Below are 117918 nucleotides of genomic sequence, written 5' to 3' on the forward strand. Positions count from 1 at the left end.
TCCCTAATATTTTGGGATGTTTCTCATGTGAATTCTTATTCTAAGGCAATACCACCTACCTCTCAACCATTGAGTTTGAGGAAGCACCTCACAGCAGCTCCCTCCTGATTTTTCAGAATCTTATGTGATTCAATGCGATCACCTCACCTTCGTCTAAATTCCTGTATGCATGGACCAAGTATATACAATCACAATTTTTTTAACACTTTTAGTTTGCTTCACTGGGAAAGCTTACATTTATTGTCCTTTCCTAAATGCCCTTGAGATGGTGGTGAACTATCACCTTGTACTGCTGCAGTCCTTCAGCAGAAGTCTACCCTCAATGATTTGGTGATTGGAGGATAAGGATTTATGCTCAGCAATACCAAAGAACTGGGGACATAATTCAGTCTGAAAGTTGTGGAACCTGTGGGCGAATTTGCATGTGGTTGATAATCCATGGTGCCGCAGAGGTCACGATACACATAAACAATTTGGAAGAGGGGACAGAGGGTAGTGTATCTAAGTTTGCTGATGACACTAAATTGAGTGGAAAAGCAAATTGTGCAGAGACTATGGAGAGTCTGCAGAGAGATATAGATAGGTTAAGTGAGTGGGTAAGGGATTGGCAGATGGAGTACAATTTTGGCAAATGCAAGGTTATCTACTTTGAAAGGAAAAATGGAAGATCAGAATATTTAAATGGCAAGCAATTGCAGATGGCCTTGTGAGTGATTCTGCATGAATTGCAAAAGGCTATCAAGAATGCAAATGGATGTTGGCCTTCATTCTGAGAGGGATTGAATTTAAGAGGAGGAAGGCTATGCTGCCCCTGTACAAGGTACTCTGGAGTACTGTGTGCAGTTCTGCTCTCCATACTTGAGAAAGGATTTATTGGCTTTGGAGGCTGTGTCGAGGAGGTTAACCAGATTGATTCCAGCGATGCAGGGGTTAGCCTATGAGGAGAGATTGAGTTTAGGACTGTACTCACTGGAATGTAGATAAATGAGAGGGGAAACATATAAAATTATGAAAGGCATGATTGGACAATGAGCCAAAACACTATTTCACTTTATTTTTGCACTAATTTATTTATCCTTTTAACTGTAATTTGTAGCAATTCTGCATCTGTAATGCTGCCACTAAGCAACAAATTTCTTGACACATGTCCATGACCAAAAATTATGATTCTATTAGAAGATAGCCTTGCCGTCTGCATTTGGGGCTACAAAAATATTTTTACCATCTTCACTGAAACAAAACAATGACTTGTTGGAGAACCATCTCATCCAATCTGCTACCTCCACCATAAACAAAAAGTGGTAGAAAACGCTACAAGCCAGCCAGCTTCTGTGGAAAGAGAAATGGAATTAATGTTTCACTAGAACTGAAGCAGAAAAGCTGCTAGTCAGTATAAAAGGAGATATTCGGTATAAGTTTTTCACACAAAGGATGGTGAATATTTGGAACTAGTTACCAATGGAGGTCACGGAGGCAGGTACAGCACCTATGCTTAAAAGGCATTTGGACAAGACCTTAGATAGGAAAAGAGGAAGATACACTTAATGATGGGCAAATGGGTCAATATAGATAGGTATCCTTGTTCACATGAATCCTAAAGGGCTGCTTCTGTGCCACACATATATCTATGATTCAAATACCCAACAAAGGAAGCTCCATCTGCCATGCAATGACAGAGTGAACCATCAGATTTCATCTGAATCCACCATGAGGTTTTGTAACACATCCATGGAGGTCTGTGACAACCATTTCAATGACTGGATGCCAGTGGTTCCAATTGCAACCATAGGAAATATAACTTATGACCTATAAGCTCTTATTTTAAGTAACTTTCTTTGGAAGTGTACCACTTTAAATGCCTACAAAGAAATTTCAGGGTTTGAATGGAATATTGCCTTTCCAAGGCTAGTCGATTTGAAATTTTCTATGACCTCATTCTGGCTTTGTTCAGGAAATGTTAGTTGTATACTGGATGTGGGAAAAGTTTTGTTTCTTTTTCAGTTCCTCTCTCCACTGTAGTTCTAATAATGCTCAATGTCAGCTGCCCATTTGATACTTATTGACTTGTTAGCGCCTTCTATGTCAATCTTGACAATGAAATCTTGACAACCTCATTCTTTGTCCCTCTCCCTTTGTGCCAACGCCCCTCTCCAAGCTCATTCCTCCTTGCTCTTACCTTTATTTCCTTTTCAAAGTCCTTGTCATCACAAAATAGTTATAGCATGGATGAAGGCTGTTCAGCTCGTTCAGTCAATTTGCAGACCATTTGAGCATTCTAGACTCCAACACTATATTCACCAAAAAAAATGCTCCGCACAACTCCCTTGGTTCTATGTCCCCACCAGTTTTGATCCTCCATCAATGGCAGAAGACACCCTTTATCCATTCTTTTTGACACACTCCATGATGTTAAATCCCCCGCATCAACCTCCTTGTTACCCTTTCTGTTATAAGAAAGCCAGCTTCTCCCTTCTATCCACATAACTAAAGTTCATCATCCCACAAATCATTTCAATAAATCTTTCCTGCATTCTCTCTAAAGAATAAAATTTTTTACCCCAAAATGTGGCATCCAGAACAGTACAAAAATTATGTCTGATCAAGTGTTCTGCAAGGGCTCGTCGTACTTCTTTATTTTTCTACTTGGTGCTGCAATTTTCAAAGTCCAGAATACCATATGCTTTTTCTGCCTTTCTCCATCAGTCCCACTCACTTCATGCTAATTCCTTATGCTTTGTTCACAATTTATTTCTCTATCTTTCAGTAAATTTAGCCTTCAGTATTTTCACCTCAACCATGTAAAAAGCTGATGGCTCAGTACCATTTCCTGTGGAACACCACTTGCTCCATTTTACCAACCAGAGAAAAGCCCCATTTATGCTTTCTTTTAAGCTACTGGTGAACCAGAACTCTACTCTCTATGCTAAATGTTATTTCCTACACCAAGTGGCTTTATTTTGCTGCAAAAACCATTGATGCTTTTCCATATCGAGTGGCTTCCAAATTTCACTTTCATCCACAGCATGCTATTTATTCAATGAACTCCAAAAAACTGGTCAAACCTTTCATAAAACTATGTTGATTTTGACTGATTACCTTGAGTTTTTGCAAATACAAATGCCCCCTTTTTAATAATTGTTTCTAACATTTTACTTTACTGGTCTGTAAAAATTTGTTTTGTGACTCCTTCCTTCTTGAATGCAGAAGTTGTGTTTTGCTATTTGCCAATCAAATGAAACCTTCCTTAGTTCTGGGGAAATTGGGAAAATTAAAGCCAATGCATCAACTCTCTCTCTCTGAGGAACTTTATTTTACTCAGTGAGTTATGAACTTGTGGAACTCCTTACCACAGAAAGTTGTTGAGGCCATTTCATTGTACATTTAAAAGAGAATTGGATTGTGGCCCTTTTGACTAAAAGGATCAAAGGATGTGGAGAGAAAGCAGGAAGTCATGTGAACAGCCACTGAATGGCTGAGCAAGCTTGTCGGGATGAATGGCCTTCTCTTGTATTTGCTTTCTATTTTCTATGTTGTTCTCCAGCCACATCTTTTCAGATTTAATGATAAAGTACATAGCTATTCACAAATTGCTCAGTACCACTGGTCCAGTCATTTCCCTTCAGCCTTCCTTCCAATTCCCCATTTCTAGCTGTTTCCAGGATGATTTTTGTACCTATTGCAGTGAAATCCAATGCAAGATCATGGTTCTGATCTCTGTTCATTTTTGTGATTCATTATTTCAACCTTTTTATTTCCTTTATTGCTTTAGTCATTGCTTTTTTTATGATCTGTCCAATCTTTTCACCTGCCACTCACCTTTCTGAAACTTTTTAACTTTAATGCCATGTTTGACAAATTATGTTGAGGATGGTGAGTCCTTCCCTTGAATTTTTCTTTCTCTTTGGAATGTACCTGATCTGTTTTCTGAAATAACCCTTAAAACATCTGCCACTACATTTTGACTGACTGATCCTTTAATCTGTCACTTTAGAAAACTAAGTTTAAAATAATAGTCTTGGATCTATTCTTCTCCCCCTCACTGGTTAACTCGGCATAAATCAGAAATTCAGCCAGGATTCATATTGATCTGTGAATCAGACATGGGCACTGGATTTGTTTTTCTGCAGTGCCCGTTTCTGGAGCACTGTTAGGACTACTGTAGAGTGTTTAATTAAATATGACAAGAAGCATAACAGGTCTTCAGTACTTGCAAATGCAGATAATGGAACTATGCCTTGGTTTGTGAAGCCTCATTTATCTGTTTGCTTATTCTGACACAGCCTGCACTTACACCTGATACACTCAGGAAAATCCTCTATAGAGATTGCCTGTGATTAAGTAAATCATTCACATGTTGGAAACTGGGGAGTTCCACCTGACCTCACATTAAATGGCAATAACTCCCACTGGCATTGCCTTACCATATACCCACTGTCAGCCTGAAAATCAATCCCCAGTTCGCTCCACTCCTAACCCAACATGCTTTCTCATTTCCTGATTCCTCAATCCAATCCGAATCCCAGCTTTACCTACCTGAATCTTAAGAATTCTCTTCACTGAGTGCACATGATGCCACATTGGCAACAAGGTCTTTGAGTTTGTGATTACACATCTGGACAACCTTGTGCTGAAGAATTCATAATGGTACAATTTGGGAGATGGTGGGCAATTTGAATTCAAATTTTATTTTGGGAAAAAATTGCAGATCATTTTGGGAATGAAAGAGGGCATACCTGGCACAGTTAGAACCAATTTCAGCACCCATTTATCAAATCTATTTAATGCAATAACCAAAAAGTATTTTATTCAATCTATTCTGCCTGCTCCTCATTTATAAAATCCATCCATTGAATTCTCCATTCTGATGCAACCTCAAAATATTTCAAGTGGTCTTATGCACCCCCTTGGCTTGAATGCTCTGTTACCAAACCTAAGTGTCTCACTTCCTTTTGCCTTGTCTCCAGTTAAAACCTTTACTTGCACCTTTATTATCTCTAAAGCATTACTTCATTGGATGAACACACAACCTCTAAGCCCAAAAATTTTAGTTCATCCAAAATTCCACTACTTGTCTTCAACTCGTACTAAATCCAGATTAGGTTAGAGGCTCAACTGTGATCTGCGTCAGACAGGGGAGAAGTTGGTGATATTGGACCATCGAGGTGACTAAAGACAATGTCTCCTTTGCAATGTTTATTTGGGAAAAATTGATGAATGGTGGACAACCATTCATAGCCTTGGAATGAACAAAAGCAGTGGCAAACGTGTGAAATTTACCATCCATTGAATTATGAGCAATAATTCAAATAATTTAGCCTTCCAATAATTTATGATTATCATGGAAAGATTTATAAAAATTACACAGAAGGCAAGAAACTTGAATTTTTCACCTAAAGTGGAATTAATTAATTTATTCTACACCTTTAATGATGATTAATCCTATATTTGCCACATAGTCCCCCATGGAAATACAATTCAAATTTTGCAATTGAAACTATTAGTAGAATGTGGAGCTTCAATAAATGTTAAGAATTATGTTCCAAACAAAATCAAAGTAGATTATTACAAGTTAATGAGGAAGTAATTAATTTTATGAGGGCAGGGGAGGTTGGAACAGGAGGCCATGAGTTAAGGGTAAGGGGGCAAAACTTTAGGAGAACTATTAGAGGTGGCTTTTTCACTCAGCAAGTGGTGGCAGAATGGAATGAGCTTCCGAATGAGATAGTTGCGGCAGGGACCCTTCTGTCATTTAAGAAAAGGTTGGATGTGTACATGGAGGTGAGGGGGTTGGAGGGTTATTGGCAGAGAGTGGGAGGTTTGATCTCGTGGAGCTGTTCTAGTGAACCAGTGTGGACTCGAAAGGCCAACATGGCCTGTTTCCGCTCCGTAAATGGTTATATGGTTATATAGAGTCTACAGACAAATATACTAACCTGCATCATTCACCTTTATTTCCATCAAATAGAGAGCAAAAGCTACGACACAGTAAAGAAAAACACAATACATGCCAATTGTGGTACTCACTGTGGAGGTAAAATATCTTGAAAATAAATTATATATTCAATGCAACTTTCTTTCAGGTATGTAAACATAATGACAATGTTCATTCTTAAAAAAGACAAATTGGGAAATGTTTTATTAAACTGTTGGCTACAATCACACAGATTGCAAATTAAGTTATCTTCGCATATTGGTTTAGTAAATCAGTTGCATTCGATACTGTCCATTTCATTCACAAGTGAAGCATAGTAAAGGAGAATAAACAATGAAGAACACAAAAGATAAATGTTTCAAGCATGAAGATTTATAACTTTTCTTTTAACTCTGATATTTCAAAGCAGTTTCACATTACTTTTGAAGTGCAGTTACTGCTGTGATAACTTATACTTGCATTTACATAGCACCTTTAAATCTGAAAAAAAATACAAGGCACTTCACAGAAGTACTATCAAATAAATTTTTAACACCAAGCTACTTAAGGAGGCACAAAGTGTGATTAGAAAGGACTGCTCCAAGTGATAGATTTTAAGGACTATCTTAACGGCAGGGAAGTTTAAAGATAGGAAGGATGGAAATTCCACTGCTCAGAACATAGATACCAACAATGAAGTAACTAAAATTATGAATTGACCAGAGTTTGTTGGATTGAAGGAGGCCACTAGGCAAGATCATTGAGGGATTTGATAACAATTGGAGTACTGGCAGGCCGTGCTGACACGCATCAGCATTTACCAGGGTTATGTGTGCACAAGACTGGGTGTAACTTTAAACATGGGTAGGAACTACTGGACAAGGGAAATTGGGAACCAACCAATACACTGAAATTGGAGAAGTTGCATGGTTGAAACATTTCCCAGGTTCAAGTGCCACTCAAAACTTGTGAACTGCAAGGGACTGATTTGGTAGTCAGGCAACTACTTTGTTGTAAGGATCAAATGATATGAAAGATGAGGGGGTTAGCCAATGAGGAGAGATTGGGTCATCTGGGACCATATTTGCTGGAATTTAGAAGAATGTGAGGGGATCTTATGGAAATTTATAAAATTATGAAAGCCATAGATAAGATAGAAGTAGGTACATTGTTTCCATTGGAGACTAGAACTAGGGGATATTAGCCTCAAGATTCAGGATAGATTTTGAACGGAGATGAGGAGGACCTACTTTCCCCAAAAAGTGGTGAATTTGTGGATTTCACTGCCCATTGAAACAGTGGAGACAACCTCAGTAAATATATTTAAGACAAGGTTGGATAGATATTTACAGACTAGAGGAATTGAGGGATATGGGGAAAAGGCAGGTACGTAGAGATGAGTCCATCATTGGATCAGCCATGATCTCATTGAATGGCGGAGCAGGCTCGATGGGCCGGATGGCCTACTCCTACTCCGATTTCTTATGTTCTTCTGTTTTCTAATGTTTACTTGGAGGAAACATCTATTTTTCTCAAATATCTTGTTGAAAGTCAGAAAATTAGTTAGTGAAGGAAAGATGGAGAGGTAAAATGTTAACATTAATAATAGCTTATTTCAGTCCTTGCACAAACTGATGCTATATACAGGGAGGGGGTAAAAAACGGATGTATTGTAAACAATGTTGGAACTTGGAAGCGAAGGAAATGCGATGATTCTGTTAACTATTATAACAAGTCATATCTTTTTCTTCACATATTATTTCCTTCTTGAGAGGGCTGGATTAAGGATATGGCAGGCTACTTATCAGCAGAATTTGGGGACAGTTTTTAGCTACAAGGAAACCACTTAGAAGGTTCTGGCTAGGGTTCAATCAACACATTGGAAAGGAAGGGGATTAGGAAAAGGGAACCTGACCAACAAGAGAAAACAGACCTGGTGATATTGCTGAATTAACCAAAAATGAGGAGGGCCGCCTGAAGAGGGACAGATCGCAAAAGTAGAATGGTTACCCAATCATGATACAAAAGATGCTTGGGGGAGATGGAGGAAACATGTCTGCTCTTCTTCCTTCATACATAATGCTATTAGATGCTAACTACCGAACCATGTTGCAACCCACTGCCCATCAGCTGTAATCTGTTAATCTCCTTTGACCAACATGGAACAATATAATTTTTTGTTAGCAATAAAATGACAACATGTAATGTCAAAATACACAGTCTTTACCCTTTGAAATTAGAGGACCTTATTACAAATTTGCAGATGTATGTATAATTTCAAACATTAGAAGGTTTTATTATTTGATTCATGGAACTGCAAATAATGTATCCTCACCAAGGACAAAGCCTCAGTGGCCATCACCCTGGTAATTTTGACCCCTGAGCTCTGACACACTTAAAAAGACCACTAATAGACAGAAATAAGCTATTATTTGTCACACAGAGCAGTTCATATAGAACTCATCAGTTGCTTGTTTTAATTGCCAAACCAGACTTGTTACGACTTTTCACATTCCACTTAAATATTTTAAGCATTGAATTCAAACCATACAACTGTTAAAATGATCAAAAATGAGAAACTTACTAAATTTTACAGTACTTATTTTATTTGTATACAGAATCGCTACAGACAAAACCACCATATTGCATATATTTTGTTCCATTTTCTTTTGCTGTTTTTTGCTTTAAACATACCAAATCTTAAGACCAGTTTACATCACTGAAATGAATTACATAACTAGAAAAAAAAACCAATTATATATTTTGAGGTCCTTGGCAAATCATATACATTGCTTTTTCTCAATATCAAGAAAGTACTTTGTCGAATTTATCAAGGGAAAATGTATCAGTACTCAAGCTGAGAAAGAGAAGCAATGGTTTCAAATATTAGTTCAAATGGAGTGAACCTATCTTTATACCAGAAGATTCCTAACCACATGTATATTATATGGTGACCCTGAACCAATTTCTATCCATTCGGATGTGCAAAAAAGTCCTGCATTTTGACAACCGTTCTTCTTTCTCCAATTTATCAAGAACTCCAAAACTTTTCTTTCTGTGAAATGTTTTCTCACCATGCATTTGTGCCCCTTTTTATTCAAAAGCAAAACAAATTAAAACATAGTTATTTTGGATAAGGCAGAACAACATTGATTAGAATGATCATTGGTTCACAAGAACAACACCTTGGCTCTTGCCAGCACTAATTCCCACCAGTTCAAATTATTTGCAGATATTTGTAACACCAATCACCCAGCAATCTCTTGTTTCAAACATACTGAACAATAGTGAATTCCATGTGGATTATAGATTCTCCTGAGGTAGTAAAACACAAACGAAAGCAAAGTGATAGCTGATTGTACACCCCGTAATTTTCTTTCTTATTGTATTTGCTTCTGCCTGGTTTGTCCTACCTGCTAAGATTTTCATTCCCATTCAACCCACCATCCCAAAATCCACTCATTTCAGACCAGATATAATGTCAGTGCTTTCTCAAAAAATGTTTGACTCTTTATATGAACGCACATGCTCAGAGGGTGTGTTTACATACTTCCCATTTAATTTGTTTGATTTTATTCTGCTTGAAAAATTCAACTGTTTAAACCTGAGCTCAGTGCATGCTTGAATATACTCAGAACTGGAGTTCCATGGCAAAAGTAGGTAATTTAAATGTCAGTAAAATGGAGAGGGGCTGTAACACATTTACATTATGGTAAAACAAGTGTACAAAGCAGCCTGCATGGGGTTCAAATCACATGACATCAAGGGAAGTAGCGTGAGATTACACAATCTTTGGCCTCTCACTCCATTTCCTGCTGGAGTTAAACAAGAAAGTCTGCGATTGTAGTTTAATACACAAAAGTGCTGGAGAAATTCAGCAGGTCATGCAGCGTCCATAGGAAGCAAAGATATATAACCAATATTTCGGGCCTGAGCAGAAAGCACCTGAATAAAAAAGGTGAAGGGAGGAGAGAAGAAGGGGGACAAGGAGGAGTACATGCCAACAGGCAAGAGTTCATAGCTGGATATGGATGGGAGCGTAGAAGAGGAAAATGCTGAGGTGATAGAGGGAGAGGAGTAGCTCTCTGAATTGGAAAGGGAAGGGGAAATGGAGTAGAGAGTCAGAGATCGTGGAGGGATTTTACAGAATACTGTTTGGGACCCCAAATGGTGGCGAGGGAGGTGTGGATGCAAGTGTGGAACCTCCTGCAGTCACAAGGGTAGGTACCAAGGAGGCAATTAGTGGAAATGGATGAGTGGACAAGGGGGTCACAGAGGGAGAAATCCTTGTGGAAGGCGGAGAGGGGACGATGTGTCTGATGGTGGGATCTCATCATAGGTGGCAGAAATTGTGGAAGAGGTTGCTGGGGTGGTAGGTGAGGACAAGGGGAATCCTGTTCTTGTTGCATCTAGGGGCACAGGGGTGGGGGTCATAGAAGGTATTCAGGAATCAGAGGAGATGGAGGTAAGGCCTGAGCAATGGCAGTAGATGAGAAGACACTTTTTTTAAAAAAAAAGAGGACAGCTTGGACGATTTTCTGCTGGAACCAGGTTGGAAGCTGGTATTGGATTTGCCCCATAAAGAGCATTAGTAGCCGCAGTTCAATTCAGGCTGCAAGTATAACATACTGTATACAAGAAATGTGAAAGCAGCTCAAAATATCTAGTTCAACATTATTTTTTGTGCCAATTATTTAATGACGCATTTCTTTGTGGATAGCACTGACAAAATGTTAAGATTTCAATGTTTACTTTGTTAAGCTACAATTAAGTTGTGATATTGCATTTAATGTGTATTAATCGTTTTAAAGTGCTGTAAATCTCTTTAAACAGTTATATAATTATAAATACTATTTCTTGCTGCTTTTATCATCAAGGTAATACTTACCTGGCAGTAAAGTTATTTGTTTATTGAACACCTGCTCTTCTTTTTCCAAGTGCGGGCTCATCCCCTTGGTACACAAAGGTTCCGTTCCTGAGAATTGTTCGTGTAACGATTTATCTCCAAGTTCTAAACAAGCAATTTCTCAGCAAGGGAAGAAAGTGGGTGTCAGAAATCAAATGAATGTTCACTCATTTGCAGCTGGTCACCACCAATCTGGTCATGAATGTGCCAGAGCAGCAGGGAGACAATGTTTCAACAAGATATTTATTTTCTTTTTATCAAGCCACAGTTTAACATTCAGGTTTGCCTTTAAAGATATTTTTGGCATAAATTATTCAATGTTATTTTAAACTTAGAAGACTCTATGACAAACATCCATGACAAGTACAATTGAGAGGGTTGTTTTCATGGAGATATTGTTCATTTGTATACATGTATTTACAGCTCTATGGGAGAATTTCTGTAACCTGGGAGTCCGGACATCTTTATTTTTTTCAGTTATCCTTAAAAATTGCCTGTAATATGTTGCACCCTGAAAATTACATGTTTTTCTGATTCTCGTATTTTTCATATTAGTCATGGAAAGGAACCATTCAACACATCCAGCCTATGGCAGTTCTCATGTAAATCTCTTCAGTCTCATGAACCCCATTTATTTCCCTGTTTTCTCACTCAATAACACCCCCTATTCTCTGACCAGTCACCTAGGATTATGACCAATAATCCTAATAATCAACCTATTTGGGAGGAAACTGGAGCACCAAGGGGAAATCTATGCAATAACACGGAGAGCGTACAAACTCCGCAAAGGCAGCACCTGAGAACATGATCAAACCCAGGTTGCTGGTGTTGTGAGACAAGCCAATGCTGCCACACTGCTGACGTAGGTTGAAAAGTTACAGACGCAAAAGGTTTCTGTGGTCTACCATGGTAACGCTTTTGATTCTTTTCAATGAGCAACCAAAGGAATCGGGTTAAGCGTACCTTTATAGCAGAAGCAATGAAAAAATGGCTGGATCGTGAAAAGCTAACCTCCATAAACAACTTTTCCAGAAATCAGTTTCCTCATCATAAGGGTCACCAAGTGCCACATGCAAGGCTATGTGCCCCAAAACTGAAATTTGACACACAAAAGAAATACGAATTTCCTCCACAAAACAGCCAAATTATTACAAAATGCACCATGCAATAGGTGTGAAGCTGGTGATTTTACATTAAAACCAGTGGTTTGATCACCTTAGCAGTGAAATTATTTCAGCAATTTACAAAAATGTTTACAAACAAAATAATAAAAATTATATTCTAGTGCCTACTTATGTGTTCAAGTTTCCAATGCCAACAGGTGTCATTAAAGAATAACTAATCCAATGACAATTGGGAAATATGCATTAAAATATAGAAGAACTATAGATCGGAAAAAGGCATGTAATTAAACCATTGTGCTAAGTCTAGAACAGTGTTCAGTCAACTAGTCTTCAAAGATATCTGTAAAATTAACTTCCTAAACACCCCTAGCACCTTCCAACATACATAACAAACATCAACATCAAATACAAATAAAATCTGATTGTCCACACTCTGCCCATTTTGTCTTGGTACTGTATTTTACAGATTTGTTATAATAGCACTGACACATTGTACAATGACTAAAGATATTTATTCTTACAACATAAAATTCACCTCCATAAAAATTGGAATGAAAGTTGCAGAAAGTTTTGGTCTAAGAAAACACAGGGCGCGTCCATTTACTTCAGCCGACAATGTTTGCCTGAGACAATACAAGCAAGCAGACACATTGCACTTAATGACACAACTCTGGGAATTGCGTGCTCACATCTATTGGAACCATCGAAATGCCGCTCCTGAAGGGAGAATCACTTTCTGCAATCAGAAAAGAGGGAAATAGTTATCTGATACAAGAAATAAACCATCATAAAGGTGCATGCAATAATACCTTACCTGCAACTGAATATAGAAAGTTAAAAGAGGTTGTACAATAAGACTTTGAGCAGCTATTTGATTGTATAATGCAAAAACAAATTGATACACAAGGTGCACTTGCTCCAGAATAGGCAGCAAACATTAATTATTTTCTTTCCAGAGCACATCTGGCATCACCTTCATTTTTCCAACTCGCATTCCAAAAATCAGACCACCCAAAAAGCTTCTTTGGCTTCTATGATGAGCGAATTCAAAAGTATTCATTTTATATCAGTCATCTCTTTTTAATCTATTAAATGTATTTAGATGTAATGTTATGTGATGCAAATCTGCCCTCCAACACAGTTATAGTTGCAAGGACATAGTATCCATTCATTTGTTCTAAGCAGGTAGCTTCTATGTGACTACAATTTGTTTCTAAAGTGAAATGATAGATCAGTACTTCCAACGATTCACCTTTATTGATAAACATTTTTTTAAAACAAGGGAATTTCTGCTTTATAAACATTTATTCTTTCCAAACACCATAATTTAAAATGAACAGTGACAAAATGCCATTTTGAGGTTTTACCAACAAGAAAATGTTACTACCTATGGCAACAATCTTTATCATGAACTTTCAGGTTTGCCTCTCCCTTTAGGGGGCTTTGTCTCATATCAGGGAGAAGACTACTTTTTCCACACACTTTCGCAGAATACCTCTTCTTCACATAAAAGACGTCAGTGGTCTCCACTGCTGTAGAGATGTCATTATGGCCCCCTGGAACCCAATAATAATGCCACCAGTTACCTCAGATGGAAGTTTATGGGTGACTGTACAAAGAGCATGGGTTTTGGCAACCTGTCCTGCCAACATTAGTCAGGTTGCCTCAGTAGGACACCATTCCATGGGAGCAGATACAGCAAGCTGTCTTATTTTTAATCTGGAATATACTGTTACATTAATAACAAGTGATTCAACAGGTGACTTAGCTATTTTTGCACTTCTGAAAAATATTAAATGCACTCAAAATAGAATAATTTAGCAGACTTTGTTTAATTTTAAGTGAGACGAGAATGAATAATTTTTTTTGACGAGATTCCCCCAAGACTTAAATAGTACATGTTGGAGATGGCCTTTAAAAATAATCCCTCCACCGGAGACAAATATTACATTAATGAAAGACTCTTACCCCACGAAGGGTACTAAATTATTTCCAATCAATAAAGTTTATCTAAATATACCACTGAAAAATGTAAAAGCACTGTGTTACAAGATCACTGTGGGTGATACTGATACCATTTGCTCAAGGACACTGGCAGAACTTTTGCAATCTAGTCTTAAATTTCCTTAATAAACAGACTTGCAATTGAGACAATGACAGAGAGTAAACTCTGTAAACTTGATGTTAAAATTGATTGACCTTTTCCTGCTCTTCGTCAAAGTTTCCAGAGATAGGAGGCCAGATTTTCACCTGCAAATTGAAGCAGTTGACCAGGCACAAGTCTGAAGCATAATGCCTGCTCTTCAGTAAAGGTCCCAAGAACCATTTTCAGTCAGACTTCATTCCTGCCGAAGTGTAATATTCAAGTTTACAAATGAAGCTATAATGGGAACCTTCTGAAATGCAAATTTACTCATTGTAGCATAAGCACTCCAAGTTTTCTTTCCAATTGGGGTTCAAGGATATAATTAATAAGATAATAATACGATTACATTTTTAATGTGCCACAACGCTGAACACACTTCAACAAACATGTCACATCTTCCACAATTTGAGCATTGATTGAGTATCACCAGCAATGGTTTAAAGAGACCTCGAGGCAAGTACTCAAAGGCAAAAATAATGCTGGAGAAATTCAGCAGGTCAAATTGTGTACTTTATATAGCAAAGATAAAGATTGTGTTATATCTCAGACAGCAGCAATAGAAAATTGCCAAGACAGTGTTATTTTAAAAATAATATTTTAATTTATTTATTACCAATAATATAACACCTTATCTAAACTTAACCCCCAACTATGCACAAATATACGTGTGTGTGTGTATGTGTGTGTGTGAGAGAGAGAGGTACCCAAACCATTACAACTTAGGTACAATTCCGCAAAATTATTCCAAAGTCAGTCTTAGAAATCCAGCGTTGACGCGAAGATGATCAAACTGATGCAAAGAAGTGATTACAATTTATATGGGTGAGACCGAGTGACAGACTGCAGGAAACACATGAAACCTTGACAAGTTACTTCCAGAGCAAATGTCCTTTCAGACGAGTCGCGGTCATCACTCCCCTTTGCCTTTCATGGGGGAACTGACAACAAGTGACTTTCACAATACTTCCAAAATCCAGACGCGGGGCCATCCAAAATGACCATCACAATGATCACGATCCAAATGCACCAGCTCCTGTGCTTCCAAAACTCAAATACCAGTCAATAAAGTGACCTTTTCTTTAGTCAAGGAGAGGTTCAACAATTCCCCTTCAAAAATGACCTTTTCTTTGGTCACAGTGTAGTACACTAATTTGGGAAACAAGCAAATTGTCCATGACCACACCAAGCCACTCCAGAACAGTGTTCCTTCAGAGCTGCTGCTTCTTTAAAATAGCTCCACAATCAAATAATGAACTGATTTTTTTTTCAATATCTTGGTCACATGACTCTGCACTGGTTTCCCTGGAACACTTCCTTGCTTCTCTTCAGAAGCAGTGAAATGTGTACATGCTGTGCCAGTCTGTCATCCCACAGTCATCCCCAAAACTTGTAGGGTTTGCAGCTTAACTTGTTAGCTCTTAAAGTGACAGTCCCACTAAAATGAAAAGTATGGGAGCACCTAATACCTCCCACCAACAAAGAATACTTTGAGCTGTAAGAGCAAACTTTTAATTGAAACCTACAATGTTTGAAATAATACATTCACTATTTAAAGGTAAAGGTTCCATTATTGTCACGTAATACTCTATTTAGAATTTAACATACACAAAATTCTTCAATTTTTGTCTTTACATAATGTAATACAGACAAATATAAAATTTTTCAGTAACATTGCAAACTTAACATCTTGAAAGACAATCAGCAATTACATTATTCTTGGCTTTAATATGAGTTTATTATTAAATCATTTTCCTGTAGAATTAGACTCCAGTTTAACAATCATCAATTTTTGTTTCTCATTTTACTTAAGAACACCAAGGTTAGTTCAACATCAAAATGCAAGGGCCATTAATTCTTTCTCTACTGTAGAATAATTCCTTTGATGTTTATTAAATTTCTTGATTTCTTGTATAAGTAAGCCACTGGATGGTCAATATCATCACAACCATTCTTTTATAATAACACTACTCCTAGAGCTTCATCACTAGTATCTACTGCTAAAGAAAATGGCTTCTCAAAGTCAGGTGACTTTATCATAGGCTGGTGACATACAATGGCTTTCAATTTATCAAATGCTTCCTGACAAAATTCTGTCCAAACAAAATTTTCATCCTTCTTCAGAAGGTTAGTTAAGGGAAGGGAGATATCAGCAATTTTTTTTCCCCCCACAGAACTTTCTATAATATCCTACCATCCCCAAAAACATCATAATAGCTTTCTTACCCATGGGAATGGAAAACTCAGAAATCATCTGAATAGGTGCCAATTGCCTTGATCAACATCATACCCAAGATAAATCACGGTAGCAAGGCCAGATTCACTTTTAACTAAATTAACAAAAAGGTTTGCTTTTGAAAGTTTGTCAAACAATCTCTCTAACTCAGACATACATGCTTCCCATGTGTCATTCCCTGCAACCAAATCTTCAATATAAGTAATCCCTATGCAATCGGTGCCCTGTGATGAGTAAGGAATTACTTAAGGTCGTATGTGAGTGGAAAGAGAAGGATGAGAATCACTGATCTGGACCCAATTGTTACTGAAATATTTTGCTTAAGAAATATTGTCATTGGCCCATTTCCTTTGGAGTTATGAAACCATGCAAGTAACGCATCAATTAGGTACGATTAAAACAGTGGTTTTGAAACTTTTTCTTTCCACTATAAGCAATCCTCTATTTAAAGTGGTTAGTGAGTGGAAAGAAAAAGGTTGATAACCAGTGCTCTAAAACTTGAATTACATAATTTAATCATTCTTTGGAATGTCCCAAAGGGAAAAACAATATATTCATATAACCCTGATGAGATCATAAATGCAAAAGTTTCCCTACCTCTGTCTGTTAAGGGAACACACCAGTAACCTTTTAATATGTCCATCTTCGTAAGAAACTTAGCCTTTCCAACCTTGTCCACATAATGATTCACCCTAGGGACAGGATAAGCATCTGTCTTTGTTACCACATTAACTTTCCTATAATCAGTTTAAAATCTAACCATCTCATCTGATTTAGGCACCAATACACAAGGTAAACTCCAATCTGTGGTAGAATGTCTAATAATGTAATTCTTTGACATATATTCAATCTCTACCAATTTGCACTTTTCAACATTCATTCGATTTGGATGTTTTTAAAAAATATTTTATTTAAATTTCCATATATGCAATAATATCTAGATACAGAAAGTATCCTTCAAACATCTCAAATCAGTAATACATAGTATTATATACCCCTAACACCTCTCACCCCTTTCCCCCAAATAATAATAGTCCCAAGAATGTAAAAAAACAAAACGAAAAATGAATAAAAAAGAGAAAAGACATGAGAAAAAGAAAAGAAAGAAACACATCTGGTTACTAAAGTTTCAATATATTCAATGAAATTTTGCCTTGACAATATTAAACATATACTAATTCCAAGGAGTTGGTAAGGTCCTTTATAGTTTAGGGGATAGTTTTCATAATGAAATACCAACAATATGTATATATGGGCACCCAACTTTTAAGAAAATATCATTTATTTCTTAAATTACATGCAATTTTCTCAAGAGGTATTCAACTATGTATTTCAGCATGCCTTGTATCCATTGCCAAATGTGAATCTGATTTCCATGTCACTGCTGTACATTTTATTACAACTGCTAAAGCAATTTTCACAAATTCCTTTTGAAAGATATTAAGTTCCAATTTTGGCTGCATCCCAGATATATTACCCGCTAAGAAAAGCACGGGATCTTGAGGAAATTTAACTTTAGTGACCGGTTCTTAAAGTGCTCCTAATTCCATCCAAAAAGATTTGGATGTTGTTTGATAGGTTTTGCACCTCCAACATCATGACAAAGTATTGGGCTTCTCTTTGGCACATTTCGAAACAGGTTCCTAAATTTTAAAAGTAGCTGTTTCAATTATTCCTTTTCTTGAGGCTGAAGATGAGCCAATTTATCATCCAGATGCTGCAAAATACTCGAATTAGACATAAATGTTTTGTTTGATGATCCTCACAAGACTCAGCTTATGCCGTCTCAGGATCCCTAAACTCCTCAGTTTTCTCAACAATCAATACCTCTGGTGACGGCTGTTCCTTGTTAAAAGCCAAGTGTTACGAGCCCAGAGGACCCCAAAACCCAGCAGCAATAGATATTCACCAAGACAAATGGTTGATTAAACAAAAGTTGCTTTTAATTATCTTTAAACATAAAAACAGAATCACACTTTAACTTAATTAACCGAACTTAACCCCCTTCTAATTCTAAGCGCACATATGTATAATGTGTGTGTAAGTTCAGAAAAGTTCTTTGGTTCACAGTCCAATCTCACTTCTCAATCCTCCAAGTTCATTGGTTGCAGGCAATTCTTACACTGTGCACAGATTCTAATATTTATAAAGTTCACCAGGCCTTAGTGCTTGAAAGGTAAATGGTGTCGATTTTCAAGTTCTCAAAATAACATGGCAATTCTGCATTTTACGTCTTGAATAGATGTTTTAACTACATAGTTGACTTAATTCACCTTTGACTCTATTTCATACAAGCCTGACCATTTTGGCCTAAGGAGAGTGAAATTTGTAGGGAAAAGGATTAGGATTTTATCCCCCACTTGAAACCTTTTCATTCCAGCCTTTTTATCTTACCAGACCTTCATTTTACCTTGAGCCATTTTTAAATTCTCTTGGGCCAATTCAGACTTTCAGCAACTGATTTTTAAATTTTGAAACATAATCTAACAAATTCAACTGCATATCCTCATTAATCCATTGTTCTTTCAACAACATTGAAGTTCCTCTAATTTGATATCCAAATATCAGCTCAAGTGGACTAAAGTCTAATGATTCTTGCACAGACTCTCTTACTTCAAAAGCAAATTGACACCTCAATAGGTCCTTCTCAATAGGTCCTCATCATGGTTTTGAAGATCAAATGGAACCTTTCCAAGGCCCCATGAGATTCCAGGTGATATGCAGATGATGTGATTTGTTTAGCTCCCAATTTATAAACTAACTGCTGAAACAGTCCGGACATATTATTTTCTTGGCCTGATCGGATCTCTTTAGGTTATCCAACTAAAGTGAAAAATCTCTCATGAGCTCTTGACAGTTTATGCTTAATATTTCTAAGTGGTGTTGCTTCTGGAAACCTGGAGGCTGTACTCATGACAGTTAACAAATACTGATTCCCATCTTTTGTCTTGGGCAATGGGCCAATCCAATCCACAATAGCCTTATAAAAGGGTTCATCAAAAACAGAAATGGGTTTTAAGGGAGGAACTGGGGAACCCAATTGGGTTTACCCACAACCTGACAAATGTGACAGGTCCTGTAAAATGTCACAACATCTTTTCTTAGACTAGCCCAATAGAATTGTTTCATAATTTTATATATAGTGTTCTTTATACCAAGATGACCACCTACGAGCTAAGGTTAAAATTTCATCCCAATAGGGAACTTTTAAAGTAATATTTTAATTTATTAATTACCAATTATATAACACCTTATCTAACCTTATCTAAGAGTGAGTGAGAGAGAGAGAGAGAGAGATAGACAAACCTTTACAGCTTAGACACAATATGGAAAGTAATTCCAAAGTCATTCATAGAAATCCAGTGTTGACACAAAGATGATCAAACTGATACAAAGAAGTGATTATGAATGAGGTAGGAGAGATCAAGTGTCAGGCTGCAGAAAACATATGAATCCTTGACGAGTTACATCCAGAGCGAATGTCCTTTCAGACCAGTCGAGTCAACCCTCCACCCTTCCTTTAATGGGGGAACTGACAACAAGTGACTTTCACAATACTTCCAGAACTCAGACTTAAATAAACATCACAATGGTCACAATCCAAATGCACTAACTCCTCAGCTTCCAAAAACTCAAACATGGGTCACTCAAAGTGATCTTTTCTTTAGTCACGATGGGGTACAATAATTTCCCTTCAAAAATTACCTTTCCTTGGGCCATGGTGGGGATCAAAATTCTAAGAGGGAAAATCAGACAAATTGTCCGTGACCACACCAAGCCACTCCAGCCCAGTGTTTCTTCAGAGCTGCGGCTTCAAGTGCTGCTTCTTTTAAATGGCCCCCTGATCAAAAAATGTGCTGTTTCTTCAATATCTTGGTCACATGACTCTGCACGTTTCCCTGGGACACTTCCTTGCTTCTCTTCAGAAGTAGCGAAATGCGCACACGCTGTGCCAGTCTGTCAGCCCACAGTCATCCGCAAAGCTTGCAGGATTTGCAGCTTGATTTGTTAGCTCTTAAACTGACAGTCCCACTAAAATGAAAAGTGCGGAAGCACATAATAATGCAAAAGCAATATTGCGAACTAATGCGCTTCATCAAGGTATGAGCTAATATTCTTATGTTGCTTATGTATTTTTATCTTTGCTATATAAAGTTCACTGTTTGAGCCTGCTGAGTTTCTCCAGCATTGTGCTTTTACGTCATTCACGGTATCTGCAGACTTTCGTGTTTTACTCCTAAGTACTCAAGGGTGCCTATTTTTGTTACTCCTGTCAATCTGCTTCCTCCTGAGGTTTTCATGAGTACAGAATGGCATTTGACCTTTGTGTAGGAACTTTAACAGTGACTGCGAGTGGGTCATTCAATCACAGAAAGGGCCCATGGCAAGATTGACCCTTACATCTCTTATTCGATGCCTATTTGAAATCCCAAAAGTACATTGATTTTCCCCAAGGGGAATGGAGTTACCTGTTGCATTTTCGCCAAGATCAGGTGGCTCTGCACTTTGCTAGAATAACATAAGAACGTTTCCCATCTCTTCACATAATGATCCACTGCCAAATTTGGACAAGGCTGTTTTAACATTAAAGAAGATGGCCTGAAGAAAATCAAGTCGCAGCAATATAACGGCACAGAACAACTCCTTGACTACTTCACCCACACTGACCCTTTAAACCTATTGCTATTAATCCCAATTTTCTGTTCATTCCACAGTTCTATCAGCTCCCCCCATCTGTCTACCCCCCACCCCCACTTAATTCTAGCAAAATGGCTATTTAATCTGTAAGTCTTTGGGATGTGGAAGGAAATACTGTCATAAGCAGAACGTGCAAGCTGCAAGTGGGCCATGCCCAAGGTCAGGATTGAAGCTGGATTGTTGGTGCTGCAAGGCAAGGACTAATGGTGACACGATGCCACCCAGGTTCCAATATCAATAATAAAGTGAAGAAAATTAGAATTGAAAGCATCCAATTAATCCACCCAATTATTCTGCCATTTATAGTTTTGTTATGGAGATAATAGAGGGATGTTTCTAATAAAACATAATTAAATATGTATTTAAGACTATTCAACAGCAGGAATAATACTTCTCTGTAAAAGATACAAACCAGATTTGAAAATTCCATAAGATTCATTTGCTTTGACTATACATTTTGCAACCACAGTTGATTTCAATGGGTACAAGATTTAATAGCATTAACAACTCTTTTCATGACTATTTTACATATCACAATTCTTAAATATGAAATGAGAAAATGCTCAGTTGTGAATCATACAAAATCAGGAATGTGCCTTGTATGCAAACATTGCATGATGTCCCACAAAATTATCTATTATAAGTCAGTCAGCATTGTTTTATGAATGAAGACAAATCCACTCAGTGTCTCTGAAGGGACTCTCTTTTTCTTATTATTAGAGGTTCTGGGTAAAGCTCTTAGGAACTTTTTGAAGTATATTAAAGTTAAAGTAGATCATATATATTACATTTTTACATATTATTACTTGATAATAAAATAAACCTTGAATCCTGCATGACCATGGAGCCTACAGGTCATAGTTAGTGACATCAATATCATGATTGATATTATCTGAAAGGCATGTTTTTGGAGACATATGATAGACTCAAAGTAAACTTATAGAAATGCATCTGTACATAATTCTATCCCTTTTATTCTATCCCTCCACTCTTACTAACAACAGTCAGAATTAGCATCGATCAACTTGTTCGTAATTTAAATCCTTTCGTACAAATGAATCTTTGAATCATAGCACCCACTAAAAAAAAACCAACAAAATAGGATATTTGTGCAAGAGATTAACGAGAAGGTGGGTTTAAAGTAAAATGAATCCTTAATGTGTCTTTTTAAAGAATGACTGTTCAAAACATTCAGAAGCCTTCTTTACACTGAGGATCAATAATTATTATTTAATAAACTGCTAATAGATTGTTAGTTCAAGGATACGTGGTTGGCTTACAGTAGCTGCAAAAAGAACTTGGCAAAGACCTATTTGCATTTTTGCATAAAAAGACGAAGGGATTAAGTTTGTTCTTAAAGACTATGCGCTTCTAACAGAAAAGCAACATTATAAACATATAATTGCCAGAGGTGCGTGTGAAATTATCATGGAGCTTTGATGTTCTAAGGACTGTAATTGTCATTTTAGTATAACTATAACAATATACCATCTGTACATCAATAATTTTCAAATAATTCCTTCTCATATATGGCTGGACCTACATATTTTTATGTTTAAAAAGAGTAAATTGAATGAAAACCATAAGCATTCCTTACCTCCAATGCTGCTGTGGGTTTTTTTTTAAGTTCCTCACATTTTCGCAGTTTGCAAATTTGGTGGCCAGTTTTGCGATTTCTACAGCTACTGCATTCCTCACAATTTAACCTTCTTCTGCAAGGTTCACACATGCCACATCTCTTTCTCTTCTTTTTTCCAGAATGAATGGCTGAAGCAAGGTCATTCTGCAATGGATATTCTACCAGACCAGCCATCTGAAGCGCACTGTCTGCCATGAATATCCCAGCAGGAGTCATAATAAAAACACCTGGATTCAATGGAATGCCACTCATGAAGGGCAAATCAACAGGACTGCTTATTGCTTCAGCTGCTGATACAACCTCCATGTCAGAAATGCCAGCTTCCCGTTCAGTGGAGAGGAAAATATGCTCTGGCTCCGCATGCTTTTGAAGATCTGTAGATGGAATGATGTGCATTTCATTCTGTACCTCTGAAGAACTTTCCAGTGATCTGTCAGATTTGTCTAGCATATGAGAGACTCTTTTATGCTTTGAGGTAGTACTGTTTTGAAGAACCGTTGAATCTTTTCCATTTACTAAGATACTTCCATTTTGCAGTTGCCCATTCATTGAGCTGCTACTACCAAAAGTTGAAAAGCGTGTTGATGAACGAGGTTTCTTTAGAACTTTGCTTATTGGCTCATTTATTATACCACTTCTGCTTCGTTTTTCTAAATCAGCTGCAAGTTCATCGTCCTTGTGAATATCCTTTTCCGTTGGGTCTGTGCATGGAGTGATTTGTTGCTCAGTAAGTTGGTTGGCATTAGACATCTTTAAAGATCCTGTAGCGTATTTTGCAAACCAATATTACGAAAATTGTATATGAATGATCTTTCTTACCAATTTAAGCTGGAAAACTATTGTAAATCGTGACCAACTCCAAAGTTCATCTGAAAATTTCTGCGTACCTTCTTTTTGGCACCTTCTGCAGATATCCCAGGGATCAGCAGGTTCTTTAAATAAAGCAAATAAATAAATGGTTAACTTTGGCTTTATTTTTATTGGAAGTCTTAAGAATCACTTTGTTGGTGTTTTTATGCCATTGCTAATGTGAAAGAATTCCATCGTGTCTGCCTGTCCCGCATCGGACTTGTCAGCCACAAACGAGCCTGCAGCTGACGTGGACTTTTTACCCCCTCCATAAATCTTCGTCCGCGAAGCCAAGCCAAAGAAAAGAATGTGAAAGAATTCCACAGAAAGCAATTTTCAAACCTATCACAATTGTTGTAATGAGACTTTTAAAATAACTACCTGTACTATTTGTGGCATTTTAAACTTTCCCAATGCTAGAGAATTTTTGAAATATTTATGCATTTAGCCACAAATGTTACTTGAAACTACTTTACAAAAGTAAAATACCAAAATTGCTTTACGGTTCTGAACTCAAAAATAAATATTTGAATTAATTTCCATGAAGGCACTCAACTTGTTATTTCAGACAGATTTGCCTCAGAGCAACTATTGAGGCATTTGTGAACAACATGTATACTGCTTTATCGTGAGGAATTATCAATATTTATCACTGGCCACTTCAGAATGGCATAATAATACAGCATCTTAGATCACCAGTGGCTTATCACCTCAATGCATGTTTTATATCAATGGTTAGAAATCACCAAATTGAAATTGGTCTTCTGTTCTGAGCACTAAAAGCACAACATATTTTGAACTGTTTCTGAAATTCAAAGCCAATTCACAAATGTTACAAATGAAACAAGAATTTCCATCCCAATATCTCAATTTATTTTTTGCTGGAAGATCGTTTCTCCTTTGTAAAAATTGATCTTTAAAGCAGCAAAGGTAGATGATCTTGAAACTAGCCTGATTTTACTGGAACGTGTTTTAAATTGAGAGAATACTTTTTGATTACCCATTCCTGAGTTTTCAATTTTGATTACGTTGCCATGAATGTTATTCGGCGCAAGGCTTTCCTCCCCAGAGAACATGGCATTGAAGGAAAGGTAAAAACATCCATTGAACAGTTGTTTTCAAACATCCAGGATCAAGCTGCCAAATGGATTGTTGGACATCATGAAGCAAGTCATCCACCTTCCTGGATAAAACCTTTATACAGCCCTGCAACCACAGTAAAAACTGGAGAATACATACCTTGGACAAAGATGTCTAAATTTTCCATTAATGATACTATTCCCCCACCAATTACCCCAACCTACCCTGAGGCCTCATTCCTATCTGAAATATTAATGTCATAATACTTCATACATGAAAGAATACATCACACATTTAAAACAGAAAATGTAATAAACTCTGCAGGTAAAATTGGACAATTGACACACACATACAGTAACTATGCTGCTCTCTGACTGCTCAGTGTTTACAGAACTTTTAGTCTTTATTTCAGATTTCCTGGAGTTGCTTCAGAAAGTGTGACAAAAAGTAAAGTGGATATTGATGGCAATGAAAAATGAACCAAGGTTTCAAGGAGGGGATGGTTTCTGCAAAATGTTGAAATGGACGGGAGAAAATGATGTGAAACAAGAAAGTCTGAAAATACTGTGATTGCAGTAATTGTACAAAATGTGGTGGAGAAAGTCAGCAGGTCACTCTGCATCCATAGGAGTTAAAGATAAATTACCAACGATGACGTGTTTGGCGATGAGATCTCCTTGAAGATGGAACACATTAAACAAGGTGGTGGTGGGGTGAAAGGTGAGAACAATGAGAATCTAAACTTTGATTACCATGGAAAGAGAGAGTGAAAGTAGATTTAAATTAAATTGAGCGGAGAATGAAAGAGTTACAGTTGAGTGCCCTGTCAACAATGGTGAAAGAGAAGCCATTGATCAGGAAAATGAAGGACAGCTTTAAAATACTGGTGGCAAATGTTGTCATCACAACAGATCAGACAGAGACAGAGAAGGAGGTAGAATGGAATAAAGGAAGAGGAGGGATGGGGCAGGGCAGGGGGTGGGTGGGTGAAGAGGTATAATCCAGATAGCTGTGGAAATCTGCACCTTGAACTGGAATCTAGGCGGCTATAGATGTGTCAAGGAGGCATTGTGTCAGGCACGGACCTTGTGAAAGAGCAAGTAGAGTGGTAATTGGCAACAAAGTTGATAAAACATTCAAATTCTATCCAAGAGCTAGCAGTACCAATAATGCACTTCAATGCTCATGATGTCGTCTCTTTCACACTGGAGAAGCAAAATGCAGATTGCAGGCCCTTCCAGCCCACAAGTTCATGCTATTCAATTACACCCATGTGACGAATTGACCTACTAACCAGTGGGAATGTGGGAGGAAACATGCAGTCACGGGGAGAACATACCATCTCCTTTACAGGCAGTAGCTCATTCGAACCCAGATCGCTGGCACTGCAATTGCACTGCACTAACCGCTATGCCTATAATGCTGCCATGACTTACTAAACTTAAACAAGAAGTCATAATTTCACTATGTGTTTGATGTGGGGGATAGAGGTTTTACTTCTGCTACATTTCCACATTGAAGCAAATCTGAAATTTAGATCTTTGAGGTTAATGGGACAAAATTTCAGAAGCAGAGCTCAAACAGATCATGATTAACATTTACCATCTCAAGTTTCTGATAACCATTTTGAATATTTTTCCAAGATTAAAATAATAATTATCCCAGGGAAACAAAGTGAATGTTGCTGGGATAACCATTCCACAAAACCACAATGAAAAACACCAGACACAATATCAGTAGACCAAGGGTGCTTCTCAACCAGTATTTTCAAAGAGTGATATTGAGAGGTTCCCCATTGATCACCTTCTCTTATATAAATGACATGCAGTTCCAAACCTTACTGCAATTGAATATGTGCAAATGTTGGACAAAATAATCACAAGCCAGATGAGAATAAGTACTGTATATTTTGGCATACAAGTCAATGTTCAAATAATTCAGCTCCCCATTTTCAGCCTCATTTTCAAGGTCTTATCATATATCAGGCATATGTTGACCTGTTGGGCATTGCCGGAAGATGGATGTTATCATGGAGACTCCAGCAAAATGACGAAAGTTGAAGTGAGTTCTTTCTAATATACTGGTATCTTGAAAATTTGTTGTAGATTGGGTTTTTGGGGTGGTTTCAAAGGTTGTCTTGCATGCCAAATCTACATCAAGCGGTTTTTTTTTGAGTTGAACTGAAGGTCTAAATTTTGTATCTGGCATATACCTGATTTTTGAATGCTTTTTGAGGGTCTCAAGACTCGACTCATAGGCTGAAATATATGGTACATCAAAGTCTCTTCAAATCCCATCTGTCCTGTGGAAGTACCTCCTTCAACTTATTTAAATCCTTCTTTTGATAATTTAGATCTACAATATTTGAGTAATATCTTTGAATAAAAGTCCAGGTGTACTTTCTTTACCAGGAGTTAAACAATAAAATCTATAGCCTCTGTGATGGCAGTTTACAGGAAAATGCTGGTGACCTTCCCAAACATATTCACCTATATCCTCTTGCCTACGGCCCTGTGCTCCTCCCACTGCCTCTCCCATCCCCATTTTATTCAGGCACCCGCCTGCATTTTGCTCATACATTGAGGGCTCAGGCCCAAAACATTGGTTATATATCATTATCTTTGATATATAAAGAACGCTGCACAACTTGCTGAGTTTCTCCAGCATTTTTGTGTCAAGTACTTTCTTTGCCAAATATATCAGAGAAGTCAGGCTTGGAGCTGTAGAAATTTTTGACGAGCTATTTTTGATTTTTCATTCATATTGCTAAATTGAGGTTAATTAAGTGTCAGTAGTAAAGAATGCAAAAAAGCAAAGATTTAAAGAGTTGCAGAAGAATATTTACAAAATCAGACTTCTTCCAGTTTTACCACAGGATTACCAGAATTAAATTACTGCAATGGTTAAAGAGTTGATGTCTAAACAATTTTGAAACACATAGAGCATTGTCTTGCAAATGTTTAGGTTGTTATGTGCATTATTCTGTCCATATATATGATGGCACCAAAATAAAGCTGATAATAAACATATTTCACAGCTCTTTTGAAAACTTTTCTCATCTTCAATCCAGCATATCTGGAATTTCATTTGTGCCAACCCTTGGCTTGACTAGAACTTGAAATACCTTGGAAAGTTTTCTCCTGCATGAATTTTAATAAAATCCAATTTGGATTGGAGGGTTCCATTTGCCTTTTAAGTTGCATTATAATAACAATAATTTTCTAACTTATTTGAATACTGATTTGTCTTTTTTGTTCCTGAATTTATCACTTCATGTCATGGTAGGTTTGGACATTTTCTTGTTTGTTAATCTAACGATTGCTCTAATATTTTCCTGCAAAGGAAAAGAACAAACAATAGCATGAACATTGTTGACCTCAAATGATTCCACATTTAATTATTCCTATCTTTTGATTCTAAATAAAATTATCATAATTTTATCGTGAAGAAGGCATGGTTCAAAACACATTTAAAAGGTTGTTTCCTTCATAAGTATTTAACAGAAATACTAGTTGTCTCATTTGGTAAGTAAACCAATAACTGGCTTGAAAATTTGGAGTGAACCTCAGTCTATGATAACACATACCTTTCTAAGTTAAACAAATTTCCACATTTCTAAATTTCAACTAATGATAGTTATCTCAAAATCTCCATTTGAGCCATTGGTTAAAGACAGGTATGGGTATGGTGTAATGGTCAATGACTAGATATATGCTGCCAACATTCACAACTTAGAAACAGACACCAACCATTTTACAAAATCTGCGGATCCACTCTCAGCAGGAGTCATTAACAGCACAAGTTCATCCTTAGCCACCTTCATGAATCTGCGTGGTGAGGTCGTGGTGTCAGCTATTCATATTCTGCTTCCCAAATTCAGCATCAATTATCAAATTTCCAAAGCAAAGCTTTGTGCAACAATTCTACATATACATCTTTTCCTAAAACAAACAAGGATGAACTTGCATCTACTTTCCTCTAAAAGAAAACAATTTAAAAACTATGTCTTGCCCATTTTAAATTCCAACAATAATTTAGGCTTCTATTGTTATGGAAGCAAACAGAATCATACAACATTTGAAATGTCCTCTTCAGACCACCAGTAGCAGATGGTGAAGCTTCTCTCTCAATGCCTTCTATGCTCAATTTTATTATGGTAACACCAAAGAACCACCCCTCCACATTCCCATGTCCCCTGATGATCCTGTCCACATCGGAGGATGACATGCGTGCTGCCTTCAAGAGTGATTCCGAGGAAACACACAGCCTGGATGGAGTACCTGGCCAAATATTAAAGATCTGTGCTGACCAACTTACCAAGGTATTCACAGATATCTTTAATAACTTGTTCCACCAGGGTGTGGGACCCACCTGTTTCAAACAGGTGTCAATCATACCAGTGCCCAAGAAGAGTGCAGTAACCTGTCTTAACGACTAACGACCAGCAGCACTTACATCAGTGATGAAGTGTTTTGAAAGGCTGACAATGAAGCATATCAGCTCCTGACTGAGGGATGACATGGATCTGTTCCATTTGCCTATCATAGAAACAGGTTTACAGCGGATGCTATCTCATTGGCTCTACACGAATCCCTGGGAAGACCTGAACTGCAAAGATGCATAAATCAGGATGCTCTTTATCGACTACAGTTCAGCATTTAACACCATCATACCTTCAAAACTGATCAGCAAACTCCAAAACCTGGGAGTTAACACCCCACTGTGTAATTAGATCATGGATTTCTCACCCCCAGATCACAATCAGTGAAGATTGGTAAGAACCTTTCCTCGACAATCTCCATCAGTACCAGAGCATCACAGGCCTGCGTTCTTATTCCCATTCTATTCAATTTACACTTTAAGATGGTTTAGCTCAGTACCTCAAAAATTTGCCAATGGATACTCTATCGTAATGGGTTGTATAAAGGAAGAGGACAGGATACAGGATGAAGCTTAAAAACTTGGCTGAATGGTGCTCCAACAACAACCTTACACTCAATGTCACCAAAACTAAGGAGCTGATTGTTCATTTCAGGAAAGGAAAGCCAGAGGTGTACGATCCAGTGATCATTGGGGGATCAGAGGTGGAGAGGGTGAGCAAATTTAGATTCCTGGGAGCCACTATCTCGAAGGATATTTCCTGGACCCAACACACTAATGGCATTGTGAAGAAAGCATGTCAGTGCCTCGACTTACTCAGGAGTTTCCAGAGGTTTGGTCTGACACCAGAAACCCTGGCAAATTTCTACAGAAGTGTAGTGGAAAGTATGCTGACCAGCTGCATCACAGTCTGTCATGAGAACACCAATGCCTTTTAGAGTAAAGTCCTCCCAAAGTAGTGGACATAGCCCAGGACATTAAAGGCAAAACCCTCCCTACTATTGAGTACATCTACAGGGAACGCTGCTATTGGAGGGCAGCAGCAATCATCAAAGAACCACACTACTCAGCACATGCTCAGTTCTCACTGCTGCCATTAGGAAAGAGGTATAGGTGCCGCAAGACTTGCACCACCAGGTTCAGGAACAACTGCTCCCCCTCCACCATCAGACTCCTCAACAACAAACTCAGAGGCTCATTTAAAGACTCTTACTTGTGCACTTTATTGATTTTCTTTTGTTCTCTCTGTATTGCATAGTTTGTTTATATTCATTATCTGTTTACAGTTTTTTTGTTTGTTTACATGTTTACGCTGTGTAATTGATTCTTTGTACTACCAATTAGTGGTAATTCTGCCACGCCCGCAGGAAAATGGAATCTCAGGGTTGTATGTGATGTCATGTATGTACTCTAACAATAAATTGGAAACCATGTCCAGAAGGACCATCAGGTACTCATTTATTCATTCTGTGTCTCTTATAATTTCCATTAACGTAGATACTCTTGTAAAAGTCAAATTTTATAGACCATTTTTTAATGTTAAATTTATGGGGTCAACTATTACATGGATACTACTTATGAGGGGCTGAAATTCACACTAGAATCCAAAATAGCAGAAATCCAAATGATCTCTAAACAAATAAAAAACACAATGAATTAAAGTAATAATAAGAGTCTGCGCATCAAAACCCTCGTCCTACCACGAGGAAGTCGGGACTGTGTTAAGTATCTGTGTCACTTGAGTCTTCATGAGTTCCAATCGGCGAGTGGCCAGGGCTTAGGTGTGAGTCCATGTTCAAGGCATCAGGAACTCTGATGGGCGGGTGGCCGGGGATGAGGCACAAGTTTGCAACAGAGGTGCTGAGAGCTCTGGCATGCAGACAGCCAGGGCTGAGGTAAGAGACCTGGCTCAACTTTTACTCGAGATACAAGGAAAATATCAGATTTTTTTTGGCTAAAAATAGGGGGTCGGCTTTTATGAGATCAACTTTTACATGAGTAGAAATACATAGTAGGTTTCCATAAACTTTAGAAAGAGGGCCATTGTGCCATATTTAATACTTTGGTGAGGACAGATGATAACATAATAATTTTTGTGACATCAGATGAATGTTAAATATATAAGGGACATGATTGAATGTTCACTTCTTGTGCTTCAGAATAAAATCAAAGACCCAGAGGTGAAAAAAAAAGAGAAGCTAATGACCAAGAATCTCAGAGTTCAGTCATTCATGCCATGACTCAAGGACAGATACCCCTGCAAGTGAAAAAAAAATTGGCTCCCTGAGCCAACACTTCTTTTTGCTTGGATGCCACTTTCCATGATACCTCCCACTCATTCCTTTGTTTAAAAAAATCTAAAGGAAAATTAGCAAACTTTTGTCTGAATATTTTAATGCAAAATGTTCGTAAGTAAAAGAGTGCTACAAAAACCTGTAATTATTATCAAGGTGATGAAAGCTGCAATAATCCAAATTCAGTCGCGTCCAAAAAAAAATGTTGAAATCATTATTGCCATCAGCTTTGGCTTCCACCTCCTAACAAGACATGAATTTTAGGCTAAGCTGGTGGCAGCAGATATCATGGAATATGAACTGAGAAATGTTGAATCATCGGGCAACACAGAAAACAGTAAGGACCATGATATTCTGATGTCACCCTGGAGGCCTTGACAAAGAAGATAGGACGTACAATCGCCATGGATTGGAGCAGATTGCCTTGGGAAGTCAATGCCAGGCGTCAAGAGTGGAGAGCCAGATTGTAGTGGTCAATGACAAGTTGACAATGGACCTTCCAATATTATATCTAGCAAATGTGCTCCATAAGTATACATCAGCTGTCCTTCACTCTATATCCTGTGAGACAGGCCAAGTTCCTCCAGCATTTCTGTGTTTTGAATACATCAGTCCTCACCAACTGATAGCCTCCATAATCAAGATTTAACAGGTGAGACACTGCTTCAAAAAGGCAGCTGACATCACAAAGGACCCATATTATCCAAGTCACAAGTTCTCCTTGCAGCTTCCTTCTGGCAGATGGTACAGAAACCTGAAGTCCAGCAAGTCTATGTTCAAGAACAATTTTTTTACCAATAGCTATCAGGCTCTTAACTTCTCTGGATCTACAAAAAGATCTGCACTATTGAAAGATTTTTTTTTTGCACTAACTGCAATTGTAAATATTTATCTATCTATACTTTTATATTTATTATCTATTTTTCATTCCTGGCATATTAATATATGCTGTGGTAGGTAGTGTATTTTATGTAAAATCACACCAAAATGCTGGAAGAACTCAGCCGGTCTCACAGTGTCCATAGGAGGAAAGGATATATGACCGATGTTTTGGGCCTGAGCCCTTCAAGGTATAAGCAAAAAGCAGGAAAGCATCAGAATAAAGACTGAAGAATGGCCAGGGGAGGAGTCCAGACCAACAAAAGGTGTTAATTGGATGTGAAAAGAGAAAAGGTGAAAATTGATTGGGGGGGGAACAGAGAGAGAGAGAGAGAGAGAGAGAGAGAGAGGAACTGGGGGAAAGGCAACCAGATTTGGGAGGGGGGATCAACAGAAACCAGAGAAGTTGTCGTTGATGTCATCCGGTTGGAAGGTGCCCAGATAGAAGATGAGGTGTTGTTCCTCTAATTTGTGGGTGGTCTCAGTCTGGCAGAGCACGAGACCATGGGCAGATATGAGAGCAAGGAATGGGATGGGGAAATGAAATGGGTGGCTACTGGGAGGTCCACACTATTGCAGTTGACAGACCAGAGGTGCAACACAAAGGTGTGCCCAGTCTCTCCGATGTAGAGAAGATGACAGCGGGAGCTGTGAGACTATATTTCATGTACCTGGTTGGCTGCAACAAGTGAGAATTATAATCTATGCATTGCACTTACAGTATTTATATGACAATAAACTCTCATTCCACTAGGAACTCTCAGAAAAAGTGGTGGTCATGTGAAACTTGCTACATCACTAAACAGTTGAAGTAAAGAGTTTATGTATTTTTCAGGGAAAGCTGAGCAAGCATGAAGGAGAAGGGAAAAGATGGTTACACTAATGACAAAAGATGGGAAGTGCAAGATCTAGAATCAACAGGTTTGGCTGAATGTCCTGTTTCGATAATGCATTTCCTATGTAATCCTGTGCAAGAAATTTACATTTCACAATCGTGCAATCACATCAGCCAAATATATTGCATGACACTCAATTTCTTCCCTCTTCTTCAGCAAGGTTAACCAGAGACATCAGCATCAAAACAAGTGAGAACCATTTGCCTGAGAGTCCTCACTATTGTGGACGAGATGGTGCTTGCCATCATTGGAATTCCTCCTGCTGAAATCAGGGCATACCCTTACCAAATCCTCCTCCTTGTATCCCCTTACCTGTCAAATCACATTTTTCAAATTTGTAAACTGGTTAGTGCGTGCTTGCCCTTCTGAGCTTCCACTCACCCAAGTGCTTTCCCTTTTAGATGTCCAAAACTGCCCTCTGGCCAGGGTATGAGAAGTGATAAAGACACAGACGACATGAAGAATTTAGAGAATAGCATGTGGCAAGACACTGGCTGATGGACCCCAGTCAATATAGAGGGCAAGAATAGTGCAGGTGGCAGAATTCTGGAGGGTGAAGTTACACCTTGGTCTCCTGCAGTGGACTCAAAGGCTGACATTAATGTGGCAGCCTTGAGAAGAAGCCTGACAGGGAAGGTACAATGAAATGCTTGGTCCACTGGTATCACTGCCAAAAAGCCAATATTCCATGTCAGAAAGCTGTAAGAAGCTGGATATCAAGTTGGCGCAAGGTTCTGAGCAAGCCTCGAGCCTATTCATTAAATCATGAAAGTCCTGGCCAATTCCATTTGCAATCTTGTGAGCCCAAACATAATGCAATACCTCACAGCTGGCATTGCAACTTCTATTTCACCTAATGTCTGAGTGGTGTAGTGAAAGCTCAGCTTGCTGCTAAGCAAGATCAGGCAGTTGTCATCAAAGCTGCAGTGCAAAGGGACGTATAGGATTTCCAGGCAGTCTAGTGATCTGTATTGCAATAGATTATAGGATTGATGAGGCATTGCCCAGGGGAGCAGCACTGGCTCTCTGAGCTACAGACGTATGTCAGGAAGATATCATTCACGCTAACATCCTTTGCTGCTCTGCCACTGCCTAGGCTGCTGCTATCTGTCAGCCCACATTCCAAGCAGAGACAATGCAAAGCCAGGCCCTTTAGTTCCAGATTTCCTCAATGTAATTTTCCACTGCCATTGCAGTCTCCTCTACTGAAGTCTAGGAAGCTTGTCCTGCTACATCAATGCCACTGGTGTAACACTGCAGCCTCCAAGATTTGAACAGTTGAAAGTTTAAATTTGGTTTGCAATCTTCAATGTGTGGAGGCTTTTATTTTGTTCACTATTGCCAACCAATTGTTGGGAAACAATAAAGGGCAAGAAGGTGTGGAATTTTTGACAAATGGGGGTTCAAGGTTTGGGTTACTGGAAATGCACTGGGATAAGTCCTTCCTCAACAGCAGCCACTTGGTAGGAGGGGAAAAGCTTAAACAAACCTTGCATGTTGCACATGGCTAAAAGACGCAGCCAACTATCAAACCATGAAAACTCCAAATAATCCTGCATATCTCCAATAAATTTCTAAAGAACAGTTAGAAATTAAAAAAATTTTTAAATGTTCGAAACAAACACTAAATTAAACATAATACGTGATAACTTTGTTAAGCTTAAAATAAAAATAGCATTTTTTCTTTAAACAAACATTATATTTAATCAAAATTAAATTAAATTGAATCTGAGCAGCAGTGTTGTAAATGGAGTTTACCCTGCACCAAATGATGAATGGATACTGGTTCAATTAAGGTCAAATCTTCAAAAAGCCAACTTCCACTGCTTCCTTTCGCACTGTGTTTCTTGCTGAAGCTCTTGTGGTAGAAAGACAAGAGCTTTTACAACCAGAAGTGCATTAGGGCAGTCAAATAAGTCTAATACATCTCTTCCATTAAATATGTTGTTCCCTTTCATTCAAGAACACCATCATAGACTTCTCAAAAATGCTTCACAGTACTGGCTTATCCACAATATAATCTACATTACATGTCTGCCCAAACAGTTTTTTTTTTATTAACTTCATCCCTAAAAGTGCTGATCTTAAGGTGATCGTAAAAGTGGGAAATTATCTCTTGTCATACAAGGTTTCATGGTATTTAGAAAAGTGAAAAACCTCATTTTGATTTAACAATGAATGAGAAGAAACAAAAGTCTGAATCCTACAAAGGCATGAGAGGCAAGAGCCTCTCTTTTAATTCTTCAGCCGCAAGCAGGACCCACCAGGTACTGGAAGTCAATACACAATGAATGACAGACATTGTGAAAGATGTCTGTTTGGCAAGCTGAACTGTATACAAAGAAAGACATCCTGTAAAATCAAAATATAAATAAGAAACTACTGCAAAGTACAATGGAAGCATTGACACTTTGTGGCCAAGGTGAAAGTACCACCAGCAGATCTAAGTCAATTCAACCTAATTTTCCAACTGTTGCAATCAATAGAAGACTTCAATGGATGGGGTGTTCAAGAGTGAGCTAATCAACTATTGACAGATTTCTCAATCTTGGAGATAAAATGTTCCTTAAATATTACACATTTTTTGCATCCTTTTCCTCTGCAAATTTCAAGACTAGCAATTTAAGTAAAAACAATATGTAGATGCAGAAATATGAACATCAATTATTAGCAGATAACAAAATGTATTAAAGCTATCCCCAATCTTTTTGTATTTCTGAAAGCAGGGACTCATTTTGAGATAGGATCACAATTTATTTGGCTGCAATACCTCATTCAGATAAGCATCCTTCATTTGTCCCCTAAATTAACCATTCTCAACCTTTATTTTAGCTATGGCACCTCTTAGGACTCTACTCAAAGTTTATGGGCCCCCTTCCCTGTGAAGCAGTTTAGTTGTTTTATTCTGTATTTCTAACAATTAAATAAAAAAGCATTATTTTATTTTATGATTTCAGTCCGTGGTCCCCCCCTTAAATGTGCTGTGCCCCCCTTGGGGGAGGAGGTGGCTCCCATTGAGAATTGCTATTAAATATTCACAACATCCAATTCCCAGAAAATGATGAAAATGAGTTTATTGTCATATACATTGTACAATGTACATATGCACCAAAATTCTTACTTGCCCAAATGGAGTGGAAGGGCAACAGCCAAAGGGGAAGACTTCTCCTCCAGTATTAGCAATGAGCCTCCAGAAACTTAAACCCTGAACCCTGCAATAAACAGGAGAGGTTACAGCTTCCCTTTCATTCCCTCTGCTGCACACGCTACTCATCAGTGGTGGAGGTCAATGCAAGATGAATCACACCACTGGGAGACATGCCCGTGAAGTTGCAGCAAGGTAACAGAATTCAAAGGCAGGCATCCTGCGAACAAAAATCATTCACCTTGCAACCAAACACATGCCCTTTGTAAAAGATACTACAGTTGCCGTTATTAGGAATGCGAATTTATCAGCCAAAAACGAAAGGCCTGTGATATTACACTTATTGCTACAAAAGTCAATAAAACTACAAAGCAATCCTTCATCGAGTAGCATCACATGATCAAAGTGGCCACCTCTCACACACTGAAGGTTTTCCAAATGCAGCACTTTTCAAAAAGTTTATTTATTAGATTATGGGTGAGAAATTTCCAACATTTTTTTGTCACAGGTATAACAACATCCAGACGTCATTAATCTGTTATGTATCTTGTCCTAATTAACTTTCAGGTAACCTATTTAATCATATTACAGACCCAAATATGGATTTACATCATGTTGACACTGGGTAGCAATTTTAGACTTCACTTTTTTTTTGTGAAATATTTCTGTATCTTTTGCTCTTAAAAAAGTAAAGAAAAAAAATGAATCAACGCCCACCTTCATCCTTCATTCTCTCCCCCCCCTCCCCCCCCAACGACTATTCTGAGACACAGGTGATGTCATTCAGGGATCAAGAACTCTGTCGTCCAGCAGGAACATCCACAATCTGCCACCGAGGGAATACTTCCCACCAAAGGCTGTGCATTAAACGATGAACACAGTCACTCGATTAAGAGCAAGCCAGGCGGTGCAAAGCGCTGTTGAGCAAACTACCGGCGAATATATTTATTCCGTGGCACTGAACCAGAAGTGCAGCCCAACAATTAAGAAATACTAGTTATGTGGGGGTGGGAACGAGTGAACACATCTGAGAAAATAAAACACAGACACGTCCTGTCGTGGATCACAAATCGTAATTGTCTGAAAGGGAGAGCCTCGCTGAAACACGAAGACGGGACGAGCAAACATTGCTCTCGATAAACTGCAAGGGGGCAAAATGGGGGGGGGGGGGGGGAAGTGGCAAAGAAACAAATGCAGACGATGTGCTTTACATTTGTAAACACGTCTTCGTCAATGTACCAAGTGCACTAGTTACACGGTTGGCAGCGTGGACACTTTCCACGGTACAAATACTTCTGTGTGGGGCTTTCTCTTTTAAAACATTTGCACCGAGGAGCTGAACCCCGTATGTTACCGTAACCAGCACTCCCACCCTTCACTGTCGGCACAAAACCAACTACTTTCCTTCCCCACCGGACAACCAGAAACCCCCCCCAAAATGGTATTTTTCCTATTGCCTCACATCCAGCACAACACACTGCGATTTCGGTAATGATAACATCTGCATATTTGCAAACACAGGCCCCTTTTTCTTCCCCCCCGCACCTACCAAAGGCAGATCCAACGGAGGGAGGGATGTGCCTCTCCAGCCAGTGTCTGAGAGCTGCAGCACTGAGGATCAAACAAACCCAGGGACACAGATCACAACCCCACTTTCAAGCAGCAGTGGGAATCTCGTGTAAAACTGTGCGGGAAGAGGACTGTGTTGGATAAACTCTCTGAATAACACAAAGTGAGGGGGGGGGGGCTACAACCTTCCGATTCCTGCAAGCCTTCCTCTACATCCCAGATCGCTCTGGAAGTACATGCAAACACATTTCATAGATTTTTGGAGCGCGCTGCAAAAACCGAACTGGACTCTGTGAACCGATGGCTCAACCTTTTTGAACTAAAATAGCGCAAGAAAGGATACAATCTTACACTGCTCCCGGGTCGTCTTTCCACAGAGCATTCCGTGTGCAGTGATGTGCAGATGGCCAGAAATCGCTGCCAAAGTTTCCCAATGAATAGCCAGTGTTTTAAAAAATAGATTTCTATGGACGCTCCCCAGAGGAGCATCTCCTCTTGATGGATTGCCCTGGCATTTTGCAAAAGCTCTTGCAAGAGTTGTCACCCGCAGAAATGTGTGAGTTCTTGCCCCGGGAGAGCATTTCACATTTTTCAGATCCCTCCTTTAGATTACAGTCCATCTTTTCGGTGTGCTTCTTGGGTATGGCAGACTGCCAAGTGAAGTGTGTAGAAACGACACCGCCAGGGCGGCAGAGATTTTCCTTAATTTCATTTTTCCCCTATCCTGGCTAGCTGGAGACAGGCTGACATTGGTTGGAAAGTGGAGCAGCTCGTCAGGGACAATCAATGAGCATCGATCGGGCTGAGTTTCTGCAACCAGCAAACAACACATCAACACGCAGCCACCACACACTGAGTGGCTTAATCCTGTGTTTCACAGTCGGGTTGTCGGAAGCTTCTCCACCCCCCCCCCCCCCCCCCCCCACACACACAGAATCGCTCTGCAGTCTTGCTTCAGTCTCCATATTTTCTCCCGACTAACTCCAGTTGCACACAACGTGTAGAGTATTTTAAAATAAATCGTCAAGTGTCTCTATATTAAGGTGTGTGAGCTCCGGTGCTCACATCTGATGGCACTGGGGACGTTTGGATTTGAGAGGGGAATTAAAGAACACATTTAAGCCTGAAGTTTCGCACCAATGTGGAAAAAAATTGATTCAACTCACCTTTGGTTTAAGAACCAAAGCATTTTCCGACTTCAATTTTAGTTCAATTAGTGTTTCAATATCTGGTTACTCTATTCAATTTCTGTATGATTTTACTTTTTTAATAGCTACATTGTTTCTCCATGACCTTTCAGCAAATGTGTCCAAACAAAAAGTGAGGCAGTTCCAGGCAGCAGAACATTGATTCAATGATTTGATCCTCACAAGGTCTTTTATCATTGATTTAAAATATTGCACCAGGTGCATTTTGGTTCCTATTCTTACCAGTGGAACGTACTGCTTAAGACTTCAACTTTCGTAGCGAAACATTTAAGCAGCTCTTTTCTCTTTTATAATCATTTTTAGCACTGGTGGGGGGGTCGGGGTTGATCGTTCTCACATGGACGTCTGATAGGGCATTTCTCAAGGTTTGAGTGGACCTTAATAGGGACACATATGTTGAAGTATTGCATTGACGTACAGGAATTCAACACTTTCCAAAGCTAATACTTACCAACCCTTGAGATCAACGTGGAGATGTAACCTGGCAATAATTTGCCAGCTTCTCTGGATTCTGAATTACACCAACAGATGAATGAAAATTCATTTCAAAATGAACATACATTTGTGTATTTAGCTTTGTGAAGCCACTGAGTTCAGGTACAAAAGGAACACTTGGACTTTTGAATTGAAGGTTACCTTTTTAACTTTTTTTTTTACTGTTATTCAACATGTTTATTGTAGAAACAAACTTACATTTTTTTAAAAAATCACTTCATTTGCTAATTATGCCCATTTTAAATAGCATCTATAATTGTGTACTGTTTTCTTTGTATAGTAACAATTTGATATTTAGCCAGGGGTGTTTGCAATTTGGTTTTAAGACTTGACTTTATTTTCACGTGCAGTACGCCACAACATTGGACTTGTGTTCAAAAATATTCACAATGGTTCGAAATGATGGTTCAAACAGGCTATCATGGATCTGTGAATTACACTCAATTGGAACCTTCCAAGCACCATCAGAAGTACAAAACTTTAGTACAAAGTTGCATTATTCAAAGAATGGAAACCCACAAGCGGATTTCAATCTGAAGGAGCACTTGGATCTTGAGTTGATAGGAGGTTCAATCTGGCTAATATGTATGCATTATTGAAAAACTGTCTATAATCAAACAAATGTTTTTAATTTTAAAGGACAGTAACAGGCCTTTTTGGCTCACAAGTCTGTGCCACCCAATTACACTCATGTTAAATTATATATCTTGCATAGATCACCTGATAACAAATTACAATAAGACAATCATATTGATATTTCAAAGTCTATTGAATATAAGCAGGGTGACTTACCCATTCCAGAAGGCAAGATGGTTCAAGATACATTCCAACATGTACATCCTCATATCCAGATCCTTTCCTCTTCCTCAGAGTGTCATCAACACTCCCCAACCCAATCCACTCTCAAACAATCACCACCTTTTCAGCACCCTCATTGATCATTTCTCCATCTATCTCTCCTGTTTCCTCTTTAAACTCATCTTTTCAGCTGCCTCCCTTTCACTCAGCTCTTCCTAGCATCCTCCCCTTTTATTCCCCTTCGTCACCCCTTTCTTTCACTTTGCTCCTCTTTCCTCCTAACATCTTTGCCCCTCTCTTTCTTCCCTCTCTCCTCTTGCAGTCCATTCAATCTTCGGCACAGTTTTATATTTTAATACCATTTCCATGACCTCTTGGGATTGCTGAAACTTACCAGTAAAGACAAGGTGAGAACACAAAAGCAATTGAAGGGAATCAATAAATTTCAGAGAAAAATCATACTACGTATTCAATACTCACTGATGCTTTGTTTTTTGCAAGTGAGAAAATGCTCAAACAATTAAAAAATATATGTAAAAACTATCCTGGCAATTAAAGAGGCAAGCTGTTACCAGAATTTTGAAAAAGGGGTGCGTTGCCATCTGAAACCCAATTTCTGTAATGATCCAGGTCCATCCCACAGAATAGATGGCCAACATCCGAAATTATTTTGTGTTCTACTGAGGGATCCAGCAAGTGAAGTTACAAACTTGGCTTTGCTGTTGGAGGCATGTATGTACTCCATTTGGCTCTAGTGTGTCCACATATTCCATAATCTCCTGCAGTTTTGTCAGAAAATGCAGCATATTGTTGTGAATTCCTCCACAGTCTACTGAAATTCATATCTGTTGCTTCGAAACTCCAGAGTGCTGCTGCTGACCATGACCTATCAATCCATGGGCAGCTCTGGTGACCTCAGCAGTTCTGGGGTCAACAGCTGCTGATGCCCTTAAACAAGTCCTCTGGCCAAAGGATTTCATCTTTTAATTCCAAACATCCATGCACTATGTGTTCCTTCCTGCGATGCACTTCATCGCCATTCCCTTCACTGCCTGCCTTAGCTTGCTACTGAGAATGTGCACCATCAAACAGTATGATGCAGTCCTTTATTGATTCTACACACTTGACTCATCAGCTCATCTTTGGTACATGGAGAAACTGTGAATGTATTTTAGAATGCAAGTTGTAAGTAACCCCTGCAAATTAAACGTTACATGGTTAAAAAATGACAGAGCTAAATGAGCTACCCCACCAACCCCAAAACAGGCGAGGACATTATGATGCATGGCTAACCTATAGCCATGGCTTGCAAAATAGGCAGCATGCCAACTTTATGCTGTCTGCTCATTTTAATGATTTCTGATTACAGCCAATGTAAACCATGCTGTTTATTGGCTGCACATATCGGCAAGAGACCAGAATCATAGCTTGTTAGCAACAGATAGAACTAAAATGCAATTCTTAAAGTTAGCTTGCTACCTTTAAAGGAAAGTTGCTCTACGATTAAAGCAGGTGCTGACTCGGGCAAAGGAATTGAATCTATCTGGGAAATCAGCATAGCGCACCATTGTCTGAGAGAGGAGAGGTGGTAAGGTCTTTCAAACATGCAGCAGAGGCCTTGGTTGAGGAGGTGCAACACAGGAGAGTGTTACTGTTTCAGCAAGAAGACAGTAGATCCTCTACATAACCTGCTCAAATCCAATGGCAGCAAATGGATAATCAAATAATCTGTAGAACTGCATACCATTCCATGAGAGAGTTAATGCTCTCATATTGATGGACAGGGTCAATGGTATCATCTTCAAATGTTATATCCCACTAACCATATCAGTCTTACGTACTACTCAGTTCACCATTCTCTTCACTCTCCTACTTCTATCAATAAGGATTCATAATTAATATTCATACAAGTTCATCTACTTAGACTTGCAGCAAGTGTCATATCCAGCAAGTTATTCAACCACAAAAGCAAAATCAGTGATGTATATTCCATGGCACCCACCACACATCTAAGTAGCACATAACTGAATAATCAATACATAGGAAAACATGGATGATGGAAGACAGGCATTCAGCTAATGCAAAATAAATACTGGAGTTGCTGAAAACCTGAAATAAATGTAGAAATGTTAGAAAGAGACTAGATCAAGGGAAGAACAAAGTAGAGTAAATGTTTATTCAGAACTAGGAACTATGTGTTTGCTTTACATTTGGAAACGAAATATCAAGAGGTATATGAATTTGATAAAAATGAATTTTGCATTGTGGTCAAGCAGACACTATCATGATCAATGATAGAGGGAAGGTAAGATGTGGGGAATTCAGGTTGTACTTCCTGGTGCATCCACATTGGTTCCTTTACACGCTGACTGTGTAATAAAGGACCGTCAGTGCTTCCTCCTCTTTTTCCTTTCCTCTTCCATTTCCTCCTCACCTTCCTCAAGGCCTTGTTCCTCAGCTTATTATCATATAGCTAGAGGAAATTGTTGTCTCCTCAGGATGGAAGGACTGAGAAGCATGGTATACAAAAATATTGTTGTCCACTCTGCAACTACCGCAGAGTTCCACCAAGAAACCCAGATTGTATCACGCTTAGCACTCAGGACTCCCTCATTCCACGGTGTACTCACCACATCATGAGTTTTGTGATCGGTACTTGTGGTTTAATATCCAAAGGCTAGCTTGTCATAATAACCTGAATGCAGATGTCAAGAGAACTAAAGCAAAATCTAGACATCACGACCATTACCTTACACAGTGATCATGCGTACTCTGCTTTCAATATGCAATGTTTGTAAAATATTGTACAGGGTATAAGCAATCACTAGGCCATTTCAGATAAGCAAAAACTCAGGATGTAAAGGTGGAAAAAATCCGCATAATCACCTACCTTTCTGAATGTGCAGAGGGGGTCTCTGAGCCGTATAATCTAACCCCTCTCTGAGAGGGATAATCTCCACAGCGCAGCCGTCCGCCGATCAATCTGAATTGGCAGCTGCGCTAGGCGGCTGTTTGGGCATGGGCTGATGATGCCATCAGCCTGCGTCCCATCTCCTCACTCACCCCTCTCCCTCCAAGTCAGGGGTGGTGGAGAGCCCTCGGGGCAGTCAGGGCAGCGGGGGAGCAGGACCATCGGGAGCAGTCGGGGCAATGGAGATGGGTGGAGCAGCAGGAGTAGTCGGGGCAGCTGGAGCAGTCGGGGCAGTGGGGATCATCAGGGGGTGGCTGGTACAGGCAGGGACAGCCCACCAGGCCACTTCAGCCTTCGGGGCCACTCTCTGCAGCTCAAAATGTGGCAGAGCAATGGCCGTCTTCCCTACCCATAATCCCCCACGCAGCTGGAACTGTTCTGGGAACGATAAAGCGGTTTCAGCTGCATGGGGGATTATGGGTAGGGAAGACGGCCATTACTCTACTGCCTATTAATGATGGGTGGCGCTACGGCACCAGTCGGCCCACCTCCACGGGGATGCGGAGGGCACTATGAGGCGTCTCACCTTTGAAAGGGGTGCAGTCTGAAATGGTAAGTTCAAGATTTTGGATCTGCCCCATAGCTGGTCTCCAAGCAGAGGCCCAATCTGAAATGGCCTAGTAGGCACCATACTCCTTAGGGAGGATTCAAAAAGCTGTATCCTATCTGCCCTTACCTATTTTTGGTGAGTGTGAATAAATTATACTCAGCATTTTGAATTTACCATTTCATACAAATCTATTACATTTCCAATCTGAATCTATAAATGTCATTGCCATGGTCACTTCTACAGATACAATTGCTGGATCCTATGTCCTGTGCTATTGGAGCTGCAGCTCCACATTCCCTCCTTCCATTTCAATTGCAAATCTACCTCTATCTGCTGCCCTCACACAGGCACAGTTACCTTCTGTTTCATTCTGGTAGCAGGTGTAAGGAGCGTGACTCCTTTATGGATTGCTTTAATATTTCACAGTTGAACCACACCACTAACAGTTCAAACAAGCTGCTCAGCAAAGCAGGAGATCTGGATGCTTGTAAAAACAATACACCTCTCTGAAAATTTATTCCAATGTTTTCGGAATGGGGGGTCTGATTAAAATGCAGATGTCTCACATTTTTTCCTGACTGAGAGTTAAGATGGGGAACAGCTGCCTGAGCACTCTTGGTCGATGTGCCCTTCTGTTGACAACATTTCTCTTCTTTTTGCTCCTCCAAGCAATTTTCTCTGCTCTGTGAGTCTATACTCCTTCACTCAATCATGCTGGACTGCAAGGGAAAAGCACATTCATGCACCACTACCCGGCAGCAACTGGTTTACACAGAAGGCAAGAAATCTGGAGAAACGCCTTCAAGACCTGCCACACAACTCCTGCAAACATCACCAACATGAAATTACAATTATATGAATTAAGCAACTGTAAAACCGTACTGGCAGCCTGAAAAAAAAAACAATTAACAACTGAACCATAAGGAAATGACAATCCCTTTAAATAGTTCCTGTGGTGGTAGAGTGGAGAGGGCTAGGATGGGTGTTGGGCAGGTTCCTCCTTACTGATTTACTCTTGCTCACTAATATAAGGGGAGTCATCAGGGGTACGTGTTTTTTTACACAGAGAGTTGTGGGTGCCTGGAATGCATTGGCAGGTGTGGTGGTGGAAGCTGGAACAATAGGGGCATTAAAGAGACTCTAAGACAGGTATATGGATGAAAGAAAAATGGAGGATTACAAGGTAGGGAGAGCTTAGTTTATTTTTGTAGGAATATATATGGGTTGACACACATTGTGGGTGAAGGGCCCTTACTGTGCTATAATGTTCTATATTCTAAGGTTAGAACCAGCTTAACTATATATTGGAGGGTGAAAATGGTGGCGCTGCCACTGGTGCGGACCCGCAGAAAGCGGGGAGTTGGGTCACAGTGCTTCCTCGGGGTCCATCCATCCAGTCTGACTGCCATCAGTTCTGTACAGGCTTTAAACAACCTGTAGATGGAGCCAATGATGGTTTTATTTCAAAATATTCCAACCCCGGGACCTGCACCCAAGATAGTAGTGGCTGTGATCGGCAGCAGACATGAGGGTTACAGACTCAGGGGAAGTAGAGGACTGGCGTAGGGCACCAGAAGATGAGACCACCTCCTGTTTGGGAAGAAGAAGCAGAAGAGATGACCCATGGGACGGTAACCATGGAGGCAGACTAGTGAGGGGCTCTGAGGCTCAAGGAGACTGGCTCAAGACTGGCTGAAGGGGGACCAGGTATCGGAACTGGGATGCAAGAGGGTGCGAAGCGTGCTGAAGGTTTCTTGATCTTGTTGGAATTTTGGATCTGGAGCTTAGGTTTGGACTGGGCTCTGTATGGCTGCAGGAGCTGCAAAAGTGCTGGAGGTGACTCTGAAGGGACTCTCTTGCTTCTCTCTGACTATAAGAGGCTCTTCAGGCATTTTCTGTTGATGGCGAATCTGTTTGCCTTATGGCAGACAAAAACAAATTTCTTGTAAATATTACACTGTCTTTATAATATAACAATAAATTTGACAATAATATGACAAATCACCTTCGCCCTCTGATCTACATTAACAAAATAAACATCTTCACGAATGTGACATCTTGTGTGAATATGCTCAGAAGTATGTGCCTAGACATTTGTTGCTCTTTTGATTCCAAAAGGACACTCGTGATATCTCAAACCTCCTGCTGAGATTACTCTTATGTCCTGTACTCTCCTGTCATCGCATTCTATGAGAGCAAGAAAGAATGAAGACAAAAGAATGATGCCCATTTTTGGGGGAAAACTTTCAACCCACATAACAATTAGCTCCATATCCCGAATTGTCAATGGCCTTCTCAAGAAGCCAGAGGCTATGAGTTCCCTTCATTATCTCCGATAGGCATAGACTGGTTCTAATTGTAATTAAATATGAGCAGATAAAATGCCAATATAAGAGAATGAGTACAATCTACATTAAATACCTAGATTATGAACAGATCTCAGCATCTGCCACCTGGCCTACATTCCAAGCGCTGAGGCCAGGGATATACTCAATCCTCCACATTGGCTAGGCCATGTCATCTGCATCCCTGGCAGAAGAATCAAAATCTCTCTTGCGCTCTGGCATGGAAGAGATTAAAAGGTGAAATGAGGATTAGATTCAAGGATGTGCTCAAAGCTTCTCTGAGAAAATACATTATCCTCAATAACTCCAGGGAACTTTTGACTCATGACTACTCAAGCTGAATTCAGGGTGTTGTGAAAACCTTGAGGCCATGCAGCCCTCTGCAAATGGCAAGAGTGCACCAGCAACCTAAGCTCTCTGTCAGACATCTCCTGCCCTATCTGGGGAAGAATCCACAGCTTCCCCCATTAGATTCATTTTCCACCACCTCAGAAACCAATAAATTGGAGTGGAAGCAAGTAACCCTGAATCTGAAGGGATGTCTCAGAAGAAGTTAGTTTGGAAATGTAGTATTCAGTTACCTTGCTTGAGCATCCACATTTCATTGAAGACAGAGACAATTGACTGGAACTATACGTGTGTGCTTCAGAATCGATACTGACTCGAGAATGGTGTAAACTAGTCAGAACTACTCAAGTCCGCTTGAACTCCTGCCAGACAAGTATGGTATCATTTGCATGGCTATGTAAAGGCCTGACATATGTAAGTATTCACCATGGACAACTTTCCTTTAGGCAATGAAAGGTGACTTATGAAATAAAGAGAATGTGACCAGAATGGTTAATTCCAACTTCTGCTTTTCTCTTACCAGAGGTTGAATCAGAACTGAACTTCTCTGATGCCCTGCCGGGTAATGATACTGCCAGGTGTGGTAGGACAGATTAGGAAGTCTCAGATTTCACCCTTTGATCTCAATCAGAGCTGTAACTGGAGCGTTACAATTGACCTCAGTGAACCCAGACTAAGACAGGATAAATCAGGTTGTGATAGAAAATGATAGAAAATACATGTGTGTCAAGAAGACCTGATGAGAAGAGAATCATGCTTCCGAGGAAAGGGGTCCCTGATCAAATCAGCTACTGACCCTTATTATCTCCTGCTTATTGAATGGTGATTAGAAAAAGCTCTGAATAGCTTCCAGAGAGCAATTAAGTTCAGTCCAGGAAGAGAAAATGCCTTCGGGGGAAAATAGGAGTGAAAGAAAATTCCTCGAGTTTGATTCTTACTGGACTCATTAAGCTCATTTATCAAGGGGCTTTTTATTTTGCATGTTCTCTTTTTCTCTTGTTTTGTTTTTGTCAAACTTGTTATAACTGTCCTTAGTGTGCAAAGAAGTGGTTTGACTGTAAAATATACAAGCAGCCAGTAAAGAAGTGTCATTGTTGCAACTGCTAGCAGAGAGAAATCGAATGCCGTTGTGCCGGCTGTGAGGGCAGTGGCTACAGGTGAGTAGGTAGCTGGTAGTATGTCGTTGCAATGGAAGGGCAGAGCACGGAGCATTCCTTTCAGGGTTCTGCAGTACTCCAGCATTTTTTTCCGATTTTGTCTGATGTCACCGTAGGGAGAGGTGGTGAGTTTAAGATTTAAACCATGTGTGTTTTGGAGAGCTGAAGAGAAGTACTTGCTTTATTTTTAAAAAAAAACTGCTTTGATTCATTTGGATATCTAATGGGAGAAATTATAACAGTTCTGAGACCATTGGTCAAGATGAAGAGAGGGAGAGGTAAAAAAAATCATTTAATAAGATGTTTGTTTATTTGTCACAGCATACTTAGTAAATGAGAAGGATTCTTTTGCGAACAGACCAATAGGTTATTTCTAGCGTTATAGACAGAGCTCAGCATAGGATTACAAGGAAAATCAATTAGCGCATAGTAAGGACAGCACCGTTTTGGGGTTCATTCAGAAGTCCGATGGCTACAGGGAAGTCTTTACTGTCTTGTTTTCACAGTCTTAAGCCTTCTTACCGTCTGTGAGTCTTTCAGTATCTTGGGAGTCTTGCCAAGGCAGTGGGAGATGTGGATGGAGGAGGGACATTTTTTGTTGTTTCAAGATAAATTCAATACCTTCCGGAACTACTACTGCTCTTGTGCAGAACAGCTCCTCTACCACATTGTGATGCATGCAGGAAGTATGATTTTGATGATTAACCTGTAGAAGCTGTTGAGGGAAAAGGGGAACATGGTGGACTTACCTAGTCGTCTGAGAAAGACATCCAAAATAGAGGCAATGGCGTGGTTTAATTGTTGCATCAATGAGTTTCACCTGGATCAAGTCATTAAAGATCTACTCTTTTAACTTGTGCCATTAATATGGACAGGGGTGTGGACTCTACCCCCCTCTTATATAATGTCTTTCTGGTATAGTAATGGCCTTCCTGAAGCAAGTGAGCACTTTAGCCTATTGCAGGGAGAGATTAAAAATGTCTGTAAATATTCTCACTAGCTAATCTGTGCAGGTTCTCAGGACACATCCCAGGTCTCCATCTGTGCCAGTCACTTTCCGTGAGTTCTCCTGCCAGAAGTTCACTCTGACCAACTACTACAAGTGATGTCACACGGTGGTGCTGATGTGGATTTTCCTTCCTTGTTGGCTCCCTGTTTAAAGTGAGTACAGAACACATTTAACTCATCTGGGACTGTTGTTTTGCTGCATGCCGTGCTACTGGAGTTTGTTTTGTACTCGGTGATAGCACATGTTCCCTCCCATAGTTGCTGCGTGTCTGTGATGTTAGCTTGGTGCAGTAATGTCTCTTGGCTCCTCCTCTATTGGCTGTGCAGAGATCATAATTGGATTTCTTGTCGAGAGCCAGGTCTCCTGACTTGAATATCTCTCACCTGGCCTTCAGCAGCAAGTCAACCCCCTCAATTCATCCATGGTTTCTGATTGGGGAATGCCTTTATCCTTCTCTTGGTCCCGCAGTCTTCTCCACACTTACTGATGAAGGCAATGATGACGGCAGTGTATTCATTGAGGTTGTTTGCTGAAATCTTGAATATAGCTCAATCTACTGACTCAAAGCAGTTACGTAGGATTCCATCTGTGTCCTCGGACCATTGCTGAATGACTTTCACCACATTGATTTTGGATGATCTCCCAAACAGTTGTGATTTAAAGAGTGAAAAGGCAGTTGTGATTCTGCAGAAAAATCCATGCAAATATAATTAAAATACTTGTGGTGCAATGTTGTATTCATGATGTTAGGAAATAATATTTGGGTTTAATGAATACCCAGTCCCAATATAGCAGCTTCATCTTCAATCCTCCTCATCTCACCTCAGGAATAATTATTTGGTTTGATACATTTCCAAGAATGTATTGATTTCAGAGTTTCGCCTGTAACGTTATTCAGATTTGAAGTTAAATGGTGCACTGAGGACAACAGGTACAGTCAAGTGCTGCATAACGTCCGTTCAGGTAATGTCTTACCACGTATACGTCCAAGGTTATTTATTGGGAGCAGGCAAGTAGACAGCACAGATTCCTGCATTTGTTGCCATAGATTAAGTGTTGTTGATGAGTGTCCAGAGTATCAAAAGGAGATCAACATGCATTCTCCCTGGAAAACAAATGGACGGTGACAAGTGATTGCTATTTGCACTTGGAAAAAAAAACCAGACTGATTTCCATAATGTCAATACTCTTACAGCACACTTATACAGGGCAACTGGTGTGTCTTATTTTTGCTTCGATTCGCAATTACAAATAAATTAGATCAGTAATTGCTGAACTTTGTCTACCATTTCTTCATGGGAAAGAATTCACTGAATGGAAGCAAAGGGACTGAAATGCAATCGATTTGGAGTTCGAAAGAATGACACTAACGTTCCGTACAGCAGCAGTTTCTGCCTCTGGCCTGCAGGGGGATATGTGACCAAAGCAGTTGCATGAACTTCTACAATCTGTCTTTTAATCCAGTCGGTGTTCGCTTGTTACTTGGTTTTCTTCCAAGCTTTTCATCCTTTTCTGAACTTTTTTTTTAAAACACAATGCTGATACAACAGATCTTAAGTGAACACACAAGGATTCATCTGTTTAAAACCAAATAATCAATTATTTCAGTTTACCATTGTACCTACTCGGGTATCAGCAGAGCCTTTCAACTGTAGTTTTCTGCAAATGAGCGTTTTAGAGATGTAACAGTTTAGAAATATCTAAATGTGCATCAGAATGCTATTCCTCAGCACCTCATATTCTCACCCAATTATAAAAGCACAATTCAGAGATGGATAAACTTCGGGAATTCCCAAATGACAATTTGCCTCTTGGGATATTCCTTTTTCTGATTGTCGACGGTTATTCAATTACCAAGATTTTCTGGCGTATCCCCTATATATATATATATATATATATATATATAAATATAGATATTCCGTGACATACATCACAGTTCCGTTCTGACCGACCAGTCTTATCTCAAAATGGATGTGAGACAGAAGTATGCTGGCATGGCATGTAGAAGTCGTAAATCAAGTCATTTTCAATTCCAAATCGAGTGACTTCCTCAGCTTCTTGCCAGATCCTATCAGCAGGGAATGGCTTTTTCCTCTCGCTCGCCATTTTCTTTGGTAAACTTACCGTGCTTACCAAATGGCAACTGAGAGACTGTCACTATCGGATGCACGCAGCCGTTATTTTTCTTTGGTTGTAGGTCGTAAGTCAGAGAGGCTGTATATAATACGGTGTTCGCACAATGTCCAAATCATATCATGGACATTAAGTGGCACATGACTGTAGTTTGCCGAGTCCAATTATTTTCTTTATCTGATATAAATATGATAAACATTTGAGGCAAGAGTCATCTAAAAGTGAAGAATGGAAATACCACCTGACTTTAATTTTACTGTTTTTTATTGAAATTGAATCCAGTTTTGAAGAAAATTGTGCAATCCAACCTTTTTTTCAGAAAAGACAGTGCTGCCGGAACAGCTGTAATGTCTGATACAGACATGGGAGAGTGGGGAGGGGAGACACAGAACTGCTCCACAGGGTCCTACCGGTCAGTCCTAATGTTGATGGCGATATACAGGTTTCAAATGGCTTGTTTAAGAGGCCATGTTTTTTTAAAATCCTGCAATGTCAGGGTCTGTGCCCAAGATGGCGACAACTGTGCTGGGCAGTTTATCACAAGGGTTGCAGACTCTAGATCAGCGGACCAGCGCAGTGAACCAAAAATGGGGAGAGCACCCCCAATGAGAAAGAGAAGCATAGGAGATGATCCTGCAGGATGGTGACCATGGAAGCAGACCAGCAAGAGGCTCAGTGGTTGAAGAACCCACACAAGATGTGGGCTGCTGGAGACTGACTCATGGGGACCAGATATCAGAACTGGGGTTCAAGAGGGCTCTGAGGGCAAGGAAGACTCCCAAAGTGCCTCAGATGCTGAAGGCTTCCTGATCATAACAGAGGTTTGGATCAGGAGCTCAGGTCACTGATGATTTGAACTAGATTCTATGCTATTGCAGAGACTGTGAGAGCACTGGAGGCAAATCCATGTACACTCAAGGTCTCTGAAGGAACTCTCCTTTCTCCTATTGTTAGGGTCACTGGCAATACTTGTGGCGACTCCTTGCCTTACGGCAGACAAAAGTTGAAGTATATTACATTTTTAATGCATTATTACGTGACAATAAAACAATCCTTTGAACCTTTTTGAACCTTTCAGTGTGAATTTATCATCAAACCAGGAAAGCAAAACTGTCAATTCAAACTGTTACTTTTACAGACTAAACTTTAAACTGCAGTGGAATCAATTTAGCGATTTGTTGGATCAGCATTTTTCTTCACTTTGATGGGAGATATTTGTTTATCACATCTTGTTTACATAAATGTAACGTGCAAATTGTTTATTTATAAGCTTCATACATGTTTCTAAAATTATTCTTTTTAAATTTAGACATACAGCATGGTAACAGGCCCTTCCGTCCCACGAGCCTGTGCCACCCAAATGTCCCAGTTAACCTACGATTCCTGTATGTTTTGAAGGATGGGAAGAAAGCAGAGCACATGGAAGAAATCCATCCAGACTCGGGGAGGATGTGCAAACTCCATACAGACAGCGCCGGATTCAAACCCGGGTCACTGGCACTCTAATAGCGCCAGAACTGAGCTTCCCTATTAAGATTGGATTCACAATTTCTTGAATGGATTATTATACCCACTAATTTCATCTAAAATTTTGTGCTCCTTTTGTGGTAAAGATGCACATTCTGACCAGGATATTGGGTCAGCCGGTTTTGATTCTGCATGAATGCTTCTCAGTACTAATGAGCATAGAGCAATCCAAATGAACTTACTCATTTTTCTGTTCTTTTACAAAGTACATGACGTCGCCTCAGCAACTCTTTCAAGCAGACTAATTGAGGCTAGGCACCCACTGTGAGGGAAATCAAGGTTCAACCTGACATCTTTCCACTCTGTGAAATGGCTCATCCTCATATTAACATACGCTATCTCCGTGATCGTGCCGTCTGCTTTACTGCAATCGGTAATTAATATTTTCAGGAATTATTAATTTAAAGTACCTTGCTGAAAGCATTCCTTTTCATTTAAACCGGTAGACCGACTGTAACTTACTTTATCAGTGATTTCATAGCTAAATTGGCAAAATTAGTCTTCAGGTAGCAATATCAATAAGTTTTCCGTCTCCCATCTATATACAATTCAGTCCCAAGTACAAGAGCTCAATCATACACATTCACCGTGCACATTTCAGTCAGTGTGCCTGAGCTTTAAGATAACCTCTGTTCCTATCAGATGCTCCACACCACCCCCACACCCATGCCACCACTCCCACGTTCCTGATAATGGGATTGTGCAACAGACATTTAAAACAGTTTTGTTTTATTATGGTTCGATGCATTTTGAATTTCCCGAAGCCTTGCCACTAAGCTTTTTAAACCAGGAATTTCTTGTCATTCTCTGTAGTCTTGGAGTAGTCTCTGTGTTTTCCCTAGTATGTTTTTGTTCTCATATCTACATTCTTGCTTAAGTTTCCTTTAAAATGGAAACTGTATTGAGCATTTACCCAAGTTCAAAATTAAACATACACAAAGGTGCTGGAGAAACGCAGTATCCATAGGATGCACAAGATAACAAGATGCTTTGGGTCTGGGCCCTTTGTCAGGTGCCTAAGTTCCTCCAATTTTATCCTCTCTCCTTGTATTAACCCTGACATCAAACAGTTCAATAAATGGTCTCAACTTTTGATTGTTAAACACTCAAGTTTGGATCAAACATGTTACCTGTTTCAGGCAGCATGTTGAAAACATTAGTGTAGTGCTAACACAGGAAGAAGATTAAAGGATTATTGCCATTTAAACAACATGACATACCAATGCTCATCCTGTGGTCTGTGAAGCTAGACGTTGAATTCAAATACTGAACACAATGGGCCTGATGTACTGATGCAGTATTGTGCAGAAAACCTGGAACTGAGTGCACCGCTCTGTGGGTGACTTTTTAAACCCAGGCTTTACATTAAGGATTTTCCTGAATGAGCACGATTTGATTTCAACTCCAGTATTAAGAGGACTCTCTAAATATTTAAGTTAGATCAATTGCAATGGTCATGGTTAAAATGCACAAAATGCAGGAAAAGCTCAGCAGGACAGATAGTGTCCTTTATGTAGCAAAGGTAGAAATCCATAAGCAATGCTTCGGGCTTGAGCCCTATTTCAAGGTATGAGAAAATGCCAGCTTGGGGAGGGGGGGGTGGGGAGGGGGTGGCAAAGGCAGGAGGTGATAGGTGGATGAGGGGAGGGAGCAGCAATGATGGGAAGGAAGGTCATGGTGTTGTTCAGAATAGGTTCGACAGATTCAAATAAATCAAGGCTGGATACATATGAACAAAAGTAGTTTTTATTTATACACAGGGCACACACCAATAGACCAACGTACACAGCATACAGTAATGGAATACCGAGAAACAAGGATTTAATTTATTCAGTACCTACCACCCACAGACACCGTATAGCAAGAAACAAGGGTTTAACCTTTCAGTACCCACCACCTATAGGTACTGTATACTGAGAAATGAGTACATACACAGAAACCTGATCTCCAGTTTAGCCCCTGCTTGAGATTTGGGACAGCCCTATTGCAGTCAGCCATCTGGAGATGCCTGCAGCCTGGAGCTCAGCAGTGGTCATAACATATAAACCTGGTTTCCAGTATTGACCATGGCTCAGAATATGGAACAGCCCCATTGCAGTCAGCCCTCCAGAGCCTGGCCTTCAGGAATGTTTTGAAGTCAGCAGCAAACAAAGAGGGAGAGACAGACAGACTGAATGTGCTGCTTTTCATAACAGGACCTGTCCAAGTGGCCTGCAAGGACCAATTGTGTATCAGCCTCACCGATGGGCAAATCTAACCATTGATTGGCACCTGGTGGACCAATCACACGTCAGCTGCCATTGCCAATCATGCAGCAGCTCACAGATGGGCAGATCTGTCTTTTGATTGATAGGTGAGGTGACTTCCAACTAGGCTGCAGCTGAAGAGGTCACATGACCCTCCGCAATCCACATTCCGACCAGGTTCCAGATGGAGAGGCCACATGACCATCCACGATTCACATTACACATGGAAAGATAGAGCACAAGTGAAATGAATATGCAGGAAGTGGGTGAAGGCATGGTGGTATCTCCCTAGAATTTCTACTGGGAGCTTCCAGGGCCTACAGGGCGATCCTGGGTAGAAACTCTCCTGTATCATTTGCAGCAAATACATTGTGTTCATGTAATCAAAAAGAGAAAACTTGCAGATGCTAGAAATTTGAAATGAAAACAGAAAATGTTGGGGATTCTGTGCAAGTCAGGCAGCAACTGTGGAGGATGAAACAGAGTTTAGACAAAAAGAAAAAAAATCTACATGTATTTTCTGATTACAGGTCATTGATTGAAATATTAACTCTGAATCTCTCTCCAGAGAGATTGTCTGGATTGCAGATAATATCCAGAAATTATCTGTTTTTGAAATAATTATATTGTAGTTTTTGACACTTACTTCCATTAACTCTATCATGGAATTTGAACATGAAAAGATAGCTTCATCCATGGAAAAAGTTGTCCTTCTGCATGGTACATCAAATGTGGTCTCAATGACCGAATTCAGCTCTTTATCCATCATTTATATCCTATGAATGGTCATAAAACAGGATACATAATATCTTTGATGAAGGAATTCAATCTAAAGTGTCAACAATTCCCTTTCACCCGCAGATACTGCTTGACCTGCTGAGTCCCTCCAGCAGATGGCTTTTACCTCAGACCCCAGCACTTGTAAACTCTTACGACTACGGAACATCCTAGTTTAGACCAGCCCTTCTCAATGGGGCCACAGCACATTTAATGGGGAATGGGGCATGGATTGAAATCATAAGATTTTTGTGTTTTATGTCATTGGTTGGAGAGAAGTACAGAAGAAACCAACTAAACTCGATTGCTTCACATGGAAGGGGCCCCATAAAATTTGAGCAGAGTCTTCAGGGGTCCACAGCCAATAAAATGGTTGAGAATGGCTGGTCATCTTTAGTGAAATGCTTATGGTGTTTGGGAGTTGGTAACCCACCTGGCCACTAGAGGGCGTCAAGAGCTGGATGTCCCACCTCGGGTTAGATGCAGAAAATGGATGTGTCCCATGAGGTTGTGAGCTGATAATAAAATATAAGTAATACAAAAGAACCCAAGTGTCTTTATCACAATAGAAGAAACATCACATGGTACTAGGAGTAGGGTATCAGCAGGAGATATGGAAAGTATGAAGATACCTGATGCTGTGAATTGGACTGGAAATGTCGACCATGAGTGGCAGTTGTTCAAACAATGATTCATGCTGTATCTGCAAGCCAGTGGTCTTGATAGCAAACTGGATGCATGGATATTGCACTGCAACTTACCATGCAGAGACCGCAAGCACTAAAGATTTTCAACACATTTGTTTTTGCCGAGGCAGATGACTAGGACAAGTTCGACAAGGTTATCGGGATGCTTGATGGACACTGTTCACCAAAGGAAAATTAAACACTGGAGAGGTACATGTTTCTTTTGCACACGCAGCTGCAGGCAGAGCGCTTTGATACTTTATTTTTAAAAATAGACTTGAAATTGAGAGCAAGAACATGCAATTTTGGATGGCTGCAAGATTCAATAATTAAATTGTGTTTGGAATTATTGACAAGAAAGTGAGAGAGAGGTTGCTATAAGAGATAGAGCTTACCTTAGGTGGAACTATGAAGATAGGCCACACCAGCGAATTAGCTCTGCAGCATGTGAGCAAGTTCAGTGAGAGTGCAAGGGCCAGTGAAAACAAAGGCATAGCTATAGGCCAGTGTCTGGATGCACACATAAACAGAGAATGAGACATAGGAAACAACAAAAAGACAGATAGACATTTAATTGTAAACGATGTGGCACTTTACATGCCCAGCCCATGGAAAAGTCTGCAACAAGTGCAAAGAACAGAATCACTATGCAAAGCAATGTTTTTCCAAAGGGAAACAAAACAGAAGTGAAAATGTGAACACTATAGAAGAAACTGCCCTCAGTGATACATTCTTCATGGGCATGGTAGCACAGGAAGGTTTCAAACTAACTGACATGGAATAGCCAAGCAAGAACAGAGTTGAGCAGATCAAGTGGATGGTGCCATTGCATGTAAATGGATCAGATATGCCTTTCAAGTTGGACACAGGGGCAAAGGCCAATTTGATCGCAACAAAGGGGCAAATAAGATAAAGCAGCACATCCAACCAAATTCTGTTTAGCTCAAGGCATACAATGGACAGCACATTGACATTAAAGGCACATGTAGACTCCAGGTGAAAGAGCACCATCTCATGTTTGCAGTAGACCCAGTCAGTCATGACTTACTTCTTGGTGACAAAGCATGTGAAAGCTTATCAAGAGGGTGTCCTGCAGTAACAGCGCCAAAGCACAGAACAGCATAGAGGAAATATTGGATCAATTTCCAGACATCTTCAAGGGGTTTGGTGTTCTAACATTCATCTATAAGATACGGTTAAAGGAAGACACACAGCCAGTAGAACATGCCCTGCGGCGGGTTCCAGCACCACTAAAAGAAAACCTCAAGCAGAAACTCAACCGAATAATATCACTAGGGGTCATAAAGCAAGTGGAGGAGCTTACAAAATTGATGAATTCAATACTGTGTGTCAAAAAGAAGAATGGTGACCTGTGGATCCAAAAGAGTTGAATGCCAATGTAAAGAGGGAACATTATCAGATTCCAACCAGGGATGAAATTACAACTGAAATGGATCTATCCCAGGGCATCCGGCAATTAAAACTGCATGAAGATAGCACAAATGCTGTACATTCAATACACCGTTTGGCCGATACTCCTGTTTAAGTATGCCTTTTAGAATTTCCTCAGCTCCTGAAGTGTTCCACAGGACAATGGAGCACATCATAGAAGGTGTAAATGGGGTATGCATGTACATGGATGGCATGACCCTATGGCAATCCTCACAAGAGCAACAAAGCTCATCAAAGTGCTACAATGCATTTAGAGGTATGGATTAAAGCTAAACAGAGCAAAATGACCGTTGGGTGTGAAGGAAATCATATTTCAGGAAGGTAAGCTGTTGGAGACAAGATCATGGTGAAAACAATCCTAGAGATGACCAGACTCACAGACAAAAAGGGCATATTGAGAGTATTGTGAATGATCAGTTTCATTGGTAAATTCATACCAATCCTGTCTTCCAAAACAATGTATCTGAAGGAGTTGTTACAAGACAAATGTGAATTCAAGTAGACAGCCAACCACGAGGAAGAATGGGGATGACTGAAGATCATTCTAACTACAGAACTGGTGCTTTTGTCATTCTTTGATCCATCCAGAGGATGAAAATATCTACAGGTGCTTCAAAAGATGGAAAAGTGCTGTACTACTTCAGGCTGTGAGTGAATATTGGAGGCCAGTTGCATACACATCAAGGATGATGATCACATCTGAATGGTCAATATGCTCAGATAGAGAAAAAGTGTCTAGGTCTGGTCTATGGACTCAAGAAATTCCACAATTATGGTGTATGGTCTACCAATATTTGCAACAGAGTCAGACCACAAGCTATTAATAGCCACAATCAAGAATAACATCATTGAGATGTTGTTGCAAATCTAAAGACTGTTAATGAAGCTATAAGATGATGACTTTGAATTGGTGTACTCTCCACGGAAACTTATGCTGCTGGCTGATACGCTGTCCAGCACAACGATGCAGTGTGAAGCACACAATGAGAGTTCCACAGAGACAAATGTGAATCTCCACGTGAATCTGATCACTGAATCTCTTCCTGTATCTGATATGAAATCCAAACAGATCGCAACTGAAACAGAAAAGGACACAGTTCGACAGAAGGTCATCAAAAATCTGAATGAAGAATGGCCTAGAGGTGAATGTCAGCCATACTACAACATCAGAGCTGAATGTTGTCAATAGGCTTCTACTCAGACAGAGCAGAATTGTTATTCCTCAATCATTGCTTCAAGATATGCTGAAAAGGCTGCACGAGGGACACCTTATAATGGAAAAATGCAGGAGGAGGCCAGAACTGCTGTTTATTGGCCAGAGATAAATGCTGACATCAACAGAATGGTCTCAAGCTGTGAGACCTTTCTGAAGCATCACACAAAGCAGCCAAAGGAACCCATAAACATCACTGACTTATCAAAGAAGCCATGGCAGAAAGTTGGGACTGATCTGTCCACCTGGATGGAAAGATTTACCTGATGGTTATTGACTATCTATTGAACTAGTTTGAAATGGTGCTGCTTCCCAATATGTCTACTGCCTGAGTGATCAGATACATTCAGTCAATCTTTGCAAGACATGAAATTCCTCTAATTATCTACAGTGACAATGGACCATGCTATGGTTGTAGAGAATTCCAGACTTTGCATAAGTGTATAATTTTGACATGTGACTTTGTCCTCTGCATCCACTGTCAAATGGTTAAGCTGAGAAAGAAGTTCACATAGTTAAACAACTGCTCAGGAAAGCACAAGACAGTGTTTCAGATCCTTATCTAGCTCTGTTGAGTTACCAAGCTTCACCACTTAAACATGGCTTGTCACCTGTTGAGCTCTTGATTGGATGAAGACTATGCACCCCTCTTCCCTACTCTGTAGGCCCAAACAAGAACAGAGATGTCAAAGGAAAATAAAGGTATCTGCAAAGAAGACAAAAAGCAAACTATGACAAGTCAGAAAGAAGTTTAGGGCCACTGGCACAACATGTCACAGTGAGACTCAGAGATTCCAACACCTGGGACAAGAAGGCCACTGATCTGGAGGAAGTAAATCCAAGATTCTACACTGTCAGAACAGAGGACAGTCAAATACTGAGGAGGAATCGAAAGAGCCTGCTGAAAATTAAAGTGACACTGGAAGAACAGACAAAAGCAGAAGATCCAGCCTGCACAGCAACAGAGGAAACACCACCAATCATACACTGTCGTGGGCCAGCAGAGTTGACATATCCACATGAGTTGAGAAGATCCACACACATTGTCAAAGCACCCAACAGGTTGAATTTCTAAAAGATAAAGAATTGCACACTTAAAAAAAAATTGTGCTTTGATGTTTGTGTTTATGTTTGTATTTAACTTTAAATTGAAATGAATATGGTATTATAGTGTAACATTGCTAGATTGAAATTCTGAAGGAAAGGGGATGTGGTGATTGGGAATTGATGATCCTCCTGAGCACTAGAGGGCATCAGAGATGGAATGTCCAACCTCAGGTTAGATGGACAAAAAGGATGTGGTCCTTGAGTTGTGAATTGATAATAAAATATAAGTAATACAAAAGAACCAAAGTTTCTTTATCACAATAGAAGAAACATGACAATGTTCACCAGCTTATTGCTGGCAAGGATGTGTAGATAAGCCATGAGAAGGATAAGAGTGAAAGAAAACATAGAAGTGGGGCAGTAGGCTCATTCTACATCCACTGCATGGGTAAAACTTGCAGTGCATTGAGTGTTTAAACCTTGGCCAAGGGTGGATGAAGTAATCCATGTTTAGAGCTCAAGGCCAGAATACTCAGAGGATATTATCAAAGAGCATCCCATCCTTTAGCGTAGGAAGCTGAGGATTGTGTCTGTTGGAGTTACAGAGGTTGTACTAATAATATGTAATTTTAAAGATGAATTTTGACAGGAAAGAATTAAAATATTAGACCTCAAATGTTGCAAAATGTCGCAATATTTACTATATGCTCAGTAAATATGAATATATGTCAACAAATACCTTGGCTAATTTTTACTTAAAATTCTGTTAGAACCATAGATATCATCAAGACCTGGATGGATGAGCATGAGCCCATATGCAAATGCCGGGTGTTTCCCAACCAGAAGCCCTGGATGAATCAGACAATCCGCAACCTCCTGAAGGTAAGAACAAGGGGATCGAGATCTTAACAAGAAGTCCAAGAGTTATGACATGCAGAAAGTCATCTCCAAACCAAAGGGGCAATTCCAGAGGAAGCTAGAGACAGAGACAAATACACGCCAGCTATGGCAGGCAGGTCATTAAAGCCTACAAGATGAGGGTGAACACCATAGATTGCTGCATTGCTTTACTACCCAATGAGCTAAAAACCTTCTCTACCCGCTTTGAGAAGAAGCACCAAACAGTGCCCACTAGAATCCCTGAGCCAATCCATGTGCTAAGCTTGTCTGTCTTTCCTACAATACTCCTTGCATTGAAATAGATGCACCTGAGAACATTTACACCACATACAACCCATATATTTCTAACAGTGCATGCAATTTTCACATCATCGTTTCACTTTCCATTCCTCTATCTGCTCTGGCACTCTCATTCCCATCACCCTGCAAATCTAATTTAAACCCACCAGGACAGCACTAATAAACCTTCCTGCAAGGACATTAGCCCCTTCCAGTTCAGATGCAAACCATCCCATCGGAACAGATCCCACCTTCCCTGGAAGGGAGCCAAATGATCCAGAAACCTGAAGTCCACCCTCCTCCACCATGTCTTTAACCACATGTTAAGCTGCATTATCCTCCAATCTCTAAACCTCACTAGCACGTGGCATGGGTAACAATCCTAAGATCACAACCCTGCATGTCCTGTCCTTCAACCTAGCACCTAACCCTGAACTCTCTTTGCAGGACCTCCTCACCCTTCCTACCCATGTCCATGACATGGGTAGGAACATCTGGCAGCTTACCCCCCTCCTGAGAATGCCGTGAATACAATCTGAGATATCTGAAGATATAATGTATTTGTGAGAAATAGTTGAAGGATAGAATGTTTTCTGCATATTTTACCCCTCAAAGACAAATGGATTGTTGGGATTCAGGTTGAGGTAGGAAATATTGGAAAGTAAAATTCCAGTTAACAAGGATTTTATTGTACTACTGTAGGCTGAGACAGACACGTCAGATGATCAGGGACATCTTGGCATTCTTCAAGAAGAGTCCCCTGTCACATTTGTGGCCCAAAATGTGAAATTAATAACACCATCACCACATGCTTTACCAGTTGAACATCTCCGTGTCTTTATTTTCCTGCTTCCATTATTCCACCATTTTGCACCCTCCTACCTCCAGTGCATACCATCTGACTTCCGGTCAGGTTAATACATATCATGCATATTCATTATCATGACATCCCTCCTTTCATCAGAAATAAACTTTATATCTTTATGTTTAAATGTAAACACTTTAACACTATCAATAGCATTTTTCTGCCTTCTAAACCAACAAAACAACTTCAAATTCCCTCTTCACAAAATGTAACATAAACATGTTATATCCAAATGTAATAGCTCAACTGTTATTCTGTAATTATACTAATAGAATGCTCACCTCATATGCAAAATGTAAACATTTAAATTTATACACCTCACATGTTTAAATTCTAATACTTTTTTCATTTAGTACTAAATAGTCGACTAAACAAAAATGCAGTTCATACAGCACTCATACATGTACCTTATGATGTATTGATCAAATCACTGTCCAAATGTTCCCATTATCATTCCTCTTCCTTGCTTCATTGAAAACTCATTCCAACTATCACCAACTTTCACTTTTGTGATAATGCGGGCACAATTAGAAATATGGCACAAAATCTTCATATTGTTTAGTGGTTTCCTGTCCCGTCTCGGCCTTCCTGCAATGCTACTGTCGCAACTTGGTTGTTCACCCTCAGCACCGGAAACACTGCTCGCTGTGGCCTCTGGTGTTTCTGGTACTCTGGCCACTTCATTGGGAATGCTGGTAACTACCTCTGGAACATCATCTGGTCCCTCAGGTTGAGCATCTCGTATTGGACTTCCAACCACTTCACTCGGTGTCGCTCTGGATTGGTACTTTTTGACACCAGACACGTTTCTTTTGTACAGGACTCCAGCTGGAGACTTGACTGTCACCATACTGCCGCTTCTGGATACAACAGTGTAGGGTTGATGGTAATAAGGTGTGTCTAGCTTACCACCACTCTCTTGCCTCACCAGAACATTATCTCCAGACATGATGTCTGAGTACCTGGCCCCACGCTTCGAGTCTGCATACAGCTTTGCTGCTCCCTTCTTTTCAGCATCGTGGTCCCTCATCTCCTGGTCGTCCCTGATTTCTTTTATTTCGGGCATTTTTGTGCGGATTTTTCTCCTGAAAAGTACTTCTGCAGGACTTTTTCCTGTGGTTGTATGAGGCGTTGCCTGCTAGACAGCTACATAGGATAGCAATGCTTCTCTCCAGTTCTGTCCTTCTGCATGAGCAATCCGTAATCATTTTTCGATGGACTGATTTTGTCTCTCTACTTCCCCATTGGCTTGTGGCCATTTAGGAGTTACTTTATGATGGTGGATACCTGTGGTCCTCATGTATTCAGCAAATGTCTCTGAAATGAACTGTGGACCATTGTCAGAGTATAGCGTAACAGGCAAACCATATCTCGCGAAGATCTCTGCCAATGCTTGTATTGTTTTTTCAGTGGTCGTTGACCTCATCACAGAGTACTCATAGTATCTGCTCTAGTAATCTACCACTACCATGATTGACTCACCAGTTGGTAAAGGTCCGAGAAAATCAACAGCTACATCAATCCACGGTCCTGTCGGGAGTTGCGTACTCCGGATCGGCTCTGGAGGATTACTCCTACTTGTGAGTTGACACCCATGGCAGGTTTTGATGAATTTCTCTGCGTCTTTATCACAACCTGGCCATCATACTTTACTCCTGAGGTTTTGCTTGGTACCAACAATACCTAGTGTCCTTCATGAGCTAATGATACGATCTTCGGTCTCAACCTCTGTGGTATCACCAGTCTACACCCCCTCAATACACACTGCCCGATGCAACAAAGTTCATCTCTAATGGGAATTTATGCCTTGTGAATGCACTTGTCCCATTGTCCACTTTGGATACATTCTCTAACTTCCATGAGTTCTGGGTCATGTTCGGACTCTCTCTCGACTTCCCTCGTGACAGCTTCCGGTGTCGACTGAATAGCTACGAAGCGTACAAAACTCTCTGCTTCTGTCCCCAATTCTGACTTGGATTGTGGGCATCCATCTTTCAACAATCTGGACAGCGGATCAGCAATGTTTGCTTTCCCGGCAATGTGAACTACTCTGTACTTGTACGGTTGGAGTCTGAGCACCCATCGTTCTATCCTGGCACATGGTTTGGACCTGGCGGCATAGATCACCTCCAATGGTTTATGGTCCGTGATGAGTTCAAATTCAATGCCACACAAATATGCATGGAATCTCTCGCAGGCCCATACAAGTCCGAGTGCTTCTTTCTCTGTCTGAGAATATCTCCTTTCCATATCTGTCAAAGATCTGCTGGCATAGGCAATGATTCTTGGTCCCACATCACGCATCTGGACCAACACAGCTCCTAAACCAACAGGACTAGCATCAGCTATGACTTTGGTTGGTACAGCCGGATCATAATACCCAAGAGTATCGACATTCGTCAGACTTTGTTTCAGAGCTGTAAATGCTTCCTTCTGCTCAGAGCCAAAATGGAATGGTACACCTTTCCTGGTTAGTTTCCTCAGTGGTTCTGCCAATGTAGCAAAATTAGGGATGAACTTTGCACAATAATTAACCAATCCCAAGAAACTCCTCACCTCTGTTGCATTCTGGGGTTCACGTGCATCTGCAACAGCTTTCACCTTGGCATCAGCTGGGTTCAGTCCTTCCCATGTAAGCCTGTGTCCCATGAAGTCCATCTCTGACACACCAAACTGGCACTTGTCTCCATTCACGGTAAGGCCTGCCCCCTGTAGTCTGGATAGCACACACCTCAACCATCTGTCATGCTCTTCCTTTGTAGCCGCATGGACTATGATGTCATCAGAAATGTTGGCAACTCCAGGAATGCCTTGAATCACTTGATGGATTGCATACTGGTAGATCTCAGGAGCTGCATTGATGCCGAACAATAGTCTCTTGCACCGGTACAATTGTCACGTCCCTGGATTCTGGGTCCAGCTCTAATTGATGATAGCCCCATTTTAAATCAATTTTTGAGAACACCTGACTGGTAGTTAACTCCTGAAGTACTTCCTCCACTGTTGGTATGGGGTGTCGTTCTCGAATTTTCGCTTCATTGGCCATCCTCATATCAACGCACAGTCTTATGTCACCATTTGGTTTGGGCACAATCACTACTGGGCTGACCCATTGTATTGAATGTTCTACAGGTTCAATAATGTCTTGCTCAATCAACTCTTTGATTTTGTCCTCGACTTTCCCACGAAGTCCAAATGGAGTTCTACGCACTGGTTGCGCCTTGGGTTTGACCGTTTTGTCCACTGCTAGCTTTAGTCGTCGACCTTTCAGCTTTCCTACTCCCTGGAAAACTGCGGCGAATTCTTGCTTCATATCCTCGTATGACTGAACTGAATTGACATGAGCTCCAATATGAAGTATTGCCAAGTCTTGCACCGTGTGTCTACTCAGCAATGGTTCTCCCCTCTCGTCTATGACAACAAACTCTGCTTCGGTGTACTTGTCACCAGCTTCAACAGTCGCAGTGAAACATCCAATGGTCTGCAATGGCTTGGTTGCTGTGTATGAATACAGTTTCTTTGAACACTTCTTTGATGTACAAATGATCTTTTTTCTTTTCAATTTCTCCCATAAATGTCGGTCAATTACATTACTGTCACTGCCTAAGTCTACAATGACCGGAACTGTCACACCACCAATTATCACTGGGACTTTCTCATGATGTACATCATTCAATGTAAACTGATAGTATTCCTGCCCATCCTGGTTGTCATCATCATCGTCACTTTCTGGGTCACCTTCTATATGGCGAATAGTGCCTTTCTTTTCAGGATACTTTCCTTTCCCCCAAGCTTTGCCCTTAGAAGCTGTACTCTTCCCATTCTGGTTTGCATTTGACTTACTTTTGCACTTCTTTGCAAAGTGGTCCTTACCTCCACACTTACTACAAACTTTGCCTTTTGCTGGGCAGCATGGGTCTTTTCCAAAATGACCTGTTTCCACATCTGTAACATTCCAAGTCATGTGTCGGCATATTTCTTGGCTGGCTATGGCTAAGCGAGAGCCTATTTACTTGTTGACCAACTTTGTCTTTACTGGGCTGGCTTGAGTTGTCTTTCAGTTTCATGGTATGAAATTGCCCCTCAACAGCCTCTAATGCAGCAGCAATTTCTAAAGCATTGGTAAGTTTCAACTCACCCCCTTTTTCCAGCAGTCGCCTTCTGAGTTTGTCTGATCTGCAGTGCTGCACGACTTGATCCAATAACTGGTTGTCCAAATCAGCTGCCACGTAATTGCATCCAACAGCCAGTTGTCGCAATCTCATCACGTACTGAGCAACCATTTCTCCATCTTCTTGTTTTGTTTTGCGAAACAAATGGCGTTGAAATGTAGCATTCGGTGTCACCACATAGTGTGCATTCAATGCATCTACGGCTTTCTGGTATTCCTCCTTCCTTCCAGTATTCAAAAGCATCTTAAAAGTTTCCCGAACAGCGGGTCCTGCGGTGAAGAGAAGTAACGCCCTCCGCTGCGCTTTCTGTTCCTCCGTACCGCTATCGAGAAATAGGCCACGACTGTCGGCGTAGGCTTCAAATTCTTCCAGCCATGCCTTCCACTTCACACTCACAGTGCTTGCATCACCCGTCGGGTCAAAATGAGGAACACCTCGAAGTGCTAGAAATTCGGCTCCTGTGACTGCCATGAAGAAAACCTTCCAGCTCAAAGCCACCGATTCAAAATCCAAAATGTTTATCACCTTTAAAATCCAAAATGTTTATTCTCGTCGCCAATGTCACATTTGTGGCCCAAAATGTGAAATTAATAACACCATCACCACATGCTTTACCAGTTGAACATCTCCGTGTCTTTATTTTCCTGCTTCCATTATTCCACCATTTCGCGCCCTCCTACCTCCAGTGCATACCATCTGACTTCCGGTCAGGTTAATACATATCATGCATATTCATTATCATGACATCCCCCTTTACTGGATCACTGGCCACATATTGCCAGAAACTGTGGAAATCAGTGTTCTTCTTGTTTTCTTTGTTTCCAATTTGCCACCAGAGGCAAATCAGAATTCCCTTAGATGGCTAAATAAAAATGTTACAGGAAGTTTGGAGATAGGTTGTTGCCATGGAAACAATTGAAGTCGGAAGGAGTACTAAATTCAAAGTTGCTTCCCCAGCTGGTTTCTGACTGAACACCATTGATTGCACATATGAAGGTGTACAAGGACAAGGACAGCAACAACAGCTCGGAGGTCTGATCAATGTGTGTCAGTTAATTAATTAGTTGGGTTCTATTAATATGCAGATGGTGTGCAGCCATAGAAAATGTCCATGTCAGTATGTGTGTGATTTGCTGGAAGCTATGCTGGTGCCTTTATACTTTTACAGTCAAACACTGCAAAATTCTTTATCAGGTGGCATTGCAAGTAAAACATACCTTCTCAAAGTTTGGCTCAGAACACCAGAAAGGAATCCCACACATCACAATTAAGCAAGAAGCAACAGAATTTTGAGGAACAAGTTTGCAGGTTTCCATTTCCTTTGTAGCTAAATGTGTTTCCTGATTCAAATGCTGGATGATACAACTCTGCTTTTATATGTTTCTACTCCTTTATTCCCCTAACAAAGGAATTTAATTCTCTGCAACTCCCTATCAAATCACAATTATTTTTAAATTAGGGGAATACAGTCTAAAGCAAATTAATGCCACGAAGCTTTACGCTCACTTTTTCATCTCATTTTCATTGTTGTTTTCCAAACTCATAAAAAGAGTTACCTTTAATATGTGAGTTTTGAATGTTGACAACTAAACCCTTTGCTTCTGGACAGCCCATAATCTCTCACCTTTGCAAATATTCTGATTTTTGTTTCTTGGCCCAACCTTGATGGTCCCACATCACCTACATTGACCACCCTCAATTTGCAGGTTTGACTGTGACTAACTGCACCCATCAATTCACTGATAGCTCAGTGATTAGAGCACTGGTCTTGTAAGCCAGGGTTATGAGTTTGTTCCTTGCTGGGGCCTCATTTCTGTGAGGGGCGTTGGACAAAGTAGCAACTCTCTGACTTCCTTACGGTAGACAAAATTAAAGTATTTCATGTGAGTTACATTATAAATGTAGTATTATGTGACAATAATGGAACCTTTACCTTTATTATGCATAATCTCGGAAATTTCCACTCTTTATCCTTTCTCCTAAGTCACTAAATCTGAGACTGAAGTAAATACATGACAAAAATTACTTTTTCAACTTTACCAAACCACTAATATCGCTTTTATCCGCATTTCCACTACCCATCTCTCAACCAATTACCAAACCATGTTATAAAATTACCTCAAATTCTTCTGTCATTTTTTGCTGATGATCTTTCACTCAATTAAGAACTTTCTGTCAACCATATATGCAATTTCCAACAAAACTTGCTGCACCATCCCAGTAAAGACCTACAGATGGATTTGTCAGATATCCACTCCTTCTCACCTCTTTCATAAATTTACACTCATCATTTCAGTTACTTCCCTCTCTCTAGATTCCTGTCATTGGTCCAAATTAAAGAAGGGTGTGTAGCGGCAGCTAAACTGAAAGAACATACAACCAGACCGGTTGAGCTCAGTGAGGAGAAAACTGGTTTATTGCTGGCTGCCGGGCTGGACTTGTACTCCCAGCCCAAACCTGGCTGAGAATCGCGCTGGGGGTGGGGGGGGGGGGGGGGGGTGCCAACGTCACTCGGGTTTATGAGCTGGTGCTGAGAAGGGGAAACCCCCGACGGCGCCATTTTGGCCGGCTGACCTGCCGTGTGGATTACAAGCGGGGCCAGTTCGCCTGCCTAGTGGCGTGCTGCCACACAGCCCCCCCCCCCCCTCAGAATCGCCGCCAATGTCCTTTTAAGCTGGGCAACCTCGCTTCTTCAGCTGGGCCACAATCACTGGTTCGGTGGGGTCGAGGTGAGCTGGCTACAGCCAGTCCACAGTGAATAGCTCCCGCCTGCCACCAATGTCCAGCGTGAGCATAGACCCTGAACGCTGGACGACCCTGTATGGTCCCTCGCAAGGTTTCTGCAGAAGTGCCGCGGGTGGGCCCCGCCGAATAAAAACATACTCTGCGGAGTGCAGCTCGCTGGGGACGCAAGATGGCCGTGTGCCATCTCTAGGCAGCGATGGGGGTGTGAAGGAGTCCAAGTGGACACGGAGATGGGGAAGTAGTTCGTGCGGCGACCACTGGGGGTTGTGAGGCGCGTTGATGAACTCACCGGGCAGTGCCAGCAGTGAGCTGTAGACCAGCTCAGCTGATGATGCCTGCAGATCCTCCTTGGGCATGGAGCAGATGCCCAGGAGCACCCAAGGCAGTTCGTTCACCCAGTTGGGACCGGTGAGTCAGCCCATAAGTGCCGACTTAAGGTGGTGGTGCAGACGCTCGACCAGCCCATTGGCCTGTGGGTGAAAGTCCGTGGTGTGGTGTAGCTCTATCCCCAACCTGTTGGTGAGCTGTACCCAGAGTGCAGAGGTGAACTGGGCACCCCAATTGCTGGTGAGGTGATTCAGAATGCTGAACCGGGCAACAATGCTCGGGAGCAGAAGTGCGTGGAGGAATCCCGCATCGTCTTGGGCCAACGAGTTGTGCGGTATACCACCGTGAACAGTTAACAAGTGCCCCGGGAAAATGGTAAGGGCCCAACTATGTCAACGTGAATATGGCTGAACCGTTCCCGGACATGCTCGAACTCTTGCACGGGCGCTCTGGTGTGCCTGTGCACCTTGGATATCAGGCAATGGGTGTATATTCTGGCCCAGCCCGCGATCTGCTTCCGCAGCCCATGCCAGACGAACCGCTCTGCCACCATCCAGACCGTGGACCTGATGGATGGGTGCGAAAGGTCGTGGATGTGATGGAAGACTTGCCTGCGCCACTGCTGGGGAACTACTGACCACGGGGTACCCATGGAGACATCACACAGGACGGTGCCTTCGCCACTAAGAGTCGGTAGGTCACGGAACCGCAGGCCCGTGATGGCAGTCCTGAAGGCTCGCGTCTCCTCGTTGGATTTCTGCTCCCGGGCAAGCTGGTCGAAGTCGAGGCCGGGTGTCCTTCCCTGCCTTGTGCCGAATGTCGGTAGTAAACTCTGACACGGAGAGGTGACGCTGCTGGCGGGCCGACCAGGGATCCTTTGCCATTGCGGGATTTATGGTCAGTGAAGATGGTAAAAGTCCTGCCCTCCAAGAAATAGCGGAAATGCCGCACCGCCAGGTACATGCCCAGTAACTCACGGTCGAAGGTGCTATACTTGCGCTCTGGTGGGTGGAGAAGCCGGCTGAAGAATGCAAGCGGCTTCCATTGTCCATTTACCTGCTACTCCAGGACGATGCCACATGCTGGTCGGTGTGTGGGTGGGCAAGAATGGTATCCTTTGCTAGCGTGTCCCTGGTGGCCTCGAATGCACTGCAGGCCTTTGGAGTCCAGGTGAGCATTTTGTGCTCGGCTGTGATGAGGGCGAATAGTGGCTGCATGATGCGCGTGGCCATTTTGGCCGGCTGCCCTGCCATGTGGATTACAAGCGGAGCCAGTTCGCCTGCTTAGTAGCATGCTGCCATGGGTGAATATTTTTCAGTGAACGCTGAAGACAAAGAGAAGTCAAATTTTGAAGAAATCTGGAACAAAATTTCTCCTGGCAGTGATTTGAAGGTACCACTTCATAAAATATTTGGAGCAGCACCTGCAATTATGAGATTGGCAAGAAGCAAGCAAAGAAATTAACTTTCCAAAGCAAAAGAGTAGTTGTCTGACAAATACAAGTTGACTCTGATGAATAAGTGATGCCTGTGCTGTGATCAGCAGGGAGCTAAAACCTATTGGTAGGAGGGAGTGTGGGTGTTGCAATCACTGTCGTTGATAGTAATGGGGCAAAATCCTTGAGAAGCAGTTTAATCCTATTTTAACTTCTTGCACAGATTGCACTCCATCTGCTTATTAAATCCAAATTTACAGGAGCACCATGTGGCTGCCAAGTGAGTATGCACTTACTATTTAGAAACCCTTTGGGAATGTATTCTCCAGGGACTTCTGAAACTTGAATATAGGAAGCTATTGGCCATTCTGGATAAGTGCACAGTTTTAATAAATGTGCTGCATTGCACCATTGGAAAATTGTTGATATTAATGTTGGAAACCTTTGCCGAATTTCTTTTTGAAATAGATATACACTAAAATATGAGTTTAATGCAAATGAGGCATACTCATGTCTTGGTAAAATGCAAATGATCTTAAACACTCAAGACATTTAATGAATTCCAAATGGAAAAGCACAAATTATTGGGATAAATCTTCTATTGCCACAATACCTCTGGCTTTTGGCCCCTGAACTACATTGTTTCTTCCAGCCCAGTCATAGGTTTACTCTCCCATTGGAAGTTCAGTTATATGGTTTTTACACAAAAGTAATGTCAATTTCCCATAATAAATGAGCATACCTACCTCTGGAATGGCTGTTCACACAGGCAAGACGTTTACTCTGAGCTGTGGTGATATCGGAGTTGTGATTTTGGAGGCTGGACATTTCAGGAAGGGGTAGGTAGAATTCAAATACAAATGATTTTAAAATGTTGTGCAAATATTTTCTGTTTTTGAGGGAGACCCCTCCCCAGTCTCCCATCATCCCTGCCCCTGTGAGCACCCCATCTTACCTTCAGTGGAAGGTGACTATCTGCCCTGAGCACCCGGTGGGAGAGAAGCAGGCAGCGGTGGCTCAATGCAGGAACAATGGCCATCTTTCTTACCCATAATTCCCCTATGCAGCTGGAACTGCTCTGCATACCCCTGGTACTGGCAGAGTGGTTCCAGCTGCATAGGGGTTATAGGTAACAAAGATGGCCATTGCTCCTGCATTGAGCCACCGCCGTGAGCCAGTGCGGCACTCCAGTGAACTCTGAACTCGGCAGCACTGTATGATGTTTCTTTCATTACAATAAAGAAACCAGGGTTCTTTTTAAAACACCTAGATTTATTTAACTAAGCAAATAACATGAAGAACATACACATGCCAGACCTCATGTGGAGGCAGCCATCTCTAATTTAGCCAAGATACAACTGGATTCCCAAGATGCAATATTCCCCAGATGCTACACACTGTCTCTGACTCCACCTGTTGATAGGACTCTATCACTACATCCCATTTCCTTGAGATGTTTAATCAAACATGGCATATTAATACAGTATTCTTTCAATTGATAGTTCAACACAAATGTAGCATGAACAGCAGCAGCACAAACTTTTAAGTGAATCTGATCATTGAATCTCTTCCTGTATCTGATATGAAATCCAAGCAGCTCTTTTATCTTTTATAGGTTCAGTCTGTCAGGTGCTTTGACAATTCATGTGAATCTTCTTAACACAGGTGCTTGTGTCAGCTATGCTGGTCCACGACTTCATCCCTGTTTCTGACTTGAAAGGAATATTTGTTCCATTTGTATGCAATGACACAATCCATTTATCCTGCTCGACAGGTTCACTTCCTGCACCACCCTGCCCACGAGAGGTGGATCACTGAGAGCAATTTCTTCAAAAGTGTGTTCACTTTTACTTCCGTTTACTTTCCCTTTGGAAAAACATTGCTTCACACTTGTTACAGACTTTCCCATAAGTTGGGCATTGGTTTGCCGCATGTTTAGTGCCACATCATTTACAATTGAATGTCTCTCCATTTTTCCGTTGTTTCCTGCATCTCATATTTTGTTTATGTGTGTGTCCAGACACTGTAGCTATGACTATGCTTTCATTTTCACTAGCTTTTACACTATCTCCAAATTTTTTCGCAAGCTACAGAGCTGATTCACTGGTGGGGCATATCTTCGCAGATCCAGCTAAGGTAAGCTCTGTCTCTCGCAGCAACCTCTCTCTCACTTTCTTATCATTAATTCCAAACACAATTTGATCACAGATCATTGAATCTTGCAGTGATCCAAAATCACTTGTTCTTGCTTTTAACTTTAAGACTGTTAAAAAAGTATCAAAGCTCTCTCCCTGCAGCTGTGTGTCCAAACGAAACACATACCTCTCGAAAGTTTCATTTTTCTTAGGTGAATAGCATTAATCAAACCTCTCGATAACCTTGTCAAATTTGCTCTGGTCTTCTGCCTCTGCAAAAAAAAATGTGTTGAAAAACTCTAGTGCTTGAGATCCCATCACGGTAAGTAGCAGTGCAATCTTCCGTGTATCCAGTTTGTTATCGATCTAATTGCTTGCAGGTACAGCATAAAGCTTTGTTTAAACAGCCTCCAATCATGGTCAACATTTCCAGTCCATTTTACAGCATTAGGACTTTTTTTAAACTCTCCATATTTTCACTGCTGATATTGACTGATACTCACTATGCATACTGTGTTTCTTTTTCTTATTTCACTCCTGTGCGCAGCAGAACTTGGCTGTTTCTTCCACTCCTGGTACCATGTGATATTTCTTTTATTCCAATAAAGAAGCCTGGGTTCTTTTTAAAACACCTAGATTGGTTAACTAAGCAAACAGCACGAAGGACAGAACATACACATGCCAGACCTCATGTGGAGGCAGCCATCTCTAATTTAGCCAAGATATAACAGCATTCCCAAGATGCAACATTTCCCAGATGCTACACACTCTGTCTCTGACTCCTCCTGGTATTAGCATTCTATCACTACAAACAGCACCCCTCCTGCTGTGCCAAGAATTAGATGGGGAGGGGACGTCATATGGCCGGGGGGGGGGGGGGGGAGGTACAACAGATACCTGAGGCAGTAGAGGGGGTGGGGGTGATGGAAGGCTGGGGTGGAATGGATGGCTGGGGGATGGGGGGGTGACTGAAGGCCAGGGGAGGGGGTATGGGCAACGGACAGCCAGAGGGGAATTACAGCGGGGCAAGGAACGAGGCAGTCGAGTGCATTGTTGTGGACAGCCTGAAGTTCAGTTTAGTCTGCAGGTTGGCCATAAAAATATCTAGGGCTCCTGCAGAGAAAAAAGCGGGAATGGATATTAGCCACCAATTTCCACCCCAACCTTTTTACACAGCCTGCGTTGCTGGAAATTTTCGCAAATTTCCCACTTCTCAGTGGCAGTGTAACTGAGTTATCAGTATGACCCAACACAGCACAGACAATTCTCAGCACAAGGCAATACAACTCATACAGTTTCTTTGAAAGCCAATGAGTTCCTAACCTAATTGCCACAAGCATTTAAATATAGTTAATGTTTGTTAGTTTTTAACATTCATAAATATTTAAATGCTAAGAAAAAATGTTTGTTTTAATTTGAAAGACTCCAGAACTTAGTAAACCTATGAAAACTATTTTAAAAATTGTACATTAATTAAATCAAAAAAATCTGTATTTACCTTTCTCCTGGCAGTGGATTAATTTCAGGTGGCCGGTCATATTGAGCAGAGTTTTAGAAGTGGGAAAACTGCAAAATTTTTCAGTTTTCCACTGGTCTTGATGAAAAATCCGCTGGTGCAGCACAGGTGGTTCAGGAACCCCCAACTTGGCTTACACGTGGAAATAGTTCAACTTTGGAATAGTTTGACAGCAAATTCAGGAGAATTCCTGCAGAAATTATGCCTTAATCTTAAGGATCTTAATTATCTCAATGCAAACATGGATGGATTACTTGTTTCTTTTGTTACCTGCAACTCTATCTTAAATTCCCCACCTTCCCTGGGTCAGCAGGTAATTTTTATGCCCAGATGAAACATGGAGTTAAAAGTGAGTTCCAATTTTAAACCAATAATCTGCATCTTTGATGGTCTGTACACCAGAGTGAATGAAACTACTTTTGATTGGATTGCATCATCAAGCTTTCTGACCCAGAAAATAAGTACATTTTGAATCAAAAATTCAAATCAGATGCAGCCTCAGAAAAATAATGTTTCAAGAGTCACAAATCACTTTTGCTACCTTCAGAATCATCAAATACTGTGTCTGCTCCTCTTTCTCATCTGTCTAATGTCTGTTGCCAATAATGTTGATAGACACCAATGCATCCAATTGCTTCTCTATCACTTCTCTTGGCCATTATCTCTGCTCTGATGAACTTCCTCCACTGAAGTATTGGGAAGCCAAAGTTCCAGAGAATCACAGAGAAGTTACACCAGGGAAGGGGGCTAGTCAGCTGATCAAATAGTGCCAAGTCAATTTTATTGTCATCTGATTGCACAAGTACAACCCGACGAAACAGTGTTTTCCGGTACTCTGTGCAAAACCTGCAGACACACAACCAGATATAGCACACATACAGATAAACAATACATAAGCAGAACAAGTATTCATATATACAAGAAATATTGTTTCATGAATATGAGAGTCTCAGATGTTAGTGTGAGCAGTTCCTTTGGTCATTCAGCATTCTCACTGTCCGTAGGAAGGGTTGTTCCTCAGCCTGGTGACATTGGCTCTGATACTCCTATATTGCTTTCCTGACGGGAGCAGTTGGGTGTGGGGTGGTAATGGCCCTCAATTATTTTGCACATCTTCTTCAGATAACAATCTCGGTAGATCATGTCAATGAAGGAGGAAGACTCCACTGATACTCTCTGCTACTCTTGTGGTCTATGGATTTTCATAGAGAAACAATGTACTTTCCCCTTATGATAGTACAGATTCTATCACCATGTGTATATGCACATATGTACAGATGGTAGTGTAGGATGGCTGTGATTGGCTGAGAGTGTAGCCACACCTACTGGCAGGTCTTAAAGGATTGCTCCCACCCAGACCAGGTCATTCTGGACTAGTCAAGCTACTTGTGATATGCTCCAGTCTTTTAGTTAATAAAAGCCTTGGTTTGGATCAACAAGTCTTTGGTTCTTTCGACGCGCATTACACCCCTCCCTGCAGCTCTGCATTATTTTTCTATCCCGAATGTATCCATATCCATTTGAACGCCATTGCCTCTCCCCAGCTGCAGCAGTGTATTTTAGATCACAACCATACATTGCTTTAAAAAGCCTTTCTTGTCATTTTATAAAGTGAATCATTTTCTTTTCTCTTGGACCCTCACTTCAGGGCTTCCACTTTCTCTTGACTTTTTAAAAAAAATTTCCACGGGATTGCAACATCAACTGCCTCAACTTCACCGCCTCTACTCTCTTGACTTTTCCCCTCACTCAGTGTAATGCTGAGCCACCCACATTGCTATGGTCTTGGCTCTTGTTTCACACCTTCAGGAAACCCTACTTTTCATCAATTTGAGAACTAAATACTGGTTAGAGTGTGATGCTGTCAGGGACTTTATCAATTACATGCCTTCTCTTTGATTGTGTGTCATCCACTTCCTTTCTTAAGCCGGGGATGATCACCAGTGGGAACATGTCACCCTTCAGCATCCAGACATGATTAGATGGCAGCGAAACTAGTGGCTGCTCTAGCTCCAAAACCTGGAACCGGAATTCCTCCTGCTGAACACGCATCCTGCCTTATGGTTGCCTAGGAAGCATTATGCATTTGCTACATGACTTTGGTTCACTGATTCATGGTACCCTGCCTCAAATTATTATTTTAACTTCCTAAACCAAAATAAATGATCTCTTTTTTAAATAAAAGACACTCACCAAAAATCCACCAACCAGTTCTTTCCTTTTATCTGGAGTATGGGCCACCACAACCTTTTCATCTTCCTCCTTAGCCAACAGTGCTCAGTGGCTCAATAAGAATCATGTACTACTGTGGTTTGTGCAGTTATAAGACATTTGGTGCATATGTACTAACGAGATTGACACTGATGGCATTATCATTATTATAATTAACCAGGATCATCGCACATGGAATTTCTTCTCCCAAGGCCTCTCCATCATAGAGATCATCTAATTTTATGCTTGGCGCAACCTCCCATCCACATCTGAAACCTTACACGTGGCTCTTGGCACCTCCAAAACATTTTCTGGTGTAATGGGATCAGTCTACCTGCTATCAGTTTTGCATTATCACTGCAATCAACTTCACTTTAAAGCTGTTGATGCAAACTACATTCCCTATACACATCACACAGAATATGGTTCTGTTCAAAAGAAGATTATGATCTCAAAGATATGATCTTCTTCAGATTGAATCAAGCTGCAACCCCGATGGAGTTTTTGTGTACAACTACCAGCAAACAAAACACAAGGATCACATTTCTGACATTCCAGACCAATGGACACATTTTTGAAATTCCAGTAGCTGGGAGAACAAATTTTCCCCAGCCACTGTTTCTTTGACTATCCCCCGCAAAGTCAGTGAATTTTAATGAGCAGGGCCAATTCAGTGTTCACAGATAGACATACAGTAATTCTATTCATTAATACCACACTGGCACATACCTTACACTTGAGATTTTTTATTCAGTATTATAAAATTATTGCTGAATGATGACAACGTTCTCCATATTTAAATGTTCTCCAAACAAATAATTGCCTCAATTGCTCCAGGGAACAATGCCCCAGCCTATCTGGCCTCTCGTTATAATTCATGCCCTCAAGTTCTGGCAAAATCCTCGGGAATCTTTTCTGCACCTCTCTAGCTTAATCACATTCTTCTTACATAACTCTTACCAGAACTGAGCACAATATTCCAGGTAGAGTCTTGCTAACATCATGTACAGCCATCTCAACTCTTGAACTCAGTGCCATGTCAGATAAAGCCAAGAACACCTAATGCTTTCTTTGTTATTTTGTCTATCTGCATACCCATATTTGATGGCATATAAGACCCCTCTTTTTTTCAAAAATCACCCCAGGTCTTGTAATGCAAAAGTGACATTTTGGAGCCACCATTTTGGGCACTGTAGTGGAGGCTTTCATCCACAAGATGACGACTGGAGGAAAGCATTCAAGCTACACTATTGCACACAACGGAGGGATGTTAAATGCCAGTGGGTCTTAAATGCTGTCAAATATGGTAGGTACTCATATCCCAAGCCTGTTTGTTCTACAACAATCCCCAGGGCCTTTTCAATTATGGTGAAAGTACAGAAAACCATCCAGCTGCTTCTGGAAGGATGACAGTTACTATTATGTGGGTGATTATCCAACAGGATAATCTCCCACAGGTTCGAGCAAAGAAGAAGGAGAGGGGACTTAATAGAGGTCTACAAGGTTCTGAGAGGCATAGATAGGGTGGAGAGCCAGCACCTTTTACACAAGGCAGGAATAGCAAACACCAGAGGACATATGTACAAAATGAATGGAGGTAAAGTTTAGGGGTGACATCAGTGGTAAGTTTTTTTAACATAGTTGTGGGTGCCTAGAATGCCATGCCAGGAATGGTGGTGGAGGCTGAAACATTAGGGGCATTTAAGAGAGACAGGCACATAGATGGAAGAAAAATAGAGGGTTATAAGGTGGGTGCTTAGTACTTTTTTTAAGGAATATATGGGTCAGCACCACATCGAGCACTGAAGGGCCTGTACTGTGCTTCAGCGTTCTATGTTCTAGGTCAGACATGAAACTGCTCCAAAAAAAGGATAATCCATGAGCTTGCTCCTGGAGATTCATCTGACCAAGCACATTAATAGCCATTTTCCCATGCCAATCTAGGTCAGCCCGCCAACAGGTAGATGGACACTTTGCTATTGGATCGTTTGAATGTATGCACATCTTGCTACTGGCTCCCTTAATCACCTTCCCTATTTTGGGCATACCTGAGCCAGCCCCTCCAACTGGCTGCTGCATTAAGACCAACATGTGGAGAAGATAGCTCTCTTTTTCCCCTGAGAATGAACCCTAGCAGCACTCCAGGTTGCGAGCTGTGGGCAACACTGGAGAGTCAATGGTAAGGTGTGTACCAGCACAGGGTGGGAAGCTACAATTAGTGCACTCCTGTAGGACTGTTGTAATTTATCCTTTATTGTATTTTTGTAACATATTTGCAATCATTTGTGGTGTCAAGCCTGTTGGTTTCTGAGCGGTGGTGGGTATCATTTTATATTGTCTTTTTTACACATTCTATGGGTATCGCGGACTGTAGCATCTCTCAGTTGTTCAGTTGCAACTGTGTGCATGTGTGTGTCTGATATGTGTGGTGCATGTGCTGTATGTGTGCACGTGCGCTGAGTGCATGCGTGTGCACGCGTGCGGTGGGCGACCTCTGCTGCAACTTCCCTCACACGTTACTCTTTCTTAGTAAGTAAGCTGCGTTCAGACTCGTTACTTCTCAGACCCGCCAAACTTGTTTCTCACTTGTTCTTGATCTCTCTGTTTCCATCTTGGGGAACAAGCTTTCCACAGACCTATTTTACAAATGCACCAGCTCCCACAACCATCTTGATTACACTTCCTCACACCCTATTTCCTTCTTGCAATTTCTCCATCACTACCGCATCTGTTCCTGAGATGAGGTCTTTCAGTCCAGATCATCTGAAGTGTCCGCCTTCCGCTTCCCCATCACCACTTTTAACTCAGCCCTTACTCACATCTCGTCCATTTCCCACTCGTATGTCCTGTCCCCCTCGGCCCCAGACATTACAAACCCCCTGGATCCAGATGTTCACTGAACTGCTGCATGCTGCTTAACGTTTGAACTTGTTTCTCCATTTTCCAGTATCTTCCATGCATCTGGGATGCATTTAAAGTTTTTATCAGAGGTCAAATAATTTATTTTATGGCTAACATTAAAAAGAAGGCTAATTCTGAGAGAGCTAATTTGGCTAATTAGCTGGTGTATTAATCAACAATATGCCTTAACTTCAAAACCTGAGCTTTTTAAAAGGGTCGAACTTAAAACTAAACATGACAAACTTCTTACCAATCCTATATAGACCTAACTTTTAAAGAGTAAATCTAAGTTTTACATATATGGAGAAAAGGCTGGAAAACTTTTAGCTCGGCAAGTTAAAAATTATATAGCTAAACAGCTTATTAGTAAGATTCATTGAGCTGACAGTAAGATTACTAATGATCATGCTGAAATAATGACACTTTGAATCAGACTGCATAGCTTGGGGCCTCGTATGTTGCATTTACTGGATAGGTTGACTATTCCTACAGCCTCCTCTGAGAGTATAAAGTTGGAACAGCATATCTCTGAGCAGGAGATTGCTGCAGCTATTAATTCTTTGCAATCTTGTAAGGTCCCAGGTCCTAACAGCTTCCCAGCAGAGTTTTATAAACCATTTTCTCATTTACTGATACCTCATTGGGATTTGATCTTTATTCAATCCTTAATTAGTGGGAAGTTGTCAGAAACTTTTTATAAAGGCTCAAACTTTCTTATTGCTAAAAATAATAAGGACCCATTAGGCTTCCTCCTACAGATCAATTTCCCTTTCAAATATTGATATTAAGATATTGTCCAAGATATTCTTAACTCCCCTACAGTTTCATCTTCTGAAACTATTATTTCTTTAGATGCTGTAAAAGCTTTTGCTGGAGTGTAATGGGAATACTTATTTAGTGTGTCCCCAATTTATCAATTGGATTAAATTGATATATTTATCTCCTACAGTTTCAATTTTTTACTCAACTCCATTAAATCTAAACCTTTTAAGTTGTATCATGGAACCATTCAGGGTTGCTCTTTAAGTCCATTATTATTTAGTGTGGCTTTAGAACCACTTGCAGTGGCTTTTCAGCAATTGGCAGATATCTCAGCTGGAAGTGTCCATAAAGTGTCTTTTTATGTAGATGATTTTTTACTCTATATATCAAATCCTCATCAATTGATTCCATCTATTTTATCACTTCTTTATCAATTCAGTCAATTTTCAGGTTATAAATTAAATCTGAAGAAAAGTCAAATGTTCATTTTGAACTCTTCCTGCTCTTTAGATTCCACAATTCCTTTTTAAATAGTCAAAAATCAATTTAACTATTTAGGTATTACCATTACTAAGAAATTTAATAATTTGTTTAAAGAAAGTTTTCTTACCTTAAAGAATCATGCAAGCAGTCCTTGACATGGTGGTCCCATCTTTCGATGACATTAATTGGTCCATTATGAACTACTTTTAAACTCTAGGGCTATTCCCTGGACAGAATTAAAAAACAATGGGAACAAAAATGTCAACAGTTAATTTCTGAAACTACATGCGACTATTTTGAAGCGAGTGCATTCATCCCCCCTTTGTGCTAGATACTCATTAAGACAATTTAAGGTCGTACACAGGGACCACTTTTCCAAGTTCAATTGGCTAAACTCTATTCTAATTTTTCTTCTAAATGTAATAAATGTATAACTGAAGAAGGCACATTGTTTCATATGTTCTGGTTATGTCCTTCTCTTTCCAATTTTTGGGAAGGTGTATTTGCTACCTTGTCTTTAGTTCTTAACATTACTTTGACTCCAAATCTTTTTCTTGCTCCTTTTGGAATAATGGGCCTATGGGACTGATATTGAATTCTTCACAATCTCATGTAGTTGTACTTGCTTCCCTTATTGGTAGAAGTATCTGAGTGAGTAAGAGAAGACAATATTTCATAAGCATGGATAAGTTAAGACCTCCCACATCAATACAGTTTACCAGCAATCTAGCCGATACTTTATTTAGAAGCTGGTGGAATGGGAGGGACTGATGGTTGAAAATGTCTTAAACATCTATAACAGTTTTCAAATTGATGAGACGGATTTCACATTGGACAATCTGATGACAACATTTGAAGGATATTTAGTTCATTTGAGAGATTCAAGTTTTTTTTTCTATGATCAGAAATAAGATATGAGCTTTGACCAATGCTTAGCTGAGCTTCACACACTGAGCAAGTTCTGTGAATTTGGAGATTTGAAAAATCACTCATCAAAGTTGGAATAGTTTGTAGAATCCCAGATAATAGACTTGGAGAAAGACCGTTGCGTGAAAAAGATTTGGCTCTGGAAAAAGGCTGTGAATATGTGTAGGACAGCAGAAACCACACAAGAACAAGCTAAGAAGATGCACAAAACAGACTCAACAGTGAAGGCGCTGCACAGGATAAACACAACAGTGCATGGGATGAAAACAGTTAAGCAGAGCACCAGGAGTTTCCCAAAGCAACAATAAAAGCAAAATGGTAAGCTCAAACAGAAAATGCAACAGGTGTGGGGTAGATATATTCCAAAGATGTGTCCTGCCTCTGGAAAGGACATATAGGCATGATGAATCCTTTTACAAAGTGCTGCAAAGTAGTGGATACCAAGAGAAAGGTATACACAGTGGAAGAAGAAATGGAGCAATTATTTGTAGATTCTCTACAGTCTGATGCTGGCAAAATGGAACAGATCGTTCCAGTGTCTGTGAATAAGACAGTAATTCAATTTAAGCTTGAGACCAGAGCCCAGGTTATCTGTGGACGATTACAATACCCTCACCATAAAGAGCAAGATTCATCCTGTAAAATTAAAAGTGACAGGCTACACTGGAGAAAACATTTCAGTAAAAAGGGGCTCTATGGTGACCTTCAAATTCAAGGGGCAGCATGTAAAGTCACAGCGACTGATTATAGAAAAGGGAGCGCAGCCAATATTAGGTCTGCGCGCATATGAAGAGCTCGACATGGTGAAAAGAGTTTTCGTAATGGCTTCACAGACAAAGATAAACACACAACATTAATGGAAGAAGGGATGACTACACTGGAGAAGTGATACCTTAATGTACAGAGAGAATCAACCTCATTACATGCCATGAATGACAAACTGGAAAATGAATTGGCAAATAAGGATGCCTTCTTACACTTGCTTGAAGACAAAAATAGACAGTTACAGGAACGTCTGGAACTGGCTAAACAGAAACTGCAGCAAACAATGAAGCAAGCATAAATGTTACCAGAAGTAAAAGCTGAATTTGCACGGCGAATTGCAGCTCTGACAAAGGCTGAAGTGTGGCCTGGCAGCAGAGAAGAACACAATAAGCAACTGTCAGACACATTGGGCGGATTGTTGATCGAGTCTAATGAGCAATTTCAGCTGCATCTAAAAGAAAGAATGGCTGCATTAGAGGATAAGAATGTATCGATACAAGAATCTGAACTCTTAAGAAAACAACTTGAAGAGTCTGTTCATGATAAGGAATTGGAAAATGCAACCCATCTTCTTTCAACTACAAAGCTTAAAGGAGCTGTCGCTCTATCAGAAGAGGAACTGGCAGCTATGTCGCCCACTGCAGCAGCTGTGGCCAAGATTGTGAAGCCTAGAATTAAGCTCACAGAGTTGTATAAAGGATATGTTGAAGCCCAGGATCAATTGCTATTGGCAAAACAGAAAAATAAGAAAATGAATAAATAATTGGATGAAATGTGAAAGAAGTGGAGATGAGAGCTCTGCTTCTGAAATGCCAGTGTGAAGAATATGAACATCTGCAAAAATCTGGGGCAAATCTCTCATCTAAATTAGAAGATGGCAGGAAAGAACTTCACTGTTTACAAAATTGCACTGTAGAAGCAAATAAGCATGCTTCATTACTCAACAGGGAGAATCAAAAATACAAAATGCAAGTGTCAGATATTTCACAGCAGAAAAGGGTGCTTTTGATTGAGCTAGAAGATGCGTGAGGAAATTATATTTTATGTGGAGATAAAGTTAAGTTCTGCGGACATAAGCAGTTCCTCTGAAGTGATTTCTCAGAATCTGGTCACCTAACGTAATGTTGAAGAACTGTAACAGCAAAATCAACAGCTACTGGTGACTGTTTGTGAACCTGCTGATAAACAGGAAAAGGAAGAGCAGGAAAAATAACCTCTTCACTGATTTCTGAACTTCAGCTGAATCTTGTTGATGTCCTGAATGAACTTGAACACTTCATGAAGCCAGAAGTCATCCGCTGCAACTGGTGGAAAGAGATTGACCACGGAATGTCGATAGTTTTGTTATTGTGTTTTTGTTTTTTTTAAGGGGAAAGACATGATATTATGTATGTAAATAAGAACTACATTTCCAGCATGCAGTGCATGTTGCTGGGGGGGAGGGGAAGCTGGAGGTGAGGGGAAGCTGGAGGTGATGTAGGACAGAAACGTAGGTGGTTGAAGTCAGTCAGAAGTCGGTTGAAGCAGCTCAAGGAAAATAAAGTTGGTTAAGTGTTAAACCCAGGTGAAGTCATTCTTCTTGAAAGAACAAGCATAATACTCAGGAAGAAGCAACAGCAACTGCACTTCCTGAGAAGACTGAACCAGACAAGGCTGCCAGCCACCATCAAGTCAAGCTCTTTCGAGCTCTATTACAGTGTGGTACGGTTCCTGTGGAGAACGAGATCAAGATTAATCCACAAGACCATGAAAGTGGCAGAAAGGATCACTGAGGTCTTCTTCCCCCATCAATGTGATCTACCAGGATTGTTGTCTGAAGAGGGCATGCAAAATCTTTGAGGACCACTTCCTCACCACATACATCCTCTTTCAGCAACTCCCATTGGGTAAGAGATACAGGAGTATCAGAGCCAACACCACCAGACTGAGAAATAGCTTCTTCCCGTGGGGAGTGAGAATGCTGAAGGACTAAAGGAACTGCTCACACTAACTATCAGAGACTCAAATATTTACTGAACAATATTTATTTATATATTTATATATGTATTTTTGAAAAAGACCACAGAGCCCACCTCACTGACAAAAGACAAAGGAGGAAAAACCCAACACCCAACCCCAACCCACCAATTTTCCCTTGCAACCGCTGCAACCGTGTCTGCCTGTCCCACATCGGACTTGTCAGCCACAAACGAGCCTTCAGCAGACGTGGACATACCCCTCATTAAATCTTCGTCTGCGAAGCCAAGCCAAAGAAAGAAAGATATTTGTCTTGTATATGTATTGTTTGTCTGTATATGTGGTTATCTGCATGTTTTGCACCAAGGACCAGAGAGTGCTGTTTCATCGGGTTCTACTTGTGTAATCGGATGACAATAAATTTGAATTTGAATTAGGGGAATGGCATGGAAGGCCTCTGATAACTAATGCAGCAGCACATTGACTTTAATGATCCTCACATACAGAGGAGTACACCAATTCCTAATTATCATGGGTCAAAGGCCAGAACAGTGCTGCACTGATCCCCTGACTTGACTCATGATTTCTTAATGTGCTGAATCTTCAACCTGATGTTGCAAGGATTGCACAACTGGTGTCTTCTCCAGCCTAACTACTTTTAAAAAAAAATTAACTTCAAGCAGCTGTGGAGAAGTCCTAATTAGAGATTTAATAAATGACAAAATACTTTGCTTGAAGTTGCAAGATTAAAGTAACCTTTATGTGACACTTGGCACTGTGATACCATTTCTTTACTCTCTATCCTGCTGTGCTACGAGTTGAACCCTGCGTACACTCATGGATGTCCCAGACCAAGTCACCTTCCCCAAACTAGCTGAGATGGCATTAATAAGTAGAATGTCACCTTTCCTTATGATATTTGCTAAGTTTCAAACTCCCCCTGCCTTCCTGGACTATGCAAACAGAACTTTAGTTCTTCTCTCTGGTACTTGGCTAGGTTTCTGACACAATTTTAACTCGCCACAAAGACAAAATTTTGAAACATATTCTGGGTGGACAATCACAATTTCAATTCTTTCATTAAGGCTGCACCAATTAGATTCTCGATGGGGTAAAACTTTTACTGGAAATATATAGTTATAATGGGGCCACATTTTCTTTGTAAAATATATCAACCATTATGTAAATGAAATAACGTAAATAGCATAACCTTCATTTTTCTTTTCTTATTTCAACTTTGAATCATATTCTGGGTGAACAATCATAATTTCAATTGTTTCATTAGGGCTGCCATTCAATGAGATTCTAGTTGGGGGGGAAATGTTTTACTGGAAATGCATAGTTATAATAGGGCCACATTTTAAATGGAAAATACAAACTTCAAAACTTCTCTCCTGAGCCAACCAAATATGGATAACAAAAGGCTCCATTTAAACCAACAATTCCCTTAAAAAAAGGCAGTGTTCCAATATAATAGATCCTTATTTATTTTGCACAGCTGAAATGCATTTTCTATTTTTAAAACAGCTTCTAAGTATTATTACTGTATTTTCAAAGAAAGAAATGGGTAAAGAATATAGACATTTCATTCGTAATGTATCATGAATACAACAAACAAGAGTCGAAACCACAAGGGGTCAGAGAACCTTTTTCATTGCCCCGCTCTGGAACAGCAAAAATGCAGGGAGATTCACAAAGATGTTATTGGGATTGAAGGACTTTTTTTTTAATAGAGAGAGATTGAACAGATTTGGTTTGTTTTTCCTGGAACAAAGAAGGCTGAGGGGGACCAGATATAAACACATTGGATTATGAGAGACGTTGAAAGATAGATGTTCAATGTTATTTTCCATTGATTGGCTATTAAAAGCAAAAGGGCAAAAGTTTCCAGGAGCAGGATATCTAAAGGGGATATTTGGGTTGGTTTTTTTCCCCCACACACAGAGGGATTAATATCTGGAACTTTCCGCCAGAGTAGGTTGTGGAATCATATACAATTACAACTTTTAAGAATCATTTCGACAGGCATAAGTAATGTTCGTGAGAGAGCGAGAGCGAGAGCGAGAGCGAGAGCGAGAGCACGCAAACGGACAAACAGATATAGGTTTCAGCTCCAACTCTTAGGTTCACACGACCTTTTAGGCCATCTATACTCATCCTATTTGCCTGCATTCAGAACAAAGTGGGCCTGAACTTCACTTTCTTGTATAACAGCTATTTTTGTATGAGCTTCTAATATTTAGCTTTTCTGATTTGGAATAATAATGTTCATGTATCATAAATTAAAAAGGAGTGGGCACAATTTCAGGACATCCTGTAACTTTTACTGATGGGTTACTAATGGGGCTGAGGGATACATGGGTGGAAAATAGTTTGTGTCCACTCAAGTCCACTCAAGTCTCAGGCATAAAATTGGACATGAACCAAATTAACTCCGGGGCAAATTCTTTGCAAGCACTGGCCCCACTACTAAATCAGCAGGGGAATTGTTAAGGCATCCAAATACAATATTTGCATTGAAAAATACAGAATCACTAGTTGCCTCAATCCTTTTATTTTACGGTGTCAACATACTTGCAATCTTCCATCCACTTTGGATATCATCAAACCAAGTCTGTCAATGGGAATAACATTTTATTCAGTTTTTTTGATGGAGATAGACCTGGGAGATGTGGCATTTGGCTTTCTTGTCCTGCCTGAATCACATTAACTAGTATTTTAGCCACCATTGTTGATCTAGAATAGGAATACTCCTTTTGCTATGAATCCTTCAATGCCCCAGACTGCTTTTCAGACTTTTACACAAGATCCAAATGAGAATTTCATCAAAATTCTTTGTTTGCCAGCAGGACTCGTCCTGATGACACCAATCAGAGTTCTACTTGCATAGTTTTCAACAGTGCACTAGTTTCTTCTGACCCTCTCAGGCACGTACCTGGCAGGCAATACACAGATGAGCTCATAATCAAGGCATGAGTTGCCTTTGTCTCATCCACATCCATCCAAAAGTGATCAAGGATCAATTCAACTGCAAGCAATTCAGAGTTAACATTTTACCATTGCAATTAGAGAAACAAGATAATGAAACATTAGTTGTTTTATGAAGTTGCACAAAAGCTGCTAAAGTAATTCACAGTCACTATTTTAAAATATTTTCCCTCCACACTTCAGAAACAAGATAATTTTAGAACACTGGTACCACCCCATGGTGACTTAAAATACTACAATTTTAAACATCAATCATGATCCACAAGATGGTGCTGTAAGCAATATTTTAAATGCAATAAAAGGGTTGATCATGAATATGAAATTAGTTTTTAATAAAACTATCTGTCTCTGTGGAGAAAAAGCTGATGCATCAATCATTCAAAAATTATACCTGAAGCATAATGAAAACCTGAATATAATGGAAAAAAAGTGGTGCTTCATTTCATGTCAGTTTTGATTTCCAATTTATTGATGTTACTTTGCAAATCTAAAGAGTGTAGTCTGTTATAAAGCAAAAATAGGCTACAGGTTCAAAGATAAAGAATTTGTTTATGTAAAAATGTGTATTTGAAGTACTGTGTGCCGTCTGGCCATTTTGCTAAAGGAGCAATATTATTCATCTAGGAAAGGATGCAAAAAAAAAGCCTCGAGTTATAAAGGAAGGATGGATAGCCCAGGCCATTTTCCCCTGGTACACAGGAGGGCTAGGCCTGAAACTGGCTACCCTTTAGTTACTCCAGCACTTTTGAGTATTGCATTACAATCCAGAGAAAACAATCGGTTTGTCCAGCCCTTCCCCATCTCATTCTCTGTAAACCAGGCAATGCCCTGGCAAATCTCTTCCATACCCTTTCAAAACCCTCCACATGCTTCCTCCAATGGGGTGACTAGAATTGCACACAGTGTAAAGTTCAGCCTAACCCACATTTTATACTAGCTGCAAAATTATTTCCTTAGTTTTATATTCATTGTCTTCCCCCAATGAAGCCAAGTACACCTCATGCCTTCTTTACTGCCCTATCTACTTTAATTGAGCCAAGAACCTGAACCTCCAGATCCCTCTGCAACATCAATGGACATTTTAAGACCATGATGCAATTTTATTAATAGTTGATTTGTAATGAATGCTCAAGCTGTCCTGGAAAGTAATTGCAGGGGCTTGCTGACTATATCATACCTCAAGGGCAATATTATGTAAGCTTGTCAGTTATTCCCATGACTTCTAGGACATATTATCAAAGCTGAAAGTGTTTTTAAACCCTTCCATTTTCAGTGTTGAGTGCGCACTACAAATTCAATCAGTGCTAATCAAGTTGTAATGAGGTAGTGCAATGAAAAGAAGTTAGAAGGGATGCGTATGGCAGTATCCCACAAGCACTTGTCAGTGAAATTTGGAGACTCAAAGAATCACACCAAAAACAGGCTGCTATTATGGAACTGCATACCGTGCTTGAATATCTTCATATCAGCAGAAACTGAAGTTTATTGATTTCTCTATGATGTTTGGAATAATAATAAGCACTGCACATGAATAGGCTGGTGAAACAGATGCAACTTAGAATGCTGTATTAAAATATGATCATCATTAATGTGCAAGAAAAGATAACCAATCAACCTAACTATTCTTTGTAGATACAAGGTCTAAGTTTGGCTTGTAAACTGCAAACATGTCAACTCTCAGGTTCCGGTAAATGGATAGATTTTGTCTCCTATATCGAAAGTAGTCAATGCATTCTGAAACTTAAGTTCAGCACACTTCCAGATACATTTCTTCCTCATAATAAAAATTGCAGTTTAGCCCAGAGTATATGACATGCCAGCACAGAATTTGTTCTGTCCATTAAGACAAATATTGTGTATTTTTCAAAGTAATCTTAAACAAGTGTGCCCCAAATGATTCACTGTGTTTACAGGAGACACAAGGCAAAATATTAATTCATAAGAAAACAGGTTATCAAAGTTACATTTTGGTATGAGCTTATAAAAGTAATAAATAGATCAGAAAAATCTAAGAACTCTGACTCAGTTCCATTAAACTTAACTCAATGCATTTATTATTCACTGAATGTTACCCATCTTTGGTCAATACCACAAACATTAGAACACAGAACACTACAGCACAGTATAAGCCCTTCAACCCGCGATGTTAATCCATATATTCCTTCCAAAAACCATACCTACCCCATAACTCTCTATTTTCCTTCCATCCACATGCCTGTCTGAGAGTCTCTAAATGCCGCTAATGTTTCATCCTCCACCACCATCCTAGCCAGGCATTCCAAGCACCAACTCGGTGTAAAAAAAACTTACCCTTGATGTCTCTTCTAAACTTCTCCCATCACTTTGTACATATACCTTTTGGTGTTTGTTATTCCTGCCCTGGGAAACAGGTTCTGGCTGTCCATGCTATCTATGCGTCTCATAATCTTGTAGACTTCTATTAAGTCTCTTCTCATCCTTCTTCACTCCGAAAAGTCCCAGCTCGGCGAACATTGCCTCAAGATTTATTTTCCAATCGAGGCAATATCCCAGTAAATCTCCTCTGCATCCTTTCCATAGCTTCCACATCCTTCCTGAAATGAGATGACCAGGACTGAACATAATACTCCAAATGTGGTCTCATCAGAGATTTGTAGAGTTGCAATATGACCTCTCTACTCTTGAAATCAATCCCATTAATGAACCCCAACATCCCATCAGCCTTCTTAACTATCCTATGAATGTGCTCAGTGACCTTGAGAGATGCATGGATTTAGACCCAAGGTCCTTTTGTTCATCTACACTCCTAAGTAACTGACCATTAACCTTCTGGTTATCACCTTACACTTATCCGGATTGAACTCAGTCTGCCACTTTTCTGCCAAACTTTGCATCTTGTCTATATCCTTTTGTAACCTATGACAACCTTCAGCATGATCCACAACTCCTCCAACCTTCATATCATCTGCAGACTGACTGATTCATTCTAGGTCATTTATAAAAATTACAAAGAGCAGGGGTCACAGAACAGATCCCTACGCAACTTCATTAGTTATTGACCTCCAAGCAGAATATTTTCTGACCATTACTACCCTCTGATTCCTACAAGTAAGCCAACTTTTTATCCACACAGCCAAGATTCCATAGATCCCATGCCTCATGACTTTCTGAACGAGTGTCTCATGAGTGTCTTATTAAAATCCATATAGACCACATCTACCACCCAACATTCATCAATTTCTTTTGTTACCACCTCAAAAAAAAAATTAAGCTTGTGAGGCACGACCTTCCCTTCACTAATCCATGCTGACTATCCTTGAGTAGACTGTACCTCCAAATGCTCATAGATCCTTTCCTTAAGAATCCTCTCAAATAGTTTATACACCACTGACATAAAACTGACCAGTCTATAATTCCTTAGATTCTCCCTATTACCTTTCTTAAACAAGGGGACCAAAGGGGACCAAATTTTCCAATCCTCTGGCACCTTCCTTGTGGCCAAGGAGGACTCAAAGATCATAGCCAATGCTCCAGCTATCTCATCCCTCACTTCACACAGCAACCTGGGGTACATCACGACTGACCCCCGGGGACTTATCAATCTTAATGTTTTTAAGAAAATCCAACACTTCCTCCTCCTTAATCTCAATGTTGATTGTCACACAATCCTATATGCCAAGACCTTCACATGCCCCCTTCAAACTCTCCTGACCTTTCTTAAGTTCCTTCCTAGCAATCATATACCTTTCATGAGTCCTTCCTGTTTCATACTTCCTAATCTAATGTATGCTTCCTTCTTCCTCTTGATTAGCTGCCTCGTGTGTGTCGTCAATCACAGTTCCCTTTTCCTACCATCTTTTCCCTATCCTAGTGGAATAAACCTATCCTGAACCCAGCGCAAGTGGTCCCTCAACTTCCTCCACATTAGTTCTGTGCTTTCACCCTTGAACATCTGTTTCCAATTTACTCTCAATAGTTGCTTCCTCATCCCACTGTAATTGGTCCTGCCCCCAATAAACACTTTCCCATTTTGTCTGCTGTAATCCTTGTCCATAGTTCTGCTAAAGCTCAGGATGCTGTGGACACTCACTGAAACGTTCCCCCACCAAGAGGTCCACAACCTGACCAGGTTCATTACACACCATTAGCTACAGTATGGCCTCATCTCTCATAGCTGGTCCACACAGTACGTCATGAATCCTTCTTGAACACACCTGACAAATTCAGCCTCATCTATTTCCTTCTATGGATGGCTGCCTGACCCAATGAGTTCCTCCAGCATTATGTGTGCAGCTGAATTGGTAAAACCAGGCTCAATTTTGACATTTAAGGAACATTTGGACAACTACCTGGATGGGAGGGGTATGGAGAGATGTGGTCTGGGTGCATGTCAGTGGGACTAGGCAGAAAAATAGTGTGCCGTAGACTAGAAGGGCCAAAGGGTCTTTTTCTGTGCTTCAATGTTCTATGGTTCTATTTAGTTTTGTTGCTCTGTGATTGTGTGGGTATGCTGATTAACAAGTTGTAGAGCAAGATTCAGACAGATGCTGAAGTACAAATACTGTTCTCATCACCAGTATTACAAATGGTGTTGGATCATTTAAAAATCAACAGCAAGAAAAACAAAATGGCTCTGGTTTTCAGCATTCTCAAAATAAGTATGTACTTTTCAATGATATGACCAATTTTGAAGTTTACGCAACCTTCTAGATACAATTGATTAATATTAGCTGTAGTGTGAGGCTAAAAAATTGTACATACTATATAAGTACATCAATCCTGAAAACGGTTGGGGTGAAAATGTTAACATATACAATACCTTGCATTGAAGAGGAATCATTTTATGGCAACTTATCAAATGCCTATTGAACATATAAACATTACATATAAACTAAAAACTTGTTATATATTCTCTTAGCATAGTCTAGGTCTTGAAGCTTTCAGTCATTCCAATTAATCTTTACTGCATCCCACCTGTATCATTTCTTAAGTACGTTGCATAAAATTCTGCACAACATTGGATGAAGTCAAGCCAGATACTGAATATCACCATCAAAACTGTGTCTCCATTAAATTCCTGGTCTCTAGTTATAAACTCTAATATATCCTTAATATTCCACTTTGGTCTGTGCTTTTGATCGGTTAACATGCCCGAAATCATCTTGGTTTTCCAGTGTCACCATCAAGTCATAATTTAAACATTGCTTGTATCTACCTTGTTTTGTGAGCTCTTCTGTTTCAATTTTCCTCAGTGAAATCTGTGACACAATTTTGTGTACTTGCCCCTTCAACCAACATGTATTTTCCCTGAATTTATATGAGAATGTAAAAACTCTTAGCAGGAATGGGCCAGTTGATTTTTCATTCCTGGTCCATGACTGATCCTCTAGGTAAAAGCCACTTTTACATCTTATCATCAATTCGCTGGATTCTCAATGATCATAATCTTATTCCTGAATATACTCAACAACTAGGCATCCACAGCCTCAGTGATTAAATCTGTATAAAATGTCTTTTAAGCATTATGATTGTACCAGTCTCTTTCTCTGCCAGCTCATTCCACACAGTTTTTTGTGTGAAGAAGTTGTCCCTCAGGACCCCTTTAAATCTCTCCCCTCTCACCATAGATCTACACCTGCAAAAGGTTAGCTCCCCTACCTGAGAAAATGACTGATCATACCCATTCTCCATGCTGTTAATGATTTCATTTATCTCTTTAAGATCTCCTCCCAACTGCTTATCCTCCAGGTAAAAAGAAGTCCCAGCCAATCCAATCTCGACACAGAACTTAAGCTCTTCAGGTAGTATTAATCATGTCACCCTAACCTGATAGATTTAGAACAGATGTGAAATCCTTCTGTCACTTCACTTTCCTTTTTGATCCTCAAGCCATACTTAAAAAGGTTTCGCTTTTTCTTTCCAAAATCCTTTGTGGCCTTTATTTTGATATGTTCTTATGAAGGCCTTTGCAATGGGTTTTCTTTTCATTTATAATATGACATAAATAGAATTTTAACTTATCATATGATTTAATATTGTTCATTACTTCTTGTCTAAATGATGCTTTACTTCTTTATGAACACTTTTGCTTAATGAAGGTTGAGCCCTGAAGATGTTTAGCACTAGGATAATGTCTGTAGATTTTGTTACCGTCACTATAACTACGATCACTTAGACAAGCTATTCTCAAGCTTTTAATCAGCTATGCCCCTTTCCCCAGGATTCTGCATAAAGGTTATGGGCCCCCTTCCACGTGAAGGAGTCAGGTTCTGGTTTCAAGTTCAAGTTTATTTATCAAACGATTGTCCAAATATAACCTGACAAAACAGCATTCTCCAGTCCTTGGTGCAACACACTGCAAACACATTCATACAAATGACACACATGCAATAAACATTATTATAAATCAATAGCTAAGTCATAGAGGGTATGAAAGAGCGGTTCAGCAGTCTCAGTGACCATGGAAAGAATGTTTCTCAGCCTGATGGTTCTGGCTTTCATGGGAGTAGCTCAAAGACGTGTGCGGGGTGGTAGGAGTCCTCATTGATTTTGCGAGCCCTCTTTAGGCAATGATCTTAGTAAAACCCTTGAATGGGGGAGGGAATGCTGTGTGTGTGTGTGGGGGCGGAGAAGAAGGGAGACTACAGTGATCCTCTCTGCTGCTCTTGCGGACCAAATCTGATGCTCGACAGCAAATGTACCACATTGTAACACAGCCAGCCAGGACTCCTGTGGATAGTTGACAGGATGGTGGCTGCAACCTTGCCTGCCTCAGTCTTCTCAGGAAGTGCTGTCATTGCTGTGTCTTCTCATCAAGGGAGAGGTTTTGTATCCAGGATAGCCATTCTGTCTGTTTCAAGCCAAATCTATTTGCGATGTCCATGTGACTTGATTTAGGAAAGATGACCTTGCTGCTATTATTTACTGTACATAAATCCTTGCTTGAATTTCAGAACCATGCCTCAAATAAAGCTGCCTCAGCCTTTCACCTGTAATTTTCCTGTTGGTGGCAATGTGCACCCTCTGTTGAATAATAGGTGCAATCCTGTATTAACTTGTTTTGCTTCAATTCTCTCAATGATTTCTAATAGAAGTAGATTTAAAGGTTTCTTCATGGTTAACATTAAGTATTAATATATCACCTCAGCATTACCCTGTGGTGCTAGTAGTCTCACCAAAACACTTACTTCCACCTCCATTCATCCCAAGAGTATTGCTTTTCCTCACATAGGGTAATACTTTTTCTGTTCCCTGTCTCAACAATATTATTCATTTTAAGGAAGAACCCCCATCTATTCCACTTACAGGGGAAATGAATGAATCTCCTTGTATTTCTTCAGCTTGCCAATGTGCCTCATGTCTATTTGTATCATTCTCACATGCTTATCCATTATGTTTTTAAGTATTGCAAACAAATGCTAACTGCTGCTGGAAAAAAACACAGCTAATTTGTAATAGAATGGCACAAGTTTTTTTTAAATTCAGTTTTTTTCAACTACTTTAATGATTTATTTATTCATTTTTTTTTTACTCAATTCCAGTTTCCCCATCCTCCCTACATTCTGATCTGTCACTTATTTATATCAATTTCCAATTATTGCCACTTTCAAAGACATTCCATTTATAAACATGTACTGACTGTTCTTTATTTGAAAGATGCTTTAAAGTAAATACTTTATACTCCTTAAAAACATTTCTGGACATCACTTTTTATCCCCCCACTGACAGGTTTCTTTTTTGACTCTTGCTACATTGTGCCAAGTAAATTGTGAAATTAAGGATTGTGTATCGAAAGAAAAACTTCACTTCAACTACCACCAGTATTCAATTTACAATTTATAAAGTCTGCAGTATAGGTTGTACAATGGCTTGGATCACAGACTATTACAATTTAAGTGTAGTTGCTGGAATTAATACAATACACAAATGCATCAGGTAGACTTTAAGCACATTTTAATTGCTTTATGATATTTCATTACAATCTGAACTTTTATTTGCTTAAACAAAATTCAAGTTGTTAATTATTTACATTGTTGCATCCTTTTAAATTCCTTGTGGATCAGTTGAAAAATTTTGTTTTGCTCAGAATGCAAGACTAAACAGAATTCTAAGATTTGTTTAATACTCAGTTAAATATATTTTATCCCATTATAGTTCAGATCCAACCTGTATCAACCTACACCTCACACCATCAATATTGGCATAAGCAAATGAACATGATTTAAATGTTACTTTTCCATGACAATTAAAGGTTTAAATGGCTGTTAATAGAATTACACATTCAATCCAAACCTCAATTTTATTCCACAAAAGATACCTGTAATCCTATTCCAGCAAATATAAATTGTATATAGTCTGTCATACAATCTGAATTTATCACCTGACCAAAAAAAAATTCAAACACCTTTATGTCATTCATTATGCAGTAATTCAAGAGATTTCACAATAAAAATGGGAAAAGGATATATATTTATTGAGAGCACAAATACAACACATTGTGGAGTGGGGCTGTTGGACAGGAAAGTTTTAAGCACGTGTCTTTAATAAGGCTGGGATCCAAGGTAGTAATATCAGAGACAAGGGAGTATAATATTTGAAAATTTAGGCATACAGGGTTGAATGCAGAGATTCAAGAACAAGGGCAAGACAATCGTGAAGGAATGAATCATGTAAGTGGTCATCACTAATGTACATTGGCAAAAGGTTAAATTATTTGAGGATGACGATGTAAGCAAAATTTCATCCTTCTATATAATCATTTGACGTAACGCCCTCAACTTGCATTCACATGTGAATACAATGAATTCAAGAATTTCAAGAAGGTATTGGAAAGTGAAGTACTTCTGTTGTGGTTTTCTTGTCTCTTTTCTTCTCTTCCCCCCCCCCCCCCCCCCCATCATTTGTACAGGATTGGGGGTATTTTTTGTTTCTTTTTGATAAAATACCACTGGAGGATTAAGTTTGAAATATTGTGATATGTTTGTGGTTTTTATTAAATAAAATTATATTTAAAAAAGAATTCAGAGAAGGCATAACTTTATAGATCCTCCAGCTGATGTGATCTTTCATCTCAACTCCATTGTTTTACTGAATCCCTTACAGTTTCTTTCAATTGGATTGTAGTTTAACATGATGTTTTCTTAGTGTTGAATATCCATTATGACTCAACATCCAGAGCTCAATTGATAGATACATTTTTCTCATATTTTTGAAGGGATCAAATGTACTATCCAGGAAAATAATCAGTATTTACACCACAATTTTTTTTAAACTTAAATTCATGCTGTGATTCTTTGCTGCAGCTCTGCATTGAAACCCACTGTCAGGTAAATGTTTAACCAAACTGTCAGGTAAAATTGGATTGCAATGCAGATGTGGAGAGATTGCTGTGAAACAGGGTAGAAAGGATGATTAAATGTGAAACTGTGCACTCAAAATGCCCGAGAAAAGGCCATTTAAATGTTTCTAAAATGTAACCTAATGGAAAAGATGCACTTGCATTGTTCAAAAGCACATTTTTATTTACCAAAATTGCTTCCAAAGCAGTCTAAGGGTGCCAGTTACTCCAATTTAACATGCATATAGACAAAAAACAAGGTATAATGACCAGGAAACTGATCAAGACAACATCAGGAATTCACTACAGCAGACCAGCAGGATTTAAAGTGGGATTTACAGAGACAGATCAAGGCTGTAATAGTGTGGTAATGTTATGATTTCTCTCACCTACTTTTGGAGATCACCTTTCATGATGGGCAATTGCACATTTCACAAACAACAATTTAGGATATGATCGTCTACTAATTTAAACACACTTATCATTCTTAACAAAAATGCATTATAGTGAGCCAGTCCTGGAAGACAGTTTGCATTGTAACAAAAAAAAACCTCCTGCAGAAACTCAGTGGGTCGAGCAGCATCAGTGGGAGAAAGAAAACTTGAAAATGAATGGAAGACTGTAGAAAGTACTGAATGCAGCCCAGAACACAAACACCCCTCCCCAGACGCCATCTCTATCACCTACTGCTTTGGAAAGGCAGCCAACAGATTGAAAGATCCTTCACATCCCAGACAAACTCTCTTATCCCTCCTTGCTTTAAGAGAAGGCAGGAAAGTGAAAGCACACACGCCAATAGGTTTCAAGACAGTTTCTTCCTTGCAGTCTCAGGCTTCTGAATTAAACCCATAACATTGCTATCATGCTACCCTTACTTTGTGTCATTTGATCTTCTCTTTCGTTGCAATCCTACACTTTGTAATTGAGCTCTTTACAAAGTTGTATGAATACTAGAGTTAAACTGTTAGTTTATTTGCAGAAGAACCCTTCACTGAGGCGGGCAATGCTATAGGCTACCAGTCTGTCAACTTTCTAGAGGAGCTCCATCAAGCACGTTGTGGCTTGCCACATCACATGGCGGTATGGTTGTGACAGAACATCAGATTGAACATCAATCCATCAGACCATAAAAGTGGCAGTGAGGAACACTGGGGTCACCCTCCCATCATTGATGTGATGTAAAGAAGGCTTGCAAAATCAGGAAGGACGCCTACTACCTCGCACACAGCATTGTTCACCATCTCCCTTCAGGGAAATAGATGTTAAAGTATCCGAGCCAGAATCACCAGGCTGAGAAACAGCTTCTCCCCACACAGACAGACAGCTGAATGGCTGCTAAAACAACTCTGTGGGTCTAATATTTATTAATGTTTTATTTTTAAAATATGTACAGATGTCCAAATAGGATTACATACAAAGAGGGAGGGAGCAGTGAAGGATTTTATTTACAAATGGAATGTCAAATTAATAAATATAACCCCATTTTAATACACATGATTAAAATGTGACATAAGATTAGTGAGAGTATAGGAAAAAAGTGGGGATATCACTAAAAACACCACTGTGCCAGAATGAACTATTGAACATGAATTTGGGTAATAGAATTCTAAATATCTGGTATGAGAAAGGAATTAGTCATATTAAAGATTGTTATGAGGAAGCGCTACTTATGTTCTTTGAAACAGAAATATGATTTGTCAAATGGAACATTCCACTACCATCTTCAGTTAAGGTCTTTCCTGCAGGCAAGGTGGGGTCCCATTCATTTGGACTATTAGTCCAACTCTCAAGTGATGAAGTGGAAGGGATGTTTTGACTGGGAAATGCACCTGAATTTATAACTAGGATGTATTCTGTTCTCCAAGGCAAAAGTGCCAAGAACAAGGGAGAGGTGGGCATCTGATTTGAGTGTTATAATACCATAAGAATGCTAGTTTGATTGGTGTCTGGATAGCATGACATCAATTATAAATGTGAGATATGTAGAAATATAAATTTCTACACCAACTATATCTCATGCCACAAAAAATAAACAGATCAAAATTTGAAATGTGCTTTAGGTGTGGCATTGAAATTGGAACCTTCTTACATTCTAAATGGTCATATGTGAAGGTAAAATCATTCTGGCATGCTATGATTGAAACACGAACAAGAATAACAGGAGTGACCTTCACATTTGACTCAGAGCTACATCTTCTGGGGAATTTCATGGACGTGAACAATAAACTGACTAAATTTCAAATTTGTTTTGTTAAAATAGCTCAGGCCAAGAAATGTATAGCAATCCTTTGGAAGTCCGACTCTCCTCTATTTATTGGTCGATGGAGCAGGAAGATGTGTAGATACATACCCATGGAGAAAATTGCTTACAACTTAAAAAAGTAAATATGATACATTTGTCAAGATAATGGCAACTGTACTTGGATTACATAGGGGTCCAATTACAAATTTGATGCTTTAAGGTATTAAAAAAGCTCTGACAGTGGATGAAGTTATATTTTTGTATTTGTGGAGGGAGGGTGGAAAGAAGGAGGATTTTCTTTTTCTTTTGTAAACATTTTATATATTTAATGTATAAAGAAAAATTTAAAGATTGTATGGATATATTTATGGAAAATGAAAAATATTTTTAAAAATGTGTACACTTGTACTTTGTATATGTATCATTTGTCTGTATGCGTGTTATGTCTGTATGGGTTTTTGCCCTGTTCTGCACCCTGCACAGGAGAACGCTGTTTTGTCAGGTTGTCCTGATATAGTCAGATGATCAATAAACTCAAACACATTGTACCAGTTCTTTGTGGCAAATAAACTGAATTTAAAAAGAATGGATGACACTTTGGGTTGGAACTCTTCATCCCATGTTGGCTTCATAATCTTGTTGCTTTAGATCAAGTAAAAAAAACAATAATCACCATATCAGGTGATGAGAACTTTAAAACAGTAATCCAATTACATTAACACTCACCAGATACTTCGGTCCTTGACTGCACAGGTACGAATGGTCATGGTACGGTTTGTAAAATCGCAGCCTAATCTTTCTTCGGTGAAATGGCATGGGGTAAAACAAATGTTATCATTTCAAAATGGATATTCATGAGCCAACAAATGGAAGATGACAACAATCACAACATGAAATCTCAAGTCAATACTTGTAGAGCAAAGTGCAGTAACAAGCAATATAAATTAGGCTACATGAAGCAACCAGGCCACTATAACAAATTTTGGATTTATTGATTTATTGTCAGAGTACATACAATATACAACCCTGAGGTTCCTTTTCCTGCAGGTGAGGCAGAATTACCACATATTGGAAGTGCAAAAAAACCTACACAACATACACATGTAAACAAACTGACTGTGCAATACAGGGTCCACGACACATCTATAGAAATTTTCCAGTGTTTCCAATGTCATACCAAACCACTGCAACTCCTGAGGAAGTAGAATTGCTGACATGCATTGTTCATGATGCCATTAGTGCTCTGGGTCCAGGAAAGATCCTCTGAGATAGTGACCCCCAAGTACTTGCTCACCCCATTCACCTCTGATCCCTCAATGATCACTGGAAATCTCTGTAAACCAATACTATGAGAATGGAGTGAATGATAATCCTATATTTCTAACAGTGAAATGCAAATGCAAGAGACACAAGGTTGTTTAGAAGGATTTTCAGTCAGAAGTCTCAAGTAGATATCCTGCTCAGTCTCCTACTACAGACCCCAGCATGGCATAGATCATTCCTTAAACCAGTTGACAGTCCTTGCCATTGTGCATGTATGCAGTAGCCTGTCCTCATGTAATGAAATATTGGAGGAACTCAGGCAGCATCCATGGACGGAAATGATCAGTCAACATTTTGGATCAGGATCCTTTTATGGTGGAAGGGAGGGTGGTGAGAAGTTTGAAAGGGGCTATTAAGGTACAGGACAAAAAGTGAGAGATGGAAAGACACTTATGGAGAGTGGGGTGGGAGGTTAGGGAGAAAACTAAGAACAGGAGTAGGTAACGAAGAGATAGAAAACAGTGGAACCAAATAGAATATGGTCAAGTCAATATTCATGCTGTTGGTTTTATGGCTCTCCAGGCCTAGCATGGACTCACATAGGACAAGTGCTCAAAAAAACACCTCAATACAGAGAAGGCCACAATTGATGTCAAATTGTTTCAACAAATTGAAGGCACTCAAAAATTTTTAAAAAGTGAAATCCTGAACATTCACAAGAACATACCCTCCCAGGGAAAATATATGCAAAAGAAAATCAGAATAAATCTTAACTGGCCTGTGACTAACCCATCAGTTTTCTTCTGATTTAGCTCATCAACAGTGTCACTAGGCCTAAACTTACTTCATTAATAGTCTGCTATTCATTTTTGGTTCAGTTAGCTGCACATCATCACCTTAATCAAGCAAAATTAGAAGAAATGTATGCAAGAGAACAGATGAATGACCTTGAACAAAATGTACCCAGTCCAAAAGCCGAGACCAGAAGGGGAAAATTCTCCAGTATCTGACATCATGATTGACACAAAGGAGAAGGGTGTCAAAGAATAACCATCTTCACATTTCTCAGAAAAGCTTTTGGCACAAACATTTTCAACAGTTTTCTAATATCATAACTCTTTGTACACAACTCTAAATTTGTTGACTGTTCTGGTCCCTAATGACTTTCATAACTCCTATGGAAAAATAATCTGTCAGTCCATGGCAAAGTTTAAACAATATACTGTAGCAATCATCTCACAAAACAGCTTTGTAATGCTCCCATCCAACAAGAGACTTTGACATTAACACTACTTCCATTCAGTGTCCCACCATGAATATTTTGAAGATCACCAGTGACCAGGTTAGCAAAGTTGACAGTCCCCAACACCACATGTACCTGACTCTCAGCTACAAGTAGTGTCCTCCATAATGTTTGGGACAAAGACACATTTTTTCCCCCTTCATTTGCCTGTGCTCTACAGTTTTAAATTTGTAATTAAACAATTCACATGATTAAATTGCCCATTACAGATTTTATTCAAGGTTCTTTTAATACATTTTGGTTTGACCATGTAGAAATTACAGCACTTTTAGTTCCCATTTAAGCCACCATTATGATGGGACATTCAACTTCATAGATGTTTGTGATTACTCAGGTATTTTTAATTGCTTCATTGGTACTGGTATGAGAGAGATTGAGGCTTGCTGCTAAGCTTTTGAACACCTTTGGAGTCTGTGGTTGCTATTTTTTCCCAACATGAGGACCAGAGTTGTGATAATGACTGTCAAACAATTCATTATGAGGATGAAAAACAAGAATAAAACAGTGAGACATTACCCAAATCTTAGGATTACTAAGATTAACTGTATGGAACATCATTAAGAGGGACTAGCCAAGGAAGACTTCCATGACTGATGAGTGAAGAATTCTCATCATAATGAAGAAATATCTCCAAATGCCTGTCCAATAGATGAGAAACACTCTTCAGGAGGCAGGTGTCCACGAAATACTTCACAAACACAATACAGAGGTTACACTGAATAATGCAAACCATTAAATAGCTACAGAAACAGGATGGCCAGATTAGTTTGCCAAGACCATGCAGAATTCTGGGAAAAGGTCTTGTGGACAGATGAGACCAATATTAACCTGTTTCAGACTGGTGGCAAGAGCAAAGTGTGGAGATGTCAAGGAACTGCCCAAGATCCAAAGCATGCCACCTCATTTGTGAGACATGGTGGTGGGGGTGTTATGGTTTGAACATGTATGGCTGCCACAGGAACTGGTGCACTTATCTTCAATGATGATGCAGCAGCTGATGGCAGTATAAAAGTGAATTCTGAGGGGGTAGAGAAACATCTTATCTACTCAATTTCAAGCAAATGCTTCCAAATTCATTGCAATGATGGCACTTCATCCTACAGCAAGTAATGATCCCAAACATACTGCTAAAGCAACAAATGAATTTTTCAAAGCTTAAAACTGGAAGATTCTGTAACGGCCATTCAGTCATCTGATTTAAATCTAATTGAGCATGCCTTCCATATGCTGAGGGGAAAACCTAAGGGGACAGCCCCTGAAACAAGCAGCAGCGGAAGATGACAGTAGTAGAGGCCTGGAAGAGCATCATCAGAGGAGATATTCAGCACCTGGTGATGTCTATGAATCAGACTTCAAGCAGTCACTGCATGCAAGGGATAGCCAACAAAATACTAAACATGACTACTATTTTCCAAATATTATGGTGCCCTAAAATAGGGAAGTATGTATATAAAGTCCTGTAATTGCTACATGGTCAAACCAAAATGAATAAAAATACCCTTTAATAAAATCTGGAATGTGCATTTTAATCTCGTGAATTGTTTGATTACAAATTTAAGACATTAAACCACAGGGGAAATAATGAAAAAATGTGTCTTTGTCCCAAATATTATGGAAGACACTGGACGTATCTGTACAAAAAGGAATTATTCGGATTTTTAGAAACATGCATTTAAATCTGTAATTTAATAGGCAAACAAAAACTTAAAACACCCCTGAATCACAAGTAGCTCTAAAATTTTAACAATGAAATTTCTTTAAAATAACTGAAATATTTGCTAAATTGATTATTAGATTGTACCATTACTTGTGCAAATTTACCTTACATTCAAATAAGAACAGTATAATTATAAGTCTTCAATCTGTTCAGGGACACAATCAGTTTCAATAAATGAAAAAAAATGGCAGCGTTGCCGCTGGTACAAACCCGCGGAGAGCAAGAAGCAGAGTCAGAGGTGCTCCCATGTGGTCTACTGCATCAGCTCTGCACAGGCTTGAAACGGCCTGTAAATGGAGTCGACGGTGGTTTTAAAATTCTGCAACAGCAGGGTACGCACTGTTATGACAGACTGCAGCAATCTAAAATAATAAAGACAATGGTATTTTGAAAACAATAATCTTGATTAATATTAAATCTAACTTAACCCCAAACATGCTCAAACTTTTTTTGGGGGTGGGGGGGAGAAAAGAGAGGCTGAACACAAACTTACATTTCAGGCACTATTCTGAAAAATCCATTTCAAAGATCAGTATTATAAATCTTTTCACACACAGCATCTCTTCACAATGGTGTTGTGGTGTCTTTCACCGGTTTCCAAACTCACAGTCTTTACCAAAAATATATATTTTTACAACAAAATTAATAAAAATAATTTTGGAACATCTTCCAATGGAGAACATTGACTTTTAAGAACAAAATTTTTAAACTGCAATCTACAATTTTCTTGTGGATATTACATTTTAATGTTAGACCATATAACACAGACAAATATAAAAAATTCCAGTAACATTGCAAATTCAGTACCTTGAAAGTCAACCCCAAGACAGAGAGTGATTGAGTGAGAGAGAGAGATCCCAAACCATTATAGTTCAGGCATGATTCTGAAAAGTCAATTTCAAAGTTCAGTCTTATCAATTTTTTGTGTTGAAACTCAGAATCTTTAAACTGTTTTTCATAAATAATTATGGAGTAGGTGAGGCACCAAGTCATCAGACTTCTCAAAATTTTCAAATTCTTGTAGAGTTGCTTTCAGAGAAACATTTCTTCATCTGGATTTTTAAAAAAAATTTAAACAATTCTTATCCCTTGCGTGAAGGTTACCGAATTTGTGATTTCCATGATGAATTCTTAAACTCAGGCAAGGGTTTTAGATGAAGTAACCATTAGAATGGTTATGTTCCAACTGCAAGAATAATCTTGCTTTCTTTTACCCAAATAGTGACCATTTGATGAAGAACAGTCCACTGATCATTTTCTTCGAAGTAATTTTAATTTGGTGTTCCTCCCTTGACAAAGAGAACAGAATAGCAGTCCTTTCTCACAGAATGTTACTGCATTTCTGACTTCAGATGACACTGATATTAGAGATGCTTTCTTGAAGGTTTGTAATCACATGACATGACTACTGGCTCTGTTTGAAGTTTCATTTCTCCAGAAACCACCATGAAGCAAATGGCTTTCTGCTTGACCAGATGTCTTTCTGAGTAAATAATCATTGTCTTCATAATTTTAATGGCACAATCGACTCTAGTTTTATGGCTCTGTTTACAGATGGACATAGGAAATACAGTGCCTTTTCAAAATGGTGTTGTGTGTCTTTCCCCTATTTCCAAAGCCATACAGTCTTTACTAAAAATATATTTTATGATTAATAATTACATAATTATGTAACAGTGCCCAAGATGGCAGTGCCTGTGGCTGGCAGCAGCCATGAGCGGCAGGGGAAACGACCCACAGCGGCAGACCAGTGAGGGGCTCTGAGGCTGAGGAACACTCAGGCGGTGGGCTGTCAGTGACTCAAGGTGAGGAATCAATGCAGGCTGTGGGCTCCTGGTGACTGAAGACGAGGCATTCGCACCAGCTGCGGACTGCTGGAGACTGGCTGAAGGAGTACCAGGTTTCAGAGGGGAGATGCACTGAAGGGTTGGTTCCTGATTGTGTCAAAGGTTCTTAACTGAAGCTTGGCTGCAGGGGCAATGGGAACGCTGGATGCAAATCCATGGATGCACAGTGACCTCTGAGGGGGTCTCTCTTTTGCTTCACTTTCAAGGATTCCAAGAAGTGCTTCAGGAAATTTCTGCTGATGGCGAATCTGTCTGCCTTGCAGCAGACGAAAACAAATTTTGTGTAACATTGCAATCTATTACATGACAGTAAATTGAATCTTGAATCAAATTTACCTGCTAAACAGTCTCCTGACTTCAGTAGTTTACTTTAAATGTATTATTTTAATTCATGCTTGGATATGCATGCCAAAACATTTTTGAATATTTCTTCATTAAAATACTTACAACAGTAGATTAAAAAAATAACTGCATTACAGATGCAAAGACTGCAAAATATTCAACAGTCCAAAACTGGTAGATAATCAGTTTAAAAATGGAAAGGATTTATTTAAAATAAAGTCACTAAGTCAGCAGACAAATCATTAATCTAAAGTTTATTTTCAAGACAACTAGTACATTTCCAAAAGACAAAAATCACAATACATTTGTCATGTGTATTTAACTTGAATCAAATATTTTCCATTTTATTGTTGATGAAACAGAGTATTCTGTGACTGAATCTTTTTTATGATCAAAGGTCCAACGTTATCTCTGTTCATTGCATTATGTTTCCTATGAGAACCATCACAGTAAGGAAACTGCAAAATATAAATCACACATCATTAGTTAAGATTAATCTACAAGTACATTTTCCCCATGATTAAAAACTCATGGTTAATCTTTAGGTATTATAATGATATAGGTATATAAATAAAAATAAATCTTTTCAAAGCTGCCAAGTTATTTTCTTCCTTCGCTAACCAAGCCCAACTAAGCTCCTGTAAATACTTTTATGATCAACTATTAAGAGCATACATTAATTTTGGTTATTAATTTAATATTAAAAAGCAGTGTGCAATGCCAAAAAGTGCTGGACAAATTCAACAGATCACACAGCACCTACAGGAAACAAAGGGTAAATAATATTTTGGGCCTGAGGCCTTTGTCAAGGTATGCGCAAGAAGCAGGCAGATGCCTAAATAAAAAGGTGAGGGGCAGAAAGGAGGAAGGGGCAGGGGGAGGAGTACAGACTAACAGGCAAGAGGTCTTAGTGAGTATGGGTGGAAAGGTAGAAGAGAATAAAGTTGAGGAGAGAAAGGGGAGAAGGTACTTCTCTGAATGCAGAGGGAAAGGAGGGAGTGGAGCTGGAGGAAAAGAGAGGGATGGGAAAAACGAGACATCCAGGGGAGAGGTTTCACAGAAAATTAAGGTCAATGTTAATGCCATCTGGTTGGAGTATCCAGACAGAATATTAGGTATTATTCCTGCAATTTGAAGGTAGCTTGATTTAAGTAGTGGATAAGGCCATGATGTGAAAATGATGTGTGCAATCGTGTTGTTATCCCTAATTGCCCTCACAATGGTCATCGAGCTGCTTCCTTGAACTGTAGTTCCCTGTAGTGAAGGTAGTCCCAAGAGAGATGCAGAATTATGGTTACAGCAAGCATGAAAGAATATCCAAGCCCAAATAGTGTTTTGGTTTGGATCAGTTTGATTCTCTCTTTCTGCTTTTACTGTTCTTATTGGAAAATGTTGGTTAAGAGTGTGGGTTGAGAGAGGCAACTAAAGCATCCTTGTCAAGTAGTTACAGAACATCTTATGCACAAGAATATACAGAAATCTGAATGGATTATTGGCTTAAAGTGTTGAAAGAGAATCCCTGGTGATTGAATTTTAAGCACAACTAGAAATTGCACAAAAGGGAAGAATATTTCATTAGACTGCTGACGTACTTGAAGCTCAAAAGGCTTTGTGGACTCTGGTAGCAAATCATTGCAAAATATCCAGCCTCGAGCTCTCTCAGCCACAGAATTTGTGTGGCTGGCTCAGTTAAGTGAAACAAAAAAATTATCAAAATTTTTTTTGTGTTAAATACAAAATAAATCAGTGGAATAAAATGACAAAAGGAAATATGGATGAGTAAAAACTATCTAATGAAAGACCTATTTTTAAAAGATTTTCTTTAGTGAAGACCTTTCCAGTATTCATTTTATCTGAGGACATCATCCTCCACAAATAAATCCTAGTACTGAAAAGTACTAGAGCTGCAATTGTCACTTACTACACCATGAAAAACCCAGCTTCTCCTGTCAAAATGCTTAAACTTTTCATCAGGCTTTAATATAACAGTATGCAATCAGCCCAACTTCAAGCCATTATTACGATTACTCTGTAGGTTCCACCTCCAAAGGTGTCTATAAATGGACATGTTAAAATCAACAGTAGAGTCTAAAGATTAATATTTAACTCTTCATGTGTAGAGTCCAGAATTTTATTTGTTAAATACTGCAAAATCTAAACTCAAGTTTGTTTGATATTTGACTATTTAATACAGAATCAGAACTTGCACATGATCACTGGACACATTTCTTGACTGGTTACAATCAGCTTTGGACAACCAGAAATATTAATATAAAATTACATTAATTGACAGGAAGTTGTGATTTTCTCATTTCTATGTAACATGTTATTTAAGAGACACAAGATTTCAACAAGGCTCTTATGAATTAGCAATTACACTCAGGCCAGCTGAGTAATTGAATAATATAATCGAAAGCCTTCCTACACCCTACTGCAATGTTTTGAATGATCATAGGACTGCAAATTTGGATATCAATTTCTAATGGACTTGGCTATGATAATTCAATGTCGAACTTTTTAGTGCAAGAATCTCCGTGGAGAAATACAAAATGTCCAAATAAACTAAACTCAAAGTAATGGCACAAGTCATACACGTTGTACTTTGCTTGAATACCACAATTGCATATGACACTGGTGTGCTATTTATGATGTCAAAATTTTGAACAATTTTAGACAATCATAATTCACCATAGTACAAATAATTAACAACAGACAGGAGAAGACAGAATCAAGATACTGCAATTTAGACAAAAATCAATGCGATCCATTTAAAGATGCAAAGGTAACAGTGGAAGAGTAGACTTTCCTGGTAGAATGTACATGATTTGTATACATTTCAAATCTGTGACAATTACAAATTGTTAAATGACAAAAAACAATATTTTTTCACAAATATAGAATTAAAGCAGAGAATGGCAAAGATGCAAGATTTCAACTTGATTTGAGGATAACTAAAATGACCAAGATTATCAAGAAATAAAAGATGAAGAATTGTGATCAAATGGGTAGTCAGCTGCTATTAATTACCCTTACCAGTAACATGATGAGTGACATGAACAGCAGTCACTAACCAAATTTTCAAAGTAATTCGAAGATAATGAGATCACTATGTTATTGAACTATAATAGGAACATAGCTTATCTAAATGCTGACTATATAATCTGGAAGAACATGTATGAAGAGGGGGAAAAACCATTAACAAATATGGTTCGATGGCTTTGCTCATCATGGAGTTAAATAAATAGCACATGGAAAATAAACAAATTGAGAGAATGTGTCGGTGTACAAGAGCTTGGTGGGAGGTAGGAACACTGAGCAGTGCTGTGGATCCAATCCTGCTGCCGCCACCTCACTATATGGAGCTGAAGCGGAGACCACGCTGTGCTCTCTCAGCCCATTGCCGCCATCCTCAGCCAGCCACACATTGCCCCAACTTATGAAGGCAAGCATGCCTTCACCACTCTACCTTCTTCTGTTGTCATTTCCTGGGAACTATCAACGTGAACACCAATAACATTCCTTTGCGCCCTATTTACTGTACATATCCTCCCCCTGTCTTACTGTCAAACTGCATCACCACATACTGGAGATTAAATTCCATCTATCAAAGTTCCACCCAACATTCCATCTGATTTATATTCTGTCAGAGCTGTAAACAAATTAATTGCTATCCAGTACTTGCCAATCAGATCTTCTACATTCATAATGAAGTGACAACACATAGCGAAGGGTACCAGCATCAGTCTCTGCAGTATACTGGTCATATGATGTGTCATCGGTGTTGTAAAAAGAAACAACCTGCTGCTACGTGATCTAGAAAAATAAGGTAATGTGGCCATTTCCAAATATGATAGAACAGTCAGAAAATTGATACCTTTCTTTGACCTTGTAATGTAATGGAGCATGCTACACCAGCATGTGGGTTTTGATTGGAACATTCATCCCTGGAATTGTACCATAACAGTAACTGCAGGCCAGGACCAACTTGTTTGATCAGTTTTATGAATGGGTAGTATTGTGCAAATGCCTTATCCTAGAAGAAAGGCAAAAGTCTGCTCCAGTTAGATCTTTAAAACCTAGGGCATAGATTTTATTAAACATGTTTATGTACTGTAGATCAGTGGTTCTCAACCTTTTTCTTTCCACTCACATACCACTTTTAAGTATTCCCTATGCCATTGGTGTTCTGTGATTAGTAGGTGGTATGTGGGTGGAAAGAAAAAGTTTGAAAACCACCGTTTTAATCGTCCCTCATTGACTCATTATGTGCATGGTTTCAGAACTTCAAAGAAAATGGGCCAACGACAATTTTTCTCAAGCAAAATATTTCAGTAACAATTACATCTAGAACAGCGATTCTCAACCTTCCCCTCCCACTCACATACCACCTTAAGCCATCCCTCATAATCACAGAGCACTGATGGCAAAGGGATTACTGAAAGTGGTATGTGAGTGGAAAAAGGTTGAGAACCACTGCTGTAGATGATTTAAAAGACCAATTATTTTATTTCATAGCATTATTCAAATAGGCTATTTTATCCTTTCCATAACACCTGGTAGACTTTATGAAAGAGTAAAATAAAACTTCTGTCTCGCATATGGCAATAAACAAATGATCCCTCAAGTTTGAGGAAGGTGGGGTGGGGGGGGGGGGGTACTCATCCCAGTGAAATATGGCAAATCAAATACACCGTTTCATTAGGACATTATCACACATTGAGTGACAACTCCTCAACATTGTTGTTAACTTCACCCCATCTTCAATGTCAAAAACTGAAAAAGGATCAAATCTATCCCAAGAACAATTCAAAGATTAGATGATACAATAAAAGATATATAGCAATCAAACGGTCATTGGTGTGATTTTTGCATTATAAAAGAGAGCTCTCAAGGAACACAGAGAACTTACAAGAAAATTTCAAGCAGTTGATGGCAGAGAATCAGAAAGAGTTGTATCTGAACATGCATTACTGATTACAGTAAGGCTTAAAGCTATACAAGTAGAAGGATGATTAATGTACAATAATTCCTCATACAGGCACCTAACCTTTAATCTGGGATCCAAAAATTGCCAATCTCCAAAAACCAGCACTTTTTTGCAAGATGACATCTGCTCATCAAAGATGGAGTCTGGCACCAAACATGACCCGATGTGACCCTTGCTCAACTCCCGCATACACCGTCGCATTCCCCATCACTAATTGGTGGCATCATAATTTTATAAGTACCCTACCCATTGAGCATGACCCTTGCTCAACTCACATTAAAATATCCCTATGTCGTTCGCTACTTTATAACGCCTCCGAATGCTAATATTCGTCCAGCATCTTGGCGCTTTCAGTCAGCCTGGTGGCAGCTCAATGCGGGATCAAAGGCGATTGTTGCTACCCATAATCCCCCACACAGCTGAAACCGCTGTACTAGTGCCAGGGAACCGAGAAAGGGGCTGTTCCCCTGGTGCTGCTACAGTGGCGGGGATGGGGAGAGGCGGCCGCGCGATGCAGTATAGATGACACTTTCCAATCTCTTGCATTTCCCAATTTCAAAACATGTCATCTTCAGAAACGTAAGTGACAATATTCCGAATTACTATTTTATTTCCAATAAATCAAACTTTGTAATTGCAGCTTTAATTTGTTGATAAAACATTTTGCATAATTTCGCATTGAGATTTTTCATAACGATGATTAACAAATCATACTGTATTATAATGATATTCAACTTTAAACAAATATAAAAGAAATAAACAAAATAACGTGAAATTAAGATGAAGTAAGATGAATTCAAAGAAAGTATCTCAAGAGTTTGTATCTCTGTCATAATTCTCCAAAGAATGAATAAGCAAGCTGAGTTTGCACGGATATTACAACATATGACATCATGGTAACTATGGTAACACTACAACTACTTCTGCTTCAAAGGATAAAATGAACTACAAAACAAAAACCCAAGGTTTTAACCTTTATAAGAGGGGGAGAGGCGGCCATGCGACGTGGGCAAGCTTAAAGGGGCTGCCATTTTTAAATGATTCTGAAATCCGGAGGATTCCGAACAACAGCCTGTATCTGGTCCCGATGATCCCAGATAAAAGGTTGGGAACCTGTATTTCACACCTTTCAAATATTGATAATTCCAAAACACCTCTTGTCATAATATTTGTAGGCTTTGTACTACTTGTGGCATTTGTTTAGTTTGAATGAACATTAAGACTTCAAACTATGCTTTTCTTTTGCCTCAATGAGTCTTACTTAACCTAGATATATTCAGGATGGACTAAGAGGGCAAGTCGAAAATGAACACAAATATCAACCATCACAGCTTAGGATTCCAGACATTACTTTTAGTCCTGAAGCATTCTGTTCCTCAAACTGGATGCTCAATATTGATAAAGGAGAAAAAACCCCCCAGAAAATACAATGAACTTCACAATCTCAATTTAAAAATGCAATCAAAAACTGTTGAGGGATAATCTGTAATCTTCTACATCAGTCTCTTTTCTCCATAGTCTGTCAGCACTGTACATTACCCTATGCTTGTACTTCTATTGAAAGTTAAAAAAAAAAAATCACTAACCTTATGGGATCTCCAACACCTGCAGAAGCTTGTTTTATCATCCAAATCCTCCACATCAAAGTCGTGAATGACCTCAGCAACATATTTGTCGATTGCTGGGTTCACTCTTCTGTTTCTCAATAGTCTACTTCTGATCAGATGATACAGAAAATAGCCACTAACCATCACTCCAATTGTTAGTCCAAATGGAATTACTCTCCAGCGAGCTACAATTGGGAAAAGTATCTCATTAAGGGAACTTAAAGTTAATGTCATCCAGACAACTGCCTTTTGATAATAAAGCAATTTTCCAGTGATTTTGTTAGAATTTTCCTTCACTTCCAAAATTATTAGTATTTCATACTTTAAGTGAGATTGATCTTACAAATAACAAACATCTGTCAGTTTTAAAACAACTAATCTGTTGCAACTTTAAGAGCTGGTCCACTGTTTACCCACATATTAAATGTACAGGTACACGATCCTTTATCCGGACATCTAAAATCGTAAAGCTCCAAAATCCGGCAAGTGGGGACCGTTGGTCGGGGGAGACTGCTGGGTGGCCGAGGGACTGGCAGTCGGGGGAGGCGGTCGAGGGACTGGAAGGGGGTGGGCTTTCTGAAATCCAGAAAAATCCGAAATTCGGAACACACTGTCCCCCCCAAGGGTTCCGGATAAAGGATCGTGTACCTGTATAAAGTATACACCTGAAACCAAAGCAAACATATTTGCTTGCATTTGAAACTTTTAATAAGTATCAACTTAATTCAGAGATTAAGGTCACATGGCAATGGATCCTGACCATTAGTTTCTGTACATATACGAAGGCAAGTTGCACTTTCCCAAATAAAATTAACTCATTGCTATTTGTATAAAGCCTCTATGCATCATCAACATTTAAGTTTAAATTTCTTATAAATCATCCCACCTATATTCGTACAATAACTATTGCTTGCCAGCATATTGAAGGACTCATTCCATCTCAGCCACGCTCTTTCTCCCTCTGCCCATCGGGGAGAAGATTCAGGGATGTGGAACCTAGCAGAAACAGGCAGTCACCAGGGTCTTGAATGGTCCTCACAATCGGGATCTCATCCTGCCACTGCTAATTATTAATCAATCACTTCCAGGCCTGGATAAACCATTAAGCACATGCTTAAGGCACCAAGGGAAGGGGTGGGGGGGGGGGGGGGGGTGGGGGAAACTACAGTTTTTTTTTCCAGTGCCAGATTTACTATGGTGAAGCTGAACTAGGGTCCCACAAAAAAAGCCACCCCCACAATAAATAAAAAAAACCTATATTCATTGTGGCGAGTGATGCAGCGAATAAAGCACAACAGGAGTGGTCTGTGAGCTGAACCAACAGAACTGTTTAATGGAATCTTTGCAGGAGTTTAAATAATTTCAGTTGGCACGCTATCACAGAGTCACATGCCTCCCAGAGTTCTTTGTACTCCCCCTCCCACCCCCCCCCCCCCCTTCACCGGCCAACACGAACTCCCAACTCTGTGGGAGCCTGCAGCTACAGGAGCCAGTTTGATAATGGAGTGACGCGGTTTGCCACATAACCACCCCTCCCCAGAACCAGAGTTCGGAGGTGACACCACAGTCTCACCTATAAAGCTAGAATGGGCCAGCGAATGCCCCCGTGCTGGGGGCATGCCACCCATACTGGCTGATCTAGGTCCACATGTGCCAGCTTAAAAAGTTTCTTGCCTGCTGTGCCACATTAATTTGCCTGCCACAAGCCTGGTTGTTGTCCTAATCGAAGGGTGAGCCAAACTATGTATGGTGTCCAACACCCGACGTCGCCACATAGCAGGTCCAAGGAGCCTTAGTTTGCCGATAGATATGTCATAAAGTAGGATGGCATTTGCTGGACCAAAACATATGTCCTCCAATATCAGTCCTGATATTCCAGTGTTTATATGTGGCCATCTCTTCATCTTCCTGCTGAGCTGCTCCCAAAGTGATGTAGTCTATACCGGGAGCAGGCAAATGGAGGGAAGTGATGGTGGTGCAGAATAGCATGCCAGCAACTAAATTGTTCTACTCAGCGATGTGTTTTATTGTAGTCGTAAACTTTGAAATGTAGGAGAGCTGTCATTGTAGTTGTGTTGACCATGGATCTGACATCTTGGCGAAGGTGAAAAATCACTGGCTTGTAATCCATGTAGACTGTGAACTCTGTCCTCTAGGAAATAGTGAAAATGCAGTATGGCCAGGTAGAGGGCAAAGATCTTCCTGTTAAAAGCACTGTACTTTTGCTCCGGTGGTCTCAAATTACAACTAAAGAAAGCTAGGGGTTTCCAGTTGCCGCTGATGAGCTGCTCCAGGACTCCCCCTACCGCAGTGCCTGATACATCTACTGTCCGAGCCGTTGGCTCATCAACCCTCAGGTGCAACCCTAGCGCTCCTCTGGCAGTCTCAAATGCAGCCATATCATTCCATTTCAGTTCCTTGGGATGTCAGGACAAGAGTTTGAAAAGTGGCTGCATAACTTTGGCTGAAGCTGGCACAAAACGATGGATGAAAGTTAATCATGCCAACAAAGTCCTGCAGGCCTTTAAAGGTGCAGGGTCTTGGAAATTTGCAAATGGACTGGAAGCATTTTGTGCTGACTGATGCAACGGCTGAGGAAATAGATTAATGAAGCCAAACTGGCATTCGGCCAGATTGATTGCTAACCTGTGGTCATGTAGTTGCTGACAGTTGAGAAAGTTGTTCGAAAAGCAGATAGGGCTTGTGCCCATCCATGAGTGCCAGCATCTTGTTCATTAGGTCAGAAGTGCAGTCACCCAGGCCGTCCATATGGAGAAGTTGTGCTGGCCTATTGCGTTGGGAAAGGCTGAAATTACGTATGAGCAAGACTTTGATGATTTCATACCAGTCGTTGGCTGGAGGCTGGCACAAGAAATTGACAATATGCCCCGCGGTGTCTTGGTCGAGCAATGCAATGACATAGTAGTACTTCATTGCATCAGTAACAATCTGGTATAGATGGCACTGGGCCTCAGCCTGCTCAAACCAGACCTGTAGCCGCGAGGTCCAAAGCACTAGAAGTTTGAACTCCGTGGTGTTCTGTACATCCATAGGGCGGTCCAAAATGCAACTTGGAGCTGAACCATTAGAACTGTTTATTGGAATGGTGACAGGAATTTCAATAATTATAGTTGGCGCACTAACACAGTCACCTGACCTCTGAAGTCACGCGCCCCCCAGAGTACTGCGTACCCCCCACCGGCCACTCCTGATCCTGCGGGGGTCCACGACTATCGACGCCGGTTTGATAATGGAGTGCCGCGGCTCGCCACTATAATACACACGCATACATGATATCTACACATGCACAGGTGAATAGAGTTGGGGTCTGGCCTAGAAGAAAACTGAAATTTTAATCTCTTACTTCACATTAAGACTTACTATTGTCTCGTCATTTAGACAATAGAAGAGTCGAGAAGGAACTACTGTAGGGCTGTGCTGAGGGCCCCATTCCTTCTCTGGTCTGCTTGTGTGCAGGTCAGAGTTGACATGATGGCCACCAACCCTTCTCCCTGCACAAGGTGATGGTGAACCAGTGCTTCAGGAGTGGGAATTGAAGCTCTGCTTCGCCCATTTGCTGGTTCATGTCTTATACTCGGGAGAATCGCATCGTTTGGCCTCGGTGACCCGTTCTCCGCCAACATTGAACGGGTGCATGGGGGGGGGGGGGGACAGTTAGTCAGCAGCGGTACATTCACAACAGCCACCCCCCCCCACCCCTTCTCTCTCCACCGCCACCTCCCGGCGGCCTCATATCAACGACCTGACCGGATCATGCGGGCAGTGGCAGGCCCGACTGGGCCCTACCTCCCGCTGTTGCCATGGCAGCGCCTCCCATCACCGAGACCACCCGTAAATGACGTCCGCCCTCGCTCCGCAGCGTCTCTCATCGCCTCCTCCGTCCAGGCATTGGGTTGGGGGGGGGGGGGGGGGTTAGAGAGGCATGGCATGGTCCTCAAATTCCTTCATTGCATCAACACAGACAAAGCAAATCGCCGCACTCAGGAAGGATAAGGAGACAGATTTTAAGGGTATCTATCGCAGGAGCAAGTGGCAATAGTGGTTTGCCAGGCAGAGCAATAAAAACCGTCGGTGCAAGAGGCCAAAATGCAATGGGCAAGAGAGCTTCCAAAACATCCAGATTGCAAAACAAAGATATTGGAAAGGAGTTTATAAAAAAAAAACGTACAAGAGTTTTCCTGCTGGTCACTTTCCTGTGCACTTCCATCTTTGGCAGAAATGTTACCATTGGCTTTTCTCCTACATTTATGCTCTACGTGCAAGCTATTCTACCCAGCTCATCTCATTTTCCTCAATGAACATCTGACTTGAAAGATAGATTCCATATTCCAACATCCAAATGGTTGAGGCACTCAATAGGGCAGGCAGCATTCATGGCAGACAAAAGATGGTGTGCTTGAGATGTTGACTGTGGACCACCTTGTTCGCTCCTTCAGCACTTGCTGGTGCTCCAATGTTCCAGCAGCCGTTGACTTCCACATTCCAAGACCGGTTTGGAAGGCAAGTCCGCATTTACACAGAAGGCAGCCTAGAAAAATAAAGTTTCAAGGTGACTTACCTGATGTCTCACCCTGGTAGGCTACTGAACCCAATGTCTTAGGTTTAATAATTGGTACCTACCAAGCCAGTTTGACTGAAGAATCCAAGTTCATTTCTCAACTGCCTCTAGATTTTTATAGCAACAGTAATTTTAATAGCTACTTATTAACAATGAGCATGTTAGCAATATTTTTCTTTCACAACTGGAACTGCACTCATGAAACTTTAGCATTTTCATTGGTAACCTTCACACCTTAAAACTCATTACACCAACCCACTGTTGTAACAAAAACTTAGACTCAAGGATAATTAAGTATTGTATTCTGTAATCAAACTAACTTGCCAGTAATTAAGTAACTCCCATTCTGTAATCAAAACTCAGTTTTACTGCGAGTCAGGTTACTGTAATTATATCCATTAATTGGACAAACCCTGCGTCAAAAATCATGCCCGGGGGTAAGCTTTGACTGGTTTCCTGACATGCATCAGTTTTAATAAAACTGGGAAGAGAATTTATGGCAAGGAAAAATTTGCAAAGCTGAGGAGTGGGGAGGGTGTGAACGAGTTGAGATAAAGGATTATTATAAAGAATGATCGGCCTCTAATAACTACCTATTATTTACAAAAAGTACAATTCAATTTTTCTTCCATAACGTGGCTGTATGGTTTTAATGACTGCAGTACACAAAAGAACATCTGCAACTTCAAATTCACCTGCTTGGAATAAAACATTGACAATCAATCTTTAGTTTCTTCATTGTCTCAGGAAAAGAATAAACAAACACCTTCAAAATAATAACAAAAAATTGTCCTACAAATTTGTTTGGAAATGCATAGACTTGGATATTACCTGCAGCTCAGCAGAAGCATGCTGGTCACAATTTAAAAAAAACCAGAACTTCCAAAATAAGGGTATTAAAAAAGATGGGATTTGAAATTGATGTACAAGCTTGCAATTTTGAACATTTGAAACTTTGGAAATTAAAATCTTAAAAATAAAAATTGTGAAGCATGATAAATTTGTAGACAATCCTTGAAATTACACTTGAAATTACGCAAGTACAAATTCAAATGATTAATTTAAAAACGATTGCAAAGGCACATAACTAGATGTAGTCAAAACATTAAAAATCTTTGTGCAATTTGTATAGAGTTCAAACGATGAGTATATTTTAAAAAAAAAACATTAGTCAGCTCTGAATGATGATATCCATGATAACATTTTAAAGAATGATAGCTTGGAAGCAATAGAAGTGAGCTATATCCAATTGCTTGTTATTTCAAGGTATTTTAACTTAAATATGAGATTTCAGTATGACAATGACTTGAATGATAGATTCCCAAGTTTGCCAATGACACGACAATTAAACAAGAATTAATGAAGGATTCATCAAGGGATACAATCAATCAAGTGGTGAAATCTCCAGAAAACCATTTAGTCTGGATCTGAAAAGGACAGATCAAAAGCATTGCAAATCATTGGAAATTGAGATATGCTTGGCACAACATTTACATGCACAAACCACAAGCTTGCACGCTGAAGTAAAAAATATTCAAAAGCTAATTATGATGGTCATTTGTTCAGAGCATTGGATTTCATAAGTGAGGAAGTTGTATCTCAATTGCACGAAGGTCAGACCCCACTTTGAGGTCTGA

General features: G+C 40.0%; 2 protein-coding genes, 1 long non-coding RNA gene and 1 pseudogene across 24 annotated transcripts; 2 read left to right on the plus strand and 2 right to left on the minus strand.

The window, feature by feature from the left end:
• Positions 1-6012: 6012 nt before the first annotated feature.
• On the minus strand, positions 6013-105215 carry cxxc5a (CXXC finger protein 5a). Of its 14 annotated transcripts, none has more exons than XR_011344834.1 (9): positions 103413-105215; positions 103130-103281; positions 99363-99435; positions 87026-87118; positions 80570-80668; positions 22616-23589; positions 20790-20894; positions 12477-12677; positions 6013-9000 (listed from the first exon to the last, which is right to left on the minus strand). XR_011344834.1 is itself a non-coding variant. In XM_069898628.1 (9 exons), the coding sequence occupies exons 7-9, from the start codon at positions 23405-23407 to the stop codon at positions 12633-12635; spliced, it is 942 nt and encodes a 313-aa protein (XP_069754729.1). In that variant the 5' UTR covers positions 23408-23418; positions 23545-23589; positions 80570-80668; positions 87026-87118; positions 99363-99435; positions 103130-103281; positions 103413-105215; the 3' UTR covers positions 6013-12632. The 14 variants fall into 14 exon arrangements, 12 of the variants coding, with proteins under 12 accessions (XP_069754729.1, XP_069754731.1, XP_069754725.1 ...); XM_069898628.1 differs by having other exon boundaries at positions 6013-12677; positions 22616-23418; positions 23545-23589; XM_069898630.1 differs by having other exon boundaries at positions 12631-12677.
• LOC138742864 (uncharacterized) lies at positions 47174-53866 on the plus strand. Its single transcript, XR_011344460.1, has 3 exons — positions 47174-47286; positions 48635-48782; positions 52073-53866. It is a non-coding gene; the product is annotated as an uncharacterized lncRNA (long non-coding RNA).
• On the plus strand, positions 82433-83502 carry LOC138743529 (nucleoprotein TPR-like; annotated as a pseudogene).
• A 130-nt stretch (positions 105216-105345) lies between the features above and the next one.
• LOC138743368 (CDGSH iron-sulfur domain-containing protein 1-like) lies at positions 105346-115615 on the minus strand. 9 transcript variants are annotated; one of them, XM_069898642.1, is made up of 5 exons: positions 115084-115464; positions 112589-112698; positions 111682-111887; positions 108983-109141; positions 105346-105566 (listed from the first exon to the last, which is right to left on the minus strand). In XM_069898642.1, exons 2-5 carry the CDS (start codon positions 112620-112622, stop codon positions 105453-105455), a joined length of 513 nt encoding a protein of 170 aa, XP_069754743.1. In that variant the 5' UTR covers positions 112623-112698; positions 115084-115464; the 3' UTR covers positions 105346-105452. The 9 variants fall into 9 exon arrangements, with proteins under 9 accessions (XP_069754743.1, XP_069754739.1, XP_069754742.1 ...); XM_069898638.1 differs by having other exon boundaries at positions 112589-112792; XM_069898641.1 differs by lacking the exon at positions 115084-115464 and adding an exon at positions 113276-114342.
• Between the last annotated feature and the right edge of the window lie 2303 nt (positions 115616-117918).

Source organism: Narcine bancroftii, chromosome 9 (genome assembly GCF_036971445.1).
Source record: "Narcine bancroftii isolate sNarBan1 chromosome 9, sNarBan1.hap1, whole genome shotgun sequence".
Lineage (NCBI taxonomy): Eukaryota > Metazoa > Chordata > Chondrichthyes > Torpediniformes > Narcinidae > Narcine > Narcine bancroftii.

Coding starts and splice junctions, on each gene's coding strand:
- cxxc5a (XM_069898624.1), bottom strand. CDS start 23,407: ATGTCTAATGCCAACCAACTTACTGAGCAACAAATCACTCCATGCACA. Junction 20,895..22,615: donor AACCCACAGCAGCATTGGAG/GTAAGGAATGCT, acceptor ATGTTAAAACAG/CCTTGTCCAAATTTGGCAGT. Junction 12,678..20,789: donor TCTTGGCGAAAATGCAACAG/GTAACTCCATTC, acceptor TTCTGATTGCAG/AAAGTGATTCTCCCTTCAGG.
- LOC138743368 (XM_069898636.1), bottom strand. CDS start 113,330: ATGGGTGGCATGCCCCCAGCACGGGGGCATTCGCTGGCCCATTCTAGC. Junction 109,142..111,681: donor GGTGTTGGAGATCCCATAAG/GTTAGTGATTTT, acceptor CCTTTCTTCTAG/GATAAGGCATTTGCACAATA. Junction 105,567..108,982: donor CATTACAAGGTCAAAGAAAG/GTATCAATTTTC, acceptor TATATTTTGCAG/TTTCCTTACTGTGATGGTTC.